Source organism: Astyanax mexicanus, chromosome 13 (genome assembly GCF_023375975.1).
Source record: "Astyanax mexicanus isolate ESR-SI-001 chromosome 13, AstMex3_surface, whole genome shotgun sequence".
Classification (NCBI taxonomy): domain Eukaryota; kingdom Metazoa; phylum Chordata; class Actinopteri; order Characiformes; family Acestrorhamphidae; genus Astyanax; species Astyanax mexicanus.
The window spans coordinates 31,064,973-31,188,868 of NC_064420.1; the positions used below are offsets into that span (position 1 = coordinate 31,064,973).

The window sequence follows — 123,896 nt, forward strand, 5'->3', positions numbered from 1 at the left end:
GACTTAGTCCACTGGACCACTCAAAGCCCCCTGAATGATGGTTTTTAATGAGGTCCTTTCAGCTTAGGCTTGTGCCCTTGCCCTTGCCCAAATTAAAACTCCTCCCAATTCCTTGAATCGTGTAATGATATTATGCACAGTAGAGGGAAAATATGCAAGTCCCTTTATATCTTTTTTTGGGAAACAATGTTTTTCATGCATTTATAGATGAACTGAAGATCCTCTGCCCATCTATATTTAGGCTACCTCATTACTTACTGTGTTCTAACCTCTTATTCTAATGTATTACTGAATTTTATTGAATTGCCCAACTTTTAACAAGCTTAAGCGATAGGGGTATAGCATTGCTCATGCAAAGAAATCATTAATTTTACATCATTAACAAACTCAAATTAGAATTCAGAGGGTCCTGACATTTAAAACGAGGCACTGAGAACTGAGAAATTGCACAACACACAGTACAGAACAAACGAATAGGTAGGATAGGGAGTAGACTGCAACATTAAGTGGAAAAAAATGTGAGACATTTTCATCAACAGTTGGAATTCATGCATTTTACTCAGAAATAATTCTACAATCTGTTCACCTCTCCTAACCAATCGTTCATCTTGGTCAGTTGACTCTTTAATCTATCAATGAAGTGTGGAGCTGCTTTGAACGTTTTAGCGTTTTCTTAGCATGGGCAACTCTATGGCTCTCCTATTACTAGCATTGCAAGCTTGTTGAGAGTATTTTGGAATGCTGTGGGTGTTTGGAAGTGAGCTATAGTGTAGTATGAAACTGAAACACATGTCATTTTAGTGTGGGAGGTTTCATGGCTAAATTGGACCAGCCTGGTGGCCAATCTTCATTAATTGCACATTATTGCAGCAGTAAGAGCAGAGTGTGAAGGTTCAATTAGCAGGGTAAGAGCACAGTTTTGCTCAAAATATTGCAATGCACACGACATTATGGGTGACATACCAGAGTTCAAAAGAGGACAAATTGTTGGTGCACGTCTTGCTGGCGCATCTGTGACTGAGACAGCAAGTCTTTGTGATGTATCAAGAGCCACGGTATCCAGGGTAATGTCAGCATACCACCAAGAAGAACGAACCACATCCAACAGGATTAACTGTGGACGCAAGAGGAAGCTGTCTGAAAGGGATGTTCGGGTGCTAACCCGGATTGTATCCAAAAAACATAAAACCACAGCTGCACAAATCACGGCAGAATTCAATGTGCACCTCTACTCTCCTGCTTTCACCAGAACTGTCCATCGATACAATAAGTTATTGTGGTCTAAAACCAAGTGTTTCAGTTTCATTGTCCAACCCCTGTATTTGTCACATTTATTCTTACTCATTATTATGTTTCACTACACCCCAAGTCTATTTCACACCTGATTTCTCCTTTAAGTTTTATATAGGCTAACCTAACACCACTGAAAACAATGTGTTTGGACACAAAAAATGTAAAAGGCTGTTTTACAGAGGTCTCAAACAAACTGGCTCCATTTACCACAGAGCATCTTCTGAGATCTTGTAGCAGCTGTGCTGTAATGGTTTAAAGCTGTTTTCTTAACAGTTTAAGGGTCTAAATAGCATATTATATAGGTAACCATAGTATTTTGATGCCATTGCTCTCCTTCTTTATCTTGGTTATCTTGATTTCTTTCACACTTATTTACATGCATTTTCTTTTTGTGGTTTCTGGCCTCATATTTGCATAATAACTGTTTTTACAGTTATTAGTATTTATTTTATTGCCTGTGGTGTAATATGGGAACTGTCTTTATAAACCTTTACCTGCTCTGACAGCCATGTCCGGGTTAAAATGTGAATCGCTATCTGGTGGAACACAAAAAAGCAACAAAAAACAAGCGTGAAATATTGTATCAGAAGCCAAGAACAGTCCATATAGAAGATCAGACCAACCACCAACACCACCAACTCTCTCTCTCTCTCTCTCTCTCTCTCTCTCTCTCTCTCTCTCTCTCACCACACACTCCTATCTACTTTATGACTGATGTTTTTAGAGAGGGGATCTACATTAAGCAACAGTGACACCTGCAGTCACAGCACTGCCACAGCACTCCAAATCAAACATCACGTCACAGAAAAAATGAGTACATTTACATGCATGGCATTTAGCAGATGCTTTTATCCAGAGCAACTTACAAAAGTGCCTGGTAATTTACTCAGTACATAAAATCTACAATCTTTCGGCAATTCTGAGCTTTGATACTACCAGAAATGAGCTACATTATATATGTTATCCTTATTAATACCCATATGCAATTCCTGTCCAGTCTGAATGTCTAATAAACAATGTAAGAACCTGCGAAAAAGAACAAGAACAAGACATGGTCAAGACAAGTGCTGCTCTGGAGGTACACTCTTTTCTATGTTCCTGTTGTATTAAATCAGGTGTGAGACCCTTGTTTCATCTGGTACCTTAATTTATTCATTAATATTCATTCAAGTATCGGGATTAAAGGCCAAGCCACAAAAAGTGAAATAGACTCTACAAGTCTTAGATAAACTTAATAGATAAACTTGATCATTCTTCTCAAAGTTGGGTTGCTAATAAATAATAGTATAACAATATTGGTACCACTTTAAAATAAGACTACCTTTATAAAGGGTTTATAAATGGTTTACAGTTAGTTTATTAATGGTTACTAATTAGGTTGTAAATGCCTTAAAAATCATTAATTATCAGTTATAACACATACGTAGAAAGGGCAACATTGACCTGTTGTTTGCCAAATAGTGAACCCACAGCCATCTATAATGTTGCCCTTTCTACGTATGTGTTATAACTGATTATTAATGCTTTTTAAGGCATTTACAACTTAATTAGCAGCCATTAATAAACTAATTGTAAACCATTTATAAACCCTTTGTGAAGGTATTCTTATTTTAAAGTGGTACCCAATATTTAGAGGTGCACAGCAGCTCTCCACTACCTTAAAAGCTTCACAGCCCAACAGTAAGCATACATGAACCTAACTTTGAACCAGATAAGTAAAAATTAGACACATATAGGTGGTTTTCTCCAGTCTAGTACACACCCCAGAAGCTCAGGATGTGTTAAATTGCAGAACTTAAATAACTAAATTAAAACAAATAACTGGAACAAGTGAATACAAATCATGTAAAGAAGTTATCTGTACTGTAAACTTTAAGGTAAAAGGTGAACTTACATTTTAATTTGAATCTGCTAATAATGTTTTACAGTGTAAAAGAAATACTTCTTACATTTTTGTACCCAGACCCCAGATTGAGAAGTGATTACCAGTTGACTGGTAAATTTTGAACATTATGAATTTTTATAAAAAAGCGTTCTGTAACCAGAGGTGGAAAAAATACTGAAAAATTGTATTTAAGTAAAAGTACCTTTAAAAATCTACTCGAGTAAAAGTAAAAAAGTACTCAATTTAAAATGGACTTTGAGTAAAAGTTACATAGTTACTTTTAATTATTAAATGTAAAAAAGTAAAAAATAAATCATAAATTAAATTGTTTTTAATGAACTATTATTTTGCATAATAATTTGGATCTTTCAGGCAGCATTTGTTCAGACCCCCCCTCATAAAACATTTTCAAGAACAAGTGGCATAGGTTTCTATGATCCATTTTTTTCTTTACTATTAAAAGTTTATGGTAATAGAGGTGACTATAAACCGTATTTTTACAGTTTTACAGTTCATTATTATTTTTTAATTTGCCATTGCTATGCTTTAACTGCTATTTACATGTTTTTTTTTAACATTAAGCAGATTGTTTAATGATAAAAATACTTAAAACCACATGCTTTCGCAGGTTTGATGTGGAAGTTTTGAAAGCTGACAGCTCTGTCCGGCGGGGCACAATTTGCATTGCATGAGGACGTTATTGCCTCGTTATTTCATGTGCCGGTGCATCCGTGCCAATTTTTTATTTTTTTTTAATTCAGACCATTGTTTCCTCCCAGCATTTTATTTTTTACTCAGTAATTGGGAGTTTTCCAATGTAGCAAAGTAAATTACTTGTGTCAAAATGTACTTGAGTAAAAGAAGAATTACCTATTTTAAAAACTACTTTAAAAATGACAAATTACTCAACTAAAATCTACTCAATTACAGTAATGTAAGTAAATGTAATTCATTACTTTCCACCTCTGTCTGTAACCATTAAACATTCAACACAAACTCATAAGAGAATATACTGTATACTGTATACTCTCTTCCTCAAACGGCTGGACATACCAGATAGTTTCCTATTAATTTGATGCACACAAAGCACATATAAAACATGTGGGTTCACATAGTAAAGCCTTGAGTCTTTTTTTTATAATCAGTTTTTATTGATGGAAATTATACAAGTTCTATGTCACATATGGTTGAACTCCTATTCCCACTTTCCATAAATATGATTTGTTGGAACATTAGTTTAAAATTCTGCAATTTAACACATGTTGCGCTTCTGGGGTCTGTCGATAAAAATCTATCAGGTTTCCCACCAGATGGCACACTTCAAAGCTGGATGATTTAAATAGGTCCATCAAAATCTTTCTGTTGTTTTGACATCAACATCCCTTCATTATGGCCGTCAAAGAAGTGAACAGTCTATCATTGCAGAGCAGGGCTGAAGTTTCTTAGAGTTTCCACTCCAGATTTCTCTGATTAAACCTATTCTGGACTGGCGACAGAAGGCAGGAGTGCATTAGATTAACTAACTTAAAATCCTAAATTTACAGTCTGACAACTTAAAAACTCCAAGTGAAATCACAAAATTTAATTATTTTTAGTTAATTTAAATGAAAACAGTGAGTTTTCATAACTGATTACACAAATATTTTTACAGCGTATGTCTAATGTTCATTATGTCCATTGGCCATATCTATAAATACAGAGAAATTTAAAATCTGCGATATTTTTTATCTGGATATGGTGTGTGTGTTTTTTTGGCCACTAGGAGGCAGGGAAGTCCAAAAATTTAAATACAAAATATTTCAAAATTGATTGCATGCTTTAAATGTTATTTTTCCTATTTTTAAATTTACAACAACCCTCTAAAAAAGAAGCCCTATTATGACTTTTGTCTTATTTCTGGAGCAGCTATTCAAACAATAATTAAACAATCAGACAGTTTACAAAATAAAATAGAAGCAAATAAATAAATAAACAAAATGGAAAGTAATCAGTAAATATATATATATATATATATATATATATATATATATATATATATATATATATATCAATTGTATACATTAAAAATACTAAATAAAATACTGATACAAAATGCTACATTTTAAAATTTTAAGTACTTTTAAGTAGTTTTGGATTATATGTATTGATGCATTCATTGTGAAATTTAGATTAAATGAAGTTGATCTTCTTTTTTAACATAATGTATAAAATTAAAACTAAAAAAATAATTATATACACATATTTAGAATAATAACATCCTGAGAAATATGACATAAGAATTTAACTTAAGGTAAGATAAGTAAAAATATTTCAAAATACTATATAAGGTCCCTTTTAGGTGAATCATTAAATAGTAACTTTACCTAAGAATTAGAAATAAAATTAATCAAAACACTCTTTTTAAGGACTTTCTTATTTAAGTTTAATAGATGTAGAAACTGATAAAAAAAGGATCATTGTCATGTAAAAATCTATAATATAAAAAAATATCTTCTAAACATCAACAGAAGATGAAAAAGCATGATTAACTTTCAGTGGTCGTCAGGGTAAAAATAGAGTAATAGTGTAAAAATAGTAACAAAACAATGTACAAAACAACTGCCACATTTAAGTTACACTTCATCTGAATGTGAAAAATTCCTTGTAGTTTTGTAGTTTTCCTTCCCTGGGATTTCCCCCCTGTTTTTGTGTCAGAGCGTATCAGAATTCTGAGAAAGCACAGTCAGTTGTTGCTCACAGAGCGTGGTTTTCTGTGTACAACCATACGCAAATATATGCAAATATGATTTTAGGGCTGTATTAACTAAGCTTTAGCCGCTGTAGGCCTCTTATTTGAATGTCAGGTACGTTCCCCTCCATGTTTGCATAGGAAAATCACAGCAAAGTCTTAACTTGAAGTTGCAGGTGTGCAGCTTTAAAAGACAACAGACAAAACAGAAGAGGAAAAGAAGGTGAGCTATGTATTCTGTATTCTGACTGATTTTATGCTAGTTTTTTTAGATATTGTATGCTGAGATTTCATTAGCTCTTTGCATGGGTGCTACCCTTAAAGATGTACCTGTAGAACACTATCAAATATATATATATATATATATATTTAATAATTCTCTTCCTAAATATGACTCGTGTGTGTAGAGCTTTCAGAAATAATGCAAAAAAAAAAAAACAAGTTTGTATTCATAAATTTTTTAAAGTTCAGAAATCAATATTTGGTGGAATAGCTTTAATCACAGTTTTCATGTATCTTGGCATGTTCTCCTCCACCAGTCTTACACACTGCTTTTGGATAACTTTATGTCACTCCTGCAACAATTCAAGCAGTTCAGCTAGGTCACGTTTAGTGTACTTCACACAGCAGCGTTTACAGACCCGTTCCAAATCGCACCCTGCTCCCTGCTGCTCTCCTACAAAGTCTACACTCTGCTAAAGTCAACAAGGGCGCGAGGTTTTAGAGAGGCACGCTATTTGGGACACCGCCGGTTTCTCCACCTACAGCCCCTCGAACGCTCTGTGCGCTGACAGTAACATAAACAACATTGACAAAACGAGACAATGCATTTTATTAAGGCAGCACCTGCACAAGACACGGCACTGTGTGTAAGTAGCAACTATCTAGCTTTCTTAAACACACTTTATTGCCTTTATTTATTTAACCTACCATTCCAATAAATGCTTAAATGCTGCTAATTTAGTTAACTAGCATTCCCCCTTAAGTGCTGTTAATTTAGTTAACTAGCATTCCCCCTTAAATGTTGCTAATTTCGTTAACGAACATTCCCCCTTAAATTCTACTAATTTAGTTAACTAGCATCCCCCCTTAAGTGCTGTTAATTTAGTTGACTAGCATTCCCACTTAAATGCTGCTACTTTAGTTAACTAGCATTCCCCCTTAAATGATGCTACTTTAGTTAACGAGCATTCCCCCTTAAATGCTGCTAATTTAGTTAACTAGCATTCCCCCTTAAATTCTACTAATTTAGTTAACTAGCATCCCCCGCTTAAGTGCTGTTAATTTAGTTGACTAGCATTCCCCCTTAAATGCTGCTAATTTACTTAACTAGCATCCCCCCTTAAATGCTGCTACTTTAGTTAACTAGCATTCACCCTTACATGCTGCTAATTTAGTTAACTAGCATTCCTCCATAAATTCTACTAATTTAGTTAACTAGCATCCCCCTTAAGTGCTGTTAATTTAGTTAACTAGCATCCCCCCTTAAGTGCTGTTAATTTAGTTGACTAACATCCCCCCCTTAAATTCTACTAATTTAGTTAACTAGCATCCCCCCTTAAGTTCTGTTAATTTAGTTGACTAGCATTCCCCCTTAAATGCTGCTACTTTAGTTAACTAGCATTCACCCTTACATGCTGCTAATTTAGTTAACTAGCATTCCTCCTTAAATTCTACTAATTTAGTTAACTAGCATCCCCCCTTAAGTGCTGTTAATTTAGTTGACTAGCATTCCTCCTTAAATGCTGCTAATTTACTTAACTAGCAATCCCCCTTAAATGCTGCTACGTTAGTTAACTAGCATCCCCCCTTTAATGCTGCTACTTTAGTTAACTAGCATTTACCCTTAAGTGCTGTTAATTTAGTTAACTAGCATTCCCCCTTAAATGCTGTTATTTTATTTAACTAGCATTCCCCCTTAAATGCTGCAACTTTAGTTAACTAGCATACCCCCTTAAATTCTACTAATTTAGTTAATTAGCATCTCCCCTTAAGTGCTGTTAATTTAGTTGACTAGCATTCCCCCTTATATGCTGCTAATTTACTTAACTAGCATTCACCCTTAAATTCTGCTAACTCTTAATTTAGTTAACTAGCATTCCCCCTTAAGTGCTGTTAATTTAGTTGACTAGCATCCCCCCTTAAATGCTGCTAATTTAAGCAACTAGCATTCCCCCTTAAATGCTGTTAATTTAGTTGACTAGCATCCCCCCTTAAATGCTGCTAATTTAAGCAACTAGCATTCCCCCTTAAATGCTGTTAATTTAGTTGACTAGCATCCCCCTTAAATGCTGCTAATTTAAGTAACTAGCATTTCCCCTTAAATGCTGTAAATTTAGTTGACTAGCATCCCCCCTTAAATGCTCCTAATTTAGGTAACTAGCATTCCACCTTAAATTCTCCTAATTTAGTTAACTAGCATTCCACCTTAAATTCTCCTAATTTAGTTAACTAGCATTCCCCCTTAAATGCTGTTAATTTAGTTGACTAGCATCCCCCCTTAAATGCTGCTACTTTAGTTAACTAGCATTCCCCCTTAAATGCTGCTAATTTAGTTAACTAGCATCCCCCCTTAAATGCTGCTAATTTAAGTAACTAGCATTTCCCCTTAAATGCTGTTAATTTAGTTGACTAGCATCCCCCTTAAATGGTGCTAATTTACTTAACTAGCATTCGCCCATAAATTCTGCTAACTGTTACTTTAGCTAACTAGCATCCCCCCTTAAGTGCTGTTAATTTAGTTGACTAGCATTCCCCCTTAAATGCTGCTAATTTAAGTAACTAGCATTCCCCCTTAAATGCTGTTAATGTAGTTGACTAGCATCCCCCCTTAAATGCTGCTAATTTAAGTAACTAGCATTCCCACTTAAATTATGTTAATTTAGTTGACTAGCATCCCTCTTAAATGCTGCTAATTTAAGTAACTAGCATTCCCCCTTAAATGCTCCTAATTTAGTTGACTAGCATCTCCCCTTAAATGCTCCTAATTTAGTTAACTAGCATCCCCCCTTAAAGTCTGTTAATTTAGTTGACTAGCATTCCTCCTTAAATGCTGTTAATTTAGTTGACTAGCATCCCCCCTTAAATGCTGCTAATTTAGTTAACTAGCATTCCCCCTTAAATGCGGCTAATTTAGTTAACTAGCATTCACCCATAAATGCTGCTAATTTAGTTAACTAGCATTCCCCCTTAAATGCTGCTACTTTAGTTAAATAGCATTCCCCCTTTAGTTGACTAGCATCCCTCTTAAATGCTGCTAATTTAAGTAACTAGCATTTCCCCTTGAATGCTTCTAATTTAGTTAACTTGCATTCCACCTTAAATTCTCCTTATTTAGTTAACTAGCATTCCGCCTTAAATTCTGTTAATTTAGTTGACTAGCATTCCTCCTTAAATGCTGTTAATTTAGTTGACTAGCATCCCCCTTTAAATGCTGCTAATTTAGTTAACTAGCATTCCCCCTTAAATGCTGTTAATTTAGTTAACTAGCATCCCCCCTTAAATTCTGCTAATTTAGTTAACTAGCATTCCCCCTTAAATGCTGCTAATTTAGTTGACTAGCATCCCCCTTAAATGCTGCTAATTTAAGTAACTAGCATGCCCCCTTAAATGCTGTTAATTTAGTTGACTAGCATCCCCCCTTAAATTCTGCTCATTTTAAGTAACTAGCATTCCCCCTTAAATGCTGTTAATTTACTTAACTAGCATTCGTCCTTAAATTCTGCTACTTTAGTTAACTAGCATCCCCCCTTAAGTGCTGTTAATTTAGTTGACTAGCATTCCCCCTTAAATGCTGCTAATTTAGTTAACTAGCATTCCCCCTTAAATGCTGCTAATTTAAGTAACTAGCATTCCCCCTTAAATTAAGATTTTTAAGAGACTTTGAAACTAACGTCTTCAGCTTTTAAGGTGGAACAGAAAATTTCAAATAAGAATCCAGTTGTAGTTTAAGGTGGAAACAGAAATGTAGGTTATATTATTTTTTAGCTTTATCCCTTCTAAAACATCTACTACACGCTCAGTGTAATGTGAGCTCCTTTTTAAGGTGGAATATAAAATGCAAACATGAAGTGCAAAGCTTCATACTCTGTTGGCTTCAGTAGTGAAGACTTAGTTGCTCATAAATGAGTAACGTATTTCTACAGTAAACCTTTTTTTTTAGACGTTTTAGGGCTTAGTAATTGCCCTAAAAAACATTAAGACTGTTTTTAAAATATCAAAAAAGCTCCAACATAAAGTTTATAGACATTACCTAAGTTGTTATTATTGTCATTTTTAACAAAGTAATATTTTAAACAAAACTAACTTATATATTCTTTTTTTTTTCAGTGCAACATGGAAAATAAAAGCAAACTTTAGAACTTCTTTCAAACTTTTTAATATAAACTTCTAAGTTGTTTTGTCAAACTTAACACCTGCTCAGAGTCTTGTGATTTCCCTGCTGCCTTCAACTTTCTTTCATGATGCTGTAGTTTCCTTCTCAAATTTTTAGTGGTTTGGAGACACAGGCAGTTAAAGTCACAAGACATGTGCTCCAGTGCTGAACCAAGCCTCGCTGTGTGCCAACTGTGCTTCAGGCACTTAACTGCTCCAACTGACGGCACTGTAGAGCTTTCACTTTTACCTCACTTTTTAACGGATGAATGAATCATCAAACCACTTTCAAAACTTGTCTGCAAGTTAATGAGGGCTTGTTTGGTCATATTTTGAAGTGCAGACTTTGTTTTTGCTTTTTTTTTTGTAGTGATATTTTTTTTTCTGACTATCAAACAAACCTTAATATCATACAAAGATAACCTGAGTTCATCTAAAAAGCTCTTTTTTAAATGACAATTTTATATATTAAAGGAAAAATATAAACAATCAAAACAAATTTACCCCATGTGAAAAAGTGTTTGCCCAGTAAAACTAATAACTTGGCGGCAACAACTGTCACATCTCTGTGGAGGGATTCTTCTTTTAAGAATTGTTTCATTCAGCCACATTGGAGGGTTTCCAATCATAAACATCCTGTTTGAGATCATGCCACATCATCTTAATGTTTGACTTTTGTGTTTGAATCTTTTGGGGGCAAGTACTTTTTACACCACTATATATTGTTTTTATTGGACAGTGACATTATGTTCTGTTAGAAGCACCAATGCCTCTGAATCTTCTTTGCTGGGTGCAGAGTATAAGTTAATGGAGGAAACATGCCTTTCTGTAGCCTTTAAGCCCTCCAGGCATATTTTTTAATCTGTTTGACCCCCTTATTTTTGCCATCCTCCATCCATCTGAAAGGAAAGCATTGTGATTTTTTTTCCTTCTTCCTCAGTGCTTCATGCCAGCAGCATATCCTTTTTTATACTTTTGACGTTACTGCAGTAACGCTCAGTCCCTCAGTTTCACTAAAAGTTTGGAGAAAGTTTAGAAGCTTATGTGTGGTTGATACTAGAAGTAAATCCACACTAAAAACTGCTTTGTATTTTCAGGCTGATGTTCAAGGACTTTCTCTTATGAGACTACTGTGGAACTTCATCAGACATGGTAAGTTTTTCTTCTTAATGACAATATCACTGTGGAGAGATTGTACAACATTGTGTTGTTTCTGGGTTTATTGTGCAGTTCAAGCTTGATTGACATTTTATATTATTTTTGTTTTTACTTGTACATCATTGTTGATGGTACTATTTTGAGATCCACTTATAATGTTTGTGTTGATTTATAAATCCATTCAAGTCAATCACATTTGTTTTACAAAATGTAACACATTAAATAGATTATTAATGTTACTGCACTGCACTTGTGACAAAGTCGCTGATAAGGATACCCATCTAGACTGATAAGGATACCCATCTAGACCCATCTAGACCCATCTAGGCAGGAGCATTATGTAATAATAGTGTAGTTGTTAGTGTGAAGTATTGCAATGCAACCGTTAAATTTGATAATTTTGAGTTTTGTTGAGACACAGAGAGTCACATTTATATACACATTTTTTTTTTTACTTTTTTAAACAAGCATACTTGAAAGAAGTTAAGAAATTATGCTAAGATAAAAATAGAGATTTGTTTTACTGTGTGAATGTACGTTAATAATTTTCACTTTTTTGCCATTATTTTTAGCTGTCTGTGGATATTTTGTAATTTAAATAACAACAAAAAACAACATTACGTCATTTAAATAGCAACAATGCGTATGAATAGGCTATATCTACACTTATGGGCGTGGTGGTCTGGAAGTGAGGTGTGGTCAGGTACATTCCTGGCGTATTGCCACCTTGACAGCGGAAAACACAGGTGCGCCACTGACTGATTTGAACCACAAACCCAACTTTTACATTAACAACAAACATAATACAAAAGAAAATTGCACTGATGAAATATCAATCTGCCAAAGTCAGAGCACATCTGGCTCTGGAATGGCAAGTGACAAGCTGATTGGTTTATTTTATGTGACACTGAAAACACACCTATGATTAATTAACAGAATTAGTACATGCCTTTTGCAGGTTTTGAGCTGTGGAAGGCATACTTTTCCCGTCGTTACGATAGCAAAGACACAGTGTCACACGATAAATCAAGATGCACGGTCATGGGCGTGGTAGTGGGGGGAAAAGTGGACCTGACTACCCAGGGCCCGAGTAGGGAGAGGGGCCCATGAAAATCCTGATTTTATTTTCGCTCACTTTCCTTTGTTTACTGGCATGGATAGGGGCCCATTAACATAGAGGGTGTACAGGGCCCAGAATTTGCTGCTACGCCCCTGTGCACGGTTAACGACTTGCCTGTTGTTCGCTAAAATAGGGTCCTTTGACCCTAGGTGGGTGAACGTTCACTTTGGGTCCACTCTTAGCAGCGGTGTAGGGGATTAAACGAACCACGAGTCTCACCGAAGCTCCACTGCTTTTCACAAAGTACTTCATGAATTATGCTTTGCTGTGGTGCTGATATTGAGACATTTGCGTTTTCTCATGCTTTCTTTTTCTCTCTACGCTCGCTTGATTGCTTGTGCAATTTTCTGTGCACTGGATCTGGGACTGAATATATATATATATATATATATATATATATATATATATATATATATGATTACTGTTGTGACCATCATTGTAACAGTTTCCCAATTCATGTACAAATGTATCCTCCCTCTCAGTTCTTACCTTTTTTATGCTTCAAGGTTGCAGAGTGAACACTGGCATTACTTCAGTTTTTCTGCTGGGCCATTTCTAATCTGATTCTTGTTTCATTTGAGAGAGGTTATTCTGAGTCATGGAGAAAAGTGTACTGTCGGGAAAAGGCTGCTATTTTTATATTCCAGGAAAACATAAGAGATGTTGAGTTTTGATTGTATGGCATCTCTGCACTTTTGTTACGCAACCAAATGGCTTCTGCTGGCCGGCTATTTACGTCTTTATGTCCGAACTAACATGAACACAGGCCTGCATACCTGTGTGAAGATCCAACTGTGGATTTTTCAGTGGAAGAGTACTTTAGTGAGGGGCTAACATGAACCTAAATTCAGAATAAACAGCTAGTTTCATATAGTTCTTTTGAATTGCACTTTTGAACTTCCTTAAAGAAATAGTGATTAGAAAATGCAACTGCCCAAAATGCACTTTCACACTTTTACACATCCATCTAGTCAGGGAATGGCTTTCTTTGGGAGTATCACTGTTTGAAAATATGTTTGTGTTTGGAGAAGCTGAAGAAGAAAGAAGATTTGTTGTATGCATTGAAGCTCATTGGTGTTTGCAGGCTCTGCTGATATGATGTGGTGCCTGAAAACATTTATAATAATTCATTTATCTATTCTACTTTATTCATTAATTCATAGGAACAATGTACTAAATGCCAGGAAGTGTGTAAAAATGTGTCACAGTTACACAGGTTGCCAGGTTGAAGGCACTGAATCTACATGAACAGACACAAGATCGTTAGTTCACAAACTTTTGCAGACAATATATAATCACATTTGCTGTTAAATTGAGTCAATATATAAGGTCAAGATTTCTGGTTGATTTTGTACATTTCTGTCACCATGGTTGCTGCTGACGTAGTAAACAGATGTAGTCTGGATCATTTTATCTAGATTAAATCTCAAATACATGCTACCTTGATAACCACTGAGTATAATTGTGAGCACTCAAAAAATGCCCATCCCAACTACTGTTTGTGATCAAATTATCTAGATAAAGATATCTAATCGTAGCTGAAGATTAGTACTTTCCTGCTCTAGAAATAATTAGCCATCTCAGCATCTCTGTCTTGTAGTCCTTCTGGACTCTCTCTGTTTGTTAAATGCATTAACAAAATACATTTTACTTTGTTTCTGGGCACACACACACACACACACACACACACACACTGTACTGAATAGGGATGTGATTTCTGTTTGGGATGCTTGTCTGTTTACATGGACAATTATAGCCATGACCGTTACCACTCACTGAGCTGTCCACTGTGAGTGGTAATACCTTTTTACAATGTGTTCCTGGTACACACTTCATACTGTGGATTAAGGAATGTTAAATGGCCACAAGACCCGCACAACTTCAAAAATGAAATGTTCCATTTATGAGACACTCACTATCAGGTCTCGTTCCAACTCTTGCCATAAACACACTCATAAGTTAACCTCACTCACAAGTTATTAGCACATCACTTACAGTATACATGTGTGGTGTTCTCGGCCACATTTAGCACTTCACGATCAATGTACTATTAGTGGATTATTATTTTTTTAATGTTCTGTAGCACATTGGATCTACAACTAAATTCAAAGTGTTGGATGGAATTTTCTGTTACACACCATTAAGCTTTATACCAACAGCAGCATACCGTATTTTTCACACTATTAAAATCCTTCAATTTTCAAAAAAATAAAGAAATCAACAGTGCACATTGTACATGAATTCTAACGGTACGGTTGTAAAGAGCACTTAATCCACTCCACAGAAGTCCAGCGTTATAAAGGAGTTTCACTTAAGTTTTTCCAGCACCTAGGCTGGAGCAGTATTAGCATTAGCTGCTACCTGCAAAGCTAGCGCTTTCGCCTGTGCAGAGGTGAGTATATTGGACTGTAGACTGTGTTTACTGTGTTAAAACAAGCTATGTTGGACAAACCGCTAGGGTATAGCGCCCTGGCTTACTGGAACTCTCAGGGTTCCTTGGTGTAGTGCTGTTGGTCAGCATTTACTAACGCTAAACGCTGCTAACCATGCTGTTAAAAATTTTGGAAATCTAGGCTTACTGTAAATAAACGGAAGGGTTTTACTCACCCAAACAAAGAGATTTCAGGAAAGAAATCTGTGTAGATTTCTGTAGAGCACTGTGTACATCCAGTGCTCATTTAACTTTGATTTTTTTTTTATTACAGATTGGTTTACTTAGGCACTTTTTTTTTTTAAATATGCCTTATTGTCCTTAAAATATGTATTTATTTATTTTTACCAAAACTGACTTGCTGTGTTTCTATGTAGGAATAGATAAAGACAGAACAACAGTGTGTGTGTGTGTGTGTGTGTGTTTTTGTGTTTCCGTGTTTGCGCGCACCCGTGTGCTACGCTTTATGAGATGAGCAAGATGTAATGAGTCTGTCAGCAGTAAATGGGCTTTGATTTGTGGTGCAGCTGTCGTTTCATTTCCTGATAAACTCTTTCTTCTTCTCACACACACACACACAAACACACACACACAAATGCTGTATATGCACCATATACATAAACGTAAGGGAAAAAATGGCTTTGTACGCAATCATCACGCCTCAGCATATGCATATTATATAAACACACCATATGCTAGTCACAATATCGCATGTTGTACAGTTTGCAATAAATGCTGTTGGTAATATTTAAAGCATGGACGCTTGCTTACAGGCTCTCTCTCTCTCTCTTAGTCTAGTAATGAATAAATCATATGTTCCTTTTTACTATTTGTCTTGCATATGTTTGATCAGGTTGTTTATTACTATTTAACGTAGCAAAATCTTCATCTTCCTCTGTTAATTTTGAGGAAGGGCACTGCTTTTGCTTCTTATTTTTTAGGTAATAATATATTGAGGTCATATGAGGTCAGGAAGAGTATATTTTCAGTAAAAAAATCTAGTGTTAACCCTGCTATTTAGTGGTGAGGGTTATATTGTAAGTATTCCTTCTATTAGAAAGAAAAAATTGGGGCTCTGGGTGGAGCTGCCACTATGATTGGGAGATTGCTGGTTCGAATCCCGGTCATGCAGCTTGCCATCAGCTGCTGGAGCCCCGAGAGAGCACAATTGGCCTTGCTCTCTCTGGGTGTGTAGATGGCTCTCTCTCCCCACTTCACTCCAAAGGGTGATGTCGATCAGCACGAGGCGCCTGCGAGCTGATATATCAGAACTGAGTTGCTGCGCTTTCCTCCAAGTGCGCTTGCTACTCTGCAATGTTCAGAAAGAGGTGGTGATTTGCTTCACATGTGTTGAAGGAGGCATGTGCTAGTTTTCACCCTCCTTGTGTTAAGGGTGTTACTTGTGATGGGGGATATACAGCTGATTTGAAGCTGAATGCGTGGGACAATTGGCCACATAAATTGGATAAAAAAACAACAAAGAAATAATTGGAGACTATTTATTTTCTTTTTTTACATAGAAAACCTGTATGTATTTAGATTAATAGGAACTTAAAATAATAACATAGATAACTGAGTGAGAAACAGTTGATAAACTGTGATTTGTTCGAAAGGCTCTGTATATACAGTCAGCTCTCGTAATTGCCCCAGTATTAAAAACAACATAGAATCACTCAGCACTACTAATGAGTTTTGTGGACCTCAGCCTCCTTCTAGAAAGGCCAGAGCTCTCTGTACAATTACTGGACAAATATAACACATTTGGACCAGATTAAACTACATTGACAAATTCTATTTTTTTGTTTCTATTGAATTGTGTACTTCAAATTAAAATCAACCATAAAATGAGAAATGTATGTATATATTTCTCAGGCCCTTGTGTGCAGCCACTGAGGATGGCTTTTAGCTTGCTGGTGTCAAAATGCTTTTTGCCACAAGATGTCAGCATTGTAGAATATTGCCAACTTCATCATCAGCGTCAGAAACTGTATCAGAGTAACTGATGCTGCCATATTCCACCATCTGTTTTCTTTCAGTTTAACCGTGTAATGTTTTCAATAGGCTGTCAGTGTGTTTCTCTGTGAAACAATATTTACAAATAAAGCTGCTACAAAGGACTCTGAGCAAAGTCATAGATGATTCTCATTTTGTTCTTGCTTGATATAACAGTGTTTGTAAAAGAAATGTCTCTAAAGAAGCCTAAATTGATAAATTCAGATTTCAAAGTGTAACATAACTGTGTTCCAAAAACAGTCCATTGTAAAAGTAGCATCATTATTTTTGAAAGTGTAGGTGTTTAAGCCGTGCATCTCAGAATTGACAGGCAGACAATTTATACAGTGCTCCAAAAGTATTGGAACAGTGAACCCAATTACACTTTTTCTGCTGTAGAATGAAAACATTTGGAATTGATATTAAAAGATTAATATGAGACAATAGCTCAACATTGTATTATTTTTAAAAGCAATGGAACAGATAAACAATTCCTTTTCTTGCAATAAATGCATCAAGACGGTGACCCAATGACATCACTAACCTTCTGCATCCTTCTTCTGTGATGCTTTTCCAGGCTGCGGTGGGTTTTGGGTCATTATTGGAGCATGATCAGTTTGATTTCACCTTTCTTTAAACTGATAGACAAAATGTTTCAGTAGACTTATGAGTTCATTGTACATCATTGAAGAGCTCTGGTTTTCATGTTGGTTACTCCTCTAACTATTAATGTTCAGATAAAACCTAAATCTGAACCTGAACAAAGACAGTTAGTGCTTTTTATTGTTTGAATAATCAAAATAACCAATGTTTCAGGACACACCTGGGCAATAAAACACACCTGACAGTCACATGTTCCAACACTTTTGCTCATAAGAAAAATGGGTGGATTCAGACAGAAGGGGTTATCTTCTGACTGTGTATCATATCCAGGTGTAAATACCTGGAAATAAAAGCTGAAATGTTGATCTTTTGTCTCATTTTCTTCTTTTAATATATAAAACCCAAATGTTTTCAGTCTACAGTAGATCTAAAGGGATTTGCCTCACTGTTCCAATACTTTTGAAGGGGAAATGTAATTTTTTGGGGGTTCCAAAAGTTAAAGAAATTGTTGGGTTTAGGGTTAGTCTTTAATATGATAAAACACAAAAGACATCTTAAAAAAAATAACTTTATAGGAAAAAGAAAATTAAAGGACTGATTCAATTTAATGTAACACAATGTGAAAATAGATTTTATTGTGAGTAATTGTGAAGCATTTTAGTAATCCATTCATTATTAAAACGGCAAGATTCAAATTGTGTCAAAAAGAAAAAAAAAAAGTTTTTGTGAAAATGACAATATTGTGTTTGGGAGGGCTTAGGAAATTAAAGGGGAGCTCCTGGGATGTTCCTCAGTTTTCCTTTTTATCTGGTTAAAGTCATTTAGAGGTGTTAAGATATTTTTGTTTTATGGGAATAATAGAATATAGCTAATGCCTGGCGTGAGCTAAAGAAGAAGTAAGCCAGACAGTTTTGAGCTGTGGATCAGTAAAACTGATTTCTAAAATGATTGGGTTCATTTTAGGAGTTGGGGAGCTGGAGTTGAGGTATAGTGACAATGCTTATCCACATACTGCTGCTGTCTCAAACGTGCCTTGAAGCCTCATTGCCAGAACAGTGTAAATTTGTAAGATGCTATTGGCGCCCCTACACTACACTTGGCACAGTGCAGTTAGTTAAGTACAGGTACGTCTCAAAAAATTAGAATATAATTGAAAAGTTACTTTATTTCAGTAATTCAGTTCAAAATGTGAAACTCTGTGATTATGGCTTATAGCCAATGAAAACCCAAAAATGAGTGTATCAGAAAATTGGATTATTATATAAGACCAAGGTCCTGCTGGAAAATGAAATCTGCATCTCCATAAAAGTTGTCAGCAGAGGGAAGATTCTCCAGAAAAACACTGCGCTGACTTTGGACTTGTTATAACACAGTGGACCAACACCAGCAGATGACAGATCTCAAAACCATCACATTCAAAGTCAGTGCAGTATTTAATGCTACCCTTGGCTGACAACTTTTATCAAAATGCGAATTTCATTTTCCAGCAGGACTTGGCACACTGCCCACACTGCCAAAAGTATTTATATTAAACTTATATAATATTTAAATTTTCTGAGACACTGATTTTTGTTTTTTTTTTAATTAGCTGTAAGCCATAATCATCAAAAATAGATCACTATGTGTCATACATCTATATATTATGAGTTTCACATTTTTGAGATGCACTAGTATATATGAAGTTAATACCCTTATCAGTCTTAATTTTGAATCATTCATTCCTCCTGGCAAACTTTATGAATACAATATCACAAAATGTCACTTTTTTGCATGCGACTATATTTTGCTACCATTTCTTTGAGCATATAAATAAGAAAATATTTCATGTATTATTTTATTCGTTCATGTATTTTACGCCAAAGCTTATTAGAAAACCTGTGCAGCTTTCCAAGCCAGCTTTACAGGTACTGTAGATAAGCAGAAGGCTCAGTGTATGACCCTGCATCCTCACACTGCACAAAAACAAGCTGAGGGTTGTGTGTTTGTGTGTTGACAGGCCTCTCATTAAGATCTAAATGCATGTGACGAGTGGCAATATTAGGCTGCATCTGGAACAAATGGGCCAGGCATTCTCTATTTAGTCTGGCCCCTCTACCTCCTCCCCCCCTATCTCCGTCTCATACATACGCACACACACGTACACACACACAGACACACACACTATTACACAGGTTTATTTACGATATTTGTTCTCTTTTTTTTGCGGGATGGGTGATGGTTTGTGTGATATTGGCGACGGAGGGAAAGATATGGTCTGGTATGAATGTGTTTCCACGCTTTGATGCAGGGACAGATTGTAAACTGTGATTTTATTAAATCCTTCATTAGGATTCATCAGTGAGATTGGATCAGAAAAAGGTCACCGTGCAAATTCAACCCCCCCCCCCCTTCTCATCACCCCCTTCCCATCCGACCCAGCCCTCTCAGCTCTCCCCACCTTTTTCTTCCCCTTCGCCACCATCGCATCCCTCTCTTTTTTATTTTTTTTTTTTCTTTCCCTCGTTTTCTCTATTGCTGCGGCTGAAACGAATTTGCTGTGAAAATGGGGAAAAATGATCATTATGGGCTTGGCGAAGGAAAACAAGGTGAAAGTGACATTATCTTGCCCCTCCTGTTCTCCCCCTCTTCCTTCTCTCCTCTCCTCTCCTCTTCTCTTCTCGTCTCTTCCCCTCCTCTTCCTCCCCTACCCTGTTTCCGCTGCCTGCTGCTGCTGCCTTTCGCGGGACACTGCTGCCACAAATCATTTGTATGCTCTCATTTAGGTTCATAGGCCGCAATGGTGCTTACTGCTCAGAGAGCAGATGACTTTCAGAGAGAGAGAGAGAGAGAGAAAAAGAGAGAGAGTGGGGAGAAGGGGGGGGTTAAGAGGGAAGAAGGAGGAGGAGGAGAAGGAGGGGGCGAGGGGCTATCTTCAGGCCCACGGAAACATCAGTGGGAGTTGGAGCTGAAATTGAGGGGGAAATTGTATGTGCCATATGTCAAGTTCTGCTAAAGGAGATTTTATTGAGTTGAGCGTGTGCAGCGCTTGTGCCATACTGACTATTGCTTATGTTTATGTGTTTGTGTGTAAATACTGTTCTGGTCCTGGTGGTGGTTCAGCGGTTAGAGCACTGGGCCATCGTCTACATGGTTGTGGTTTCCATACACGGGTTAGATGGGCCGCCACTGTTGGGCCCTTGATGATGGCCCTTATCTCTAACTGCTGCCCGTGTGCCACAGCAATGTCTTATGTTCTCACAAAATCACTGCGTGCATTTTCTGAATGCATGGATGGGTTAGAGGCCAAATTCCATTTGTGCTCAGCACAAGTATGGTGTAAATGAAGTTGAAGTAATATTCCCAAAACTAAAAATAAGACATTAGCCCTATCAGGACATGATTAGTTAGTTTCTCAGGGGGTCCTAAGGTTTTTTTTTTTTTTTTTACTTTTATAGGGGTAAAAAAAAGTTTCACCACCTCACGTTTAATAAAATAGCTATTTGTCCACTGCCATGCAACATAATTAAACTTTGGGTGCGCAATTGAACAGAGATCCGCGTAAACACAACAGCGAGTGGAAATGGAGGAGCTACTGAACGCGATGTCTTGTGACTGAGAAAGCCAAAAAACTCACTGGTCGTTCTGTTTTTTCAATTGCAGTCCAGATGCAAGAGTTTTATCACTGAGTAGGAGCGTGAAATATTTTTCCCAGACCTCTGAGAAATTAATCCCGATAGGGCATTAAAACAAGTGATGTTACAGTGGCATTACCAAAAGGTTTAAAAACGGTATATAAAAAAACAAATCCAGAACATCCAGAAAATGTGACTGAATAAATGTTCTAAGAACCTTAACTGTAATGATCAGATAACGTTCTACTAACCAAAAATGTATTAAAAAACAAAAAACTTTTTTAATGGCTATATTGGTAACTCTTCACAAAAAAGGGTACATTAATTATAACAGCACTAATGACAGAATGCCTCAACTAATTATTAAATATTTTAAGCAAAGTCTCAATTCATTATTATTTACATTTTAAAGCATGACTTTTTTAACTAATGTTTAATAATGTCTTAACTAGTGTCAATTAATAATTATTTGAGATATTACTTGTATTATTTCTTTCCTCACTAATAAACAATCATGTGGTGGACAAAAAATTTAGAAGGCGCGAAAGTGGACAGGAAGCAGAGAAAGAGAAAGAATGGAAATTTCTCAGAGTTTCCAGCCCTGTTCAGAGAGCAGCCATGGCAAGAAACTCATCTCCACATTGAATAAACCTGCATAAAATATAGACATGAAGATGTTATAGTAAAGACATTTCTCTATATTTATAACAATATTTGGTACCACTTTAAAATAAGACTACCTTTATAAAGGGTTTATGAATTGTTTGTAAAAGAGATTATTGTTATTAATTAGGCTGCAAATACTTAGATAGATAGATAGATAGATAGATAGATAGATAGATAGATAGATAGATAGATAGATAGATAGATAGATAGATAACTGCTTATCAATGGTTTCAATAATAATTAATTATCTAGTTTATAAACCATTTATAAGGGTAGTCTTATTTTAAAGTGGTACCCAATATTTTAATTTAGAATACATTTAAACTTCTATGCTGCGGACTCAAAAGACACATTATATTGATATTGACCCTACTAGAGCCACAGGGCCCTGTACATAGGCCCACTCAACTCAATTCCTCATGCTCAAAACTACACAACTTACATATTGATTTGTATAACAGTTGCTGAATGATTTGCAGCAGTAAATGCATTATGAGCATGGAAATCAATAGCTGTATTACTGTATATATGCAGTTCTTTTCAGACACATAAGCTCGTTATACACAAGCATTTATCTCAGCAATAATAGCCTTTGCTTGTAAAAGAAGCTCTGAATCACCTTGAAAATGTGAAAGTAAATATAAATTCAGTAAAAAATAACAAGATTTTCTTAAGTAGTTGTAATAGTAGATATATTGTGAGCTATTAAAAAGAACAAAGCTTGGTACCCGATTTCTGCAGGATTCCCTCAGCCAGTGTGTGGAAATGTTCAGTTCCATATATCATATAATCATATAATTTGATTTCATTTGAACTAGTGCTGGGGGGTATGATCAAAAATGTATATCCCAGTATTTTTCAAGATTCTAACAGTTTCATTGTACTTCACTGTATTTTTACACTATAATTGATACTCAAAATGTAGAGAAGAGATATTTCTCAAAAGCGCAAAATTACACGTTTGATATTAATTTACAATATGTTATTCTTGACGCCAAGGCATTACAATATTAAAATCAGCCACAATTCCCTTCTTTCTCAGATTAACAGCTAAAATAAAATTATATTTTAAGCTAGAGTATATATATATATATATATATATATATATATATATATATATATATATATATATATATATATATATATATATATAAAGGCTATAGTTACTGCTCCTGATGCTTTTTTGTGCCTCGTATCCAGTGTTTTATGGAGTTTTGTAGAGTTTTGTGCTGAATAAATGGTTCTGTACCCAGGACTGATTCTGGGCTCATCTGGGGATGAGAGGAAGGTTTTTCTGAGCTGTGGATTGATTGTGCAGTTCCATTCCTCTCTTTACTGAGTGAATAATTGCTGTTTGCTAATGTTTTTCTATTTGTAGGGGTGGGCAATATTATATCGTATACAATATATTGTGACACAGAAATATCATGATATTAAAAATCCATATCATGATAATAGGGCTGTTCTGTCTTAAAAGTAGTCCATTATTTACTGTGAAGCTTTAAGTGTATTTATTGTATAATTGTTTTAGTTTGCAGTTTATATGCATGCACTAAATATTCTGCAATATTTTTTGCTGCATTATATTATTTTATGCTATTTTATTTATTTTGCCACATTATGATTATGCTGTTATACTCTTATACTATATTCCTGAAGTTAATTCATTATTTTTCTGTTTTCCTATATCGGCAAGTATATCGTTATCGCAAAAATACCCTGAAATATCGTGATATTATTTTAGAGCCATATCGCCCACCCCTATTACCCAGATAAAAACACTCATACAGTGAGGAACAGTTATTCTTCAGGCAGGACAGCATTTGATTCAACAGATCAGAGCTACCATTACTCAGTGTACAGTGTTTTTAGCTTGTTATGCTAACTGGCTAGCATTAGCTAGCAAGCTGTATCTGCTTCTTTGGCAGTACTGTCATACATGGCACTCTGCAGCACCTCTAGTGGTATGACGTTTTTAATTTCCCCTCTGATATACAGGATGAATTGGTATACAGCCCAGTGCTAATTTGAACCCTGTTGCTGCTTTTTTTTTCACTGTAAAATGAAAAGCAAAGAAAATTAAACCACAGTGTCCATGCTGACAGCATGGAATACGCACAATAAAATAAACACAGTGTTTCTCAGGTTTACTAAAAATTGTTCAATAGCAGACTAGGCCTGCCACGAAAGCAGTTTTTGTGGACGATATATCGCCCCAGAAATTATTGAGATAAACGATATTGTCATTTTAAGACCATTTACACGTCACTGACTAAATGATAAAAGTATAGCATAAAGCAATTATACCCTTTTAAATACAAGAAAATGTTAAATAATCATAGTTTGGAAAATGTATTTCTTTTTTTCAGTTATTAAATCAATGGTCTGGTATTGCATGACTGGCTAAAACGCTTTTCTCTGTTATATATGTAAACAAACAAATAAACACATAAAACGTTATCACGATTATCAATATTATTGAGGTAGTGTCCATTTATTGTAGGATAACTCGATAAAGTAATTATTGTGACAGGCCTATAGCAGACAATATAATCCCACTATATGTGTTATCTGCTCAACATTTTATTTGTTCATGTTCATCCTTTCCTGCATTTATCTGGATATGGTTGTAAATACAATTTAAACGATCAGTATCTACAGACTTTTAATGTGCTAAGACATGCAAATATATATATAATGTGAAAGGTTATCTGGAGCTATGGGCTTACCTTTTCAGTGGACTTTTAATAAAAGTTCATTTAAATGAGCTGTTACTACAGTATGTTGCCCTTGGTGCAGTATGTAATGTATGAATAAGTCATTACCATGTCCTTATTACCCTTATTCCCCATTCATTTTTAAAGGATGTTCAGTTAAAGATACTTTTTTTGTGTTTACTATTTGCAATTAAAAAAAAAGTGTGTGGGGACTGTATGTGACAATATGTCAGCACAACAAAAGAGGAAGTAGTGTGTGTGTGTGTATAGGAAAAATCCCTGATGAGTGTCTGGCCTCTGTTCTCCCCCCAAACCCCACCCCTCACTACACGCATACACACATGATTCTTCCACCCCAGTGGCTGTATTAGCATGTGTGTTTGAGCTTAGCCCCCCCTGTTTGAGATATCATAGACAGGGATTAACACCTCACCAAAACCACACACATGCACACACACACACACACACACACATACACTTACACATTCAAACGTTTGCCAAGACTCTTGTGCACCATTCTTTAGTCACGTACATACAAAGAGTTTATAAATAAATAAAGCACCTAATGTTTTTTGCAAATAAACGCTACATATATACAATGTATATGCTAATACTTTCTGTATACATTATATACATTTAATAAAACACGAGAGCTTACGACCGCAGCACAGCACCAGTATTACACGATATAGCACAAATCTTGATTGTATTATATCGGTTATACCACAATTTCATTATCGCTGTTTATTTGGAAAGATTTTGAGTTAAAGAGGAAGAGAAAATACGATTTGTTATGCGAGTTAAAATAGTTCCATTGCTGCTCTGTTTGTAGCTGTGCTGTTTGGCTTGTAAGCGCTGTCTCGTTGCTAGGCTACCTGTATGTGGCGGAGTAATACACGGAGAGCTTCGGTTACAGTGCATTACCTGCCGACAACGGCACTCACAGAACGCCTCTCAGCCAATCACATTGAGGGGTCGGAACTAACTGTGGTATAATAATTATATTATAAATACTGATATTTAGTATTTGAGTATGAAGTATGCAATTAGGCACTTTATGATTTGATTCAATTATGATTCAGAGGTCTGCAATTTAATATTATGATTATTGATGATTATTAATGAATCTTGATGCATCTTTTTCTATTTCTGTACAGGATTACTTGGTACTTTTTAAAGTAAAGTATCTGTAATGATCCATAAACATTTGCTTTCAAAGTCTTTTATGTATTAAAGGAGAACTCTGGTGTGAAATAAACGTAGGTTGTAATGAAACATGATAGTGAGTACAAACTTTTGTCAAACGATCCACCTCCATTTGTTCCCAGCTTTCCGAAATACAGTGCTTTTAGCCGATGCTCACAACAGGCTTACAGTGCTAGTGATAGGGGCATAAAGTTGCCCATGCAAAAAAAGAATACTGTTTTACACCATTAACAAGCTCAAAGTAGCTCCACACTTCATTGGTTGAATTCTGAGGGCCCTGATATTAAAAACAAGGCGCTTAGAAGTTTGAAAGTGCACAGATACACTGTTAAAAAAAGTGTAAAAAAAATAGTAATTTTCCGGTAGCAGGTTAACCAGAAAATGTCTGTAAAAAACTGAAAAATACTGTTACATTTAAAACAGATATAAACCATAAAAAACAGTTAGTGTATTTAATATGATTAACAACTATTACTATCATTTTACAAGAACTTGTCCTATAATTATATGAAATCTTTCCCTTTCAACAGATTTTAATTCTTATAAAAGTGTCATACACTCCTTATAAAACAGAATAATTATTAGTTTTACAAAAAACTGTCCTATAATTAAATGAAATCTTTCCCTTTCAAGAGATTTTAATTCTTAAAAAAGTTTCATACACTCCTTATAAAACAGAATAATTATTAATTTTACAAAAAACTGTCCTATAATTACATGAGATCTTTTACTTTTAACATATTTAAATTCTTAAAAATGTATCATACACTCCTTATAAAACAGAGTAATAAATCATTTTACAAGTAACTGTCCTCTAATTACATGAAATCTTTCACTTTTTACATATTTTAATTCTTAAAAAAGTGTCATATACTTCTTATAAAACAGAGTATTTTTTTTTTACAAGAAACTGTCCGATAATTACGAGATCTTTTACTTTTAACAGATTTTAATTCTTAAATAAGTGTCATACACTCCTTATAAAACAGAGTAATAAGTCATTTTACAAGAACTTGTCCTATAATTAGATGAAATCTTTTACTTATGCAATTTATGCTGTTTCAAGCTGTACAAGGCGTATTTTATGTGCCCTCACGATACAAAAAAAAATAGACACAACCATAATCAAGCTGTGCAATGCGCAATTTACCCTTAAATTGGCCCCTTAGTATGAAACAGGTTACTATGTTAATATTCTGTATACTACCTGTATACTAACAATACATAACATATGACTAAAGAAATATTGTGTAGAACAGCCATTGTTTCAAAACATATTGTGACATAGTACAACAAAAAATGAGGAAAAACAAGACTAACTCCTGTAATCTGTTCTGTAATGTATTTTTCATCCATAAACACATGAAGTGGACCGCCATCATACGCAGTTCTGTCATCTCTTATAACAGAACGGCCTGACCTACACAGTGCACAGCACTCTGCAACATTACATTCTACTGGAATGGGAAATCTGGATATTATTGGAATGAATATGAATATAAACAAACTAAATTGCTTCAGCTTTAAGTATCCCAGCAGCAGGATGTGTGCAGGCCGCTGCACGTGGGCATAGTGAGCTTCATCTGACCTCCATTACTCACACAATGCACTGGGGTTAATGGACATGTGTCTACCTGGGAAGTCACTCAGTCCTGAGGGAGAGCACAACATGATGAATAGAAAAGCACACAAACATGAACACATGTAATGATGCTACGGTTGTGCACACACACACACACACAGTTATATACACTTGTTTAGCTCTTTTAATTAATCAGACTGTATTATGTAAATGTTTACAGTTTGATGACTGATTTTCCAGCAGGACAATGCTCGTCCACACAGCACCCAGGTCTCCTAGGAAGGTCTCCACCAGTGTGAAACATTTCCTTGGCCTGTTATGTCACCCGATTTATGACCAATCGAGCATTTATGAGACCAGATGGGATGCTAGTTTTGGCGGTCAATGATTATAGAGCAGGATCTACAGGGTTAGCTGCAACATCTCATTCATGTAGTATCTAGGCTAAAGCATGCTTATGCTTATTAGTCCAATAATCATAAAAAAAAACTTTCATACAACATGAACAACTGACAGATTTAAGTAAATGTCACAAAGTTAAAAAAGAAAATTGTAAGTAAGATTTTTTGTGACTGACTAGTCTATACTGTGCCTCATTCAAAAAGTAGTCTGGAACGAAACACTCCATATAACTTCAGCATGAGTGGGTGAAGCTACCCTACTGCAAGCTGAATAAGTGGACATATTTTGCACCTTAGATTTAATTCAAACATATAATAATAACATTTCACTTGGACCTTAAAGCAACATTGTACTGAGAAATTAATCAAAGGCTAAATAAATGAGTTCTTCTAATTGTGAGGAATAGAATGTATCCTTTATGCCATAGATTTAACCCTGATTAAAATCTCAGTATGCAACAAGGCGTTGGCAATACTTCACAAAGAACATAAAAAACAGGTAAATGTTATTAGTCACAGGTAAATGAGATAATCTGTTAAGAGTCACAACTAGCAACAGGTTTGCACTTAAAGTGTAAAAACAGTTCCTGATTGGCTATAGAATTGTATTCTATATTGTGACGCCGCCCCTGGAGATAAGGGGCGGGGGATTTATTTAAAAATGCCCTCCACCACACCAAAACAAACTTAAAAGAACATAACAACAGCTCAGTGTGGCTCTTTTTGTGTAACTGCACAGTTTTGGGTCCGTTCTGCCTTCTCCTCACCATCAGCGTCTCTCTCGAGTGAAGGCTGAGGCAGGGTTTTTATGCCAATCCCAGCTAGCTGTCTAATCAGTCCAACGCAAGCCAGCTGGGACAGACAGGGGCTGCGCGTCCTGGCGTGGGGCTGACCCAGGGTAAATTGAATATCAATAAAAAGTTTATTTATTTCAGTAATGCAGTTTAAAATGTGAAACTCATAGCGATTTTTTTTTGCTAAATCTCTTGAACCGAAGCTACAAAAAAAATTACTTAAGATTTTGATTCATTCATTTTAAATCCAAATGCGTTGTGATGGGGTACAGAATGCGAAATAACACATACTGGTACACAATTATTACAGAAAGACATTTGTCACTTCAACACTAGAGATTTTTTTTTCTATTATTTTATGTGGATTACAGTGATCCTAACACATATACCCAACTCATCTCTTGTTTTATAAAATTTTGCAGGGAATCATCTCATTATTTCCTTAAGAATATCACATCACAGCACATAGGGTTTAAACACACTACATTCCACACAAAGACCCCAGCACACGGAGAGGAGGAGAAGAGGAGAAGCATTGTAAAACCGCCACCCTGAAATAGAATCGGTCAAACGGAAATTGCAGTGATTTTGGAGGCCACACCAACACGTTTGCCACTCTAAAGAGCCATCGCATTACAGGGTCTGTCAGCCTGCCCACGCCTAAAGAACTCCTTCAGTAGTTGTAGTTTGACTGTAATAAGCTCCAGTATCCTCCCACTCACTCTCATGCTGACCTTTCAGTCCTGGCTGCCATTAGAGTCCAGATTGGGCCTAGCTGAGGAGCCCAGCGTGAAGGTTACCATCTACCTCACAGTGCTGCTGCTGATATCAGCGCTGATATGTGTGTTGCTTGTGTTTTCACTGCCACAAAGAAGTTTATATATCTTATATACAGTCATATATACAGGTTATAAAGAGGTTCTTCAGTTCCACTCTATAATAATAGACTGTACTTTATTATTGTTGGTCCATTCTACAGGACGACCAACACAAACTGTGCAGACACAGATTCAGAGCTTCTGTCTTTGACGCTACATCTACAAGGTGCATCTCAAAAAAATAGAATATCATTGAAAAGTTATTTTATTTCAGTAATTCAGTTCAAAATTTGAAACTCATATATAGATGTTAGCGTTTATTTATTTTATGGTTGTTAATTATGGCTTACAGCCAATGAAAACCCAAATATTAGCGTCTCAGAAAATTTTAATATTACATAGGTCCAATTGGTATTTTTGAAAGTGCTGTAAAATCTTCTGGTAGATAATTGATAGGAGTGTGAATCTCTCAGTGTCTGGCGATTCGATTCGATTCTGATTTTTGGGGTCACGGTTCGATTCAGAAACGATTTTCGATTCTGGAACGATTTTTCAATTCAAATGGCCTTTAAATTTTGTTTAAATTGTGTGAGAAGATGGTGTGAAAGGACAATTTAAACAAATAGAACATTTATTTAAAACAATAAACTTAGGTTCCTTACTGTATTAAATCTTTTTGCAACATACTGTACCGCGGACCTTATCTGCTGTCGCGCGGAGCTCTTTAACTGTACTGTGGAGCTCACCTACTGTCGCGCAATGCTCTTTAACTGTACCGTGGAGCACTCCTACTGTCGCACAGAGCTCACCTTCTTTCGTGCCGAGCTTCTTAGCTGTACCGCGGAGCTCTTTAACTGTATCGCGGAGCTCTTTAACTGTATCGCGGAGCTCTTTAACTGTATCGCGGAGCTCACCTACTGTCAAGCGGAGCTTCTTAACTGTACCGCAGAACTCACCTACTGTCGCGCGGAGCTCACCTATTGTCGCGCGGAGCTTCTTAAGTGTACCGCAGAGCTCTTCAACTGTACCTTGGAGCTCACCTACTGTCGCGCGGAGCTCACCTATTGTCGTGCAGAGCTTCTTAACTGTACCGCGGAGCTCACCTACTGTCGCGCGGAGCTTCTTAACTGTACCGCGGAACTCTTTAACTGTACCGCAGAGCTCACCTACTGTCGCACGGTGCTTTTTAACTGTACCACAGACCACACCTACTGTCGTGCAAAGCTTCTTAACTGCACCTACTGTCGTGCAGAGCTTTTTTACTGTACCGTGGAGCTCACCTATTTTCGCGTGGAGCTTTTTAACTGTACTGCGGAGAAAAGAGTTAAAGAGTTCCGCTGGACAGGAGCTGAGCTCCGCAGGACAGTTAAAAAGCTCCGCACGACAGTAGCTTCACCCAAAAAAAAAGAATTTTTTGGAAAATGAGAATCGATTCTGAATCGTTCAATGTTTGAATCGCGATTCAAGCTCGAATCGATTTTTTCCTGCACCACTAATAATTGACATGGCTCTCCAAACCATCACTGACCATCAGTAAATTTTGCATTGGAAGTCAAAGGACCAGAGTCTGGAGGAAGAGTGGGCAGGTACACAGTTCAAGGCCATGGGCTATGGTATAGTACACATGGGTAAGTACAGAAGATGGCCAATAGTAAATTGGCCATAACTAGCAGCCCTAGTTCCTCAAATAATTTTGAGCTCCAGTTGTTATGGCTTGTAACGACAAATGTGTTTTTTTTTTGTGTCTAATATTCTCAAAAATATCTCAATAAAAAATGAGTAGAATCTAGAAAATAGAATGGTGGTCTGTGATTTTTGTACACTACTTCATTTAATGTTGTCTTTACTACTAGTGTTTTATGAACTACATGCTAAAACATCTCAAGAGAGCTTTAGCATGAACACAGTGCACTAACCAGCCACTTGAGACATGGCTTTCCACTTCTAAGATGTTGCTGCTGGCTCTGGTACACTGTGCTCTAAGCCTTTGAGTGAATTATTGTGAGTGCTGATATGTGTGCTGATGAGAGCTGTGTACATGTTTTAGTTTATTTAATATAAACACACAGTTTCTTGCCAAACATTTAGTTTTTATAAATATTGTGTACAAAATTTGGCCCATTTTTTTTTTTTTTTTGCGGTATGTATTTTGCCATAAATTTACCATTTTTATTCTGTTCTGCCACAGAAAACTACACTGTATAGTAAAGGCTAACAGAGCTGTCTTACATAGCTCGAACATTGTTAAATTTGGAGTTTAACCCTTTGTTGTATGCCGGCCAATGCAAACAATCCCTTCTTTGCTGCATGGAGTAAGGTATTGTTAGCTACACAAATGGCTCATGAGCACAAGTTATCTGCATCTCTTTCTCTGCCTGTCAGTTTGTTTCTTATTGACTTTACTCTGTCAATAGGAAACACACCTCACTGCCCATTAAAAGCAGTATAGTGTTTTTGGTGAGCAAACTGTGTCGGGTCTACAACACATTTATCTGAATGTATGAGTCTTTTTCATTAATTTCTCTCAACTTCCAGTTTCCATCCCAATGTTTTCCCATAAACTATGGCAACATTGAAACAAGTACATGATGACTTTAACTGCTTTTAGGCAAAATCATCTTTACAGCCATTTGCTATCCTTTTTCATTGCTATTGCAGGACAAGAAATGGCCCATCCACTGGGAGCACCAATGCACCAGACAGTTCTGTTAGAATGAAATGCGGAATCAGACATGTTCAGGGTTTAGTATTTTTGAACGTTGAAAGCGACTCTTAAAAAGCTGTTTACCACTGCAAGACCATTTTTACAGCCATCAGCCACCCACCCATGTTAATTTAATAGAGGACCACCATTGCTTTATACAAGCTGACCACTTTTGCGGGGTATAGGGTTGAATGAGAGACTGTAGGGTAGTATAGAGTAGTGCAGGGTAGTATAGGGAAAATGTAGAGTAGTATAGAGAAATACAGGGTTGTATATGGAGATTGGAGGGTAAGACAGGGCCGTATAGGGGGGTTGTAGAAGAGTATTAAGTAGTATAAGGAGAATTACGTGTAGTACAGAGTAGTACAGGGGAAAATGGGAAAATGTAGAGTAGTATAGAGAAATACAGGGTAGTATATGGTAGTATATGGAGATTGGAGGGTAGGACAGGGTAGTATAGGGCAGTATAGAGGGAATGTAGATGAGAATTAAGAAGTGCAGGGTAGTATAGGGCAGATAGGGAAATGTACAGAAGTATAAAGTATAAAGTTCAAGGTAGCATAGAGTAGGGTGGTATAGAGTTGTACAGGGTAGTATAGGGGGAATAAAGGGTAGTATAGAAAAGTACAGGGTAGTATAGAGTACTATATTGGGAATGTAGAGGAGTTTAGTACAGGGTAGTATAGAGGAAATATATGATAGTAGAGAGTGGTAGTGTTTATTTTTACAAATTGGCTTTAGCAATAATCTAACTTTCAAAAAACTGCAAAAAAATCATTTGCAATATTTGGGTGATTTATCTTTTTTTTCATGGCCATGTAAATATTACTACACTGCACATAGTAAAATATGTAGTGTATAGAATCAGTGTTTTCTGTGTTCTAAGACATGTTCATAAGGATTTCATGCAATTTATATTGTATTTGTATTTTTTCTTCTCTAAAATCTGAATTTCAAAAAAAAATAAAAAATCAATGCATTTTGTACATTTAGAACTTTGGTTCGCTGCGGATCAAATAAATGCTGCAATATAAGTGAATCATTAATACAGGAATCATTAAATCAGAAAGCAGAAATGCTTTCCATGCTTCCACTCCTGGGCCTGCAGAAATACTAATGCTAAATACTAAGGGTATACAGCCTATATTGGGGTATTGGGTCATTTGAAGTACTTCCCCATTTGCCTTCCTCTTTCTTCAAAGAGTTATAGCTTTGTCCTCCGCATGCGTGGAGAAAGGAGATGGACAGATTTTACTGTCTTCTTCCATTTAACCTCTATCCTCGTATTTATATGGCTATTTAATGTGCGTAGGTGCATGTTTTTTATTTGATGGCCTTTGTGCCACCCCTAGGTCTGAATTACGGAACAGTGCAGAACAGCGGTGTTGGTTTTCATCTTTGTTTGTGAAATGTTATTTCTTCCTCCTACAGTTCCACCTCACTGACTCTGATTGAACAGAAGGCAAGCAAACTATCATCTCTCTCTCCCTCTTTCTCTCTCTGTCTCTCTCTGTCTGTTGCGTGCTCTCTCACTCTGTCTTTAATATATGTATCTCTCTCATCCCCGCTCTCTCGCATTTCTCCTTCTTGTCGATTTCCCCAGTGTGCTCTTAAACTGCTAGTGTAATTTAAATACAGAGCTTTGCATTAGCAGGAGGCACTTTGCCTGTATGATAGGGCGTAGAGGATAGCAGAACAATAAGGAGAATGAGATGGGGAGGGTAGAATGGGAATTGGCTTACATTATCACACACCATCTAAAAAAGCAGAGAGCTTCAAACACAATGCCAGCGGCGCACAACAGCCTCGCTTTTGAATGGTAAGCACAGCGGCGTAAAGCAGTACAAAGACGAGTACACAACCCAACAAAACAGAGCACAAGTCTCTGTAATTGAATGGAATGGCAAGTTTTCTCTGCCAGAATATTAACTTCACTTCAGAGCCACCCATCAGTTTCTTCAATCTTGAAGTACGCGATGAGTGAAGTGATGATTTGGAATATGTAGCCTTTACTCCATTTTTCACTTATACTTAGGCTGGAATAAAAACATAACAGGGAAATAAATGTAAATTGGAAATAAACTGTCTATCATACTCAAGTCTGTACTGGTAACATAATCTAGAAAATTGTCCAAAGGAAGTAAAAGAAGAAAGAAGAAAAGGGTGCTGTTGTTATTCTGGGATGATAACATCTCAAACTGTTGATTGCTATCTCCCCTCCACAGATCTATGAGATCTATCCCTCAATTATCTGATTTCCACTGCCTAGGAAACTCCCATGAAGCACTGAGCCATTCAAGTGTTAAATTTCAGCACTTACAGTGTTAATTTAACACTTGGCAAATTGGCTGTTTAGAACTGTGAAACTAGAGGGACACAGAACAAAAACATTGTTTACAGCAATACACATTGTCTGTCTACTTATCAATATACAGGTGATCTGAAATACAGCAACACCACAGTCCTCCATTGTCAGGAATCTGAGAATAGGAAGGTCTTTCCCCGTATGATATGTGATGTAGGGGAGGCTGTATTATGTACCATGCTGGTTAATCAATATTATTCAATTAATAATACATTCATGATTAAATATCATAAACAAGTTGATAAAACAGCATAAAAATGACAAAATACATATGCAGTTTCAGCTGCAGCACAGTTACACATATCAAATATTTTTATGTTGGCTCTACTTAAGTCATATTTTCATATTTGTATCAGTGCAGGAGCTCTTCTATTTCTGTCACTAATAAATGTTGATAATTTAATTAAGACTCATTATTCACTAGTAGAGGGTAGGGTTCCATTCCATTTTAGAAATTAGGGATGCAACGGTACAGTGTGGACATGGTTCAGTTTGTATCGCGGTTCTTGGGCCACGGTATCGGTTCGGTTTCGATATATCAATATTAGAGCTTAGATTCTCTGCCCGACCCGATCGACCCGAGATTTCCCACCACATTCCTCGGGTCGGTTCGGGCTCCAGAAAATAGTCTGTGACATCTGTGACATTTGTTCCCCAATGGTGGAACAAACTACCTTCCACTACCAGATCAGGAGAATCTCTTGCTATCTTTAATAAACTCCTGAAGACAGAGCTCTTCAAAGAGCACTTACTCTCTTAACACCTCTAACACACTAACTACTTCTAAACCCATTTCCTTCTTCCCCTCCTTCACTTCTCTATCCCTTTATTTCCCTTTGACCTCCTTTAAGCCCTATCTAAAAATGGGTTATCTTAATTCCTATTACTTTTGTACTTCATTATTGTAAGTCGCTTTGGACAAAAGCGTCTGCCAAATGTAATGTAATGTTGTTTTTTTTTTTACATTTTTTAAACATATTTTTATTCTATATAAAGCTCTGCCGTGATAATCACAATTTAGCCAAGTAACCATGTATTATCATTAACGAAAACGAACAAAATAACGAAAACTGTAAGTAAAAAAAAAAAAATTGTTAACTGAAACTAATAAAAACGCTAATTAAAAGAAAAAAATTTAACTAACTGGAACTGTACTGTGTGTTTAACTAAAACGAACTGAAATTACTGATTACTGTTTTGTGCGGGCGGTGTTGTGCCGATTCTGCTCACAAAGGGGAGCCAGATTCTGCTGGGAGTCAACAAAGGTAAAGAAGGAATCATAACAAAAACTAGCAAACAAGACAAATCATTATGTAAGTATGCTAGTTTAGCCTGAGCAGGATATTTTTTTTCCAGGTCATGAAAGGGGAGGAGCCCAAAACGTCTCTTACAGATCATGCATTTCCAGGCAAGGCCATTTTCTTTTCTGGCTTCATTATGGATCTCTCCTCTTCATGATGGCTTAATTTTCATATTTTGCTGGCTGTGGGAATCACAAACCTGTCTGGCTGGCTGGTCAGCCTTAAAGGGGCATCCTCGAGGGGGATTTCGAATAGTGTTGTATTTTCCTGCATTGACCGTCACAGTAATTTAAACAGATGCTCACACAGTTTATTGTTGTCTAGGGGCCCAAGGCCAGATTAGGGCCCAAGGAAATGAATTGGTTTGCTTGTTTGCCTTGTTGTAATAGACCTGTTCCCAGGCCTTTTTATAGAGAGCTTAGTGGCCAAGTTCGGTACTGCAGACTGCAAAGCAGTTTAAAAAGTAACTAAGTTACTTTTTACTTACTTTATTAGTTACATTCAGCAGCTGCCAACACCCCCCCTCCACACACACACACACACACACACGCCTGCTGCCTCAACTTAACAGTTTTGCCAAAACTTACCAAGACTTTTTCACTAAGTGTGCTGCTTCAAACGTTTCTTTAAATTTGACATTGTGTTTGTGAAGCTAGGTAGCACTTTGTTGCCAGCACAGAGTGAACAACCAACTAGGGGTGGGTGATATGGCTCTAAAATAATATCAAGATATTTCAGGGTATTTTTGCGATAACGATATGCTTGGCGATATAGGATGTGGCAAAATAAATAATATAGCATAAAATAATATAACGCAGCAAAAAATATTGCAGAATATTTAGTTCATGCATATAAACTGCAAACTAAAACAATTATGCAATAAATACACCTAAAGCTTCACAGTAAATAATAGACTACTTTTAATACAGAACAGCCCTATTATCACAATATGGATTTTTTATATCATGATATCTCTGTGTCACGATATATTGTATACGATATAATATTGCCCATCCCTACAACCAACCTTGATATTGTCATCTTTAGATGATGCAAATTTAGAATAGTGGCTGTATTTTCAGCTAGAAAACACGTATCTTTCTCCTCCCTTTAGATTAAGCTTTTTTAAATAGTATGAACTTAATAACTGTCATTGTCAACAGATATTTGTAAGTTAACTGCAGAAAAAAATCTATTTACATAAATCAAACTCTCATAATGAGCACAACAGTACATTTTTGGGTAATGTAAGTTGGCAACTGAGAATTTATGACTATTACTTATCTGTCTTGTTGTCAATAATATAAGTATTGTGGAAACACAATAAAGCAACACCTGTAAACGTCTTTCACGCCCATCCTTTCAACACGTTCACCTAGGCGCTACAATATCTTTCTACTAAGAAAAATAAAAACGCGCATTGACTTGGATAAGTAACTTTAATCTGATTACTAGATTGGAAATGCTAACACATAAGATTATTCGTTACAAAAAAAAATGGTCAGATCATTGATGCAGACACAAAAAAAAGGAACAGTGCGTCCAGGGGTCGTAACACCGGACCAAACAAGGTAGGTGTGAAAGCACCCTGAAAGCGAATATACTGAAAAGAAGAGAAGCTGTTAGAAAGGCACAAAAAAGTACACAAAAAGTGTTTGTGGCTGTGTGTTGGTAGAGTCTGTCTACAGTTTGGCACAGAGCCTAGTTGTGAAAATGAACTCAAGTGTCCAGGCATGACAGTGTCACAGTGATGCTGCGTTTCCTTTGGCTCGCTCCCCAGCTGGATTTTGTGAAGAGGCAGGAGGAGTGTAATGTGTGTCACAGTGCATTTTGTGTTCTGTCGTCACACTGAAACAAAGCATGTCTGTCTCACTGAGTGTGTGTGTGTGTGTGTGTGTGTGCCTAGGCCAGATAGAGAGAACCTTTGTGCATTACTGCTCCTGCAGCCTGTATTTCTGAAAGTTCTGTTGAATTGACTGGAATTGAGTTGAGTCTGGGTGGTCCTTCTTATCCTTTTCCTGAGCTTTTCTTCTACTTTGTCTTCTTCCTCCCTTTTCCTCCCCTCCCCTCCTCTCTTTCCTCTGGGCTTGAGTCTATGAGGCATTATTAATGGCAGTCACTTTGAGCTGCTGACCTGCTCTGTATTGATTAGTAGGCCGTCTGTGCGTATCTCTTTCAATATGCGTAACTGCACTTCATCAATAAAGCAGTTGAGTTGAAAAATAACCAAATTAGTGTTACAAAACTTTAAGTTTTACATGTTACTTCATTCTTCTGTTCTTGTTCAGCTCTACTGTTCAGTTCTGTTCATTCTGTTCCATGTGTTCTTTCAGGATATTGGTGGCTCTTGGATGTTCTGCATCTTTTTTGTGTTTTTTTTATAGTCATCGATCCAGTAGGACGTATTCTCTTACTTTTTGCTTCCTGCCGGCCATATGTGCGAGCTCGTTTCTGTGTCATGTCACCAATACTTCCTCTGAATCCATCCGGAAGACCTATCATCATGTACAGTATACGGTTACACTGGTAAGTCTTTAACGCTGAGACCAAAAAAGCCTCACTTTAATCAGTTCCTGCTCCTATGGTCAATTTCTCTTCTTAAAGACTTAAGCTTTAATATGTAAATAATATGGTAAATATGTAAAAACACAAAATTTTATAACATTTCCATACCTTGAATCTGGTTTCTAAAACAGTATCTTCAATCATGTCTTGATATTAAATGATATTTCAGTGCTCAACATCCATAAACTCATAAAATGGGTTGTCCTCATCTCCTTCATCTTCACCCTCAGCGACTCAAATAACAATGCAAACAAACAATGCACACTGTCAATCACTTACATGAAGCGACTGATGCTTTAAAAAGCCTCATATAAGGCCTCTATTATTTACACTTTCCACTATCTAATTGTATTATTAGACGTGAGGCCTTAAAAAGTGTTATTTTGACTTGTTTTGACTCCTTTAAACCATGTACTGTATATAAAATACACTTCGTATTTTATCATATGTGTATAATTGACATCATTTTTATAGGCCCTAAAATAGAACCATGTGGAACGCCACGTAATCTAGTTAACTAAACAGATACACAATAGTTTTCACTTCAGGATTAATAGTTAAATCCATAATGTAGGGTTTAAGGTAGGGGTATTTTACTATACAGTATTACTACAATATTGTGATACTGCGATACTATATGTGTGTGTGTGTATTCTCTATGATACTTTGAGGCATCCCTGTTACTGTTTACTGGTGTCAGTTTCACAGAATTTTACATCCAATATGTTTCACTGCAGGTTTACCCCAATCATTTGATTAGCGCCACCGTGTGGAGCAATAAATAAAGCAGTAACTTTTTAGTAAGTCAAATTGTTGGGGGGGGGTTCTTAGTGAGTTTAGAGTATATTAAGAAAAATATCCATATTTGATGCCACATATACATAATGTATTGAACGAAAATTGTACGATATATCGCAATATTGATATTTTTGTCTCAATTTTGTCCCACCCCTAGTATAAGGGCATTAAAACCCATGTTTCTACAGTATTGCATTATATACATTTCCTTCGGTTAGTTTTGGTTTCACCCTGCAGTTTAGTGAGTGCAGTAAAGAGCTTTGATTCATTCCGTTGTTATCACCTACACCGACTAAATTGAAACCATATTGTTGCTCAGCATTTTGCCTCATCAACTTGATAAATATACCGTATTTTTCACACTATTAGGTACGTCAGGTTATACAAGGCACACTATCAATGAAGGTCTATTTTCTGGTCTATTTTCATACATAAGGCACATTATGCAACATTAGTAAGGAATAGGGGTGTATCCATTTTTTCCTTCAAATTCAGCAGGTCTCGCTGGTGGTGGGGGGGGGGGGTAACTGAGTTAAATAAAGGTAATCTAAGTAAATTCTTGAAAAAAAAAACAATTTTAAAGTCAAACGCTGAATGCACTGAATGTTATGGAAACTGTTTATTAAGGTGAGCACAGTGCTTCTGTTACAGTAAGCTTAGATTTCCAGATTTCCGCTAAGGCTAGGTGCAGCAGCATTAGAGGCTAATCGCCAGAGGGAGGAACCCTGAGTGTTCCGGTAAGCCAGGGAGATGTTAGTAGCTTGTTTTAACATGGTAAACACACAGGCCAGGGAGATGTTAGTAGCTTGTTTTAAGATGGTAAACACACAGGCTAGTGGTTAAGGGCTAATGCTAATACTGCTTTAGCCTCAGTGCTGGAGAACTAAACTGAAACTCTTTTATAATGCTGTACTTCAGCAGAGTGGCTTTACTGCTCCTTACAACCTGACTGGAAAAATTTATATATAAGGCGCACTGGATTATAAGTATAGACTGGCGATTTTTAGAAAAAAAATAAAAGGATTTTAAGTGCGCCTTATAGTGCGAAAAATACCGTAATTCAAATTTGTTTAATTGCGCTTTAATTAGTGTTTGTGGGCTGCATCTCCCTATATCTGACATCAGTTTGTATATGGAAGGGTTTGCATCTGATGTCAGCATGTTTGCATTTTGGAAAAGTGCCTTTTCAAATGTTATGCCGAATGTTGCCTCCCTGCCAGAATTTGACTACCTCCGAGTGTATTTTTATCACACATAAGAAATAACATAACAGGCTATTTTTAGATTTTTCCTATTTCTGATTAAAAATAAGGGTTAATCTACAGTTATAGTAGATACAGGAATCATAAGCGTAATCTGTTCTTTTTCATCTTCTGTTGTTTATTAAGTAACAATAGCCCGATAATAACTTTCTTTAATTGGACTAAAAATCTGTACCATCTAAAAAAAGTCAGAATTAACTTTTCCTGCTGCAAATATAAATGTATATACACACACACACACCTGTACCCTGATTCACTTTGCTTATATTATCTAAATAAATGGCTCTGATTTGACATGAAGCATACACAGTTTGTTAGCAATTTAATTGCAAAAAATCCTACATTTTCTTTGTTTTTGTTACAAATGACCATATGTAGCACACAAAAAGGCACATAAAAAGGAAAGCGCTTCACACTACAGTCACCTTTTTTATTACTCCAGTGAACAAATCAATAATAAGCTCTTAGCCTCAGAATTTCCCTTCTGAATGAGTGTGTCCACCGCCCAAAGAATGTACCACTGATGACACGTTAGGTATAAAAGAGTAAAATATTGACTCATCTAAAGATAGTGGCCATTTGTTTTTGTTTCACTTCCACTCCTGTGCTGTGAAATCACACGTGCATTGTATTTTATTGTAGTGATTAATATACCCTACCGCTGGAGGTTCTATTGATAGCAGTTTAGAATAACAAGCCTGTAACCTGAAGACAAACAAGGTCTAATAAGTGGCTTTTACCTTCAAATACCTCACAATTTGCTCAGGAAAAAGAAAATGCAAATTAATCAGCGTTTCTTATCAAAATCAAATCAAAGCACATGCAACTAGCAATAAAACACTTTGACAATTGTCTAATCACAAGAAAAACATAAAAACACACATTAGCACACTGTGCACTGAATATAAAGTAAAATTATTCAAACCTTTAAGAGCTCTCAGTAAAACAGTGTAACAGTTTAGAGACATCGGATAGAGCTAGAGCTGGGCGATATGGCCCAAGAAAAAAAATCGTTGATTTTTTTTTAAATCCAATTTTCGATTTAAATCGTTTTATTCCCCCTACTAAAAATCAAAATAAAGACGATTTTAAAAAATGGTTAAAAACAATTTTTTATTTATTTAGTTTTTACTTAAATGTCCCCTTTGTGGTTAAAGTGCAACCAGAAACAAGCAAAGGTACAAGTTTAGGTACTGACACAATGCACCCTCAAACTTAAAAAATACAAAAATAAACCCACCCTCAAAAAACAAATAGAAAGAAATAAAATAGTGCCCTTTTTGATAAAACTTACAAAAAGGGCACTATTTTCCCATTGGGTTCCCATTGGGCTTGAATTGCAAAACAAAGCTTTTAAATAAGTGCCAGTGTTCTATAAAATGAGATGATCTTTTCTTATGAATATGCAAAAAATCATAAACTGTAGTTTAGATGGGGAGCTAGAGCTGCTGCTGCGTTCATTATTTTGGGAGCAGCACTTCTCCCACTCCGCTGCAAGCTCTGTAAAAAAAAAAAATGTTGTTCTAAGGTAAGCTACAATGTTACCAGCTTTATCCAGCTTTATATGAGACCTTAGCAGTGGGTGAATATTGGCTACACTGGGGACAGATATAAAACATGTATTAAGACTATTCACTATAAATACTGTTCCTTACTGTGTTGCCGTGCACTGAGCTGTTTTACAGGCCTTGTTTAGCTAGCAACACGGATGGCATCTATTTATGTATTTATTTACATGTTTCCTTTGTTTGACTACACATTATCTTCCTGACACCCACTGGCCTATGCTCGTTAGACGTAATTGTCCCTTATGGAACGGTGCATGTATTGCTTCGGGAAGCCCATTACAGCACGGTCCTTTCTCACTCCTTTCTCACCTTTCTTACAGATGTCACCTCTCGCTTTAATATCCATATGTCCTTCTACATAGGACTTCATTAGTGCATCTGTAGCTGTCTGCGGTGGTCTTCTGCCTCTATTGACACATTCTGATGACATTCTGCGGTTAATGACGCTGTCGTGACAAGACCTCATATTGCCGAGGTTGTAATTTTATAGCTGAACAGAAAAACTTCTTAGATTTAATATATATATATATATATATATATATATATATATATATATATATATATATATATATATATATTCATATAATGAGATTTTATGGCATTTAAGTCCATTATATTGCAAGTGGACCATTTCTATTGGCATAGTCATCATAATAACATGGTTCAAAACGTCTATAGCAATACAGTACCAGTTAAAAGTGAAGACATGCCTTAAATTCATAAAGAAAGTTATTTAGAAAACAAAAAAAGAGTTAAACAAACCAGAGTATGTTTTATATTTTCAGCATTATGGGGTAGTCACCTCATCACAGTTAACAGCTGTGCTGAACTTGTCAAGAGTTAATTACTTATGAGTTTGAGAGCATCAGTTGTGTTGTGAAGAGCCTTTTTGAGTAAAAATTTTTTTTTAATAAAAATAATCAATGCACATCTGATTTTGTACTCATCTTTTATATTCGTAAAAAGGAGACAGAGAGAGTTTCTTACTAATGTACTCTGAATGCAGAGATTTAATTTTGTGGTCTTATTGATTTTGTGCAGTTTTGATTTTTTTTTTTCATTGTAGTAAGTTGTATACATGTTGTTGTCATGTTCCTCTTCAGTTTCTTAAAAAAAGTTATTTAAAATTCACTTTGCATGTATGTGTGTGTTTAAATAAGTTTTTGAAGGCTATTTTACAAAAATGAATTTGTTTGGTTTGTATTCTATTAAAGTGGGTCACAACTAGGGCTGCAGCTATCGATTATTTTCGTAATCGAGTACTGTACTGAAAAATTGATTCGATTAATCGGTAATCGAGTAAAACATAAAATAAGAGATTTCACATTTCCACACTGCCAACACAAATAGAAATAAATAAATAGACATAAATACCCCAAGTAATAATTTAATAATTAATATTTTAACAAATTAAGTTAAATTATTTAAACTTAGGATTTCTTAGGATAGTATTAAATATTAGGGGTGTCACGATTCTCTAAATCCTCGATTCGATTTTATTTCCGATTTTAGGGTCACGATTCGATTCGATTTTTCTTTTTTTTTTACAGCAGAGAGGCCTATGCCAGTTTTAGATTAGTCTATGGTCATTCATTGGTTTAATTCATCAAATTTACAATATCTTATTTCAAAAGGTGAGCTTGATATAAATGATGCAAAGTGATCTGTAATACACCACATTAGGCACTAATGGTCAAATTTAAATAATTTAATTTAGATATATATGTAATGCCATCTAGTGGCTTTTTTGGTAGGAGCAGTGTGCACTAGAGCTTAGATTCTCTGCCCGAACCCGACCTGACCCGAGGCCCCGGGCCGAGATTTCCCACCACATTCCTCGGGCCAGGTCGGGTCGGGCTCCAGAAAATAGTCTGAGATGTAGGCATCTGTTTTTTATTTATATTTTTATTTTTAAATAAAATAATGAAAAAAAAGAAAACTGAAAGTGAAACTAAACTATTTTATTTATAAGCGCTGTTTTCACTCCCGCAGTTGTACAGCGGGGGGTGTTGTGCCGATTCTGTCCGCGAAGCGGGAGTCGGATTCAGTAGAGGATTCGGCACAAGCGCGGCGGCACCTCGCGGTCCGCTGTGTTAGTTGTAAGCGCTCGCGCTAGCCGCAAAATACGACAGAAAACACTGAGGGAGCTGCAGAATTATGTATGGGACTAGAATATGAGCACGAGGAGATAAAAGAGAACCTTTACCTGTGAGTAGCTCACATCAGAACACTCAAATCTCTCTCTCTCTCTCTCTCTCTCTCTCTCTCTCTTTCTCTCTCTCTCTGTCTCTGTCTCTCTTTCTCTCTCGCACGTTAACTCCTCTGCGTTTGACCTGCAGCACTGTGTTTAGCTGTTCTTAAAAATCATTTTAATTAAATAATAGTTCTGTGCTTCTATGTAACAGTGTTATTTAACATAATTCTGATTATATTTTGCTCATTCAAACAGCCCGAAAACAGACAGTTTATGGGTCGGGTCGGGCTCGGGCTCATAATGACAGTTTATGGTTCGGGTCAGGTCGGGCTCGGGCAGAACGTGCACTGGCTCGGGTCGGATTTTTTGGGCCCGATCTAACCTCTAGTGTGCACTATTAAAACAGCAATGTGCAACATAAAAAATAAATAATAAAAAAAATACAGGAACAGTCATGTATTTATTGTTTACATTTTGAACTCCACAGTGCTGTGTTTACTGATTACGTAAAGCCTGTATTAAGTCTAGAACTTTTCTCCATTGTAATAAACTAATTACATACAGTATACCAGACGGTATACCTCATGATCTGCACTCCACAGCGCTGTCGTTATGTTATTAAGGTACATTAATGTTAATCTCATTGATTTATTATAAGTTAAATTGACCTGCTCTCCGCTCTAAAAACCTCCACCTCCTCCACCTGCTTCTTGGTCATGGGTGACGTAACGCTAAGCGAGCTGTTTCACATTAAAAGTCTGCGATAAATTCTGTGCATTGCATTTTAAAATTAATTAAACGATTCCTCTAGGCACAGAAAATTAATTGATAATTTTTTTTAAGTAATCATTTCACCCTTAGTCACATCTTAATAACATAACCAAATCTGGGTCCCGGGCTGAGACCAGTTGAGAACCCCTGTTGTAATCCATATTATGACAAAAACTACTCAACTAATTAAATAGAAAAATACTTTAAGCAGTGAAGGTCAGTCAAACTGAAAGAAATTAAAGAACTTTGAAAGTATCCTAAGATACATGTGCAAAGACCATCAAAAAACGTAATGATGAAACTGGCTCTCATCAGGACCGCCCCAGGTAAGGAAAACCAATAGTTACCTCTGTTGTGCTGGAGGAACCGGCACTGCACTGAGGAACCTTGAGTGTTCCGGTAAGCCAGGCTTGTCCCACGTAGCTTGTTTCAACACGGTAAACACACAGACTACAGTCCGATATACTCACCTCTGAACGGTTAGCGGCTAATGCTAATACTGCTCCAGCCTTGGTGCTGGAGAAACTTGGTGCTGGCTTTACTGCTCCATACAACCTTACTGGTAGAATTCATATATAAGTCACACCAGATTATAAGGCGCACTGTTGATTTTTGGGAAAGTATTTTAAGTGCAAAAATACAGTTTTTTTGTTTTTTTAATTTTCATTAAATGTACTGTATGTTTTTATGAAGGTTATTTAAAACGTAAAATTCAAATCTTATTTCACTATAACGTCTTTTTAAAAGAACTATCTTCATATAGAAACTGTATAGAAATTGTATGATTTACTTTTTTTTTTGCTTTGTTTATTGTAAAGCTATAAAAAAAACCTTCCTCCCCCATTATTAAGGAACAATGCCAACATAATTTGCATCTTGTAAATGTACATACCTTAAAAGCTTTCATATCATTTCAAAGTCAGCTACAGAGTCAAAAAAATGCCTGACTTCTTGATTACGTATGAACTGCACTGTATGTCTTACAAAGTGCAGGACTAATTACGCTGTTGTATTGTATTAGGCTTGTGTTCAGGCTGATGGAGGAGGCCTGTTGTCTGCAGCAGGAGGCCTTTCATGGCTCTTAATAGGGTTTCCCCCCTGTCCCCCTCTTTATTCCATTCATTATATATACACCATACTACCCCCACCCCAAGCTTCTGTCATTTCCCAACCCCCCTCTCCACAAACATAATTATATGTAGTATATTTATTAGATTTAAGGAGAACTGACATCATATGGAAATCGTATGAAAGGAGATTAGGAAACCCACTAGTAATGGCGAGTATATAAATGTATTTATTTTTCAGACCTTGTTTTTTTTTAACCTTTAGTCTAATCACAGGATTAAACTGATCTATGGCTTTATATTGAGCTTAAAACCATGAAAATTCATTCTTAATTTTACTGAACTGTTCATAATAATAGTAAAGGTTTTGATGCAATACTGTGTTATTTTATTTTAATCTAATCTGTTTTACATTTATAGAAAAGCTATTGCTTAGTAAGGTTTTATAGACTTTTTTATTTATCTAAAATCATCTGATAAGAACATCTTTATTAAAATAAAAAAAAAGGTTTATTAAAAACACAATTTATGGTGTTTCATAAAATTGTATGTATTTTTTTACCAATGTTTTCTAATTAAAAAAAAATCTTTAAGAAGTCACTGCTGGGATGTTGTCTGTGGCTGACATGTATAGAGATGCTTTTAATAAATTGTATAGCGTTCTATACAATTCTATCATTTTTACAAATATTTTCTACCTCCATAAAATTCTTTAAAAGGTCTCTTTTTGTAGTTGTGGCTTTGTTGCTACAACAAAATAAAGACAAAAAAAAGTTTGTATATAGTGTATTATATTTTTAGATAGTATTTATTTTATGTAGTAATTTTTTACCATTCTTTGGAAACAAAAGAAATGTTCCATTGTCTTTTTTGTAAACAACAGTTACCAAGACATTTTTTTAGAAAGAAATAATATTGTATCAAAATTAACTATGTAACTTAAATATAGTGTATTTTAACAAACTAATATACCACAGAACAAAAGTGCAGACTATTTAATGCATGCGCATATACTGCACAAACACTTATACAAAATAAATATTCTTTATTCTTCACAGCAACTAGCAAAACCAATAGAGAATAGACTACTTTTAGAACAGAATACCACTATTATAATGATATGGGTCTTTTTACTGTTTGAAATATGATAACAGTATTATTGTTCATGATAAATTTATTGATTCCAAATAACCATATTAAGCGCTGTTATTTGTAGCACGAGTGTATGCAGTATAATGTAGGTTTTATTGGATTTTGTTAGACAGAAATAAAGCTGGTGAAGAGTTAAAGTAAGCCAGGCTGGAGGAGAGTTTAAACTGTGTGATCTAATCTCCCCGGTCCGTCCCCAGCGACTGGAGCGCTAAACTCCATATCCCAGGCAAGATATGCGAGCAGCAGTGTCAAAAGTCATGTCACCCAGGGGGGCTTCCTCTCCAAGCCAAGCTGTGCCCCTCTCTCAAGACAAAAGAGACAGGAGCGGTTCCTTCTGCACCGTGCGCTGGTTAGATAACTACCCGACGCCATAAAACTATAGAGAGCGACAAAAGCTAAGAGTGGCTTTGATTTAGCTCTCGGGTCTGATCTGCCGAGGGTTTGTTATCTTTTTGTGCCGCTGTTTTCATGCTTTTTCCTCCATCTGTCTGTTATCTTTATCTTCTTTCTGTGCTCTTGTGGGAAGCGAGTCAGGCCTGTTTTTGAACCGCAGCTGAACCGTGACACGCGTTTGTGTCTGTGGGTGTTAAGTGAAGTATTTTCGCTCCACATTTTCATTGTTAAAACCTTATGCCAGCTTTATAGAGGAAGGAGAAGTAGATGTTAGGGTAAGTGGCATTTTCAAACAGTGCAAAGAATGAAAAGATAAGACAGTTAGGAGGCAAAACTGCACATTTCAGTAGCAAGTCTTAAATAAAGTGTATATTAGCAGCTGTGCTAATATGTGAATATTAGCTCTATCTTACACCCTGCACAAGGCGTGTTGTGATGCTCATTGCTATCTTACACCCTGTTAAACATATACAGTTTATGTTAACAGCTGGTGTCTGTATTGTTCAAATAACAACGGTGCTTGTAATATCATATATCTACACCGATGGGCGTGGTGGTCTAAAGCTAAGGTGTGTTCATAGAAATTTCTGGTGCATTGCTATCTTGGCAATAGAAAACACAGGTGCTTCACTGACTGAAATCAACCTAGGCAGATGCCAACAGTCAGAAGTTCATTGCTAGTACAATTGAGATAGGTAGGTGTGTATGTTTAGAACAGTTCTGTTTACACAAGTTAAAAGTAAAAATCCACCCCAAGGTTTTGTTCCAACTGCCTGGGCATCTACGTTGCGGCTCAGCCAACAAAACCCCGGGGTGGATTTTTACTTTCTGGACCTGGACTACCCTCCTCGTTGTGTAAGTAACTATAGGTTTACATAGGATCTCCGAGGGATTTCGCATTTTACAGAGCCTCTAAGAGTAGGTCAATGGCTGAACTGCACTTAGCAGGGCATTTTACACATGTTGTAAGTAACATCTGACATCGCAAAGACTGTTATTAGAGTAAAAATGTCTTTATTGTAAAATGTTTCTAACTGTTGTCCGTCTTGCTGCCTCTCGATGTCGCAGTGCTGTTATTCATACATGATACAGGGGGTGGACAATGAAACTGAAACACCTGTCATTTTAGTTTGGGAGGTTTCATGGCTAAATTGGAGCAGCCTGGTGGCCAATCTTCATTAATTGCACATTATTGCACCAGTAAGAGCAGAGTGTGAAGGTTCAATTAGCAGGGTAAGAGCACAGTTTTGCTTAAAATATTGCAATGCAAACAACATTATGGATGACATACCAGAGTTCAAAACATACCAGAGGACAAATTGTTGGTGCACGTCTTGCTGGCGCATCTGTGACCAAGACAGCAAGTCTTTGTGATGTATCAAGAGCCATGGTATCCAGGGTAATGTCAGCATACCACCAAGAAGGACCAACCACATCCAACAGGATTAATTGTGGACGCGAAAGGAAGCTGTCTGAAAGGGATGTTTGGGTGCTAACCCGGATTGTATCCAAAAAACATAAGCTCAAATCACGGCAGAATTTAATGTGCACCTCAACTCTCCTGTTTCCACCAGAACTGTCCGTCCGGACAATAAATTATTGTGGTTTCAGTTTAATTGTCCAACCCCTGTATGTTTGCATGTATAAATATTATTCATGTACATTCTCTAAAATGTACTCCTTTCTATGCAGAGTGTTTGCAAATACAGTTTGCAAATACAAGATACAGGAGTCAGTTTTACTTAGTTCTTAGTTAAAATCAACTGATTAAAAACAACACCAAAGCATTTCCACTTTTTTTTTTTTTTTACTAAGCATTACATTCAGTAATTTTTTCCCCCCATCAGTAGTAACGTAGGACAAGCTCAGAGACAGTTTTTTTTCTTTTTTTATTTAATCCAGTAGATAAATGGCAAGTAGAATGAAAATACATTTTTAAACATCAACAATCTGCCTTAGGGGGTGGAGTAGCGCTATTGATTCGCTCGCTGGGGAAGGATCTCGCTCACACTTGATCATTGAGAAAACATAATCGGCCCGGGCCAAGGCTAGTAATGTCGGCTGCCAATCGAAGAAGGCATTCCCTCATATAAGATTCATCTTTAATCTTTATGAATTATGAATATAGTGCCGTGGTCAGGGGGAAAAAAAAGCTGCATTTGAATAACCCTTCTGACCAGCTCATGTTTATTTTACAAGAGACCTGCTTTACTCCTTTATTTATATATTCATTTTTTCCCTTTTTTTTTGCCTTTTCTTTCTGCTCTACTTTGACAATCAAAATTGCTGTTATAATATTAAACAAGGTCATTTACATTTGCCGGCTGAATATAATGGCGCTGTATTGATCTGCGGGTGTCACAGTATCCTCATTAAATCACTGATGGGACACACACATACATACACACACACACACACACATTCACACACACACACAGAGCTTCAGTGACTCTTCTGATCTGTGCACTATTTATGAGCTTCTTGTAAAGGTATTTACAGATTCCTGGAAAGATGCTTTTAAATTTTAAATGAGACTCACTCTTGAATGTTAGTGAGAGAAAGTCAATGCATAGAGACTTCACACACACACACACACACACACACACACACTCATTTACTTGCTCACACACACACACACACACACACATGCATCCATACACACACGCACCTATCATGTCAACCTTTTCAAAAGGCACTGCAGGTTGGTGGGCGTGTTGTCATGTTGTTATGCTACCTGAATGTCAAGCAGAATGCCAGAGTGATGGGCGTGTGTGAATGCTGAAATGACCATATATCCCCCTCCCCCATTCTTTTCTCTCAGGCTTTCTCACCCCTTAATCCTTTTATTATTCATCCACATAGTTGGTGGATACTTTAACATGATCCGCACACTTTTTTTTTTTAAACATCTCTGCTACACTCTTACAATCATATATTCTCTATATACTCATCGTCTAAAAACAGAAATAGTTGCAAACACAGTCGTAACTAGAAGGAAGAAAGCTCAGATTACAGTTCTACAGTTTGTAAGGGAGATAAAGATTACCAGAAATAGTGAATGATTAATGAGAAATAATGATTAGATTATATATTGGCATGCTAAATTCAATATTAAACAAGAAAAACTGCCAATACTGACAGCATATAATTGCAGTAGCACAAGAGTGAGCACTGTAGCACCAGGCCAACGAACAAAAATGAACAAAACAAGTCACTCGTAGCATCCCAGAATGAATGTAACTTGCTCTTACATCCTACAACACTGAGGCCTGACAGCTAACCAGCATATAAAATACTAATCGACACCTAGAAGAAGGACATTTTGGCTGAAAGACAACACACTGGTGGTAAGGAAGAGTGAGGACACACTAGGGGTGTGCCATATCTTATCGTACGTGATAATATCGCCAAAAATGTTTAATATCGTGAACGATATTATACCCTGAAATATCATGCCATATCACTTACCCATCGCAATTATCACATTAGAGTACTACTTTTTTTTTTTTGCTGTTTTTAGCACAAGAAAAATTCACACTGTTCTCATTTCCCATATTATATCTACTAGAGGCAGATTATATCTGTCCAGTATCATTTATTTTACTTTAATCCAGGATATATGGAGATATTTGGAGTGCATTATTAATATTAGTATTAGTATCATGATATTCTGGATCATTGACTTCTGTTACAAATCTGATAAAATATATATTTTTTATATCTCAGTTAGACATATCATATTGCATGCAATAATACAATTCTAAAAAAGTTTTCTAATTCAGTGTTTTGTCATATCGCCAAAAGTATCGTTATCGTGAAAATACCATGAAATATCGGGATATAATTTTAGAGCCATATTGCCCACCCCTAGGACACACCCAATATGCAAATATATGCCTATGGGGAAGCTGAATGAATGAACACTGATGAAAAAGCATTTTATGGATGTGTAGTATAGTTACTGTGTGTAGTATATGTGTAGTAAAAGGTATTCTATTTTCTTGAGTCGTACTGGTTGGAAGTTGACTAGACTTAACTAGAAAAGTGCTTTCCTGAAGGAAACGCAGGGTGGTTGCGCAACTGAAATGATTCCCACTGTTCACTATGGTGGTTATGGTGGTGCTAAGTGGTTGCTAGGTGATTGCTTAGGTGTTGCCCGGTGGTTGCTAAGGTGTTCCCATGGTATCTGTGGTGATTGCTAGAGTGATGCTATGGTGTCTTTGGTTGCTAAAGTGTTGCTAAGCGGTTGCTAGGTGGTTGCTATGTTGTTTGTATATGGTTGCTAGGTGGTTGCTAAAGTGATGTTATGGTGTTGCTATGGTGTCTGTGGTGGCCAAAGTGTTGCTAAGCGGTTGCTAGGTAGTTGCTAAGGTGTTGCTATGGTTTCCATGGTGGTTGCTATGTTGTTGCCAGGTGGTTGCTAAGGTGTTGCTTTGGTATCTGTGGTGGTTGTTAGGTGGCTGCTATGTTGTTTGTAAGTGGCTGCTAAGGTGTTGCTATGTTGTTGCTAGGTGGTTGCTATGTTGTTTGTATATGGTTGCTAGGTGGTTGCTAAAGTGATGTTATGGTGTTGCTATGGTATGCGTGGTGATTGCTAGAGTGTTGCTATGGTGTCTGTGGTGGCCAAAGTGTTGCTAAGCGGTTGCTAGGTGGTTGCTAATGTGTTGCTACGGTTTCCATGGTGGTTGCCATTTTGTTGCCAGGTGGTTGCTAAGGTGTTGCTTTGGTATCTGTGGTGGTTGTTAGGTGGCTGCTATGTTGTTTGTAAGTGGCTGCTAAGGTGTTACTATGTTGTTGCTAGGTGGTTGCTAAGGTGTTGCCAGGTGGTTTCTAAGGTGTTGCCAGGTGTTGCTATGGTATCCGTGGTGATTGCTAGAATGTTGCTATGGTGTCTGTGGTTGTTAAGGTTCACTAAGGGTCACTAGGTGGTCACTTTCGTACACTTGTCATACAAAACTGTACATCATATAATTTCGTACATTTTTGTAAAGAACCCAATAAGTTTTATATATGCCTTATGAATTTGGTCTTCATAGCTTAGGCAAAAAAAAAATGAACAATCACATTTTTTTTTTTATGAACCACAATAAAACCTTTTAACCCATGGTCTTGAAGAACCCTTTTAAAGTTTTAAAGAAAATATCTCCATTAAATGTATAGCTACCAGTGGCAAGCTGCAGCCACAAAGGACTTTTATTTTGAAAGAGTGTAAACATAGCTACGTAGACCTACTGTACTGTATCTGATGTTAATCACGCCTTCAGTGACAATAGCCATCATATCTACGACAGCATTAACTACGGTGACGAGTTGTTGTGATGAGGATGAAAATGATGATTGTGGTTTAGGATGAAAGCGAGGGGTCCTGGGTTAAGCCCACCCTAATCATCGGCTACACTTCAAGCTACAGAGAAGCGTTCACGCGCATCATCCGAACCCAGTATTAGAGCCCCTTTAATTTGGATTAATTGAAAAATTACCATAAGGGGAGGTCATTAAAGTTATTACATTCACAGTGATGAGGGACTGAAATCCTGCACCTCTCCTGCGTCTCCTGCTCATACATAAAACAGATATGCGGAATGCCAGCGGCTGTAGGGAAGGAGTGCACCACCAGCAGATAAAAACTAATGGGACTTGAAATCTGTGAGTGCCCCTGATATACTATAGGAGTCATAGTTTATATAAAATGCCTTTTAAAGTAACAGTTCTGCTGATAAGGTAATGATTTATATGATTTATATAAAAAACATGCATTTTTAAAAAGTGCAGCTGTTTTGATATTTGGGGCCCTATAGCGCACTGGTCAATTGCGCATTATGCACCTTGAATTAGGGCATGTTGGTGTTTTAGGTATTGTGGAGTAGAGCTGCACGATATATCGTTTTAGCATCGGCATTGCGATGTGCGCACGCGCAATAGTCACAGGACGTGCAATCAAACATGTCATGTTGCAAGTGACAGGCTCCTGCTGCCTGCGCAAGAAGCGCAAGGGCGAAGGGGAGCGCGAGAGGGGGGGGCAGGAGTAAACACGAGGTTTGCACGAGCTGTGCACCTCAGTCCCGCACAGTTTTGCGCAGATATTTACAGTTACAGCAGAAATCATGTTTTTAATCCAAGAAAAACGCTCCTATTTGCCTTTTAAAAAGCCTTTAAAAATGCCTGATTAATGAATGCATCAATGCATTAATAAATGCATTGTTTAATATCACGATATATGTCGTAAAAAAAAAGAACATTTGCAATGTAAGATTTTTTTTCAATATCGTGCAGCCCTATTGTGAAGGCACAAAAAGTACCTCCTTGCATGGCTCGAAATGCACAAAAAGCATGTGCTATTTCCCTAAATTAATTGTGGGTGTGTTTTTTGGTGTAACGTGAAATAAACCAGTTAGTGTGCCAGTTGTCATTACCTTTAAGAGCCAGGTGAGCTCTGACTTTGGCGCATTGATATCTTAACAGGGCAGTGCTTTTGCGCGTCTCATCAGAGAATACTGACCTGGGCATTAAAGCTGTGAAGTTAAGTAGGCAGCTCATTTACGAGAACAGCAAGGCTATTTTATTCTTTGTTCTGCTTATTGTTAATATAAAAGCTGGATTTGCTCTGCTGTGCCTTTTTATTCGTGTGTGTAATGAGCACGGATGTACACATGCTTAGTAATCACAATGTGCATGGTGCTTCTGCATGGCTAAGATAGAATTGGTTTACCTTTAAGAACCAGGTGAGCCCTGACAACTGTTGACTGTTGTCAGGGTTTTAATCAGTCAGTGGCACAACTGTATTTCCCGCCGCTAAGATTGAAACATGCCAGATATTTACCTGAACACTCTTCACTTTCAGACCTCTACGCCCATCAGTGTAGATAAATTCCTATGTACATTAAATGGTGCAGGTGCAAGGCGTGAAAATAGACAGGGTGATGACAGGGTATAAGATAGCAATGAGCATGAACAAATAGGTAGGATAGGGAGAACACATTTATTTATTTTTTTTTTTAAGTTTATTTTTTAAAGTTTCCTGAGTACTTTCTAAGCATGTTTTTAATTAGCTCAAGAACAGCAAAGTGTAGAGACCTTAATAGAATTGGTTTCCATGGATGAACGACTGCATCCAAGTTTTACATCACCTAACACAATGTAAAGTTTCAGATGCAGTTGTGTAAAACACAACGTCACTAGGCAGGGAAGGCGTTTTCTCTGGAGTGACGAATCACACTTCTCCGTCTGGCAATCCAATAGACAAGTTTGGATTTGCGATTTACTATGAAAACGGTATTTGTCGGACTGCATTGTGCTAAGTGTAAAGTTTGGTGGAGGGGGGATAATGGTATACGGTAGTTTTTCAAGAGGTTTGCTTGGAACTCATGCTCATGTTTATAATAGTTACTAGTTGTAAACTATTGTAGAATGTTAACTTTTGCATTTTTGTGCATTTCAATGAATAAAAACCTGCCCCTTGATGTTTTAATAAGAAATCCCAAGTTACCTACCAGATTTCTAATTTCCCCTGTTACACAAAAAAACTAATAAATCTCCCTAAAGCACGGTTAACATCAAGATTAAGTGATAAAAATCTCCATTTATATCCGTTTGTGACAGGTTTTAGTTTGAACCCATATTTAAAACATATTGAATCTTTGCCTCTCTTCAGTCACCTTGTTGCAGCTGACGGTTTGTGAGTTTGTTTGTTTTGCATCAAGAATTTTAATCTTGTTTTCTGCTCCAAATTATCCTTTAATGAATTTATGGCTTGGTTTTTTGAGAACATCAGGCCTCCTAATAAGATTGTTAGTCCACCGAGAAGCATGCCACACTCATTACATTCCTCAATGCCGTGATTAAGTTGATTTGCTGGGCAAATCCATCAAAAATGGAGGCGAGCATATATAAAGCAATACACATGCACACTCTAATGTGATTATGTGCTTTAATAAGTTATTAATATAGTTTTTTACTTTCCCAAAGCAGAGAAGTAGGCCGCGTAGAATGGACTTTAATACAGGCCAGATGATCGTGGCGCATGCATGCAGAATGCATTTAATGTTTTGGATGAGTTTTGTTTGAAGCGTTCAATCGGATTATGTTTACAGAATTAGTTTTACAGGCTGAAATTGTTCAGTATTTCCTCAGCTAATTATAATGACGTTAAGGGTATGTTTGCTCTCATAAAACCTCATAGAAAAGCTTCCAAAAATACACAGATTAAAGCTGAAGGCTGACAATGTATAGATTTCAGTTTTAAACAATTTTGTCTTATAATAATTTCTGCATAGCATAAGGTCTGCATTTTTTAAAGCAGCATCACAAAATAGGCCCTTTTATTTGAGGGTGTAGACTGTTTTTATCTTTTATAGAATCTCTAGACTGTATGAGGATCATCATATAGAGGCCTACAGAATATTTATTCAGATTTATAGAAGTGTACAGAAATGTAAGAGAGTTTTTTATTTTATAAAAAAAAAATAATCTACTTTTCTACGAATTTAACTAGGCAATTTGTCCCACCCATTCAGCTGCTACTCAGCTGTATATCCCCCATCACTGGTGATGCCACAACAAAAGGAGGGTAAAGACTAGCAGCACATGCCTCCTCCGACACATGTGAAGCCTTGCCGAGTAGCATCACAGCGCACTCGGAGGAAAACGCAGCGACTCGGTTTCCGATACATCAGCTCACAGACGCCCTGTGCTGATCGACATCACCCTAGGAGTGATGAGGGAAAAGAGCGACATCTACCCACACGGAGAGAGCAAGACCAATTGTGCTCTCCCAGGGCTCCAGCAGCTGATGGCAAGCTGCATGATCGGGATTCGAACAGCAATCTCCCGATCATAGTGGCAGTGCTTTAGATCCATGGACCACAATACATGCCACAGCTTAAATAAGCAAAACAATATTTTCTTTCTTGCCACTGAACTTCTACTTCTACTCATTTGTTAGATATATAAGTACTAGTCAAAAGTTTGGACACACCTTCTTATTCATTGTTTTTCTTTTTAACATTTTATCCTACCTTCTTAGAAGTCAAAAGCTTGCAAACAACTTACATTCTGTGGTTTTTCATTATTTTAAAATTCTGCCTCAAGTTCTGCATTGTAGATAATTACTAACATCGTCCCAATTATGACCAAAAATATGTGGAATTATTTAGTAAACAAGTGTTAAACAAACCAGAATATTTCTTTATATTTTAGATTCTACAAAGTAGCAACTCTTGCTTAGATGACAGCTTTGGACATGGCTCTCAGTTAACAGCTGTGCTGAACTTGTCATGAGTAAATTACTTGTGTAATTATGATTTTAAATACAGTAAGTAGCCCTATTTGAGTAATGTTATATTTCATATTGTGGCAAGAGCTACTTAACTAAGTAAGAAAAAAAAATGACCTTAAGAAATGAAGGTCAGTCAATACGAAAAATTTCAAGAACTATCCTGTGCAATAAAAAAGCCTGTCAAAAATGTTATGATAAGTTTACCAGACTCAGAAACCGCAAGCTAACAGCACCCCAGACAAGAGCCTCTGAAGTACATCACAAAGTATTTGTGTTTGTTTAACACTTTTAAGTTACTACATGATTACCTTATGTGCTAGTTAATAGTTTGGGTTTTTAAATGTCTCCTTCCTTTAAAATCCACTTTTTCTTGTTCTTTGATAAATCCAATAGGTCTTTCTGAGTTGTATATGTATTCTGCACATGAAATTGTTCTTCAACCTCCATAGTCTGCAGTAGCTAGTAAAGGAAATACGAATCTAAAAACGAATCGATCAGGAAAAGCACTGTCTGCGTCAACTTGTTCATAGCCTTGCCCACCTTGGCTCGGGACCACCCACAGACAGAGCTAAAGCTGGGCTGCAGCAGAACCGACACTGTTAGCTAAAGAGCTTACAGCTCTGTTTACACAGCTCTGTTTGTGTAAGTAACTATAGGTTTAAATCGGATCTCCGGTTGATTCTGCGTTTTACCGAGACCTTGGGCTTCGACATGGTGAAACTGCCCAAGCACTGAAGGAGTAGGAGTTTAGTAGTAGGCGATATGTTTGCATGTATGAATATTCATGAGCAAGAGCCTAAATCCTGTCCATCTTCTTGGACCACTAATTCAGTGAAATAAAGCAGGCTTATACAGAAACACCGGAGCACTTTTTTTTTTTTTTTTTTTGCAAAAACAAAAAAAAAAACGGCTCACATGGCATTCATTCATACTTAGAATCCACAACTAGACATTTTAAAATGAATAAAAAATGATGGAATAAGACGTTTAAGTAAATTGTTAAACAACGTAAGTCTGTACTTTTTACTGCATTTAATTGTATTTTCTTTTTTTTCTAATGTATTGTTCTGTACACACACTACAAAGTCAGCAGCTGAATTATTGTGATCACATTGGAGGCTAAAAACCACAGATGGCTTTGCACTTTCTGTCACTGATCCAGAGCTCGATTGAAATGACAGCTGAAAGGGAAGATGAAAAAAGACATTATTTTCACGCCAACGTGAACTGTCCATCTTTTTTTCTCCCCTCCCTATTCAGCTGCAGATATATGTCACAGGAAGCAGCCCAAACGACATCTTAATGGTGTCAATTCTGCTATTATCGACCACGGCCACCTCCTCTCAGTGCCGAGCCTGTCACCCAAAAATGTCACCCGCATCCTCTGTCACTCCAAACCATGAAAAAAAAAACGACGAAAAAAGGGACATCTGTGGAGGAGTGAAGGATCTTTAATGTCAGTGACTTATGCAGTAATCCATAGCTGTGAACTGGTCACATCCAATGCATGTCCACCAAGACGCTATATAGCTGTCTGAAAGCATTTTGTTTAGTTTCCTCTGGGTGGCTGTGTCTGGCTGTGTGAGACTCTGTGTATTTCTGTGGCTTTACAGGGTTTTATTTTTCTTATGTGCACATTAGCAAAACAGCACAATTAATAAAGGCATCAAAGCAAATGGAAGGGGGAAAAGTAGAGCAGCCGATAGATAAATGGACAGTGGCGTTGTTTGTTCATTTGTGTTTATACTCCAGCACACAGGATATGAAATCAAATCAATATGAAGTCATGCTTAAATGTCTCTTTTTTTATGACAACATAATACAACACAAAAAACACTTCAGTTTCAGAATCGGTTTCTCTGATTTTGCTATTTATAGGTATAAATTTGAGTAAAATAAACATTGTTTAAACGTTGTTTTATTCCGTAAACTACGGACAACATTTCTCCCAAATTCCAAATAAAAATGTTGTCATTTACAGCATTTTTTTGCGAAATAACAAAAAAGATGCAGAGCTTTCAGACCTCAAATAATGCAAAGAAAAAAAGTTCATATTTAAAAAGTTTTAAGAGTTCAAAAATCCATATTGGGTAGAGTAACCCTGGTTAATAAGGAGATCGCCGGTTCAAATCCTGTTCATATAGCTTGCCATCGGCTACTGGAGCCCTGAGAGAGCACAATTCGTCTTCTACATTACTCCAAAGGGTGATGTCGATCAGCACAGGGCATCTGTAAGCTGATGTATCGTAACCCAGTCGCTGCGCTTTCCTCCGAAGGCACTGTGATGCTACTCGACAATGCTGCATCAGCGGCAGTTAGAAAAGAGGTGGAGTCTGACGTCAGGTTCCTGGTAACCTTTATCGTTATTATGAATAACACTACTATCCGACACGCAAGAAAGGTATAATATAAATTTTAAATTAGTAGAAAAATATGAAAAAAAAAATTCTATAGGCTTGGAGTGAATTAACTTGCTTATTCAGGCCGTGTCCTTAGATTATAGGCGACAGAGCATTTGCTGTACTGTTATTATAATTAGATAAGCTGTCTGTTGAAAGTAACAGTGTTTATACAGTTGGAGTGGACTGATTCAGGGCCACTGAGAACACATAAGAGACTTTACTCTGGAAAAGGCACGTTTAGCTCTGTGTTTTGTGCACAAAGCTCCTCGAGATTTTTGTCCTTGGTGAAGCTCTGTTCGGAGAGTTTTTAGCAGATGAATATGAAGGCGCGGATTTAATAACAGTGTGTAAAAATGGATGAGAGAGTTGCTGCAGGTTCTTTGATTTAGCGCATCAAAATTACCACAACATATCCAACTGACTGCGAAACAAAGACCATCTGCAATAAAGCAGCTAAACTGTGACAAATCTTGGAGACAGAATCAAACCATTATGTTTGCTACAAATAACTTTGTGGGATATATATAGGGCCCTATGATTTCTGAAATGTGGAGAACACAGACAATACATTGAATTATAAAATCTGAAAAAAATGGCACTGTAGCCTGATGCTGTTGTAGCATATCTAACCATCACAGGGACAGCCAACTTACGTTAAGCTTAACATACTCTATATTAACTGGAAAATACATATACCTAAGCTTTTATTTTAATAACAACTCTTAAACTGATATTGGTGGCTGATAATGTGTGTAATAATGCATATTTTCAAATCGCTGGGCTTATTTATTTGTGGGACCGCGTCTTTGCCTGCACCGCCTATAGGAGACATGGCGTTTCTGCACTGTGCCTATGGGATCCAGCACCCTCCAGTGGTGTATAATGACATCGCATTTAGTTTGTATTTGGTTTGCAAGCGCTGCATCATTGCTAAGTTACCTGTATGTGGCGGAGTAATACATGGAGAGCTTTGATTACAGTGCATTACCGACTGATAACAGCACTCACAGAACGTCTCTCACATTGCAGGGTCGGAACTAACTGTGGTGTAATGAATTATAGCCACAAGTTTGAATTAAGCTTGGTATTTTCAAACACTGGATAGGTCCAGAAAACCGATCTTTGGACCTCCTGAAATCTGTGGTCGGGGCTTCACTTCCATTGTGGAAGCTGTCCTCTCCTCGTGCCTTGTGTAGGGTTGCGAGATTGGTTCTTTTTGTAATATGACTAATTTACCTTATTTTCATACCTTTCAAACCTTGTATCCTAATAAAACAGCATTTCCTTAGGATTGAGATTAGGTTACTGTAATAAGATCAGATTTGGCGAAAAATGTGCAGTTTGTTCTAGGCTGCATAGATAACAATTATTTTATACAAGAACAGCTGATTGTTTGAAGGAGCTCCTGCTCTGTAAAATATCATGTCAAGCACTGCTCCTCATCGCTCAAGTGTTTGTGTCCACGCCAAATTATAAGTTATAGCAAATAGTCAAAGATTTTGTGAACCTACATGCAGAAATAAGACTGATGGAATTGTGTAATCGAAACACGAATCAAATTAAGTTCTTGTTTATGAAAACAAAGTGCCTCCCACAAATAAGCCCAGAATTCATCCTCGGTTTGTACTCATTTATTCAGGACTAGTGTGTAAAAATAAATTCCTAAAACCACTGTGACTCATTGCCAGGAATGTTCTTGACTGTCCAAGCCAGTCATTCATCCTGCACCTTGCTGAGCGTGCATTTCACTTACTGAATAGAACAGTGCAGGCAAAAAAAGTCCCTGAAATAAGCAAGAACTGAAAATGACTGCATTACAGGCCTGGACAAAAAGTCCCTGAAACAAGCAGAAACTGATAATGGTTTCATTACAGGGCACGGAAGATACCCAACAGCTGGTGATGTATACACGCTTTAAAAAAGGGTAATAAAGGTGTAAAGTGTTGGCTTTGAAGCAAAATCATTGGAACAGCCACTTTGAAAATCCCACTGACTCAACAGTGATTTATAATAAAAGCCTTAAGACTGGATTTTGAGTAAAATACACCACCACTAAAGGCTCTTGTAAAGATTTTTGTTGTCAAACTGGAATGTAGTAAAAAGCTATTCCAGTTACTTTCATTTTTTACTTTTTCTGACTAAATTTGCAACTACTCAATGACATCAAGTCAGCCAAGGTATTACTGTATTTTTTTAAGTAGCTATACTGTAAAAAAACTTAACCAAAACCCAACCAAAATCTTTTATCTGTTTTATTCACCTCAAACAAATATTTTGATATTTTTAAATACAATTAAAGTGTCTGCTGCATTTAATCACACAGCACTCTTTATGATTCTTTATGATATATTGGTTCGGGAGGATATCTGTCCTTGTTTCAGGTCGCAAGGTAATGCTATTGTAAATCAGATAGATAGACAGACAGACAGACCATTGGCATATGCCTAATTTAAGCATTTATGTCTCAATTTACATATATTTTGCCTAGTTTTTTCTTTTTTTTTCTCAGCAACATTGGTGTTGCAATGGGCTGCTTGGGCTGATCCACATACAGTGCTGGCACCTAGGGGTGGGCGATATGGCTCTAAAATAATATCACGGTATTTCAGGGTATTTTTTGTGATAACGATATACTTGGCGATATAGGAAAACTAAAATAATTAATTTATTTCAGGAATATAGTATAATAGTATAACAGTATAATCATAATGTGGCAAAATAAATAATATAGCATAAAATAATAAAATGCAGCAAAAAATATTGCAGAATATTTAGTGCATGCATATAAACTGCAAACTAAAACAATTATACAATAAATAAACCTAAAGCTTCACAGTAAATAATAGACTATTTTAAGACAGAACAGCCCTATTATCACGATATGAATTTTTAATATCATGATATTTCTGTGTCACGATATATTGTATACGATATAATATTGCCCACCCCTGCTGGCACCTTTAAATTTTTTTCAGAAAAATAGGTATTTCTCCCAGAAACTTTCTTTTTTTCCAATTACACATTTTGTTACACACATTTATTTCCATTGTGTGTATTGGAACAACACAAAATAATAAGAAACAAAGCCAAAATTGATATTATTTCATGCAAAACTCAAAAAATGGCCTGAAGTTTTGCGTGAAATTATATATATATATACGATTTTATGTTGTTCTAATACACACAAAGAAAATAAACATGTCTATAACAATATATGAGTAATTTCCTTGGAGAAATGACTGTTTTATACTCTGTAGCCGGGGTTTTGGCACATGCAGCAATCAGCCCAGATGTGACTCAGCATTTGGTCCATTTTTAAACTGAAACCAAAAAACAGTGCAAGTTATTTTTGCTGTTTTAGTACTTATCAGTCAGAATGTTCTTTAATCAAGTTACATCAGCTTTTAGCCAGAATCCCTTTTATTCTGAATCATTATTTCTCCCCTCTAAACATATTACTTTAGGTTCACGCTGAGGTGTCCTTGCCCTCTGAGCCAGAACGTCCCGTGGGCCTGTGCTAATGAAAAAAAGACCTTTTTCTAATGATCAAGGCAGCTAGGAAAACATCACATCTGCCCCGTGACTGTTTACGGATTTCTCCGGGAAGGCTCTGCGCGCACGTTCATTTGCAAACGTTGAGTCGAGGCAGTTTGAACCACTAGCAGGGAGAGAATGAATAATTTGTTGTGTGAATAGATATTTCTCTAGCCTCAGATGCATTTAGAAAGCTTACCATGCATACTAATGGCTCATTCATATTCTCCGGTTAGTCTTGGAGAACACTGTGAGACCAGTCAAGTTTGTCAGACACGGCTGGTACACGTGTGTGCTTCAGTAAGTGCGGGTGTCAGGGGTGAGCTATTAAAATTGTAATACAGTGCTACAGGAATTACTCTGCCATTGTTAAACGGCCTCCACTGGAGTGAATGGCAGCTCATTGGTCTGTGTATGTGTTTTTGTACTTCATTTCTATAATTATCTACTCTTCTTTGTCAGTTACCTCTTCAATATGAGGGTCAGGTTTGAGATATGCAGATACAGACTTGCAGATACTCTGCTTAAAAAAGAATAACTGCAGTGCAATCAGAAAGTCTGGGCATTCCTTATCAAAAACTTTTTTTTTTTTTAAATAGTTAAGTAGACAGTGAATCTCACTCAACAGTTAACAGTTAAAGAAATGCGTTAAGCTTTTTTTTTTTTACTTGCATTTCCTGAAAAAAATTACCGTGAATGTAAAGCAAAAAAGGTTCAAGAGAATTTAATACAGACAATATAAATAAAAAAATATTTTAAGACCGATTTTATTTTAGATATTACCAGGATAGGTAACTAACTACTATTGTGTTACTATCATCTTATTACTGTGTTAACGAAGTGTTAATACCAAGTTACCACTACCATGTTAATACAATGGTGAAATTTCCATGTAATTACAATTGTAGGTTTGCTACCATGTTTATTCTAAGTTATTACTACTGTCCTATTGCAATGATTACAGACTAGATAGCTAGCCAGGTTACCTTTATCATCCCAAGTCCTAGCATTTAGCCTTTTAGCCTGCTAACAACCTTCCAGTTCACCACAAACTCAAACTTGAGCCAGAAGTAACCGAGGGTTACTATACAACCACTATCAATTAGGGCTGCAACTAATGATTTTGGTTTTAGTAGTCGAATAATCTGATGATTTTTTTTTTTTTTTTTTTTCGATTAGTCGATTAATCAACGATTATTTATTCCGTGTCCTCCACCTCTAAAAACGATAGAAACAGCTGATCATGAGATTTAAAAGGCATTTAAATATCTAGATGTTGTTTAAACATAGAAAGTACTGATTATTTAGTGAGTAAATATTTAATCAGTTGTGTTTGGGCATTTTTTGGGAGTTGAGTGTAAACTGTGTGAGTGAGCCATTTACCCATGCCTCATTGCACCTCTGTCCCCAGCACTTTGTGTAATGTTGTACTGTTATAATATAATACACGATTAGTCGTCAATTAAAATACTCCGGGGCTGGAGTAGCATTAGCATTACCCGCTAACCATGTTCACTATTTCCCCATTTAGAGGGAATTATTATTGGCCTGTAGCCTGCTCCTAACCCTGACTATCCTAAATTTCATTCGGGATAAATAAAGTATCTATCTATCTATCTATCTATCTATCTATCTATCTATCTATCTATCTATCTATCTATCTATCTATCTATCTATCTATCTATCTATCTATCTATCTATCTATCTATCTATCTATCTATCTATCTATCTATCTATCTATCTATCTATCTATCTATCTATCTATCTATCTAGCACTGCTGAAGTGGTTAGCCGCTAATGCTAATGCTCCAGCCTAGTGTTTTCAGGAGAGATTTACATTCTGCGCTCATTTGACTTTAAAAGAAAGTCTTTTGTTTACTTAGCATAGCTTTACTTAACTTAGTTAACTACTTCTCCCCACCACCATTCAGGTCTCAGACCTGCTAAATTAGAAGTTCCTTATAATGCCTTATAATCCTTATGTATGTAAATAGAGCAGAAAATAGTCGTTTATTGATATTGGTATAATACGGTGCACCTTATAGTGCAAAAAATAGGGTACAAAAACACAATAGCATATCAGTATAGTTCAAATACTAAACAAATAATTTGTTCATGATATCAATTAGAAATATATTACCACACTTTCATTTTCTGCTGCTCCTTATTTCTTATATATTCCTTTTTTTTTGCTGGTACATTGTATGAAGTCGTTGTTGTTCAGACAGTGGAGGATATCATGATATAAACTTGAGTTAATTTTTTTTTTCCCCCCACCCCTACTTAAATCAGAGTGGTGTGCAGCGGCTCTTTTCACCTGTCATGTCCCATTAGAGTGTGCAGCCAGTGACCTTGGGCTGTCTCCCCCTACATTAGGGCTGGGGGGGGGGGGAGGTGGAGGGGGGGGGCACGTTGTCTCAGCGTTATGTTAACATAATGATAATGCTGTGAAATCAGGCCCTCGCCCCACGCCCGCCGCTCATTACGCCTCTCCAAATTCATTTGCAAGGTTGATTCTGCCCCGATCATGCATACGGCACGCGCTAACCTGCTCGCCCGGCAGACATCAGCTGGGGTAATGCCCTCAGACACTCACACTCACACACACACACACACTCACACATTTATATAGAGTGGAATAGATGTCCTGTGCACACCCTAAAGAGAAATATCAGTAAATAAAAAAGTGCTTAAGACTTGACGTCAGTTTGAAATGCCTACATGGCCTTCCACCATTTTTCATGTATTCTCTAGGCTTTGCAACGGATGCTATGGGTGTGTTTTTATCTTCAGGGTTTGATTGGGGGGGGGGGCTCTGAGCTGAAAACAAATCAATATATGTTGAGAGAAATTGAGAAATACTGTTGATTGATCTGAAGCAGATAATTGAAAATGTGTAGGTGAAATGGTGGAACAAGGGAGTGCTAGGGATGGATGTAGAGGTTAACACACTCACACTAAAAGATGAATGAGGAGAAGCACACTTACATCTGATTCTAAAGGGGAGGGGGGGTTGTGATGGTGGAGGGAGGGAGGTATGGAGGGAGGGAAGGGTTTAAAGCACCACATTGGTGTTAACGCAGGGTGACAGCTAATAGCCTTTTCTTTTGTGCATGCTCTCCTTCTATTCACACTGATCTAAATAAGTCACAAATCAGTGTGTTCGGCTTTGTGTGGAGTTTTCTGTCACTGTGACAAGCGTGCGCGGTTTAATGATTGATTCAGTGGTTACGGGAGAAATGAGAAACACCAAATTGTGGAGAAAATGAGGAAGGAAGAAAAAAAAAGGGAGGGGTGGGGAAGCGTAAGTAGACAGTCGCGTCATACTTTTTTTCCCACTGTTTTGTCTGTAAGCTTGATTAAAACAGACAGTAACGCTGGAAGTTTGCAAAGAGCCTGTGTTTTAACTTGGGAAAACTCTAACCAAATTTGACTATTAAAAAAAAAAAAAACAGAACAAAGGGACTTGAGAACTGACAATATGTCCACATTAATTGCAACTGCTATTGCGTGTGTTGAGATAACAAAATCGACACTAGTTGGCTGAATGGGAATTCAATTATTGCAGCGGTTAAAGCTGGAGTGGGTGATTCATTTCATTCACGATTTGTAGAAATACTTTTATATCCTGATAGCAATCAATGACATAAAATGCTCGGGCAATAAAAAAAGAAGAACCAGAGTGATGTAAAAAAAAATAATAATAATAATCTGTCCAATCATTTAATTAGGACAGAAAGAAATGTGGGGAAAAAATTGGCCTATGAACCAATCTATTGTAAAACCCCTGGCTTGGTGGTTAGCATTTTCACCTCACACCACTAGGGTGGTATCGGGTTCAAGTCCCTATCTGAGTGGAGATTCCTTGTTCTTCCCATGTCCCTGTGACATAGTCCAAAAAACCTGGAAATCAGAGAAACTGGTTATTTTACATAACCCAAAATTGAACGTCGCCCTGGAATAGCTTACTTTAAAAAGAAAATGTGTGCAAGTACACACTATATTGGCAACAGTATCTACTAACCTGCCTTGCGTTTGGTGATGTAAGGCTTGGATGCAGCTCCTCAGCCATGGATGGATGGATGGAGGGATGGATGGATGGATACTTTACTGATTCCAGAGGATACTAACCCATTCCATGAAGCCAGATTTCCTCCTAGCTGTTTTCAGACGTGCATTCTTATTACAAGAACACATCTGGTTCCTGGTAAATACATACATGTATGCCTCTTTTCTATATCCTCCTGAGACCCAGACTTTTGCTTAGCGTGTATAGTATCCTAGCAATTGAGATTAGCAGAACCTACCAAGTATTAAAGCTAAACCTAAAGCTAAAAGCTAAAAAATTAAATTCTCCTTGCCATTTGGGATCAGAAAGACCCAACTCTACAGTTAATAAAATTAACTACTTTCAAACATAAAATTCAAAGAGAATTGTTACCTGGACCATTTATCTGCCTGGATTGGCTGTAAACAGGGCCGCTGCTAAGGTTTTGGAGGCCCTAAGCATAACTGGTCAGGGAGGCCCCCCCCCCCCCCCCCCCCAAAAAAAAAAAAAACAAAACAAAAAAAAACACACACACACAAACACAAAAGGTTTACGCAAAATTTTACTATTTATTAAAATTACACATGTAACTGTGAATATTTACAACGTTATAAGTAAGGCCAATAACAGTGAAGAACAGCACAAGAGTACTATTTATAATGTATAAATAATAAATGAAACGATGCATGTCTATTTTAAGCAGTGGACACGTCATTTACACAAGCCAGCCTTAAAGGTTATGAAATTATTGTTTATTTTCGTGGTGTATTTATATCAGCCTGTCAAAATCTATAGAGCTGTCTGATCCTGCTGTCATACAGACCATTTGGATAGTGCACTGACGGCATTAGTCAATAGGTAGGCTACTCTGTTTATTAATTTTTTATTAAAGTCACTAAAAATCTTCAAACTACACTACTACTATTTGCAAACGTGCCACGTGCCTTGCAATACCCAGATTAGTTTCTAGTTAAGCGTTTAAAGCTACCAAATCAGCAAAGCCAACGTAACTAGCTCAGGCAACACCACTGAACATGAAGTAATCAAAACTATTTAAACCTTTATCATCGAAGTTACTCACCAGAAAGGGATGCATGGGCCTCATCTTTCTGCTTCTTTTTCTTCTTCTCAGCTCCAGACTCAAACCGTCGCTTCATAGTTGAATTACCATTTAGTAGCAACTTCGCGCGGTGAACTTGTCTCCTGCCAAACTCAAGTAGCGTTGCTACTTTAGTTAGGACTAAGGTTGCCAGATAAGTTACGATTTTTCATCCTATTTGTTTATTTTATTTTAAGTTTTTAACTTACACAAATATTGCAATGGACAAGTTTTTGTATAGAATGGCCACATACACTTTAAAAATGGTTAAACATGCGCAAGATTTAGCGCCTCCATGCATTTTTTGATTATTTATTTGACTGGAAAATGTCACATCTGGCAACAACCAACAGAGCAAACCGAGCCGTGCCATTTCAGGCAATAGGGGTGGGGGCATTATATTATGCACAAAAATAATAACGTGCCGCTTTTAAGTAGTAGAGTAGGTGCCCCATGCAATGTTTAAAGACAAAAAAGATGAGCGTATCATAAATAATTCACATTGGGTTTTAAATTTAATAATGTCATAATTTCAACACATTTCATTCTCAGTCAATTTGGCTCCCTGCAACTGCAAAATGGTTGAGGCCTAACGCTGGCTGCGTTGTCTGCGTATGCAGAGCGGCGGCCCTGGCTGTAAAAACTTTTGAATGGAATTCCCACCATCTTTTTTTTATCAATTGAGTATAATGTTGTTATGTGAACACTAGTTGTTATGGGCAGTATCTCTTTATGACGCCAAAGGGTCAATGTTTTTAAAAAGTATTATAATAATTTATTATCATGGTGCAGAGAAGCAGAAATGTCCACCTCATAATGTCCACTTATGAGGACGTCGGGTCTTAAGAGGATATTATCTCTCTAGAAATGTCTATAGTCAGCCTTTAGTGATGGGAAAAATGTCCCTGCCCAGACTGACAGTGTCGCAAATGAGCCTAAATGATGCTCTCCGAGCTCCACTTGCCAGAAACCCAGCAAGTGAGCATCTTGCCTTTGTGAAGTGTAGACAGCAAAAGCTTCAGTGTTGGCGCTGCTCTTTTAGCGGTGGATGTTGTGTGGGCGTACGTGATGGTCTCGCTCTCTTTATCTCTCTTGCCTTTTCTTTATTTCTCTCTTTTTTCTTTTTCTTTCTTTGTTTCTTCTTTTGTTTTTTTTTACCAGTAAGGGTGTTGTTGGCCTCCTGCACATCTTTCCTTTAATATCTCAGCCCTGGAGAAACTTGTCAGTAGAGAACATTAGTATTTCAGTCCTGCCTTTGCTGTAAAGTGACTGGGGAACTATCACATACAACATTGGGTCATCCCTGGTTGTAATACGAGCGACACTAACATTTCCATTGCCACAACACAAGTAGGGTGCATCTACCCACCCAGAGAGAGGGCAAGGCCAGTTGTGTTCTCTCGGGTCTCCGGCAGCTGATGGAAGCTGCATGACAGGGATTTGAACCAGCAATCTCCCGATTATAGGAGCAGCAGTTGCAAAAAAAAAAAAAAACAAGTGAGCATTTTGCCTTTGCAAAGTGTAGACAGCAAAAGCTTCGGTGTTGGCGCAGCTCTTTTAGCGATAGGAGCTGTGTGAGCGTATGTACTGGTCTCACTTTCCTTTCTTTCACTTTCTTTTTCTATTTTGCTTTCCATTTCTTTCTTCCTTTTTCCTTTTGCTAATGTTTTATTGCCCTACAATGCTCCTTTCCTCTAATCGTTTCTTATCTCAGCCCCAGAGAACATAAGTATCATTGGAGGCTTTGTGGTTTGCTGTGGATTGACACTTTGTTACAAGTGCTGGTGTGATGATCTAGTGAGACATTGCACACAACAGTCTGTCACCCCTACTGGTGATATAAGTAAGGTGTCACCTAAGACTAGGTGAAAAAAAAATTAACCTGCGTGTTTGAACAGTTTACTTCTCGCGAGTGCAAATGTGAAACTCGCAAGCAAAAAAAGGGAATTGAATGCGCACACAAATTATTGCTCCCGATCTTCATTTTTCTATCTCTCTGGTGTTTTTTTTCCCCCTCTCAAATTCACAGTTGTCCTCGTGCAAAATGTGAATTGCCTGCAGTGGCTCAAGTTTTTGCTCAAGTGAGTTTGTTCGGATTTTAGCTAGCTAGCGAACTTTCCTGCTGTCCTTCTTTCTCTGCTCTCCTCTGGCTGTTGTTGGTACGCGGACCGTCACAAACATTGGAGATATCAGCCAATAGCATTGGCTGTGGGAGGTGACCCTGACACCGCCCCCAAACTGTCAAAACCACCCCTTTCTACACTTGAGTGCAAAAAACTCACTTGAGCCAAAACAGCCGCTGCAGGCAATTTGCATAGCTTGCGAGAAGTACTGTGAATTCCAGAGGAAAAAAAACACCTGAGAAGGAGAAAAATGAAGCTCAAGACTGATATTTTGTTTAGTGTGTACACGTTTCCCAAAATGTTAATTTTTGTTCCCCTGACTTTTGGCATTGATGTGACACCATATACAAGTCACACTTAGTCAAACAGCTCAGTTACACAGTATGTGTAGGATACCCTACAGTTGCATGCGTTACATCTAGTGCCAGGTCTTCCAACTGCCATTTTCAGCAGGCTAATGCTCACTCTATTGCGCTTTGGTTGCCAGAAAACCACCAAGTGAGCATCTTCTTGCCTTTGCAAAGTGTAGACAGCAAAAGCTTCAGTGTTAGCACTGCTCTTTTTTAGCGGTGGATGTTGTGTGGGCGTATGTGATGGTCTCGCTTGCTTTCTTTTCTTTCCTTCTCCTTTTCTCTCTTGCTTTCTTTCTTTCTTGCTTTCTCTTTCTTTCTTTTTTTTTCTATCTTTGCCCCCTCCCTCTCTATCTCTATCGCCCTGATTCTCTCTCTCTTTTTTTTTTTGCTCGGCGAGTGTTTTGTTGGCCTCCTGCGCTCCTTTCCTCTCATATCTCAGCCCCGGAGAAACCTGTCAGCAGAGAACATTAGTATTCGCTTTTCATCTCTGCCCCCTCGCGCTCCCTCTTCCCTCTTCAACATAAAAATAGTTTACGCCTCTGACAAGAAAATGCCTCTAATCCTGTGGTTTGTTGGAGAGCAAACACACGCAATTGGCCAGTCATTATTCTGTGTGGAATTTTCTTCGCGGGGTGTTTGTGGTCTCCATGGCGACTAAGTACAGCACACAGACACTATCCTCCCTCCCCTAATGCCTTTTTCTCCGCGGAGTACGAGCGGAAGAGAGGAGAAATAAAATAACACTCGCCAAACCCTGCACTCACCAGGACAAGCTGAGGCCTGCCACACACAAACAGGCGAGGGGGAGTGTGTGTGTGAGGGGGTTGGGTATTATTCATGTGATCAGTGTGCATATATTTGCATGGCTTGAAGGCCCATGTCAGGGGTCTTCGAGTGTTCTGAGCCATCAGATGATGGGTGTGAGACAGGGGACACTTTAAGACACTGTTGGAAATAGAAACGGATCAGTGGTTTGTTTGAAGTGTGTCAGAGATTTGGATTAATGAATAGTTTCGCTTTGATTTGCCTGGATTGACTTTGCCAGAAGCATCTTGGCACAAAGATGACTCTTAAAGGGTCAATTCTAAAAAGCATCTTACTGAACACTCTATCCACCAGTTAAGATGATCTTAAAGCTAAGACTCTGAGAGAAACTAGACGCAGATTGATTATTTTATGCTTCTTTTTCTACATTCTCTTAAACTTCTCATTACATCACGAATATATTGTGTTGGTAAAAAATTTGGTAAAGCTATAGTTTAAAACGGGTAAATCTTCCTTTAGTTTCAGTAAATTATTAATGCTTATTATTAAATAACACACTGCGATTTTTTTCAAACATTTTCCCTTTTATCTCCCAACCAATGTAGCAAGGCCAATTGTCCCACCCATTCAGCTGCTACTTAAAACGAGCACGTGCCCCTTCTGATCCATGTGAAGTCAGCCACCGCCTCTTTTCCAACTGCTGCTGATGCAGTATTGCTGAGCAGCATCACAGTGCACTTGGAGGAAAGCGCAGCGACTCGGTTCCCATACATCAGCTCACAGACGCTTTCATCTCTAGGTGCTGTTCGACATCAACCTAGGAGTGATGAGGGGAAAGAGCATCATCTACCCACCCAGAGAGATCAAGGCCAATTGTGCTCTCTCAGGGCTCCGGCAGCTGATGGTAAGCTGCATGACCGGAATTCGAATCAGCGATCTCCCGATCATAGGGTTTAGATTAATTGATATCAGTTCATTTAAATGAAGATCGAATTTGAAATTTAAATCGAAAAATTATATTTTTTTTAAACCCACCCATAAAATACACTGTACTAAATTACCAACTTACCATATTTTTCTTACCGTAGCATTATCCCACTAACACAAGCTAACATAAGCTAGCTCTTTAGCCTTTTAGAGGTGAGTATTATCGGCCTGTAGCCTGCTGCTAACCCCAGATAGCACTGGAGCGGCATTAGCATTAGCCGCAAACCGGGCTAGCTCTTTCTTTGTTCGGAGGTGAGTATATCAGACTATAGTCTGCATGTTTACTGTGTTAAAACAAGCTACATGGGACGAACTGCTAGCTAAAATCTAACTGCTAGCTAAAGAGGTGTCACGATTCTTGTTAGGCTGGAGAGGTAGGGGAAGAGGTAGGGCTTGATGGCCCTTCAAACTGAGATTTTCCAGATGCACCTTTCAAACGAAAGGGTATTAGAATCACTGGTAAGAAACCCAGAAATTTAAATATCTTACCTGTTAAAAGTGATGAATAGCTCTATATTACCATAGTTTATTGTGTAGTTTCAATGTTTTATGGCCAAATTCTTCATAACAAGCATAAAAAAGATCGCTAGTAGTTTGTCTCAGAAGGTAGCTAGCTAGCTAACTTTTCCGTTCCACCTTAAAGGGTGCAACAGCTGGCAGGGGCTACAGCATTTAAGGTGGAATGGAAAAATAAAGTAAAATAAAAGATAATCAAAGCTAGTTTCAGCTCACTGTCACAGAAAAATTAAGAAATGGACAATATTAATTAATTTCTGAACCATCTCCTGTAACGAAGGGAGCAGACGGGAGGCGGACGTAAAAGCGGGTAAGACAGACAAATTTATTAAATAACAAATAAACAAACAAACAAATAAGGAATAAATGAGAAAATATAAAAACATAAACAAACAGGGAAACAAACAAAGAACTAAATCTAGACAGATGAAAAACTAAACAGGGCTGGGGATATATATATATATATACAAGGAAAATAAACGTAAATATAAACAAAAAATAAACAAGGAAACAAACTAGAGAAATAATCAGAGAATAACTAATAAACAAAGAACTATGGGACGTGGAGATAAACTACTAGAAACGTGGCAAGACAAACGACAGTGGAAGGTGCAAAGACCGACAGCAAACATAGACTAACAGGTACTATTTATACTAACATGAAACAATGAACACCTGTGGAAAGGGCGGAGCTACAAATTACAAACACTGAAAAATACTGGGGAAACACACTAGGAAACGCTGAAACATAGGGGAACAGTGCGAGGTCGTGACATCTCCCCCCTTTCTGAAGACATACAATGCCTTAAAATGAGCAAGTTATCATATAAGTTACTGAAATTTAGCGCTGCTGATGATTTAGTTGGTGCTTGAAGGGTTGTCCCAATTCTTAAGGTGGAGGATTTCACCCCTTCCCCTTGTAACTCTGTTCCAAGATTGTTACACTCAAAAACAGGGGGTAGGGGTAAGTGGTAGGGCCAAGGGATTGGGCCTCACTTCCAGCGCACTTTTTATTACAGCTTTGTTTACTTAGCTTAGCTTTACTTAATTTATTTATCTACCCCACCACCACCACCACCCAGCCGCAAAACGTGCTGAATTAGAAGTTCCATAAAGTGTAATTTATAATCCAGTGCGCCTTATGTATGACAATAGACCAGAAAAGAGACATTCATTGATAGTATACCTTATAATCCGTGGCGCATAAAATACGGTTCACAGTGTTCTATATTACCATACAAAATACGTACAAAATAATCATAAAACACACTGTACTATATTACCATAGTACATTACCATATAGCACACTGTACAGTATATCCATACAGTACGACACACGCCCATTTTAATATAACAGTGTTCTCAGCTGCTATAACACACACTTTAACATTCCTTCTGTTATCATAACATAACATTCTCTATGAGATTATCATTATCACACTCATTCTGACGAAACTATAAATATCATTTATTTCTTTGCAGCTCAGCGCCTCCATCTTTCAACTTTCTTATTACCATTCAATAGACTATACCATATCACTATATACTACACCATATGCCACCATATAAACAGTGTACCCAATTACCATATAACACAATGGCCTGTATGATCTAATGATTCACATCATCTGAAGGCACGCTTTGTGCACTCAGGCATTTTAAGGTCCGCTACAGACGTCTCCTCTACCCTCAAACGCTAATTCAAAAATGCATGGTTTCCATTTAGAGTACATTTTTATTTCTATAAAATTAAAACACATTCGGTTCCAGTGCTCCATAAAAAGGCAAATGATGGAATCTGCCGTTTAATTAGATTTGCCATGACAACCTAGCATGCTCTCTTAGCAGCAACGTCCTTGAAATGTTCCTTTCAGAGGACGAAGCATTTGAAGAAAACAGTCAGAGGTGATGATTCACCTGGTTAATAAATAAAAAGTTCCATTCGAAATGAAGATGTTAATTATACACTAACTATTATCTAAGTAAGTGTAGAATGTTTTTGCATTATTAGCTTATTTAAACAGTATAGGCTGGAGTGAACTGGTCTGGAAACAGCTGGTATATTACTAGCGGTAGGCCACAGCCAGTTTGTTTCTGTTAGATACAAACTATTAGATTAATTAGGCAATTAAAGCAAATATTTTTAATGCTGAAAAGCTGTTTACCCACAAAAATGAGTACACGGGTGGGGTTATAAAAAGAAAAGGCAGTGCAGGTCAGGTTAACTGGGTCTGTATGGGCGGATAAACTGGAAATCAGAAAGTTTTGTCCACGGGGTCCATGTTTATTTCAGTAGTGCGACCAAACATGGCCCTAATCTGAGTTATACTCTGCAGATGAGGCCTTGATGGGACCCATGTGAGATTAAAGTGGCAGTCTGTAAATTTAAGGATTTTTCTATGGTAAGAATGTGTTTGCATATAGCATACAGAAAGCGTTTTTAAAAAATCTGCATTCTGGTGCAGTTTTCTTTTAAAGTTGATAAATCTACAGATTTTATCAAGGTTTTTTTGTACTTTTATCATACTTATATTTAGCTTTCCATTTCTTTAGTTCTGTTTTTTTTGTTGTTTGTTCATTTCTTTGGCTTTAACAATGCATGAATGGGCAAATAATACATATTTCTTTGATCTCCATGTTCGCAGTAGTTCTTGTATAAATACTACTAGCTGGGTTACAGTTGCTCACAAAGACTCCGTGGAAAACCTACAAGATCACTCTGTTTTCAGAATGAATACTAGTGCATCTCAAAAGATTTTAATATTATTGAAAACTTACTTTATTTCAGTAGTTCAGTTCAAAATGTAAAACACATATACTATATAGATGTATTACACATAGAGTGATCTATTTTAAACATTTATTTCTTTTACTGTCCAGTGTGAAGTTTCCACAATCAGTGATGGTTTAGAGAGTCGTGACATCTGCTGGTGTTGATCCACTGTGTTTTATCAAGTCCAAAGTCAGTGCAGTGATTTCCCAGAAAATCTTGCAGCACTTCATGCTTCCCTCTGCTGACAACTTTTATGGAGGTGCAGATTTCATTTTCCAGCAGGATTTGGCACACTGCCCACTAGAGGTATGCGATATGTCCCTAAAATAATATCACGATATTTCATGGTATTTTCGCGATAACGGTACTCTTGGCTATATGACAAAACACTTTAAAAAAAAAATATTTAAAAAATACACTATACACTGCAAGAAAATAAAAAATATATATTGTATTATTACATACAATATAATACTGCACACCCCTAAGTGAGATATTAAAAAATACATCAGATTTGTAACAAAGGTCAATTATCCAGAATGTTATGATATTAATAATGTACTCAAAGTATCTCCATGTATCCAGAATTAAAGTAAAATAAATAATACTCTAGCATCTATATAATGGGAAATGGTATGGGTGATATGGCACGATATTTTAGGGTGTAATATCGTTCACGGTATTTAAAAAAATTGACAATAATATTGTGTACGATACGATATGGCACACCCCTACTGCCCACACTACCAAAAGTACCAATTTGTCTCATATAATATTAAAATTTTCTGACTTAATCATCCATAATCAGCCATAATCATCAACAATAAAACAAATAAACACTTAAAATAGATCATTATGTGTGTGATACATCTGTATAGTATATGAGTTCTACATTTGGAACTGAATTACTGAAATAAAGTAACTTTTCAATGATTTAATTTTTTTTTTTTAAATGCACCTCAAACTCCTGACATCAAAACATCTTAATATTTTATATACTGAAAATAATGTATATGTAATTGTTTATGTTGGAATTAATTACACTGTATTTGTTTGTTACACCAAATTAGACAGAATAAAACAGCCTGACAGATTCTCAGTGAGAGCTAGTGGATTTTTTTTTGTTCAGTAACCACTGTGTAATAGTTTTAATTTGATACCTGCGCCGTGTGGAGAGTGTGCACTTTTGTTGGTGCGGCGGGTATTAGTGCGAGGGCAATAGACTCAGGTATGATTTCACCCTTGGTGGACTCCAGCTGAGCTGTGGGGAATGGAGCTCAGTGTCTGAGAGAGATAATCTGACTCTGTGCCTCTCCATCTCGCTGCTTCTCACTCCGTCTATTCTCTCCGCTGACACCAATCTAACACCATGACAATCAATGAGGAGCAGGGGACAGAGGTGTGACCACCAAGCCTGAGACAAGTATCAAACACTGTGTGTGTGTGTGTGTGTCTGTTGTGTGTGTGTGTGTCTCAAAGAAGAAGAGACAGAGAGAGAGGTGAATTTAAAAACAGCCATGAATATATGTAAATGCAGTAAACCTCATGTTTATATACATTATGCATTTATGGGCATGTGTATGCATACCGATACATACATCAAGACACGCCCCATTCCAGATGGTTCTGGTTCTTTCCTTTTATTTCACAAATCTATCTTATTTTTTCTCCCCTCTGGTCATAGCAAAGAGTAGACATGTAGACAAGTCTTGTGACCCAGTGACCTTAAATGACAGAGTCTGAGTGACAGCACTGTTTTAAACTGGGCCATGGCCTTTATTCAGAAGTCACCTGGGGTCGTATTACGAAAAAATCCTGACTCTGAAATCTTTTCTGCTTGGTCACATTGATAGCTTCAGTTTGCACTGAGTTTAGGGCAGGTGTGACCAAAAATACAATAATGAGAATGGGATTTAGTTTAGGATTGTTTTTCTGAGCTGGATTACTTTCTGATAGTTGACAACAGGCTGACAGTAGATAGCTTGCAGTTTGTTATCAAAAGTATATCATGTTTGCAGATTACTCTGAACCTAGTATACTGAAATTTTGAACCTTAGAATAACAGCATGTAGCAGTCTACTTATCAAATATCCAATCCTGCTAATTATGTTGAAAATTGGGACCAATATCTGAGCCTAGTATCGGATCAGAGTTGTCCCTAGTCAAAATGACTAAATCAGATACACGTGTACAAGCTGTGCTACTGTGATACATCAATGCAATTTGTGAAAGATTAGCAAAAGCATTGTTTCTATTGGTCCGATGGTTGTAGGTTCAATCCCGGGTGATGCCATAACCATCCATTGCCATAGCCTCTCTCTCTCTCTCTCTCTCTCTCTCTCTCTCTCATCATTACTCGGCAAAATCCTAGCTAGTGCTAGCTGTGTAGCTGATGTAACAGAACATAAATCACTGTTATCTGTAGGGAGGAATAAAACACACTTAATCTGACATTGTCAGTTCCAATTTGGGCCACTTACATATGTGTATTAAAAATCCGATGCATATCCAATACATAGCACAAGTTGTACACAAGTTAGAATAGGTCTATAAGCTACACAAAACAGGTTTATGAAGTTTTTTTGCACAAACTATCCCTCACATAAAGTTCAGAAGATCTCAACAGGTCTATTATTGCAAGTTTCAGCCCCCGTTTTCAGAATGAGCCGTTTATGGGCTTTGTCCCTTTTATGCAAATAAACTGTCGCTGGCCACGTCTTGTTTATACAGTGGGTTTAATACAGGGTAGTATTAGCTTGTGCTAAACGGCAAAACATGAATAAGCTAGTTCATGCTTAACTGCAATATAAACACAAAACTCATTGTTTGAAAGTACCTACATCTGCTGACTTGCCACAGACAGTAGGACTGCAACGATTAGTCGATATCATTTATTTAAATTTGCCGACTACAAATTTTATTGTCGGCCAATCGTTAATATGTAACAGTACTACATTACACAAAATGCTGGGGACAGAAGCACAATGGGAGATGGGTAACACTTAACTTATAGTCTGTGTCTCCAAAAATGCCCAAACACAACAGATTACATTTTTAATCACTAAATATCAGTACTTTCCCCATTCAAACAACATCCAGACATTTAAATGCCTTGTAAATCTCATGTTCATCTGTTTTTCTATCGTTTTTAGAGATGGAGGACATGGCAAACTAATTGAAAAAGTAATTACCAGATTAATCGACTACCAAAATAATCTCTAGTTGCAGCCCTGACAGACAGTAGGTACAGATCCCTCTGTCAGACGAAGTCTGCTGGCTACTCCTAATCCCAAGTGAAAATACACAAGTATGCAAAAGTGAGTCTTGCATAATATTAGAAGCCACATATCACAACCACCCTGTGTTTGAATTAATCAACATTATTTTTATTTTTTTGTTGTTGTCTGTGAATGTTCAGCTATTAGTGCCTTTTCAAAATATGTATCAACTTCTTCTTCAACCCTGAGGAACCACATTCTGGCACTTATAACAGTGTGTGATGGGGAGTCCTAGTTCAATTTGGCAACCAATGTTCCAGCTTAGTAGTGTAACATTTTTATCAAGAAACTTAACACAATGTATTGAATCTAAACTGGTTTCTTAAATCAGATTTGTACCAATGTTCCAATATTGTTCCAAGCTTCTGTAACTGCATTATTGTGAGGAGAACAGATCTGATTCTTTAAATGAAACAGACTTTTTTATTACTTAGGATTAATTTTACAGTCAACTTCTGAACATCTTTCTGAAATTTTGTTGCCATATTCTATGAATGTGCATTATGCATACAATCCTCATAGAGGATTTCAAACTAAATTAGCGTCAATACCCTCGTTCCCTCTTCAGATTCACCTTGTGTTTGGCTCTGTTTAGGTTCACAGTAGCCCGAGCGCTCTGACATTTTCTCTGAATTCCCAGAGGCCTTCTGAGCAGCCACTGTTACAGTTCGTGTTACTCATGTTTGTTTGCGAGATCGATGGGAGTGTGTTTGTGTGGAGATGACTCTCTGTTCCATCTGGAGAAACATGTTTGCCCCACACGCTTAGCAGGGGTGTGATGTCATATCGGTGGGATGCGTATGCTCGGGCTTAGTCACAGTGATGAGTGTAGAGGGTGGACTTCCGTCTACATTACACACTGTACTATACAAGGCTGGAAATAGAAAAGGGTGAGCACATTTCATAACTGTGATCTTTCTAATAATATTCATTGTCCATATTGTTCTGTTCTCAGTTTAGTGTTTTTTATGGTTAACAAATATTGCAGTGGCATCAATATTTAGAAATGTTAATAAACTGGAATTGAATGTTAAATGTTAACTGGCATATAGAGAATACGTACTGTACTTTTCTTTGAGAGAAAGAAATGGGTTAATAATAGACTTATAAAGTAATAAATTCTATTATATGTATTATATACAGCTCTGGACAAAAAATAAGAGACCACTTAAAACTAATGAGTTTCTTTGATTTTACCAAATTAAAAATCTCTGGAATATAATCAAGAGGAAGATAAATAATCGCAAGCCATCAAATCTAGCTGAACTGCTTGAATTTTTGCACCAGGAGTGGCATACATTTTAGGGCTGGCCCGAATAGCGTTTTTTGAGCGAATATTCAAATATTAGTTTTAAAAAAGACGGATTAAAGTACGAAAAAAATGCAACTCACCGCAAAAATTTCCACGGACCCCCAGCCCCGAAAAAAAGATTTTCCACTCTTTCCTCAGGTCAGTTCGGGCTTAAGAAAATGTGATTTTTTTTTACACGCACTTAGGCTTTTGTACTACTGCAGTTAAATATTTTGATTTTATATTTTCAAATTCGTTAGATTTTATGTCTTTTATCATTTTGAGCTTAGATTAGTTGGTTATTTTCAAATTAATTTGTCTGTTGTTATTATTTTGTAACTAATTTTGCATTATTTTAAAGAGCAGGCCTTTTTTGCCTCACGGAGTAATACTTTGACTTTTTTTTCCGCCAGAAGAGACTTAAAACTTGACTTGGACTCGTGACCAAAGACTTGTGAGCATCTCCGGCTTCTCGGCATTTTGCCTAACTTATACCGCCATTAACCTGAACGGATGTGTGATGTTAGAGGTTGAGATAGAGCTAAGAAAAGGAAAAAAATAATAATATTTGAATACCAAAATTAAAAAACCAATACCTACTCAACAAGCGAATATCCGAATACCCGAATATTAGGGTCCAGCCTTAATAAATTTATCCAAAAGCAGTGTGTAAGACTGGTGGAGGAGAACTAGTCAAAATGCACGAAAACTGGGATTAAAATCAAGGGTTATTTCACCAAATATTGATTTCTGAACTAAAAAAAATCATTAAAACTTTATGAATATGAAGTTGTTTTCTTTGCATTATTTGTTATTTTATCCATTTCTCATTTTCTGCAAATAAATGCTCTAAATTACAATATTTATATTTGGAATTTAGGAGAAATGTCAGTAGTTTATAGAATAAAACAACAATGATAATTTTACTCAAACATAAACCTATAAATATATTAAAATCAGAGGAACTGATTCAGAAACTGAAGTGGTCTCTCTCATTTTTTTCCAGAGCTGTTTTATGCAAAACTCACTTTTTGCATGCTGTATGCTGTTGAATTTCCACTTGCGTCTCAGGATCTCTAGGAGTAGCCAGCAGACTTTGTCTGACGGTGGGATCTGTACCTACTGTCCATGGAAGTCAGCAGGTTTAGGTACTTTCAAATGATAAGTTTCCACTAGTGAGGACACATGTCTGGAGTGGTGGGCAACCTGTAAAGGTAGCAGAGAGGATTAATTGCCTTGCTTAAGGGTCTGAACATGGAAGTTTTGTGAATTTGCGTACTGAACCCACAACCTTGTGATCAGCAAACCATTTTGCCATTACTTCCCCACAGCCTGACAAAAAGTGGGGTCAAATATTAGCTGAACTACTACTTTTTTACGTTTTTAATAGCCCCAGTTAGCATTATCATGTTTACCTGTTCAAGGAGGGTCTCTTTAGACCAAAAACCATCAGCAGCTTTGTGTAAGAGATAGCATAGGCCAAATTTGAGAGTGAAAATGTCAAAAAGGTAGATTGCTGCAGACTATTTTCTGCAGTCTATTTATTGGGCATTGTTCATTTCACATTTCCAAACAAACAAAAACAAACAAATAAATAAATAAACTCATAGAAAGATAGATGGATAAATAAATAGCGCTTCCTTTATTATCCTATCTAGATTTTTTTTTTTTAATCCTAGATTACAAAGGGACACACACTCACACTCGAACACACACACTCAGTCATTTAATTCAATATTTTCTCAAGCAAACAAAGCAAGAAAACCTTCTAAAAAATCTAATGTTCTATTATGTGTGTGTGGTTAGAGCATGTGTGTGCAGCTGTTTTAATCTCCTGTTTGTTCATGTCTTCTTTTTTTCCCCACACGTCCAAACCCAAACTCACTACAAAAAGGAATAAAAAAAAAAGAAAAGAAAAAAAACAGAATGCTATTTGATTTGCATTCAGAGCTATCAGCTCCTCACTGTTTCAATCTGCGCCTCAAATCTGGGAGCATGTATCTGACAGTTACACACTCTGACCAGAATACTAAACACACATGTATGCTTACATTACACACACGCGCACATGCCGGCGTATTGAAGATTCCCAAAATGACATGCACCTGCAGACCAAAACACGCATGTCCTCGCACACAAAACGCACATCCACTGCTTTCCTTATGAAATAATAATAGCCATAGCACAGAATACATGTAGAAATGTGTTGTATAATGTATAAATGCAATGTATCTGTTCACTAACGTGCATACAGATTACCCTTTCTGCCCTAATATGGAAATATTATCATGCACACATACATACATACATACATACATACATACACAAACACACATTTACATGCACTATGTTAACATGTTATTTTATTAGCACCTTATTTCTAAAGTCTTGTGTTCTCATATTAAACATCTACAAACAACCATTCATTTTTATTAAAAAAGGCAAGGTCTTGAGACAGCAGCAGTTTGTGGACGAGCACTGTCCTGCTGAAATAGCACATCAGAGAATGCATTCCAAAGGTGGGTGGGGCTTCGTTTATTAAATAAATAAATAAGCAAACAAAAACATATCTTTTTCATTTTCAGCATGGAGTTGTAGAGGTTTCTGATGGTGTTCTGCGATAATCCATCCCAAGCAGCTTTGAAGGTTTCATTTAAAATGTTTTCAGAGGTGCAGCCTTAGTTGTAAAGTTGTAGCACAGAGTGCTAGGTAAAGTTAACCCATAAACTTTGCTTAATGTTCACGTTAATGCGTGCAGTCCCGCCTGATTTCTACAAATAAACATTAAATTTTTTGAGGAAAATTGGAATTGAGATATTTTACCTTCTCTGTAATTGTGAATGTGCTCTCCACAACGCAGCTTTTATCTTAAAACCATTAAGCAAGGCTTGTAATCCTATTTGCTACCTATACAGGCTGCACACGGCTGTAGACATGCCGTGGGGAGAGCGGCGTAGCTTGGGCGGTTTCACTACGTCGAAGCCCCAGAGTCAGCTATATATATCTTAAAATCCGCCGTGAACGGTGGCAGCTTTGAGCGGTGTTCTGTCGAGTTGCGCTACTTTGTCGAACTGTGCTCCCATAGTGTATATTTAAGGTCTCTGTAAAATGCAGAATCAACCGGAGATCCGATTTAAACCTAAAGTTACTTAGACAACAGAGGTAACGTTGACTAGCTCTGTAAACAGAGCTGTAAGCTCTTTAGCTGACAGTGTCCTGAGCCATGAATTCAAAAGTTAACGTAGACACAATGCTTTTCCTGATCGACTCGTTTTTCAACTGTTTTTCTCAAAGAACAAGAAAAAGTGAATTTTAGCTTTAATATTCACACAGTTCCTGTACTTCAGATATTATCCCACACATTCTTAGTCAAGGATATGTCCCATCTGCACCCAGAAGGTAGTGTCAGATTGCAGTGCTTTTTTGAAAGTAAGATAAAAGTTACCAAGAACAATCAATGATTTAAAATGCAGACAGATATGCGCATCCCTTGATATTATTTATTGAGCTACACATACAGAACAAGTGTGTAATTCATGTCTAACGCTTGTGTAACACGTATGTAATACAACATGCCAGAAATCTCAGCATGGAGTTGTAGAGGTGCGATAATCCATCCCATGAAACTTGAAAAGTTCCACTCAGTTCTTGCACTTAAAATATCATCCCACACATTGTTTGTCAAGGATATGTCGCTAAAATTACATAGCATAGTTGCAGGACTTCATTGATGTAACGATAATCTGGCATCGTACAAAATCATTCAAAATACTTTACATCAAGTGCGTGTTGCGATGCTCATTGCTACCTTACACCCCACCAACAGTATTTTCACACCTTGCGTCTCTGTTGTTTAAATAGCAACAGCACTTGTGAATATATCTGCTGGCGGATATGCAAATTTTAACATCAGCAATAAAGAAAATGATCAAGTTTGAAGGAGTGTTGGACACATCCAGGTAGCTGCACCCCTGAACTAGCAATGCGCCAAAGTCAGAGCACACCTGACTCTTAATGGAAATAGTAAGCGAAAAAACTACATACATACTTTTCCAGACGTTACGATAGCAAAGACACACTGACACACCCTAAATCAAGCTGTAGGTCAACAGGGAGCTGTAAGGCCGCAAACCCTTCATCTTAAAGCTGAGCACAGTGCCTTCACACAAGTCAAGGCTGGCATGACTACCCACCAAGTTTCAGGCCTGTTAGTTGATTCCTTTTCTATTTATTTTTTTACGATTTGTGTATAAAAGATAAGCAAGCGAAAACTCCTTTTTGCATTCATGTACACAATCAAGAAGCTTTACACACACACACACACATAAAGTGATATATATACACACCTTTTCACAGAAAGTCTACGTATATAAAGAGAAGAACAAACACACACACACAAACACACACACATTGCTAACATGTCCCTGCTAAGCACACACATATATAAGAGGAGCATACACATACAGTATGGATATATACAAAAAGGTTTCTATTCTTACATACTTACTTGCGTATTGTATACACACATTCATACTCACACAAACTAACGCATGCACATTCAAATGTACACGCACACACGTATATACACACAAACACACACCCATACACTTGTGTAAATTATACCTTCCAGCTTCCCTGACACCCATAAATTACATAGGTGTCTCAGAGGCTTTTTGGCCATAGAAACAGAAATAGGAATTTAAGTAGAAATTGCATTATTCATAGCACCCTTCAGAATTGAATGCCGCTCAGTGTGTAACGCACATGTCATGCCTGGACATTCAGAAATACACCAGGGATGCCTATCACACATATTGTAAAGACCTACAGAAGCGTTTTCACTCTTTTTTTTTTCCTCACACAGTATCTGGGGATAATAGAAGGTGCACAGAAGCAAGGAAACATTATCTGATCTTTAATGCAGGGTTGAGTTCAGGTGTCGTTAGGCTGTGGTTAATTTAATAAAAGCAGAATTGGTGGTCATGTCCTCTAAAATGTTACTTAAAAATAAAATGACTTGTTATTTATACTCTACATGATATTAACATAAAACAAATTACTGCCATTAAAAGTATCTCATTTATTACATTAATTCTGCCATCTGCCATCACTATTGTTATTAGTAATAAATAGATACGTTCCAATACTAATGCCTTTAACCCTAGAACACTAATGTTAAATTAACGTTGTTGGAACTCTTCTTAAATTTTACAACATCACATAAAATAAAAAGGTACCATGGATGACCCTAGTGCAATATAGGCTCCTGTGGTGCGGCCTAAGCTTTTGGCCTTTTTTTTGGCATTTTTCCTCTAACATTACTTTTACTTTTATACTTCAAGTAGTTTTGAGAGCTACTTCTACACTTTAACTAGAGTAAAAAGCAAAAAAAAATTCAACCCAAAGTGCTTTACACAAAAAAAGAACCTAAGTCAGTATACAATATACACATAATAAAAATTTCCCTTACGAAAATGCTATTTTAAATAACATTTTTTTATACTCTTTTTAAAAAGAAGAACGTTCGAAAGCTTTGGGCCATAATGGCTAAAATCAGCTTCCCCAGTTTTGGGAACTACCAGTAAATTACTGCTATCACTGGGAAATTACTGGGAACTACAAATTAATTACTGATATTACTGATAACGTCATTTTCTTGAGCCCGAGGAAAGTGGTGGGAAATCAATGGGTCGGGCTCAGAGAATTTAAATATCTATAGGTTCTGTAGAGAATCATTTACAATCAACAGAGAGTTCAGTTACATTTAATAGATATTTAAGTTAAGAGTGTTAGTTGAGTATCTTTGAGTTGTTTGTTATGGACCATCCAAATAAAGTGTTACCAGTACTTTTAATTGAAATTACATTGTAACGGAACATGTTTCTTTTTTATATGTCAAATAATAATTGCATCAACATGATTTGTAAACTTTTAAAAACATTTTTTTAAATTCACTTTTGTGTCAAAAATACTATAGGTAAAATTAAAACTGTCTTGTCTGGCTGGTCCTCCCACTTATTAAGAAGAAAGATTTTTAATTTTTTATTAAATGTAACCATTCCTCTCTGCAGTATAGCTATAAAACAATTGTCCATTACACAACAAATTGTAACTGTTATGAAATAGTCAGTCAAGCAAGAATCTTCTAACAGGCACTTAATGATAAATGAAGGTATCACAGCACAGCAGGTAGAAAAAAAGAGATAAACAACTACAACACTGCAGTGTTCCGGCTGACTGAGGCCAGATGGACACAAGAAGGCCAGATGAAGCTCCCAACAGGTGACATGATGTTCTTTTCTAGCATAAACTGAGAATATTCAGCACACAGCGCAACACGGCTCTTAATTACACCATTAACCCATAGCAGTCACAAGATAGTATTATATGTAAATAAGAACAATAATGATGCAAATAATTACACTTGATTTCGATGTTGTATTATTCCATAGAATTGGCAACAAATTCATGTTTCATGTTTCTACACATGCCAAAAGGTCATGGAACAGGAGTTAATATTGACCTGTGGAATATGTCTGTTGGTTGCTCTGCATTGAATGAGTTGCATGTCTGATCACATGGACAGTTTTAGCCAGACACTGCCAGTCATGATCATTACTCCCACAGCACTGTCCTGGAAGATTTACAATAAGGAAATATAATGCTTCACTGGCTTTATAGTGACTTCTAACTTCATTTTAAAATAAAATGTTGGTAGAACATTTAGCATATTTTACATGAAAATTTAAAATTTACTTTTAGTTTCTCAGGGGGTCCTGGGGTGATTTTATTCCTGTCCAGAACTATTATGTACGTGTTTTTCGCAGACGTCCTCTTTTTTGGTAAACTCTGTGGTCCTCTGGTAATTTTATTCTTGTTCGGATGCACATCTCTAAACTTTCGTCACCTTGCGTTTAATAAAATAGCTATTTGTCCACTGCCATGCACTGTAATAACACTTTGGGTGCGAGTTTCCACGGAGATTCACGTAAACACAACAGTGAGTGGAAATGGAGGAGCTACTGAACTCGATGTCATGTGACCGAGAAAGCCAAAAAACTCACTGGTCCTTCTGTTTCTTCAATTGCAAGAGTTTTATCACTGAGTACAAATTTGAAGTATTTTTTTACAGACGTCCCCCTGAGAAACTAATCCCGGCTGGATAGGGCTTTAACCTGACTTTTTTTGTACTATTTTGTGCTAATATACTGTAAATGGGAAAATACAGACCTATTTGTCATTAATAAGCAAAATAAAGTTTAAGATTAAGATTAATTCTTTTGAATCAAGTCCTTCTAAAATAACAGTATAACAAACATTTCTCCATTTTGCGAGAAACCAGTCATTTTCTTTACTTTTTTTTTACTAAGTTATTTTATTTTAAAGGGGAAATCTTTTGTGAAATGGACTTTGGGAGTACTTTTTTTTACCTTTGTTGAATAGCCGATCTCCATTTTCCCTCAGTATTCCATAAAAAATACAGCACTTTTAGCCAATGATCCCAACAGTCTTACAATGCTAATGATAGTGGCATAGTGTTGCCCATGTAAACAAATTAATTATTATTTTTACACCATTAACAACATGCTCAAAGAAGCTCCACACTTCATTGGTAGAATTCCGAAGTTGAGTGATAAGCATGGACGAATAGGTAGGATAGGGGAAAAGATGAAAAAATAAATTATATGGGAATGAATATTGCTGAGATATAATTTATAGATATTTTTTTAGTCTTCCTTTTTTGGAACAGTCCTGATGAGAGCCAGTTTCATCATAAAGTATTTGTTGTTTTTTGCGACTACATGTTTTTTTTTTTAAGTTAATTTTTTTAAATAAATATTATATTATATTAAAATTTTAAATACGTCTATTTCTTAGTCGAGTAGACCTTACCATAATATGAATTAGAACATTAATATAATATAATATAATATAATATATAGGGATTTTCACTGTATACCAACTCAAAGGTGCCTACTTTGAAGAATGTAAAATATTAAAGTTAAAACATATTCTGGTTTGTTTAACGCTTTTTTTATTTACTGAATAATTCCATATGTTTTTCTTAATAGTTTGGATGACTTTAGTATTAATTAGTATTAATTAGTGTTGCTCACCTGTTTGTTTGTAGCTCCGCCCCCTTGTTACCCGTCCCAGGTGTTTCCCATTTCTTGTCCCTGTCTGTATGTATAAATAGTCCCATTGTCCCATTGTTCTCCCCTGTCAGTGGTTGTACGTTGTTACATTATTCAGGTTTTGTGTTCCAGTGTTTTTTTTTTTGTTATCTGTGTTTCTTTTTGTTTCTGTTTTTTTTATTCTTTTTTTTGCTTGCAATAAATACTCGTGAGGAGTATACCCCTTCCAGCTCCCAACTGACAATAATCTACTATGCGGAGAAAGCTTACTTATGCAGGAGGACTTAAATCTTAAATCTAAAATTTCTCACAAAAATCTACCGAAAAGTAAATTATAACAATTCACACTTAATGGCTGGTTTGACTGGAAATGTAAAAAAAAGAAGAAAAAAAAAGTAAATGACTGGTGGTCTCTTTTGCCCACTGCTGTTTTTGTTCTAAACAAGAATTTTTAGCATGAATTTATTTGTTTCCCCAAATGGCCCTCTCCACCACCCACTCACACACCCACACGCTTGTAAATTCGCATGTACAAATACATGCGCATTAGTGGCACCATAAAAAAAAAAACAGATACACCACAGTTTTCAAGCTTTCTGCATTATTTTAACCCTTAACCCCCTGCTGAAAACGCTGTTATTGGTATTGTTTAAGTTATTTTCTCTGGTATTATTGTGATCAGCGCTGTATAAACCGTGTTTTAGAGGGAGAGTGCCAAAAATAAACGTACAATAGCAGCAGAGTGAGCAATAAAGTGACTCTAGTGAGCGATGACGGGTGAGCTGTTTACAGTTCCAGCTTCATTTCACAACAGCAATGAAAGCAAATATCAAGTAGCCGTCTGGAGGCGACCAGATATGACTACAGCTGTTTGGTGTTTGTGTGTATGCATGAAAAGTGTGTGCTGGTGCACGTGTCTGTTCACGTGTGTGTGAGTGAATAGAAAGGTATAGGAGGTGAAGGAGGGTTAATGGTGTTAAATCAGGAGCGTGTTCTCCTCATAAAAGCCCGGGGCGGCAGGTGCAGCTCTCGGCCTTTGTCCACTCCTCACACACACACACACACACACACGACGCTGTTTATTTACATACACACTCTACTTTTCAACCTTCAGAAGGAACAAAAGAGGAGAGAAAAAAGAGTAAAGACACACAAAGAGAAGTTTCCAGAGCTGGGAAAGTTCTGCGTGCTCAGATGGCAGGTGTTCAGGGCTCGGGCTTAAGCACACAAACGCTCATCTGAGTACAGTAGGGGTCAAAGGCCACTGCTCTTCCGCTTTTATCTGCTGAGGGCGTGTGCTCACCTTCTGTTCACTCAGTTAGTACTGGGTTATATTTCATATACAGTGAGAGAGATAGAAAGAGAGAGAGAGAGAGAGATCTGGAAACATTTGAATGAAAAAAATAACAGACCACTTAAAAATGATGAGTTTCTTTGATTTTACCAAATTGAAAACATCTGGAATATAATCAAGAGGAAGATGGATGATCACAAGCCATCAAATCGAGCTGAACTGCTTGAATTCTTTCACCAGGAGTTGCATAAATATATCCAAAAGCAGTGTGTAAGACTGGTGGAGGAGAACATTTTCTCATTTTCTGCAAATAAATGCTCTAAATGACAGTATTTTTATTTGGAATTTGGGAGAAATGTTGTCTGTAGTTTATAGAATAAAACAGCAATGTTAATTTTACTCAAACAAATACCTATAAATAGCAAAATCAGAGATACTGATTCAGAAACTGAAATAGTCTCTTATTTTTTTAAGGTCTCCAAATTTGTAGTACTCATTCAATGTTTTTTTTTTTTTTATATATATTTTTTTAACACTGTAAATATTGTTTTATTTAATATTGAATAATATTGAGGACATAAAAAATATACAGGAAAACAGTCTCAGAGTCTTGAAGGAGTTTCTGGAGGTGCTGAACAATAGGTGCTGTTCTCGTTCACACTCCACTCCTTCACAAGCTCCAGCTCATCCCAAATCACCAAAAAAATAAATAAAAAATAAAGTTAGAAAAACACTGAGCTCTAAATAAATATGCACTTTTATGTTTTGTTTTGACCTAAAGACAAAATTTTGTATTGAACAATCGTGCTTTGTACACTAAAATAAGTGGTTACCTCAATTAAAGTGTAGTTGTATACAAAAGCAAGCAAAAACATCTATCCACACGCAAAATACAAAGTCTTAGCAAGATTTAAAGGCAATAAATCTTAGTTTCTTCTTTAATAAGATTTTTTTTTTTTTTCATAATAAGCGTAACATAATTTTGCTTGTTTTAGGAATTATGTTCATAATAAGTTTTACTTAGACTTTATACCTTATTTTTATTTCATTTGAATTAGGACAAAAAGTCACTAGTCAAGTTATTCTGTTTCTTTTTGTCCAAATGTAAGCCAAAAAAAAAATCTTGCTAGATTTAGATCTTACTTCAATCATATTTAAGACTTTGGGCCATATAGAGAGATCTACACTGTGAATTTAGTTTTATTTATTTTAAAGGCAGATTTTTTTTCTTACTTATTTTTGTTTTTCTTATTTGTCTTAATAAGAAAAATTTGCTTACCCTACTGGCAGATTAATTTTTTTGTCTTTTTTATGTCTTAATTAACACACATTTTTGCGTAATCGTAATGTCGGGAAAAGTATGCATTAAGCATCTTGGCATGAACAAAAGTCGTGTACTAATTTTCTTAAATAATCACAGGTGTGTTTTGGGCGTAACATCCAATAACCCAGTGCACTCTGATTTTAGCTGATTGTTATTTTAGGGGCGCAGCTACTTGGATGTTGCCAACACTTCTCAGCAGAGGAAACTAACCTGCTCATTCATTATTTTTTTATTGTTGATGTAAAAGTTTGCATAGTTGCCAATGCGCATGCACTATGGGTTTGTGTGTAACAAGCAGGGGTGTACGTGTGTTGGGTACAAAAACAGAAATAGAAACTTCTCCATTCCTTAGAATTTATAGACTTTGAGAAGTTTCTGCTGCAAGAAGACTTGCTCATGCTAATGTAAATCTGAAGGCCGTATTGATTAGCCTGATCTCTGACTTACTTTTTCCCAACCCAACCAAGATCAATAGTGAAAATTAGCGAGACGTGTGTGTGTGTGTGTGTGTGGTTGAACAGAACAGAACAGCTGTTCAGTGTTTTAGTACAGGATTAGCTTGGTTTGGATCTCTGCTCCCAATCTGGTGCTCCTCTCTAACCAAACACCCCCGCTCCTCTCCCCTCACCTCCACCCTTCCACAGCTTCATATGGACTATATTTACCTCAATATGGCTCAGGCTTAATAGACTCAAAGGGGGATTTCTCCAGTTCTGTTGGAATTTGGTGTTTGTGGTCTTTGTGTTTGTGTTTGAGTGTTGTATGTATGTCTGTGTGGGTAACTGGCGGTAAGAGGACTGTGTATGGAACTGTGTGTGTGTGGTACAATATATTACACTGTAAATTATAGCCACATGTTATGCCATGTTTCTTTGAATAAAATACAGATCCTTAAATTCTTATTTCTTATTTTATATCTCAAAAAATTCTAGTATCTAATTTTTTGGAATAAAATGTGCAATATCAATGAATGGGTCTATTTTGTATACATAAGGCACATTGAATTATAAGGCACATTAAGCGACAGTATTAAGTAAGTGCACTACTAAGGATGCCTACATTAGTGAAGTGAAGAAGGGTGTCGCCATGTTATGGCAAGCCAACTAAGCCAAAACGTGTGGGAAGGAAACGCCTCCACGCATAAAAATATCACGTGTACAGGCGGTAAAACTGTTCGCGTATACACGTCTTCGGCATCTAACATCCAATCAGTAAACCCGCCTATGCATACATTTGCATTGTAATAAGGCAGCCTGACAACACCTGATGTCATGCAACGTATTGTATTACATATTCAAATGACGCTTACGTGGGTTACAACGCAGTGTCAACTTACCGTGACATAGCCCCATACATACTCATACACACTCTGCACGTGAGGTCCACGTAACTGAAATGTTGTAATCATGTGACTATGATGTACCCCCTATTTCACATCTACCTCTGTACAGGTAAAAAAAAACATGTGATGTACAGACGGCATACATTTACACCTCTACACGTAAAAAAGATAATGTCTTTATCTGATTTTTTTACGTGTGGACACGTGATATTTTTACACATGGAGGCGTTTCTTTCCCACACGTTTTGGCTTAGTTTCGAGCTGCTGCCGATGAATCATTGACTGAACAGCTAGCGCGCTCGGAGGAAAGCACAGCGACTAGGTTCCGATACATCCGCTCACAGACGCCTCGTGCCGCCCGGTGCCACCTTTAAGTGTGATGGGGAGAGAGCGCCATCTACCCACCCGGAGGGAGCAGGGTCAATTTTGCTCCCTCTGAACACCAGCAGCTGATGGCAAAGCTGCATGAGCGGGGGTTCGAACCTTCCACCTCCCGCTCATAGTGGCAGTGCATTAGACCGCTCGGCACCCCAAGAGTTCTTATTTTTAAATAAAAGATTAAATATAGTTATATTTTTCAGTTAATAAGGGTATTTAAAGCAGAAACTAAGGTGAGTGACAATAGGGGACCTTTCTAATTCCACAGCTCTTTCCGCTATGTGGTGCCTACCTAACCAAAACTGTAATTCTTAAAACAAAAAAAAAAAAACACACATTTCTCCCCTGAAAACCATAGTGTGGGTGAGTAAAGCACTTCCGTTTATTTACAGAAAGCTTAGTTTTTCTAAAGTTTTAACCGATATGTCCGATAATAGAGGCCACCACGCTAAGTATTCTAAGTATTACTCCTCGAGGCTCCTGACTACGGTAGCCATAATGCTCGGTGCAGCTTCATAGCTTACCAAAGTCGTACTAAAACATTTTGACTGATTTTTGAGCACTGTGCACCACATATAATCAGTTGGAGGTCAGTAAGCACAACCAGAATTCGTACACTAGGCATCGATAATGTAATAATGTAATAATGTAATAAAAGTGGTTGCCTTATTTTACATTTTAAGGCCATATGTTTACTGAAAACTTGAGTTAATTAAACGTAAAACATTGCACAAATTTTTACACATCAATTGCACATTGATTTAATGATGTAATGATGTTTTATTATTATTATTTCATTTGCTTTGCACAATTACTCTTACAAACAATTACAATTTCAAATTCAAATACAGGTGAATAAAACTGATTTGGATTTAGTTTTCTTTTATATATCATTTAACTGAAATGTTGATTGAAATATTCATAGAACATAAAGTAGAAAAGTGTTTGTTTTACTACAGTTCAGACATAAACACTAAATAAAGGTTATTTTGAGCTACACATACAGAAGCAGTGTGTAATGTATAGTATCTCACATTTTCAATGAGGGATAGGTCTGGTATTTTTTTTGTTTGTTTGTTTGTTTTTTGCGTTAATAGATAAAATGTGCTTCTTTGAAGTAATAAACATACCAGTCCTGTCTACAATTTTTGGAAACATTTCCTAACCTTTAAAAAACGCTTTTATTTTATTCATTTCAGCCTCTGCAGAGTGAATAATGTGTCCGTGCACTTTGGTACGCAGATACTCACAATATTAGCAAATCAGTCAATCAATAATTGCACTTCCCTGCTGACGTCAAATCACCTGGGTCTCACCTCTATCCGAGGCACACTGCTGCTGCTACAGCTCAGCCAATCAGCTCTCCCTCCTGCCCGCTTCTAAACCCATACATCACCCAGTGCCCCTTCCAATCTACTCCACCCATTTTTTAGCCTTTTCAAATTTGAGCAGAGGGTGGAGTCATCAAAAATCAGGGGGTTTTAGTGCCCCTTTAAGTTTACAGCCTCCCACACTATAGCTCTGTCCTGTATAATAACTGGTGGTGAAATGACACGAGGGGTGTGTACACGAGGCTACATTATAATTCACACTGTATGCTACCCAGTCAAGTGTGCACATGCTCAAGTTTGTGAAGCCTGTGGTCTCTCTGATAGGAGATAACACGGCAAGAAGCACACAGATTTTGTGTTTACACACACACTCGCACGCACACACACACACACACACACACACAAAACACACAGGGAAAATGAATCACTCTGATATGAATGCTGAGCAGCATGTAGTGGGATGCTGCTGATTCTTGTTATGATTCTAGCCTATGAATGTAAAGGCCAGGTGATACACATGCATAGACACACACACACACACACATACATACACACTAGCAGAACACATACATATCACATACATATCTGCTGTACCAAAATGTAACGACTCTGAAAACTGCAACCTTAACATAGAAAGGAAAAATAACAATTTTCTACAAATAACTGTTGCGCAAATACAAATGATGTCATTTTGGAAGATTCTGGCCCATATCACATAAAATATACAATAAAAAAATACATAAAATATACAAGAAAAAAAGCATCAGACCACCTACATGGATGCAGCAAATATATATATATATATAAAAAACGTTTTCAAACCCACATACGTGATTATTGCTCTCCTGCAGCTCGCAGTGACGTCAGGTTTTGATGCAGCTTCAATTCATGAGCTTTTCTTTATGGGTAGTAATTTAACCCCCTGCGCACTTACTAGGGGTGTCACGATTCTCTAAATCCTCGATTCGATTTCATTTTCGATTTGAGGGTCACGATTCGATTCGATTCTCGATTTTCTTGTTTTTTTTTTCTTGTTATTATTTTATGCCTCATAAAATTTAAATAATATATTTATTATTATTATTATTATTATAAATATTATAAATATTATTATTATTATTTATTAAGATATATATGGTAATGCCATCTAGTGACTTTTTTTGGTAGCAACAGTGTGCACTATTAAAACAAGCAGTTTATCAGAGCTGTGTGTGGATGGCTGGTGAAACTGCTCACTTACATGAAGCTGCAGTTCTTCATCAAACCACTAGTCGGAGCTGCAGCAGCTCAAGCCCCGCTCTCTTCACTCAGTCACTACTTCAGTACAGCCCAGCCACGGGCTACAGAGCTCAGCCAGTCCGTTTTTACTGTTTCTGTAAACAAATAAAGGTTTTAACCCCACTAACCGGATAATACAGCTCACTACAGTTCATCTTTCAGCCCAAGCAGCTAACAGCAGCAGGTTAGAACAGCCGACACGGAGTCACTGCTCGGATTACATTATAAACAGGTCAGTTAGCGCGCTGCTAACCTCAGGATGTTTATAACTACAGAGTTTAGTGGACACACCACGGCCGCCAGGTAAGTCTTTTAAAGGCTACTGAAGACTATTAAAGGCTATTAGAGGTTATTGAAAGCATTATTGGGGGGCAGAAATCAGTACAGGCTGGTTAGATAAGTGATGTGGTGAAACTGTGACTAGCGCTGTCACAGTGATGTTTATTAACGTCATTAAAACAGATTTTGTCAGGTATTGTCTTATAAATATTTACACACAACTTATATCTCTCCTAAAAAGCGTTTATTTTAGTCAGAAACACGCTTGTGTTTACTTTATCTGAGAGAAAGATGTTTTTTTAATTCAATGGAAAGCAACAGGTGTAGTCAATTATAAGTTTAAGATTTTTAATCCACCTCACTGTGATCTATAGTCAGTGTTCTCAAGTCACACTGACACACGCATTTCAGCGAGTTCACACGCTCTCACCTGCGCGCACCCACCCCTCCGTTAGATACAGATACAAAACCTGCGCGCCCAACCCCCGCCCCCCCTCCCCCGTTGGACAGATAAAAAACAGTGATCACACTCCCGCCGACACTCAAAACTTGAGAGCCCTGTCTATATTTCTATAAATCCGTTTTCAGTTTCTCCTCCGTGGTTGAAAGGCAGCTGTCTCTCACACAGCAGAACTGAGGGCGGGGCTGCGCTCATGCAGTGGCTCTCTCTATTTAAATGAATAGGATGCACTGTGTTGGTGCCGCGCCATTTGCGTAGCGCGCTGCGCTATTTGCGTAGCGCGCGCGGGAGGGATCGTCGATCCTCCTTTTGACTTCGATACTCGAGACCATGACCTCATTTCGATTCGATTTCGATAAAATATCGAGATCGTGACACCCCTAGCACTTACTGACTCACTCATTCATTTATTATAAATATCTAATCAGCATTATAGCTGATAGCAGTGCACCACAAAATACCTCATAGAGACATCAGGTAATGTTCATATCAACCACCGAAATGAGAAATTAATTTTATGTAAGTTACCTTTAGAGTGGCTTTATAGATGGTCCCAGAAGGTCTGTGTTCAGTATTTTTAAAATCATGAAATGATGATTTGAAATATTCCAAATATTTAAAATTAATTTATAATTTGTATAGCAATATTTTGTTTTGCAATTCGATATCGATTTTCAAAAACACTATTCATTTTTATATATTTTTTTTATTTAATGTTAAAATCATGTCAGACAGTGGTTCATTTTGTGTTGTGTTTAAGTCCCACCACTTGATGGTACTGTTGTTCTCTGCTGTTAGATCCCACTGTTCTGATTGCACAAACAATAAACTTATATAGTGTGGTTTTATACTGTGCTATTTTATTCTAAACTGTATTTATTCATAAATAATCACAATATATTTGCTCATAACCTTTGTACACACTAAGACAAAAAAGTACAGATCTGTACTTAAAAGAGTACAAAGCTTGTCGCTGGGGCTGTGCTTTATATTAGGGTACAAAATTAAAATATAGATTGTTTATCAGTACAGTAATACAGAATACTGAATGTACCTTTTGGCTGGTTAAATGGTACAAATCTGTACTTATTGCTGTTAGGAATTACTTTGTACTTCATAGGGAACAAATCTGACCCTGTAAAGACCAATATTGTAGCTTTGAGGGTACAATTATAAAGAGTGTACCTTTGATTACGAAAAAGTACTCATATCGTACCTCTGTTTTTTAGAGTGTATTGTAAAAAGCACTGTATTGCCAATTCAAATTCACACAGATATTTACATTCTGTTGGTAGTTACTCAGATATCAGCTGTAGACAGATCTTTTGAGTTGTTTAGTATCTCCTTAAAATAGCAATATCTGTCTCATATGAATACTTTTAATATTTAAAAAAGTGAAGGTAGTTTAAACTACCAAGATTAGGCTAAGGCCCTAAGTGTAGGACTTCTAAACAGAAGTCAATTGAATCTCAGTTAGCTGGAACACAGTCTTTGCTGTGGTGTTAAGCCTGTTAGCTGACATATCTGAGCCTAGTTATTCGAGCTAGCTAAGCTAAGGTTAGCTTAGCGACTGGGCTTCCGATTCACAACCAGAGTGAAAACTGTAATGTCCTCCTTCTGTCCTTTCAACAGCAGTACCTCAATTTTACTCATGCTCATCTAAATGCTTGTAAGTGGGATTTTAGTCAGACTGACTTGAATTTGTTACGGAGAAAGCAATTTCTTTTCTTTTTTATAATTTTATTTATATTTTTTTTCCATTTTCTCCCCAATTTACACGGCCAATTACCCAACCCACTCATTAAGACTCCCCCTTTCACCAGTAATGCCCCAACACACCAGGAGGGTGAAGACTAGCACACGCCTCCTCTGATACATGTCAAGTCAGCCACCGCTTCTTTTCGAACTACTGCTGATGCAGCATTGCCGAGCAGCATCACAGCGCGCTCGGAGGAAAGCGCAGCGACTCGGGTCCGATACATCAGCTCACAGACGCCCTGTGCTGTGGAAATCACCCGTTAGTGATGTGGAGAGAGAGCGCTGGACCACTCGGCGCCCGCAATTTGTTTTCTTAATCGCTAATTAAACTTCTTTCTCCTGATTATCAGCAGTTAAATATTTGTTTCTGTCAGACTGATGGTTCCTCAATTAATCAATTAATAATCTAAAATTGTTCACAATGTTTCTCACTTTGTGAACAAACTCAACTTTGTATTTGATAGGTTCAATCTATGAACATGTTTTCATGATGATTGGATGTGCGAAATAGTGTTTAATGCATTGTTATCTAATGCTAACAATGCTAGCTGATATCTGAATGCTTAACAGCTCAAAGGAGAACTCCGGTAAAATGGACTTTTGTTGTAGTAAAACATGATGAAAAGTACTTACCTTTGAAGAATAGCCAACCTGCATTCTCCCAGTGTTTCGAGATCCAGAAATTTTAACAGTTTGTCCAAACACCCTCCAGACTGGGTGACACGGAGCATAATTTGCCCCGCTTTTTTCCAGGCTCAAAGTAGCTCTACACCTCCTTTAGGGGTGGGCTTCATCAATGATTTCCCAGTTCGATTTGATTCCGATTCACAAGGTCCCGATTCTGTTCAAAATCGATTAATTTAGGTAAATTTCAGTTACAATAAAAAACTGTTGTTGAAATACGATATGTTATAATTATACAAGGAACAATCAAACTTCCATTATTAAAATATTAGTGTTTATATTATATAGACCTAACACAACAGTTACAACCTTCTTTTAATATCATTTAATGTAGCTTAGTTAATTTCACCATGCTTCACATCTCTTTACAGGTTAGGAATGGCCACTTCTCTCAAATGTTTACATGTGGGTAAAATATGATTCAGAACATTAATGAGGCTTTGGAAGCCATCGTTTTTTAACAGCGCTTTATGAACATATATACTGACATTTTAGTTACATAAAACAAAAATATAACATACTTCATACATTTCTTATTTAATTACAAATAAACATGTGAAATTTTCCAAACCCACTAGTTCAGATGTGATAATATAACACATATTATAATAATATAATATAAGCACAGTGATAATAAAGACAAAACAAGCAAAATGAATAATGTAAAGAGAGAAAACTTAATTAAATTCTAAGGAAAAAACAGCCCCCCCTTTACAAGAGCCTCTTCCTCGGCCGGTAATCACGTTCATCCCTGGGGACAAAATAATCTGAATAAGTAACAGCGCTTAATAGAGAATGTGATCATAATTCCGATATTTACACATTAAATTATTATTTTTATTAGAATATTTATTCATGAAATGAATAAACAAAATAAATGTTATATACAGAAAAAAAATACAAATCACAAAGTTTTTCCGTCTAACAATTAAACCTGTTACACTGAGCGACTGCCTGACCAGCGGTGGGGTAGGGGGTATTAGTTTAGCGGGAGCGGCCGCATGTAAGGCCAGTAAGCCCAGCTAAAGAGGGATTAGCTTAACCAGTGATTTGGCTAACCCGCTAATGGTTGATTCAGTCGGTTAGGTTACTTTAAATAAGGTACAGGCGAAAACATCACTGGAAAACATCTTAAAACAGTTGTAAATGTACTAGTTTGATAAACACAGACAGCACAGCCCTAACCTCCTTGCTAGAATCTGGAGAGTAGTCTACGTAGACTCTGCATAGCCTAGCAGCCAACGCCAGTAGTAATAGCAGCGCTCGGAGCTGAAGCTCACCTTATAGGATGTAAACGCTGTTTTTAATAAGTTTCTTGTGCACTTTTTAAGTTGGTAATGCCTCGTTTTTAATGTCAGGGCTCTCCAGATTCTAGCAAGAAGGTGTGGAGCTACTTTGAGCCTGGATAACGGTGGAACGGTTATCAACTGTTAAAATTTCTGGATCTCTGAACGCTGTGGGAGAACGGAGGTGTGCTAGTACTTTTATTATGTTTTACTACACTACACCAAAAGTCCATTTTACACTGGAGTTCTCCTTTAATGAAACACAGTCAACTTGAATACGATGATGTCATTGTGTGATGTCATCCAGGGAAACTGGATGAATGCAGCATATCTGCGCTACTTGCGCAATTTATGTAATATGTCGATACAGTATGCAGTATGTAAAAAGTGCTGTAAATAAAGTGTGTTAGCATGAAAAGCATGGCTGCTTTTTATTGTGTTGGCACTGGATGTGTTTTGAAGACCTGCCTATAAACCAGTGCTTGTGACCAACACCTCAAACACACACACAGACACACACCTCAAACACACACACACACACACGAATATGCATGCATAAAATGTGTTAGAATTGCTAGAGCAAAGCAAGTAATCTCTCTCTCTCTCTCTCTCTTTCTCTCCTCCTCTTTTTTTTCACGTTCTCGCTCGCCCCCCTCTCCGCTCTCCTTTTTTAACAGTCTGCTGTGTTTGTTGTTTAAATGGCTTCGAGAAAATTGGCCACTTTGGCCGCTCTGAAACTCCTGCAGCTGTCAGTAATCGCCTTCGCTCGCTGGTGAGCTTGTGTGTGTGTGTTGTGCGTGTGTGTGTGTGCGCATGGACATTTGTGTGTGTAAGTGTGTGTGTGTGTGTGTACGCGTGTGTATGGAGAGGGTCACAGCGAGCGGCCCAGAAAGCGCCATTAAGAGAAAATGATAGCTCTGTGTCTGAAACTCCATTACATACCAAACACTTTAAAGAGTGGACCACGCTTCATTATGGGCCTCAATGAATTATTCATCTCTCTCTCTCTCTCTTTCTCTCTCTCCCTCTGGATCTCTGGCTCTCTGGCTCCCTCCTTAACCTGGAGCAAAGCTGTAGAGCGAGGGGAGAGCGTGATAAGACAGTCGCCGGTGCTGGCAGTGACTGTGTGTCTGTGTAAAGGGCCTCATTGAGAGGAGAATAAGAGCGGACTGCGTTTTTTAAGGCCACAGGAGAGGGCAGCGTATGAAGAGCCGGGGGAATAGCTGAAAAGACCTGACTCGTACTAAATGGGTAATAGAGCACTACTGTCATAGAGCCTCCCTGATGCACACTTTTCAGGAGGCTTTGATGTCTGGTGTAGTGTTGGCTCTGTGTGTGTGTGTGGCTTTGTGTGTGTGTGTGTGGCGTTGTGTGTGTGTGTTAGGAAGAAAAGGAAAAAAAAACAGATAAGAAAAGAACATTTACAAATCAAACGCACAGAGAAGCTGCAGGTGTTCTTTTTGCAGTGCTGATAGTTTTGACTCGAAATGAATGAAATGAAGGGGGGGGGGTCTAAGACTTTTGCACAGCATAGTGTTGTATATGAATGACATTTATACATTATACCGTTCTAATTTATTAGTTTGAAGGCATAAACCTTTGTGAATCATTTAGAAACTGTTCAGAACATTTTGTGGAGTCCCACAGGGTTCAGTTGTAGGGTTTCTTCCATTGTGTGTTTTTTTTCTGAATTCTGGCAGCCACGTAGATCCAAGAGTGCAGCACTGAACTGTAAGCCTATAAACAGGTTTTAAATTCTTACAAAAAGCTGAAGCGTAACTACACTCACATGCCAAAAGTCATGGGATAGGAACTAATATTATCATAACCTTGGTCTTTTCCCATGTCCCATAGAAGCTAAAGAAGGCTGCACTGACCTGCAGGATATACAAGTGCATCTACAAAATCTGAACATCATTGAAAAGTTAGTTTATGTTAGTAATTCAGTTCAAAATGTGAAACTCATATATTATGTAGATGTATTAAACACAGAGTGATCTATTTTAAGCTGCTGGTGTTGGTCCACTGTGTTATATCAAGTCTAAAGTCAGTGCAGTGTTTTCCCAGAAAATCTTGCAGCACTTTCTGCTTTTCTGGAGATGCAGATTTCATTTTCCAGCAGGACTTGGCACACTGTCCACACTGCTCAAAGTATCAATTAATCTTATATAATATTCTAATTTTCTGAGACAATGATTTTTGGGTTTTTATTGGCTGTAAACCATAATCATCAACAATAAAAGAAATAGACGCTTAAAACAGATTACTCTGTGTACTATTAAGTTTCACATTTTGTACAGAATTACTTAAATAAAAAATAACTTTTCAATTAAGTTCTTTCCAATTTTTTGAGATGCACTTGTAGTCTTCCGTGGAATGTAAATGTGATTTCTGCCAGAATCACTGGTCTGTTTGAATGGACAATTTTATGACACACAAACTATGTCACACTGTGGATTGAGACATGTTTTAATGCCCATACAATTTAAGAAATAGAATGTCCCATCAATGAGCATGCCGGCTGGTGTTCAGCCTCACTACATTTTAACATTGTATAAAAAACAATTCATATTTTGTGTGTGTGTGTGTGTGTGTGTGCAGGCACATGTGTGCACGCATATGCCAAAAGCCTGGTGACACTGCCCCCATCTGTGTTGTGACTGTTTTAATTATCCATCAGGCTCTGCCACTGGCCACATGGAGTATGAGTAGGACATAAAATCATGCTGCCTTCAGAACCTCCCTCTCTCTTTCTCTTTCTATCTCTCTATCTCTCTCTCTCACACACTCTCCCTCTTTCTCTCTCTAAATCTTAAAATCTTAATCAAATAGAACATTTTGTCAATTTACTAGAACTGTCACAACATATTACATATAAACTGACATCTATATTATATTCATTCAGAGCTACTGTCTCTGCTGTCGAGGAAACCTTTCTGCTATGTTTTAAAGCATTGCTGTGAGGATTTGATTGCATTCTGTGTTGAAAAGTCACTTAAGGATTTTCATCTAGTAATTACTTATAAACAGAGGTGGGTAGTAATGCCTTACCATTTTTATTTATATTTATTTCAGATTTTCTCCCATTTTTTCCCCAATTTAGTTAGGCTGAGTAGTCCCACCCTTTCAGCTGCTAGTAAGTTGTATATCCCCATCACTAGTGATGCCACAACACAAGGAGTGTGAACACTACTAGCACATGCCTCCTTCAATATCTGTGAAGTGAGCCACCGCCTTTTTTCCAACTGCTGCTGATGCAGCATTGCTGAGTAGCATCACAGCGTGGCTCGGAGGAAAGCGCAGCTACTCAGTTCTGATACATCAGCTCACAGACGACGTGTGCTGATTGACATCACCCTAGAAGTGAAGAGGGAAAAGAGCACCATCTACCCACCCAGAGAGAGAAAGGACAGTTGTGCTCTCTCAGGGCTCTGGCAGTTGATGGCAAGCTGCATGACCAGGATTTGAACCAGTGAATTAATGCCTTACGTTTACTCTGTTCCATTTACTTAAGTAACTTTTTAAACAAATTGTGTATGATAGCTTCCTTCACAAATCAAATGTAACAAGCATCTTACGCGATTTCTTTTGCCGCTACAGAATTTACTTTCAACATTCGATACCGCATCATTAACAGCATTCAAGAGCTGAGAAAACATGTTGTATAAACAATTGGTTGCCAGGTAAGCAGTGGCAGGTATAATGGCATTGTTAAAAGTTGTTTTAACAAATATTTGATCTGACCATGTATTTTAGCGGGTGGCAATGTTTGCTACTGTAACTAAGTATGCCAGTACTTTCTTAAGTTAGCTTGTTTTTTTTTTTCTCTCTTTTTTTATATTTTCTATTTTATTATTTAAACTTTTTAATGGGATTGAGAAAGCAACTCAATACTTGAGTAGTGTTTTGCTGAACACATTCTTTCTTTTATTTTAGTAATAATTAGGGGTGGGCAATATTATATCGTATACAATATATTGTAACACAGAAATATCATGATATTAAAAATCCATATCGTGATAATAGGGCTGTTCTGTCTTAAAAGTAGTCTATTATTCACTGTGAAGCTTTAAGTGTATTTATTGTATAATTGTTTTAGTTTGCAGTTTATATGCATGCACTAAATATTCTGGAATATTATTTGCTGCATTATATTATTTTATGCTGTATTATTTATTTTGCCACATTATGTTTTCCTATATTGCCAAGTATATTGTTATCGCAAAAATACCCTGAAATATCGTGATATTATTTTAGAGCCATATCGCCCACCCCTAGTATTAATCCAAATGAAAATTGAAATTGTCACTTCTACTCGATTTAGTATGAGATATTATTTTTAAAGTAACAGTACTTTAACTTGAGTTCTGATTTTGGCTACTCTACCCGCCTCTGCATGTAAAGAAGTGCAAATTTGCATATACATTCATAAAAGTGAGGAATCTAAGTCTGTAATAGCAAACAGTTCATGGAGATTAATTGTAAGTAAAGTAAACTCTTTCGGACAGTCAGTTACACATATTCACTTACAACGGACAATAGTGTTGACAATTTTCCAGTGAATAGGAAACTTGTTGACTCAAAGCTAGGGGGCAGGTGCAGAGGCAGGTGCCCATTGCTCTCCATTAGAATTGAGCTCAGACTGGGTTTATTGGTTCTTTTCTAAATACAGAAAATTGCTTCAAAATTGTCGTCCATGATAAGTAGTATTTTAAATTACTATAATCCTTCACCACCTGGTCTTCCTTTTTCTGTACTAAGAATACAGGGGAGCGAGAATCACAGTGCTTTTGTTTGAAAGGAAATTACAAGCCCAAATCAGAAAAGGTTGAGACAGTTTGGAAAATGCAGTTAAAATAGTTTCTTACATTTACATTTACTTACTGTATGAAGCAATATGTTCAACTTTATTTTATTTCTTCATTTGTTAATATACAGCTCTGGAAAAAAATAAGAGAGCACTTAAAAATGATGAGTTTCGTTGATTTTACCTCATTGAAAACCTCTGGAATATAATCAAGAGGAAGATGGATGATCACAAGCCATCAAACCAAGCTGAACTGCTTGAATTTTTGCACCAGGAGTGCAGGCATAAAGTCATCCAAAAGCAGTGTGTAAGACTGCTGGAGAAGAACATCCCAAGAGAGACTTGGCTCTCACTGATTGTGGAAACTTCACACTAGACCTCAAGCACCTCAAGCAGTGTGCCTCTCCACTCTTCCTCCAGACTCTGCTCCTTTGAATTCCAATTAAAATGCAAAAAATGCAAAAAGATGGTCAGTGATAGTTTGGAGAGACATGTCATCTGCTGGTGTTGATCCACTGTATTATATCAAGTCTAAAGTCAGTGCAGTGTTTTCCCATGAAATCTTACCGCACTTCATGTTTCCCTCTGCTGACAACTTTTATGGAGATGCAGATTTCATTTTCCAGCAGGATTTGGCACACTGCCCACACTGCCGTCTTATTATGAATCAGTTTCTCTGATTTTACTATTTATAGGGATATATTGTGGCGTGGAAGAGGAAGGAAGACCCGTGAGACTCATGATGAACGCTCATAAGCTCTTTTATTCAACAGGCTTGGCACTCACTTACAGTCTTCAACAAGACTAGGAGAGCTAAAACCATCAACCCACAGAGCTCAAATAACCCAAAGGCCACCAACCCAGCTGTGTGTCTCCCAGATGGCAGATCCAGAGTGGTGCCCACCCTCTCTGCATAACCCCTCCCAAGGGAGATGCCCCACCCCTGTCATCCTCGCACACAGGAGAACAGAAACATGCCTGCAGGCAGCCACACACACACAACCCAGAGCCGCCACAATATTTAATTAAAATGAACATTGATGTTTTATTTTATAAACTATGGACAACATTTCTCCCAAATTCCAAATAGAAAATATTTTCATTTAGAGCATTTAAAATGACAGAAATAGCAAAAAAGATGCAGAGCTTTCAGTTCTTAAATAATGCAAATAAAGCAAGTTCATATTTATAAAGTTTAAGAGTTCTGAAATCAATATCTGTTGGAATAACCCTGGTTTTTAATCACAGTTTTCATGCATCTTGGCATGTTCTCCTCCACCAGTCTTACACACTGCTTTTGGATAACTTTATGCCTTTACTCCTGGTGCAAAAATTCAAGCAGTTCAGCTTGGTTTGATGGCTGTAATCATCCATCCTCCTCTTGATTATATTCCAGAGGTTTTCAATTTTGGTAAAATCAAGGAAAACATAATCTTTAAGTGATCTCTTTTTTTTTTTTTTTTTCCAGAGCTGTCTATTATAAAGCACAGATTTTTTTAACAGTGGGATGAAGACATTTGCCTGTGAAAGTGTTTTTGTGGGTTTTTTTTTAGTTATAGAAATAGAGGTGTAGTTGAAGTAGTTAAAGAAAATGTTTAAGCCATTTGAACAAAGATCTCTGCTGCACTTCAACAGTATCCATTTTCTCTTGCATGTTCTACGGAGTAAAATACAAACCATTAAATTTCCAAACACTGCTTTGTTCATGTGATAGCTTAAGGGGAAAAAGGGATTTGCACCAGCCTACAGTGTTATTTCTATTCACGCAGTGGTGGGTGTATACTACAAAGACAACAAAAGCTCGCGCGCATTCTGACAGCGTGTTCTCGTATTGTCGGCTCAGTGTGAAAAACACGCTTTCCTGGAACCGCTCGTGTACGCGTGCGCGCGTGTCGTTTTCATGGGGACGCTTTGTTTTCAAAAAGTATGTGAGGTTTATACAAATTGCAGGTTCCTGCTGAAATTAGGTATTCATGTGAAATTGTAAAAGAAAAATGGTATGAAATATAAGAAAGTGAATATCAACAATGACAGTGAGTAAATCATGGGATATGAAAGGAAAATAGTTCAGACTGTAGGTATTAAAGAAAGAGAAAAGGAAGACAATGTCACTTTCTTCCATTATGAATGAAAATGAAAATTTCAGAGAAGAAAAACAAGCATAACCTACCTAATTACTGTATTTTAAGTCGCACTATCAATGAACATATATTTTCTGGTCTATTTTCATACATTTTAAGTTTTTTTTTTTTTTTTAAGGATTTTAAGGTGCATTTTAAGAGACATTATAAGGAACTTCTATTAAATTCAGCAGGTCTCACCGCTGGGTGGTGGTTGTTGGGGGATTAGATAACTAATTTAAGTAAAGCTAAGCTAAGTAAACAAAACTGTAATAAAAAAGACTTTTATTTTAAAGTCAAACAAGCACTAGAAGTTAATCCACACAGATTTCTCTCCTGAAAACTGTTTATTTGGGTGAGTAAAGCAGTTACTTACATTTATTTACAGTAGGCCTAGACTTCCAAATTTCCCCAGCACTAGCCTGGAACATTAGCATTAGCAGCTAACCACTCCAGCAGTGCTAGCCGGGCTTAGGAGCAGGCTACAGGCCGATAATACTCACCTCTGAATGGGAAAATAACAAGCACAGTTAGCGGGTAATGCTAATGCTACTCCAACAGTGCTAGCTGGGGTTAGCAGCAGGCTACAGGCCGATAATACTCCCCTCTGAATAGGGAAATAGCGAGCACGGTTAGCAGGTAATGCTAATGCTACTCCAACTGTGCTAGCCGGGGTTAGCAGCAGGCTACAGGCTGATAATACTCCCTCTGAATAGGGAAATAGCGAGCATGGTTAGCGGGTAATACTAATACTACTCCAACAGTGCTAGCCGGGGTTAGCAGCAAGCTACAGGCCAATAATACTCACCTCTGAATGGGGAAATAACGAGCACAGTTAGCGGGTAATGCTAATGCTACTCCAAAAGCGCTAGCTGGGGTTAGCAGCAGGCTACAGGCTGATACTACTCACCTCTGAATAGGAAAATAGCGAGCATGGTTAGCTGGTAATGCTAATGCTACTCCATTAGTGCTAGCCGGGGTTAGCAGCAGGCTACAGGCCGATAATACTCACCTCTGAAAGGGCAAATAGCGGTTAGCGGATAATGCTAATGCTACTCCAGCCCTAGTGCTGGAGAACTAAACTGAAACTTCTGAATAACACTGCAATTTGGTGGAGTGGCTATACTGATTTTTCTTTTCACATCACTGAAGCGTCGTCATGTGTGTAAGCCCTTCTTTATTGCCCTTCTTTATTCCTCAGCACACAAACGTCCTTGTGTGAATACAAAAATATGTTCATGTGTGTGTGTGTGTGTGTGTGTGTGTGTTTGTGTGTGTATGTCTATATCTGAATATGTTTACTGAAGCTCACTCGGTCCTTTTGTTGTATTATTTTTTACTGTAGTAAGAAATGGGTTGTAAATGAATCAGATACGAGTAGCTTTTATCGTATGCTGTGATTAATGCACTACTGCAGAAAGACTGTATACGGCCTGTATGAACTAATTAGCTATATAAGAGCAGTATATGCAATTAACCTTCATACATACCGGTATGTCATTGTGACCCTCAACCGCCGTGCTTCGTCTGAGGGAGGGATCTGTACCTATTGTCGGTGGCAAATCAGTAGATGAGAGTTATGTGGTTCTACTGCAGTTAATCGTGAACTAGCTTATTTATCTTTTGCCATTTAGCACAAACGAACACATTAATGTGTGGTAAACATTGCCCAAAACAATTTGCATAAAAGTGACAGAGCCCTTAAACGGCTCATTCTGAAAGAGACCAAAACTGGCAAGAATAGATCAGGGATCTCTTTTTTGGAAAGTCCTTAATGAACGTTAATTAATGTTTTGTGTAGCCCATAGACCTAATCTAACTTGTATAAAAAGAGATATAATATGTCTTCTTTAAATAGGGAACCTTTACGTTTTATGAAAATATTTAAAGTTGAAGTTTTCTGGGGACAGTTTACAAATTAGCACACAAATGAAGTGATATAAAGACAAATCGTTTCTGCATGGTTCTGCATGGTTGTTGGAGGAGCCTGTCGACAGCTGCTTATTAGGTGACGCTGTGTGGTTTGTAAATGTTAATAACATGCTATAGAATGCAAATGAAAACTACATAAATACAGCTCTGGAAAAAAAATAAGAGACCACTAAATGATGATGTTTTTCCTTGATTTTACCAAATTAAAAACCTCTGGAATATAAACAAGAGGAAGATGGATGATCACAAGCCAGCAAACCAAGCTGAACTGCTTGAATTTTTGCACCAGAAGTAAAGGTATGAAGTTCTCCAAAATCAGTGTGTAAGACTGGTGTAGGAGAACATGCCAAGATGCATAAAAACTGTGATTTAAAACCAGGGTTATTCCACCAAATATTGATTTCTGAACTCTTTTATAAATATGAACTTGTTTTCTTTGCATTATTTGAGGTCTGAAAGCTCTGCATATTTTTTGTTATTTCATCCATTTCTCATTTTCTGCAAATAAATGCTCTAAATGACAATATTTTTATTGGGAATTTGGGAGAAATGTTGTCCGTAGTTTATAGAATAAAACAACAATGTTCATTTTACTCAAACATAAACCTATAAATAACTAAATCAGAGAAACTGATTCAGAAACTGGAGTCTCTTTATTTTTTTCAGAGCTATATGTATTTTCTAGAGCTAAACGGTGGTGTTTTATCTCTAGTAAGTAAAAAACTAAAATAATTGATTACTAAGACTAACCACAGTGTATTTAGACTGAAAGGAAATATAGACATTGTGCCTCCAGGATAACATTATATCTGGTCCTGCTAATACTGATGAATTGATGTGGCCTGTGTTTTTTGTTGAAGATTTTTTTGTATGCCTGAAGGAGTTCAAGAGATGTCCAAACAAAAAGATAATCACTTGCCTACAATAACATATAGTGATTTTAGTGGAGCTGTGGCTTTCCAGTGCTAATGGATACTGTGCTGCTGGTATTTCTGGGAATTCTTCATTTGAAATGAGTGAGATTGAAAATGGCCAGTGAACTGCCATTCCCTTACTGAAGTGTTTTTTTTTTTCCCCCTTTCATCCGTTCATTCATCCTTTCGTCTGTTCTTTCACCCCCCCCCCCCCCCCCTCTCTTTCTCCAGGACCTCTTCAAACATCTCTATACCATAATGACATTTGCATACAGATGCTTTCCAAATAACCCCCCCTCACACACACAACCTCCAGCCCCCCATAACCCGACAATCAGCTGAGGCCTGCTACCCTGGCAACAACACAAGTATACACACACACACACACTTTTTTCCATGAATCAAGGACATGAGGTCACACACTTGTCCCATATATACATATGTCAACGTTGCCTAATCAAATTCTCATAACTGCTTATCTTGCTGTTTAAAATGAATAAAACAAATGATTTATTTGTGTATTGTTTATCAGTTTATTTGTTGTCTTTAATATCAATTATATCCTATGTGTAACATATTGTAAGTGGACCTGCAGATGACATAATAATAATTCTGTTTTATTTAGTATTTCTAATATTGATAATAATAAGCCAAAAGTCAAAACTTAGGGTGAATGAGTAACTAACCCTCTTAAAATTCTAAAAAGTGAGTGATGCCATAGAAGAAGCACCTTTTTGCGAGAAGAGAAAAATATTTACATTGGACAGATCCTTTAAATCAACTTCTTAAAATCGGTAAAAAAAAAAAAAAAAATATATATATATATATATATATATACACAGTATATCTCTTTTACATTTTTTTTTTGAATGATACTAAATTGTGGATTCTGTGTCTAACTTTGCATATCTTTAATTGTTAAAGTTTAAATTATTTTCAGATGAATAGCAAAAACTTACTTTCATTAAAATTTCTTTTTTTTTTCTCTTTTTTTTTTTTTTTAGAATATATGTCCATAACCACAGTAACCAAAAATACATGTTTTTGTTCTTCCAAGTTAAAATAATACGATTTATAGTATTAATACAATTTATAATTAAAGTTTGGGTCATGTAACTTGTAACCTTACATCTCTCTGTTTATATTTAAAAGGCTGTATACATTTTAAAGCTGTTGATAGCATTTTTTTTTCTTTTCAAAATTTCAACTTTTAATAATGAACTTGTAAATGTAAAATAAAAGAATCACAGTGATCTCTTTGAGCAGATAAAAACAACATCATTTATATGATTAAAAAATGTTAGATGGTTACAAATGAATGGAAAATAAGAACTTTCAAAAGTATATACGAGTGCATCTCAAAAATAAAATAGATACTTAAAAACCATCACTTATTGTAGAAACTTCATTCTAGACCTCAAGCAGCTTGGACTGTGTGTCTCTCCGCTCCTCCTTTAGACCCTGGTGCCTTGACTTACAAATGAAATGTAAAATTTACTGATGATCAGTGATGGTTTGGAGGGACATGTCATCTGCTGGTGTTGGTCCACTGTGTTATATCAAGTCCAAAGCACTTCATGCTTCCCTCTGCTGACAACTTTTATGGAGATTTGGATTTTATTTTCCAGCAGGACTTGGCACACTGCCCACAGTGGTCTTATATAATATTCACATTTTCTGAGACACTGATTTTCTATTTTTCTGGCTGTACGCCATAATCATCAACAATAAAAGAAATGAACACTTAAAATAGATCACTCTGTGTGTGGGATGTACATACTGAGAAATGTTAAATAAACTGTATCTTATTTTTTCTGTCTTAGCTATTCATTATAGGTACTTTTTACTCATAATATGAAGTAAATGCTACTCCACTTAAAGACAATACAACTTTTTCACAACTTTGTCACGCTTCAGTTTCCTTGCCCTTCTGTCCAATAAAGTATCCTGTTCTTTAGGCCTTCTGCACTGCAGCACATGTGCTACTAAGCTGATTTAACAGGATTTAGCAGCTCCGCAGAACAATCGTACAGATCAGACAAACAGCAACACACATTTCAGAGCACCTCCGCCCACACTGTATTACACCTTACAAAAACAACACATTATTCTAAAGCTTTTATCGTCTGTCTGCTGTGGAGTGGGTGAATGGTGGCAGACACGAAACGATTAAAGTATTAGAACAGTGTAGGATCCCACTGCTTTTAAGTGCTTTAAATATAAGTACATACCGTATTTTTAGGACTTTAAGGCGCACTTAAAATACTTTTAATTTTTCCAAAAATCGATGGTGTTCCTTATAATCCATTGCACCTTAGGGTGAATTTTCCGTAAGGTTTTCAGTCTCCAGCACTAAGGCTGGGTGCAGCAGCATTAGCATTAGCCTTTAATCGCAGTGCTAGCTCTTTTGTTGTTCAAAGATGTGTATCAGTATCAGACTGATAGCGTCCTGGGTTTCCGGAACACTCAGTCTAGGGTCAGGGTTCCTCAGTCTGGTGCTATCAGGCACCATTTACGCCCCGCTTGTGCTGCGGTTAGCGGCTAATGCTAATGCAGCTGCACCCAGCCTTAGTGCTGGAGAAGCTTTACTGAAAACTCACCCTTAGACAAAATATTGGAATTCTAAGCTTAACGTAAATAAATTTAAGCGCTTTACTCGCCCAAATTAAGTTTTCATAAGAGAAATCTGTGTAGATTAACATCCAGCACAAGAATTACAATTTTGTTTACCATTAGAAGGGAAACAATGTGTGCCTTATGTATGAAAACAGACCAGAAAATAGACGATCATTGATAGTGCACATTAAAATCTGGTGCACCTTATATATATATTTACAGGGACTAAACAAACTAAGCTAACAAGCTAAGCTAACTAAGTAGCTAAATGCATTCCTTAGAAGGAGTGTCCACAAATATTTATAACATTATAATGTTTCTCTATCTGGGAGTTTTTATGTGGTAGTTTAATTCTATTGAAAGTCATTTGGTTCATTTCTATTGGACCATTCATAACTGAACTGATTTAAATTAAAAAAAAAGTCAGAAACAAACTTTTTTTGTACTATTTACTATATTTCTTTCTACTTTTTCTAGAGTATTATAGGTTTCAGTTATTTATTGTCATATGGATTTGTAATCTTCCTTCACTTTAAATAGTTTATGTTGTGTTTAAATCCTAAAATGTGATAATGAATTTAAAATTTCGGCCCAAACCATTTAAATAAGAATTAATTCATCAAAAGCAGCAACTCAGACATCAGGGCATAGTAGCATTCGATCCAACAAAGCAAAGGAAGATCTAATTTTTATTGTTTTTAATGTTATTGTGATATGATTAAATATTAAATCATGTTTATTGGCATGGTTTGAGAAGTAAAAATGTCAATATCATATATATAAAAAAGAAAAGTCCTAAGCACAAGCTTGTAATGCGTTGGACGTTAGGAAAAACAATTATTTAAGTTAATTGGATTTAATTTAAACATTAATTATTATTTTTTTATATATATTAGATTAACAGACATAAAACATAAAACAGACATACAGACATAAAACAGCATTTTTAGATTTTTTTTTTTTATCACTGGAACATAGTTCAGTTCTGAAAGGGTTAAATCATTCAATGTTTTTTTTTTGTTTGTTTTTTTTGTTTCTACTTTTTTCATCATTATATTTTATTTTCTCGCTCATCTCTAATTCTCCCCTTTCTGTTGTTTATTTTTATCTCTTCTTCTTTGTTTTGTTTTTACAATATAATAGAATAATACACAATATATATTATATTGTTTAAAAAAATAATGATTGATGGAATAAAATCTAGCCCAATTAAAAATATATATATATTATATATATTATATATATATTACAAAAAAAGTCCTAAATAAAATTGATGGTGTAATATGATGGTGTATACAATGTACTGGTAGTGTATTACACATTTTTGCCATTTGCCATAAAATACATTTCTTGTAGATTTTCGTATAGCATGTTATGTAAATGCATTTTGTAAACCTGACTATATGCGCATAATCGTCTGTGAGCTGTTGTGATAGTTGTGCGGCACGCCGGCCGCTTCATTGTTGTTTGGCTTCAGTTTATGATAGAGATAGTGCCGTCTCAGCTCTTTTGTGTGTCAGCATTTTCCCCCTCCAGACACTCCACTTTTTTTTAATGTCTACAACTAACCTCAGCGAAGGGAGAGAAAAAAGAAAGGGGGAGAGGGAGGGGTGTAAAAAGCGGAAGAGTGCTGCTGTGTCAGACTGATATCTAGCACAGTGACAGCTGGGCCGGCTCCCCTTTCTCTCTCTCTCTCTCTCTCTCTCCCTCTCTCTCTCTCTGTCTCTTTCTCACTCTCTCTCTTGCTTTCCCTCTCTCCTCTCCCTCTTTTCTTCTCCGCCACAAAGCCTATTAAGTATGCCATTTGCTCAAAGGGCCCGGAGCCTCCCGTGGCCCCAGGCTCCACCCAAAAGTGTGGCAGCTCTTTGTCATTGTGATGAGGCGGCAGGCCGAGTGCAGCTAGTGGAGTTTTTTTTTTTTTTTTTTTTTTTGAGTGTGTGTGTGTGTGTTTACTCAGCACCCAGCCAGGCCCATGTCTGCCCGCTGCTGTTGCTGCTGGGAGCACACACTCACACTCACACACACACAGAGGGCGAGAGGGAGGGGTAAAGAAAGGGGAGGAGTGAGTGAGAGTAAGAGTGAGTGAGTGAGAGAGTAAACTGAAGAAGTGTCCTGACTGGAGAATGGAACTGGGAGGTCTGGAAGAGGAGTGTGGGGGGTTTAGATGCCCTTTAGCATCACTGGCATGGGCTCGGCCTGTCAGGGGGCACCAAAACAGGCACTGAGAGACTGGAGATGATGATCATGTAGACTGGCACACAGGATAAAGTGTGTGTGTGTGTGTGTGTGTGTGTGTGTCATGCTATTGTTTGTGATTCTTGTTGACTTGTCAATAGGGCTACTACAACTACTACTACTGCTGCTCCTACTAATAGTACTGCTTCTATTACTCATAATACTACTACTGCTGGGCCAGTTACTACTGCTACCACTAATACTACTACCACCACTACTACTAATGCAACCACAACTGCACCAGCTACTGTATTTACTACTACTGTCACTTCCACCACTACTGGTTTTACTAAACTAAAACTAAAAATTTACAAAACTAAAACTAGTTCTGTTTCTGTATTTACTGCTGCAACTTCTACTACTACTACTACTACTACTACTGTCACTAGCACCACAAGTGGTAGTATTTTAGTTTTACTGCTAAAACTACTATTTCTATTGGAAGTATTTCTGTTTTACTACTAAAACTACTACTAGCACTGTTCATATTTCTGTTTACTACTAAAACTACTATTACTGCTGCTAGAATTTCTGTTTTACTACTAAAACTAAATATAGTTCTGTTTAGTGCTGGGCGATATAACGATATCGATTTGTTTCGCGATAATTTTTCCCTCGATGACGATGATAAGCCTGTGCAATAGAATTCGATAAACATTCATTTCCATTTCCCGTCTAAGTAGCGCCGCAAACGGGCGCAGCACGTGATCACGCTGAACTGCATGCTCAGCCAAGTACCACTGGGGCTGGATCTGATCCAAGTCAGCTGACCAACGAAAACACAAAACGTGTAACCAATCCAGAGGACGCTGGAGCAAATTAATAAATAGTTAAGAAAATTGTAATATCACGCAGTTATTCTCATGCATGCAACAAAAAACCCTAAAGAAAAGTGGAGTATTGACCAACACACGCAAACAACGATAGTGTTTGGACTGTGGGACTAAACGGCCGGACTGTTCAGCGCGTTTTAAATACATTTTAAGTAAATTTTAAGCACTAAATGTAATTAATTCAATTTATATTAGGACCGCGGGGCAGGTGCGGCAAAAATGTGTATGTGGCGGGCGCGGGATTAAAAGAAGAGTTTTTTTGCGGAGCGGTAACAGGACAAAAACACCTTAAGAATGATGTCTAAATTACTTTCCTCTAATCTAATATAATTTAACATGGTTTAAGAATATAAAATAATTTCTAAACAAACGAACTTTTTAATATTGAGCTTATGGCCCAAGTGCAAAAACACAAAATCATTTATCATTTAGATTATCTGCCTGAACGCGAACCCGAACCCGAGCTTGAACGCCAGCCTGACTCAGGCGCTGCATGAACTCGGGCTGGTCCAGAACACCGCTTTCCTTGGGCCCTGTCAGGTTATAGGTGAAAGAAAATGGTCTGTTTTTAATATAACAAATCACACTGTGATTTTTGTGATATTTCCCCAATTACAGCTCAGCTGCGCGTTTAAAGCTCAACGCATGAATTAATCGGTGCGCTGCGCGCCGCGCGTGCTCTCGGGGCATTTGACGCGTCTGTCAAGCAAGTTAATGCACCGTTTTGGGGGCAGAGATTAAGAAGTACAGCAGCTACATCTCAGATTTGTAGTTTAATGCTCTACTAAATTAGTGGCTTTAAAACTGGCTCATGATATGGTCGGTTCTGGCTGGATTTTTTCCTGCCTACAGGCTGCATTTGACGGAAAGCAGCTCCTCAGTCAGACAACAGTGTCAGCATATAAATCGCGTGTATTTCCTACAGGACAAACCATTTAAAAGTGCAGATGAACTCAATAAAAATCACACAGTGTCTGTCTGGCTTAAAATACTTAGGTACAGCTTTTAAATTAATAAATCAACATTCATTAAAAATCAGTGAAAATTTATTCCCCTTTTACCTCCTTTTATCCCTATCCAATGATGTTTTACCTTTAAACTTATTTTACATTGTACTTGACTATTGTAAGTCGCTTTGGACAAAAGCGTCTGCCAAATGTAATGTAATGTAATGTAAAAAATGACAAGCTAAGCTAATAAACTATTTAATAATAACAGAAAAATAGATATGAATTCGGAAAATAACCAACTAAAGTGAGCTCAAAATGCAATAAGAAATATAATCTAACGAATTTCATAATATAAATTCGAAATATTGAACAGCAGGCAGTAAAAAAAATAAAATAATACTACAAAAAAACGCAAAGTAAATAACCGATAGAACATAACGAACAGAAAAAATAAATGTGAAATTGGAAAAAAAAAACAAATTATCTAAGTTCAAAATGCTAAAAGAAATAAAATCTAACGAATTTCAAAATATTAAATCGAAATATTGCACTGCAGCAGTACAAAAGCCTAAGTGCTTAAACAAACTGTAAACTGGATCGTGAGATCACAATTTCGTTCCACCTCATGTACCACATAAGATGCGAATGACAATAAAATCTCCTTGAATCCTTGAATCCTTGAAACAAACAAAAAAAAACAGCCCATCACATATCATTTTCTTGAGCCCGACCCAGCTGAGGAAAAGGTGGGAAATATATTTTTTTCAGGCCGGGTCCTGGAAAAGTTTTTGGTGAATTAAAGGGGCCGTGAGTTGCATTTTTTGTTTTACTTTAATCAGTTTTTAATCCGTCTTTTTAAAAACGAATATTCGCTGCCAATCAGTGCCGAATATTCTGAGCTCAAAAAACGCTATTCGGGCCTGCCCTACTAATCTAATATAATTTAACATGGTTTAAGAATATAAAATAATTTCTAAACAAACGAAATATTTAATATTGAGCTAATAGCCCAAGTTTTTTTTTCTGCCGTGGAAAATTTTTGCTGTGGATTAATTTGTTTTTAATCCGTCTTTTACGTGATTTGATTTATATCGTGATACATATCGATATCGACTGATATGGAAAACTATATCGTGATAAGATTTTTTTCCATATCGCCCAGCTCTAGTTCTGTTAGTATTTCTGTATTTACTGCTGCAACTACTAGAACTACTAGTACTACTACAGTTATTATTTCTGTATTTACTACTACTACTACTGTCACTACCACCACTACTGGTAGTATTTTAGTTTTACTACTACTACAACTACTACTAACACTGTTAGTATTTCTACTAAAACTACTACTTCTATTGGAAGTGTTTCTGTTTTACTACTAAAACTACAACTAGTACTGTTATTATTTCTGTTTAGTAGCAGTATAAGTAATAATGATAATGTGACAGTCTAAAGAGATGCAGTCCTTTAAGTAAACAATAGCATAATAAAAAACATATAAATATATGAATAATACTTAAAAATCCTCGTACTTCATGTTCTATTGTGGCTTCTTCAAAAATGTGCCACTCAACCAGATGACACAAGAACAAGGAGGGTGTCCCTCTGAGTGTGTGTGTGTGTGTGTGTGTGTATGTGTGTGTCTGTGACCGAACGAGACAGAGGAAGAAGAAGAAAGGAGAAAGAAAAAGAGAGAGGGGGGGGGGGGTTAAGGCACACAGAGACATGAAAGGGCACTCATCGTGCTCTAGGCCTGATTGTCTTCATAAGTCAGAGTGCATGACTGGGTGCAGCTCCATCTGCGAGACACTGCGGCCGCAGCACTGCTGTCACTCAGATCCGTCCACTCCTACCTCACTGAGTCAACCCGGCCCGCTTACGCGACACTAATCTGAAACGACACCCTGATCTGATGTGAAGGTCACGTTTATTCCAGCATGTCTCTTCACACTCCTCTGACTGGAGTTTCACCTTGGCCGCAGTGCAGACTCTGACTCACTTTATCTAAATATCACTGTTCATGGGGCTTCCAGTGTAGGGGTCCAGCGGACTAAAGGGCTGTTACTATGATCTGAGGACCGCCGGATTGAATCACGCTGCACGGGTCACGCTGCTTGCCTTCAGCAGCCAGAGTCTGAGAGAGAAACGCTTTCTCCCCTCATTACTCCTCTAGTGCGATATTAGTCAGCACAGTCATCTGATAGTGATTGTATCAGAGCTGGGGATCCATTGCTTTCCAACAAGTGACGATATCTCTTACAAGGGAGACCTGGCCATTAAAAATAGGAGGATTTCAGATAAACATAGATTGAATCATAAATAAATAGGATTTTATGCATATTCAAATATATTCAAATATGTTTGGTAGAACAGAGAAAGTCGCAGAGGATGGAGGTGTAAGACTGAGAGTTAGTTATAAGATTTAATACATATTTTTCAATATGTATTAATATATTTCAATATATGCAGTAAATAAAAAGTAATCTACCTTCTGAACTCAGCTCAACTCAGTGCCATCATGTTTACATCACTAAAAACTTCTAAGAACTACTCAAAAATTATTTTGGAAAAATGATTTTAAAACAATAGGGCTGTGATTTGATTTAAGAAATGACTAATTATTCACACAGTTAGCTGTGATCAATCACATTTAAATGATTTTTTATTCTTGGATGGATATTTACACTTTTTATTTACACAATTTACACATTTATTTATTCATTTGACAAAATAAAGTAATTATTGTCACAGTTTGCTTTTTTTAATCACATTTAAATTATGTTTTAATGTTAAAATAAAACGTTTAATAATGAATATTTAAATGTAAAATAAAAAATATTGCCTCTATGTTTACATCACTAATAACTGCTAAAAACTACTTAAAACTGCTAAATATATATATATATATATATATATATATATATAGCAGTTTTGAGGATTTTTTAGCAATATATATATACATACACAATTTGGAGTACTATAAAACATGAAAATAAGAGGCTTTTCATATCACACCATTAAATGAGTAAATATCTAATCCAGATGTATTTAAGGTATTTATTTCAATTAATTATTTTGGAGGAATGGAAAGTCAAAAAATATCCATTCAGTTTTGCATAAACTAAACCCTTAAGATTTTGGAGTCCTATAACACAAGCAAATGTTTGAAGAAGTCTTTACTACTATTAAAGACATAAGTATCATATATATATATATATATATATATATATATATATATATATATATATATATATATATATATATATATATATATATATATATAAATATCTTTCTCTTTCCCTCAGCAGTGATTCCTCTTGTACGTTATAGCCCTCAACATTTCGCCCTGCCTTTGCGCTAACTTTCTTTTCCTTTCTTTCCGTGCCTTGCAGACAGCTGGAGGGCATGTTGGGATTGAGCAGAGCCTCCTGTAGCGTGGAGATGATGGTGAGAGGTCGAGGAGGAAGAAGAAGTAGAAGAGGGGGGCTGCATAGGCAGCCCGGGTGCCGTGTGGAGGACTTGGAAAGAGGAGGCCATGTGCAGAGTAGATGAGGGGAAGGCCCTAAAGTTAATAGGTTAATGAGTGTGCCGTGCATGGAGAAGAATGAGGCAGTGCGTCTGGCGGGCCTGTGATAAAGAAAAGCTCTTCTCTGGTTTGGGAATTTAAGCGAGAGTCTCACAGTGTGTTCCAAATAGGCCTCCAATCACTGTTCCCTGTACAGGAACATCAGGAGCACTGTATACAGTAGTTATTGTGTTCCAGGAGAGAGTGGCTGCATTCAAGTTGCATATTATACACTAATACTCTAAGATACTGTATATATTATAATCTTAACAGAGAGGAGTTGGCAGGTTAGTGAATAAACTAACTTTTTATGCACTAATTTATGATACATTTCTAATCCAACTGCACTTACTGTACATCAGTATACCATTTTTTGTTCCTAATATTGGGATTCACCTAGTGTTTTAATACTGAAGTCTGTACACAAATACACAGCTAGGGTAGGGTTGTTACTAATAGACTATATAATACAGCTCTGGAAAAAATAAAGAGACAACTTAAAAATGATAAGGTTCTTTGATTTTACCTAATTGAAAACCTCTGGAATATAATCAAGAGGAAGATGGGTGATCACAAAGCATCAAACCAAACTGAACTGCTTGAATTTTTGCACCAGGAGTGGCATAAATTTATCCAAAAGCAGTGTGTAACACTGGTGGAGGAGAACATGCCAAGATGCACAGGGTTATTCCACCAAATATTCATTTCTGAACTCTTAAAACTTTATGAATATGAACTTGTTTTCTTTGCATTATTTGAGGTCTGAAAACTCTGCAACTTTTTTATTATTTCAGTCATTTCTCATTTCCTGCAAGTAAATGCTCTAAATGACAATATTTTTATTTGGAATTTGGGAGAAATGTTGTCTGTAGTTTATAGAATAAAACAACAATGTTCATTTTACTCAAACATGTACTTATAAATAGCAAAATCTGATAATCTGATTCAGAACCTGAAGTGGTCTATTTTTTTTTCCAGTGCTGTATATATATTTTCAAAATTAAAGTTCTGTTATCCTTTGGTGTGTGGGCGAGTTTTTTTTTTTTTTTTGGCAGAAACTTGGGATGTATGACAATATATGTGGAAATGTTGGTGGTACAGCAGTGCTGCTGGAGTTTTTAAACACCTTAGTGTCACTGCTAGACTGGGAATAGTCCACCAATGAGAAATATCCAAGTATCTTTGTACCACTGATGAAGGACTAGATGATGATCAGTGCAAACTGCAGAAACGAATAAACAATCAGATAGAACTGTGCATCAACCAGTTAGACATGAGAGTTTAAAAACTCCAGCAGCACTGCTGCGACTGATCCACTCAAACACTGTAGGTTGTGACTATATATCTACAAAGTGCTCCTGTATGCTTGGTGGAGCTGAAAAATGGACATTGTCCGGTGTAGAAACTCACAGTTTACTCTTATTATTTAAGATGTTACAAACAGTTGTTTGAATGATGTTATAGAAGAACCATTCGTGGTTCCATACAAAAAAAAATAGTATGTTACATAAAATACAAAAATGTTTTTTGTAAAGTGGACTTAAATATTTAAAAGATTTCCTACCCATTGTAACACATTTATTTTAAAAAGTGTATATCACAGTGCACTGCTCGAGTCAGACACAGCAAAATAGTTCCCCGTGTTGTGGAAGGGGGACTCATTTTGGACACCGTCTTTTTTCATTTTTTTTCAAGTAGGCAAATTTAATAAGCAAGCGAATCCATTACACATTTGCTCGCCATGGTAACGCGCAGACAGGGCATGGAGTATACAGGCCTGGAGAGGACATAGCTTATCAAAAGAGCCATCTGCTGAAGGGGGGGAGGCCAGGGCCTGCCAAGCCCACCGGGGGGAGTTCCACACCCTGCTCTTCTCCTGTCTCCTCTCCTCTTTTCCTCTCCTCCTGCTTGGAGATTGAATGCTTGTTGGTGTTCCCTGGCTTCCCTGGTTATTGTGCGTTTTTGTGTGTTTTTTCGCTTGAATGAATGATTAAGGACAAAAAATCCAAGACGGGTCGAGAGGAGGGGAGTGCTAATGATGTAACACGAGTGTAAGGAGTGAAGCATGAGGACAGAGAGAGACAAGAGGAGAGAGCATGTAGCTCAGAAGAGAAAAGCAGAGTGAGGTTCAGAGAGGGGGGGAGTTGGGGGAGTTGAAAGAGCGCCAGTGGGATTTGTCTGAAGTCTAGAGTCCTCATATCAGTCAGCGAATGAATGTAGAGAGAATGCTGGCGCGTGCACCTCTCTGCTGTTCACTTTCGCTTCTAATGCACTGCGCTACTTGATGTAAACACACTCTGTGCTCTCAGAGACTCCAGTTAAAGAGAGATCTGGCTTTACTTTCTCAAATGAATAACTTTCATACACCGTTGTGTATGAACAAATGAAGGTGCCTCAAAAGGTTTTGTGAGCGATGCTATAACATAAACACGTCTGTGGAAGAGATGTATGTCTTTATGAGGAACCTTTTAAAGCTTTAAAGAATGTGTAATGCGTAAAGGTCCTTTAGGTTTTTCACCATCACGTCTCTTTTACAAAGAAGTTTCTTAATGGAATTTTTCTTCTTTTGTAAGTGTGGGCAATGGAGTTCAACACAGTTTACTGATCAGCCTGCTCTAACAGCGCTACTAAACTTGGTCGTTAACAGGTGAGCTCAGGTTTTGAGCTTGAGCTTGAGCACCAAGCATTGCATGAATCTGGTCCTTCAGAACCAGAGTTCTAGAAGAAAATAAAAGACCACTTAAAAATGAGGAGATTATATGATTTTACCAAATTTAAACCTCTGGAATATAATCAAGAGGAAGATGGATGGTCACAAGCCATCAAACCAAGCTGAACTGCTTGAATTTTCACACCAGAAGTGGCATAAAGTTATCCAAAGCAGTGTGTAAAACTGGTGGAGGAGAGGAAAACTGTGATTAAAAAACAGGATTATTCCACCAAATATTGATTTCTGAACTCTCTGAACTTTATGAATATGAACCTTTTGCCTTATTTTTTGCATTATTTGAGGTCTAAAAGCTCTGCATCTTTTTTTTTGTTGTTATTTCAGCCATTTCTCATTTTCTGCAAACATATCCTCTTATTTATCCTCTAAATGACAACATTTTTATTTGGAATTTGGGAGAAGTATTGTCTATAGTTTATAGAATAAAGCAACAATGTTCATTTTACTCAAACATATACCTATAAATAACAAAATCAGAGAAACTGATTCAGAAACTGAAGTGGTCTCTTAATTTTTTCTAGGGCACACTCAGATAGCAACCAGTTCTAAGCATGCACTGTGGAGTGTACTTAGCTTTGACACTAAGCTAGATGCACTTTATACCTCATACTTAAAAATAAGTTAGTATTATTAAATACCAGTAATTAGTCTACAGTTGGGATGCACTTAGTGTTTAAATACTCTAGTCTGTACACAGATACACACCAAAAGTAGGGGCATGACAATACACAAAAGGCATGCTACATTTTCTAAAATATAAAACATGAAAATGAAAGGGTTGTCATATCACACAACTAAATGAGTAAATATCTAATTCACATGTATTTAAGGTATATGTTGCAAGAGGTCACTTTGGAGAGATGGAAAGTCAAAGTCAAATGTCCATTCGGTTTTGCATTATTAAATTAAATACATAAGGTTTTGGAGTTCTATGAAACAAGCAAATCAAACTGTTATTAAATAACACCATTAAATCTTTGATAATGTCTTTATATACTATAAATGACATCAAGTATCAAATTACACTACTCTAGAACTTTGGAGTATTGGGAGGTTTTGCCCATTTGGTTTTGCATAAACCATATTTTGACACGCTGAAAGTTGCGTAATTGGAGCATGTTGTGTTTGGACGACAATACAATAAATTAAAATGTACAGGTTACAATACAAAGTGTAAAAATAAGCAAAACATTTATTGAAATAAGTGATTTTTACACTACATTCTTAGGGTATTATACCTCTGGGTATGCATAAGTATTGATCTAAGCTGTCAATTCAGGCTGTCTTGTGTGTTGTCTAGTGTTTGTATAAAGAATTTACTTTATATTAATAAATATTTTTACACAAACTTCCATGAAAAGATTTTTTTCTTAATGCATGATATAAAACCTCTTTCACAAATTTGAATAAAAAAAGTTTACAAAAATGTCCACTGATGTACAACCAGAAATCAACTTTTGATTTATCTAGCACTTTTCACAACAAATGTTCTTATAAAAAACAGCTTTACAGAGATTCAGGTATAGGCCTCCCTTAAGTAAGCCAGAGGTTACAGTGGCAAGGAAGAACTCAATCAAGAATAAGCATTTTTGAGAGGAATCCGGGTTTCAAAAAAAGACCCCTGTCCTCATTGACACCAGTTGGCACAAGAAATTCACCAGATAGCACAACAAATAACAAACAAACAA

At 36.9% G+C, this 123,896-nt stretch overlaps 1 long non-coding RNA gene across 1 annotated transcript; it reads left to right on the top strand.

The window, feature by feature from the left end:
* The first annotated feature begins 6,653 nt into the window (after positions 1-6,653).
* Positions 6,654-120,530, top strand: LOC111194111 (uncharacterized). Its single transcript, XR_002650915.2, has 3 exons — positions 6,654-6,775; positions 11,378-11,432; positions 119,308-120,530. It is a non-coding gene; the product is annotated as an uncharacterized LOC111194111 (long non-coding RNA).
* Positions 120,531-123,896: the final 3,366 nt, after the last annotated feature.